The 144,179-nt window shown below is 36.6% G+C and overlaps 1 protein-coding gene across 6 annotated transcripts; it reads left to right on the plus strand.

The window, feature by feature from the left end:
- Window positions 1-28,449: 28,449 nt before the first annotated feature.
- On the plus strand, window positions 28,450-99,560 carry TMEM161B (transmembrane protein 161B). Of its 6 annotated transcripts, XM_082620454.1 has the most exons (12): window positions 28,450-28,562; window positions 50,545-50,648; window positions 62,305-62,388; window positions 64,736-64,833; window positions 68,313-68,469; window positions 87,484-87,635; window positions 88,094-88,154; window positions 88,650-88,790; window positions 91,519-91,632; window positions 95,354-95,528; window positions 96,528-96,624; window positions 97,789-99,557. In XM_082620454.1, exons 1-12 carry the CDS (start codon window positions 28,560-28,562, stop codon window positions 98,064-98,066), a joined length of 1,464 nt encoding a protein of 487 aa, XP_082476580.1. In that variant the 5' UTR covers window positions 28,450-28,559; the 3' UTR covers window positions 98,067-99,557. The 6 variants fall into 6 exon arrangements, with proteins under 6 accessions (XP_082476580.1, XP_082476581.1, XP_082476583.1 ...); XM_082620455.1 differs by lacking the exon at window positions 88,650-88,790 and having other exon boundaries at window positions 97,789-99,560; XM_082620456.1 differs by lacking the exons at window positions 28,450-28,562; window positions 64,736-64,833 and adding an exon at window positions 59,544-59,609 and having other exon boundaries at window positions 50,560-50,648; window positions 97,789-99,559.
- Window positions 99,561-144,179: the final 44,619 nt, after the last annotated feature.

Here is a 144,179-nt window from a genome sequence, read left to right on the forward strand (position 1 = left end):
AATTGCCTTACCCAAGGTCACACCTACTTCCTGGGAGCAGTCTTTATCCAATGACTGATCATTGATGGGTATACAAGGGCCCAGTACCCTTGTCTCAACTTGGAACACTTCTGAAGGGCCACCCTAGCTTCAGAGCTACCCTTAGGGTAGGGTTGGTTTAGGCTTTGTTATAACTATTTCACAGCCCAGCTTCTCCTCTATCCAATCCTGCATTTCACCACAAGTATTAATTCCAAGACAACCCCGTAATAAGTTTTCCTGCATGCAAATCTCTATCTCAGGGTCTGCTTCCCAGGGAACATGACTAGAAACATCAATGGTTATTTAATGAATTAAAATACTGCATAAACAAATGTATCCTTTTTTATTGATTGGTAATGATTAGCACAGGGTGTAAGTTTGAGATATAGGTATATATAATTTAAAATATTGTTCATTTAGATTCGAAATTTGAGATCTTAAGTTGGTGGTAGAGACTAATAGAATAGGTTATTAATTAAAATGCTAATTATATTAAATATTATTGGAAAAGCTGTAACATATAACTATCATCTGACTATGGAAAACACAAAAGGCCATGAAAACCTTTAACGTAGGCAAAGTAAGTATACAGATTCTATTTGTCAGGTTAGGCTAGGAAATGCTGCAGTAATAAACTATGCCAAAATTTCAGAGGCTTATCACATAAAAGTTTCATACTCAGGCAAATCTGCTGAGAGTCCAGGAGTTTCTCCAGGGCAGCCCTTCATGTAGTGGCTCAACATTCCAGATTGCTTCCTTCTTCTGGTAACTCCATCTGAATGATACCTCAGGGTTCTTTGTACCAGGAAAGACAGCATGGTGAATCATGCACAGACTTGTAAATGCTTTGGTCTGGAAGTAACATATCACCTCGGGTCACTGTTCATTAGTAGAACTAGTTACACAGTGCTGCTTAACTTGTAGAGCTAAGAAATGTAAGCTTTTGCATATCCAGAGAAAAAAAGAGAATTGAAAATATTGAGCATTGGTAATGTTAGCCACAAGAACAGTCTTATACTGTCTGAGAGACACTAATATTTTAGTATTTGAAAGGATCAACTTATAAGAGAAATTCACTTTTGGGACAAACTCTCTGTGTAGATCTTATGCTAGGATAGGAATTAATTTTAAGCTTCTGTGTTTATTATGCAATTTGATTGGACGTAAATTTAGTTCAGTATAAATAGAGAGAATCAGCAGCTAAAGTAGAACCTGGCAAGGTGTGGACAATCTCTTAAGTCATATAATAAATAGTTAAAATATAGATCACATTTGAGTGAGCTGTGAAAATTTATATAAAAATATTTTCCCAGAGGCTTCCTTAAAAATGGGATAGTAAAATTTAAAAATAAGAATAAAATATCAATAAAAGTGAGCTTTACCTGAATTTACTTTCACATTTGACCATTTATTCCTTGAAAGAAAAAGAATAAAATTACTGTTAAGTAAATACACCTCACACCCTATTTCTACAGCACTCTTCAATAAAAAAGTTTCATATGAAAAACATTCTATATTATTGATTACAAGACAGTCCAAAGCTAAACATAAAAAGTCAATGTAAACAAAAAAGTGAATAATGAAAATTTTCTTGCTTTCCAGAACCTTGAAGGTAAATGTAATTTTTTTTTGGTGTATAGTTCTATAAAATTTTATTGCATGTAATAGATTAATGTAGTGATCACCACAATTAGGATATGAAATTATTTATTATTCCACTACCCCAGAGTAACTTCCTCATGTTACCCCTTTATAGTCATACCCTCCCCCCAACCCTAACTCCTTGCACCACTTATTTTTTCTCTATCACTATAATTTTGCCATTTTGAGAACGTTATGTAAATGGAATCATACTATATGTAACTTTTTGAGTTTGGTTTCTCATCAACATAGTGGCCTTGAGATCCATGCAAATTGTTGCATGTATCAAATTCGTTACTTTTTATTGCTGAGTAGTATTCCATGTTATGGATGTACTACAGTTTATTCATTCACCCATTGGAGGGTATTGGGTTGTTTTGTTTTTGGCTATCACAGATAAAGCTGATTTGAACATTTATGTACAGATTTTTGAGTGAATGTAAGTTTTCATTTCTCTAGAGTAAATATCCAGTAGATGGATATCTGGGTTTTACGATACGTATATATTTAACTTTATAAAAAACTACCAACTGTTTTCTAGAGTGGCTGTCCCATTTTACATTTTCCTCAGCAAAGTATGAGAGATACAGCTGCTCCATATCTTGTCAGCACTTGGTATTATCAGTATTTTTTTATTTTAGCCATTCTAATAGGTGTGTAGTGGTATTTCATTGTGGTGTTAATTTGCATTTTCCTAATGGCCAATGACGTTGAACTATAACAAAGTCTTACATAGAGTTTTGCATTTTTACAAATACTTTTTTAAACATCTAAATTAATTCTCACAAGTATAGTGTGATGTATTTCAAGTGATAAGAGGCTGATATCAAGTAAATCTGGAAAAATCAGCCAAATATAATTACACCAATGTAGAATCAAAACAATTTAAAACTCAAAAGAAACATGGAGGTAATTTAGTCAAACTTCCCCATTTTACAGAGAACTGTATCCCAGAAAGGTTAAATGACTTCTCACACAGCTGGAATCATACCAAAAGTCATACTTCTGATGCTTGAATCTCTTCTATAATGTCCAGTTCAAGTAGGTGACAATTTATGCTTGAATTCTTCAAGTGACTGGAAATTCACTCATTCTTTGCCCCATTCCATTAGAAAGTGTTTCCTGACATTGAGCTGAAATGGCTTATAAACAAATAAACAAGTCTGTAAATGTTTTGACATTGAACTGAAATGGCTTACTATAGCTCTGGCCAGTGGGTCTAGTTTCATCCTCTGAGACTTTCCTGAGCAAGTATGGACCCTTTTCCATGTGACAGTACTTCAGATACTTGAAGACAGCCATCATGCTCTCACACATATACTCCAGGCCAAACATTCACATTTTCCTCCAATCATTCTTAGATGAGCTTGTTTACCATACTTCTTGCTTGTATGTAAACTGGCCCTAGGTTTCTTATGGTGAAAAATACCGAACAAAATATTTTTTGTAACACAACCAGAATTATATACATTCTCCAGTTATATGAATTCACTACAGGAAATAATAAAATTTTCTTTTCCCTTAGTGTATTTCCTTACATCGTTAGACAATATTCATAAGTGTATTTTAAAAATTTTATGCTGAATACTTTTATTTTTAAATTGCGTTTCTTTTTTGGATGTATTGCATGCAAATGGCACAAAACTCAAAACATTTAAGAAGGTTTACAGTGAAAAGTCATGATCCCTAGACTTCTAGTTGAATAATAATATAATATAATAAATATAATATATATAATGCAATGTAATATAATATTGCAGATACCCTCTTTTTAAGCACATAATTCTGATTATACATTCCATCATATGGTTGTACATTTAAAAAAATTATTCATCTTAATTTTTTATTAGTATTATTAAAAATGCTGTTATGGACTGCCTTATGTATATTTTATGTATATATTTTAGATTATTTCTTAAAGTAGACTCGTAGAAGGAAATAGCTGCATTGCAGTATGACTTGTCTTACTATAACTTTCCACAGTTACCATTTAATACACATAAAATGTTTATTAATATACACCGGCAGTTTATGCGTCCATTTCACCACACCTCTGCAAGCATGGAATACTATTATTTATTGATTTTTTTTCAAATTTGTTCTCCTGATTTGCTTATAATTGAGAATGAATTTTTAAATATGTTTTTATATCTCTATTGGTTATTTGTATTTTCTCCTTAGGGTGTTTAAGTCCTTGTTAATTTTTAGAAGATCGATTTGTATGAGCTAGAATATCAGCCCACTCTCATATTCTTTTTTTTTTTTTTTTACATCTTTATTGGAGTATAATTGCTTTACAATCGTGTGTTAGTTTCTGCTTTATAACAAAGTGAATCAGTTATACATACACATATGTTCCCATATCTCCTCCCTCTTGCATCTCCCTCCCTCCCACCCTCCCTATCCCACCCCTCCAGGTGGTCACAAAGCACCGAGCTGATCTCCCTATGCTATGCGGCTGCTTCCCACTAGCTATCTATTTTACGTTTGGTAGTGTATATATGTCCATGCCACTCTCTCACTTTGTCACAGCTTACCCTTCCCCCTCCCCATATCATATTCTTAACAGATATTATTTTGTTGAGCTTATTAAACTCTTAAAGGCGTTTTACATATGCTAATGCCAGTCCATCCCAAACAATTAAAGGTAGTAATTAAAAATTTTTTTTGCTAAATATAAGGCCTTACAATGAACATTTATATTGTGATATATCTTATCTCTTTACAAGTCTGTTTCACCTACCATATTTTAAACTAGTGCAATTCAAGGACAATACCTTAATCATCTTTCTAAAACTTAACATAGACATTTACAGAGAATAGATATTCCCTAAATTTATGATATATAAATGAGTGAATAAACTTAAAAATCCCTATTAGTTTGTTGGATTCTGCTTGTATGGTTACAGATTCCCCCAATTTTTTGAATTCTAATTATGGCTATCTAGAATTTAGCCCAGAGTCAACATTAAGCTGTTCTAAGGTTTGTTAAACCCCCTACCCTTTCCAACTTTGAATCAGGTAAAAATTTGGTAAATATGGGTTTTCTCAAGTCAGTGAAATACAGTGTTGACCCATATAGGGACCGTTGTTCTACCCTGAAAACCTCTGGAGAGGCTGACAGCCCTCCAGGAGTCAGTACCCGTTGGGTATTAAGTCATTGCCTGAGGTACTATCATCTAGTCTTTTTTCCTCCCCAATTTACTTGTAAGTAAATGATGAAAAATATCAATAATGCCTGTTGGGCACAGATAAATATTGTCTACTGCATTTTATTGGCATACTGGTCTAGTATCCCTGTCAGGAAGAAAATAAAATTAGACAAATTCTGGTTGGTAAACCCATACTGTATTTTATTGATTACTGCTTTCTCTTATCGTTGCTCCCAGAGCATCCTTTTAATAATTCCTTTTAGATTCTTGCCTAAGATCAAAGTAGTCCTGGTGGAGGGTTAGAGGTGTTAGGGTCTCTCAATTGAATGATTAAAGTCCCAATCAAGTAAAGATTGAAAGGAGGGTTTCCAAATGATATGGATTTCCATTCTATATCACTGGAACCCTTTCAGTTGTCCATGATCTTTTTTCTGTTTCTGAGTGTTTGAGACTGTCAGGGACTAATGAAAAAGTACCTTTTCCTATGGGTAGTTTGGATAGGATTGCAAAAAGTATTGGCATACGGACAGCTGTTACTCCTGCTACAGATCAAGGGAGTGGGGAGTGAAAAGCATTTGTCAATCAAACAGAAAGTCTTTTTTTTTTTTTTGCTGTCCTCGGGCCTCTCACCGCTGTGGCCTCTCCCGTTGCGGAGCACAGGCTCCAGATGTGCAGGCTCAGCGGCCATGGCTCACGGGCCTAGCCACTCCACGGCAGGTGGGATCTTCCCGGACCGGGGCACGAACCCGTGTCCCCTGCATCGGCAGACGGACTCTCAACCACTGCGCCACCAGGGAAGCCCAGAAACTCTTTTTGATGATATGAAATACTCTTTGGAGGAACTCTGAATATTAGCTTGGCTGCCACATGCCTTTCTGGTTCTGGCAATGCATGGTAACCCTGTCAGGTGTCTTCTAAACTCTAACAATCTCTGTCAAAACAAAGACTGTGGTGTCTGTAATTTGCTAACTCCACCCTGGTTCACATATTTCTTCCAAGGAGTCCCTCAGACCTTCTTCACCCTCCACCATCCATTTCACAATCCCCCATTCCCTCCAACCCAGGGAAGTCTAATCTTGAGATTCTCTTTAAAATCTGTGTATTAACTTCATAGGGTTGCTGTAACAAATTACCACAAACTGGTGGCTTAAAACAACAGAAATGTATTCTCTTACAGTTCTGAGTCCAGAAGTCTGAAATTAAGGCATCAGCAGGGCCGCAGTTTTGGAGGACCTAGGGGAGAATCTGATTTTTGTTTCCCCCAGCGTCTGGTAGAGCTGGTCAGTATTCCTTCACTTGTGGCTGTATTACTCCAATCTTAGCCTCGTTGTCACACTGCCTCCTCTTCTCTGTCTTCTCTTCAGTCTGTCACATAAAGATACTTGTCATTGGATTTATGGCCGAGCAGACAATCCAGGGTGGTTGATCTCTTCATCTCCAGATCCTTAACTTAATTACATCTGCAAAGACCCTTTTCCAAGTAAGGTAACATTCACACATTCCAGGGATTGAGACATAGACATATCTTTTTGGGTGCTACTATTCAACCCCCTACATTTTGCTTAAGGATACCATTTTTTCCTTCTTCTTTTAAGCTTTACCTCTTCAAGCTTTGAGGAAATTCAAGAAACCTCTTCTTTCTTCATCACCTTAGCTTTCAAGACTGCGTCTTCACATTGAGCACTTTGGAAAATTCAATCTACTCCTTTGTTTCAGTTGCTTTTTTTTTTTTTTTTTTTTTCTGGAATTTCCCCTTCCCAGGGCAAATGAATATTACACCAGTGGAAGGAAACATCCCAAATAATTCCAGGTTTTAGATTTCCACTTTTCACCTTGAAGGCAGACATTTGCCCATGTTTAGTGTTCTAGCACCTATTCTGTTTCCCATAATTCCTCAAAGATGGGAACAGCTATTCTCAGGTCTCATTTGTACTCCCTGTCCCTCCACCCCCAAAAGCCTGTGATATAAGCCATTCATATCAGATGATGGATTCTAAATTGGAACTGTTAGGTACTTCTTAGAATTCCTTCTATTTGGGAAGAGTATTGCTTCTTGTCACTATTTATACTACTCTTTTGAGTAATATTAATAAGTTCCTATTTACTGAGTCACTCCTATGAGCCTGGCTCAGTGTTTTGAATGTGTTACTTCCATTACTCAGAACAATCCTATGAGAAAGATATACTTATCTCCATTTTACAGATGGGGAAAAGGAGACCCAGGGTAATATAACTCTTAAGTGTTGAAACAGAGAATTAAATCCAAGTTTGCCTGACCCCACAAATACACATAGTTATTTCTACTATGTCAAGCTGCTTCTCAAGTTTCCTTTGTAGAGAATGAAGAAAATAATATTTAGGGACTCTGTTTTCTCTCTCAGATCTAACCTTATACCAGCAGCTGTAAGTGGGCTGTTCCCTTCCTTGATCATCTGCCTTTGAAGAGAATTTTAAAAAGCCTGTTCTTTGTCCTCTCTTAGCATTTTTTACAAGTCTCACCTCATTTGGGAGCTTCAGATTTCTTGACTATGCTTTAAGGCCCATGTTACCTTCTTATAATTATCCTTGGTATGTGGTTGTTTTCTCTCAAGGTTTCTGTCACTTCCAATTAGCCAAGCAATTCCTCCTTGTTGGTTAGAATTAGGTTCCCTAGTTGCTCTGCTGGGACATCAAATCATGAGAAAGGCAAATCAAAAACTTGTCAGATGTTTTGCTTTTAGCCCAATGAAACTTTTAGGAGGTGTCCAGCTATTTGAATTTTCTTTTTTGATTGTTGCATTGCTACATGTATTGACAAATAGTATACTGTAGAGTATTGTGGTATCAATAATGAATTCTTTTTTGAATAATTGCATGTGACAGTACATGTTTGGAACCAGTTTTAAACCTCTTAAATAAAACACTCTAAAGCAGTTCCAAGCTTCCCATTGTCTATGTGTACACCTAGTCATTCTAACACATTCCTGTTTCTCATCCCTCACTCAAGTTTATCACATGGAGAAATATTTTTTATTTCTAGTAAACTAGTTTGTGTATCTCATGTTGAGCATAATCCCAAACCAGAAAGTGGAAGATAGGCTGGGGAATATGACCTCTCTGAAGTAAAACATATGTTAGGAAGTCTATGAATTAAGGTCACAAAACAGAGGGCTGTGAACTTCTATGAAAAAAATATTATAACCTAATTTTTGCTAACATCTAAGCAAAATTTAGCATTTCTTTCAATTGTGAACATAGGCAACAAACCAGTATTACTGAAGTACCGCTGACTTTTTCACCAATAAAAATCACAAATATTTTCCCATCACATTACTATAGTTGTAGAAATCTCAAGATATAATTAGTGTTCACTACTTTAAAATTATAGATATTATTCGACCCTCTGCTAGATTTTGTTTTTCAATGCATTAATAAAGAAGCACATGTACAGCACACTTTTGTTGAATAACTTGATTACTGTATTTTAGTATAATTGGCTTCATTCATGATCCTATGCATATTTTATGCATTTAAAAACATGATTCTAAAAAGGGCTTTATAGGCTTCACCAGACTGCCAAAGGGATCCGTAGCACAAAAAATGATTAAGAATATCTATTATGGGGCTTCCCTGGTGGCACAGTGGTTGAGAGTCCGCCTGCCGATGCAGGGGACGCGGGTTCGTGCCCCGGTCTGGGAGGATCCCACATGCCGCGGAGCGTCTGGGCCCGTGAGCCATGGCCGCTAAGCCTGCGCGTCCGGAGCCTGTGCTCCGCGACGGGAGAGGCCACAACAGTGAGAGGCCCGCGTACCACAAAAAAAAAAAAAAAAAAAAAAGAATATCTATTATGGATTCTGGCATTGCGTTAAGAGCATGTAGTCTGGCGTCACATTGCTTAGGTTCAAATTCTGCTCTGTCATGGTATGACTTTGGCTAAGTTACACATACATTTTGTGCCTCAGATTCTTCATGTATAAAATGGAGATAATATTATAATACCTACCCCAAAATCTTGCTATGAAGATGAAGTAATATCTGTAAATGGCTTAACAAAATGCCAGGCATATAGTATGTTATTTATCTCCACATATACCCAGATGATAAGGGTTTCATTCAAATCCTATTTACATTTATTCTACATAGATTTTCTTTTTTTTAACCATGTTGTCACTGTCTAAAATTTAAAATTACATTATAAAATATTGGCTATTTTCAAATGGATATTTGTAAAATACATGTGTGATATAAGGAAGAATTATACAGTGAAGATCCATAGGCCTTCCATCCAGTTAAAGGGAAAAAAGATACTTTAAAAAGGATGAACATATAATTTACTATCCAAACTAGGACACTTTTGAGAGTGAAAGAGAGTGCTATTAGTTATTACACCAGGAATATAGGCAAACCAGGACTGTTCTGACTAAATTAACATGTATAATCACACTACTTTTATGTTTCTTGTGTTCCCCTGCCTTAGTCCATTCCCTTCTTTCTGCAGCTAGAGAAGATCACTATCTTGATTTTGTGGTTGTCATCCTGTTGCTTTATAGATTTACTTCTTATGTTTGGTCTCTTAAATAAAATATTGTTTACTTTTAATGGTTCTTTAATTTATAGAAGTGAAATCCTACTGTACTATTCTTTTGTGAATTGCTTTTCTGCTCAGTGTTGTTAGAGATTCATCCATATCCATGGATTTGTGATTCATTTTTCCCACTGTTGTATTCTACTGTATGAGTATACATAATATATTTAACCACTCTACTGTTGATAGACAGTTGGATTGTTTCCAATTTTTACTGTTATGAATAATACTATTAGGAATTTTCTTGCTCATATATCCTGATACACATTTCTCCTGGGCCATAAGAGACATGCAACTTCAAGTTTACTAGATAATGCCAAATTGTTCTCCAAATGGATATATCACTTTATACTCCAACCAGTAATGTACAAGTGTTCTGGTGATATTGTCAGACAAAAATTTTTGCTTATGTGGTGGGTGTGAAATGATATTCAGCATGTGGTTGAGCATCTCTTCGGGTTTCCTCCTTTATGAATTACCTATTTATAGTGTGGTAGTTAAGAGCATTATCTGTTTTTAAATATATTTAAATTGTAGTAATTATTTACACAATTATTATTACAAGTATTAATCCCTTTGCCAATAATATGGGTTGTAAAGATCTCCCAGTTTGTATCTTGTCTTCTACTCTCCTTATGATGTCTTCTTTTTTTTTTTTTTTACTCTTTATTATGGAAAATTTTAAACATACATTAAAGTATAAAAATATGCAGAATAAAGAGCTCTGATTTACCTATCACCCAGCTTCAGGATTATCAACTCATAACCAATTCAGCTTCATTTATACTACCACTCACCTTCTCCATCTCTTAGTATTTTAAAGTATATCCCAGACATTATATCATTACATCTCTAAATATTTCAATATGCATCTCTAAAAGATAGGGATCTTTAAAAATTACTATTATAAACACAAAAAAATTTACAATACTTCCCCAATATCATCAAATATTCAATAAGCATCCAAATTTCCAATTATCTTAAGTGTGTGTGTGTGTTTTAAAGTTTGTTTGAATCATGATCCAGATAAAGTCTTGTGGTAGCAGGCCTCCAAAATGGTACCCAATGATTCCTACTCCCTGGTATTTACACGCTTGTGTAATCTCCTGTGTGTGATCAACCTGTGCGTCACATATCTGTGTAATGGTATGTCACCTTTTTTTAAAATGGTTTTTTGATTTTCACATCATTGACAACAAATCATATCAAGCATTTTTTTAAACTTTTAATTTTATATTGGAGTATAGCTGACTAACAATGTAGTGATAGTTTCAGGTGCACAGCAAAGTGATTCAACCATATGTATACATGCACCCATTCTCCCCCAGACCCCCCTCCCATCCAGGCTGCCACATAACATTGAGCAGAGTTCCCTGTGCTATACAGTAGATCCTTGTTGGTTATCCTTTAAATTTATTTTATTTTTTTTTGAAATTTTGAATTTTATTTATTTTTTTTATACAGCAGTTTCTTATTAGTTATCCATTTTATACATATTAGTGTATACATGTCAATCCCATCTCCCAATTCATCACACCACCATCCCCACACCCCCATGGCTTTCCCCACTTGGTGTCCATATGTTTGTTCTCTACAGCTGTGTCTCAACTTTTGCCCTGCAAACCGGTTCATCTGTAACATTTTTCTAGGTTCCACATACCTGTGTTAATATACGATATTTGTTTTTCTCTTTCTGACTTACTTCACTCTGTATGACAGTCTCTAGATCCATCCACGTCTCTACAAATGACCCAATTTCATTCCTTTTTATGGCTGAGTAATATTCCATTGTATATATGTACCACAACTTCTTTATCCATTCGTCTGTCGATGGGCATTTAGGTTGCTTCCATGTCCTGGCTATTGTAAATAGTGCTGCAATGAACATTGCGGAGCATGTGTTTTTTTGAATTATGCTTTTCTCTGGGTATATGCCCAGTAGTGGGATTGCTGGGTCATAAGGTAATTCTATTTTTAGCGTTTTAAGGAACCTCCATACTGTTCTCCATAGTGGCTGCATCAATTTACATTCCCACCAACAGTGCAAGAGGGTTCCCTTTTCTCCACACCCTCTCCAGCATTTGTTGTTTGTAGACTATCTGATGATACCCATTCTAACTGGTGTGAGGTGATACCTCATTGTAGTTCTGATTTGCATTTCTCTAATAATTAGTGATGTTGAGCAGCTTTTCATGTGCTTCTTGCCCATCTGTATATCTTCTTTGGAGAAATGTCTATTAGGTCTTCTGCCCATTTTTGGATTGGGTTGTTTGTTTTTTTAGTATTGAGCTGCATGAGCTGTTTACATATTTTCAGATTAATCCTTTGTCCATTGATTTGTTTGCAAATATTTTCTCGCATTCTGAGGGTTGTCTTTTCGTCTTGTTTGTAGTTTACTTTGCTGTGCAAAAGCTTTTAAGTTTCATTAGGTCCCATTTGTTTATTTTTGTTTTTATTTCCATTTCTCTAGGAGGTAGATCAAAAAAGATCTTGCTCTGATTTATGTCAGAGAGTTCTTCCTGTGTTTTCCTCTAAGAGTTTTATAGTGTCTGGTCTTACATTTAGGTCTCTAATCCATTTTGAGTTTATTTTTGTCTATGGTGCTAGGGAGTGTTCTAATTTCATTCTTTTACATGTAGCTGTCCAGTTTTCCCAGCACCACTTATTGAAGAGGCTGTCTTTTCTCCATTGTATATCCTTGCCTCCTTTGTCATATATTAGTTGACCATATGTGTGTGGGTTTATCTCTGGGCTTTCTATCCTGTTCCATTGATCTATATTTCTGTTTTTGTGCCAGTACAATATTGTCTTGATTACTGTAGCTTTGTAGTATAGTCTGAAGTCCGGGAACCTGATTCCTCCAGCTCCGTTTTTTTCCCTGAAGACCGCTTTGGCTATTCGGGGTCTTTTGTGTCTCCATACAAATTTTAAGATATTTTGTTCTAGTTCTGTAAAAAATGCCATTGGTAATTTGATAGGCATTGCATTGAATCTGTAGATTGCTTTGGGTAGTATAGTCATTTTCACAATATTGATTCTTCCAATCCAAGAACATAGTATATCTCTCCATCTGTTTGTATCATCTTTAATTTCTTTCATCAGTGTTTTAGAGTTTTCTGCATACAGGTCTTTTGTCTCCCTAGGTAGAGTTATTCCTAGGTATTTTATTCTTTTTGTTGTGGTGGTAAATGGGAGGGTTTTCTTAATTTCTCTTTCAGATTTTTCATCATTACTGTATAGGAATGCAAGAGATTTCTGTGCATTAACTTTGTATCATGCAACTTTACCCCATTCATTGACTAGCTCTAGTAGTTTTCTGGTGGCATCTTTAGGATTCTCTATGTATAGTATCATGTCATCTGCAAACAGTGACAGTTTTACTTCTTCTTTTCCAATTTGTATTCCTTTTATTTCTTTTTCTTCTCAGATTGCCATGGCTAGGACTTCCAAAACTATGTTCAATAATAGTGGTGAGAGTGGACATTCTTGTCTTGTTCCTGATCTCAGAGGAAATGCTTTCAGTTTTTCACCATTGAGAATGATGTATGCTGTGGGTTTGTCATATATGGCCTTTAGGTAGGTTCCCTCTATGCCCACTTTCTGTAGAGTTTTTATCATAAATGGGTGTTGAATTTTGTCAAAAGCTTTTTCTGCCTCTGTTGAGATGATCATATGGTTTTTATTCTTCAATTTGTTAATATGGTGTATCACATTGATTGATATGCGTATACTGAAGAATCCTTGCATCCCTGGGATAAATCCCACTTGATCATGGTGTATGATACTTTTAAAGTGTTGTTGGATTCTGTTTGCTAGCATTTTGTTGAGGAATTTTTTTTTTTTTTTTTTTTTTTTTGCCGTATGCGTGCTTCTCACTGTTATGGCCTCTCCCATTGCGAAGCACAGGCTCCGGACACGCAGGCTCAGCGGCCATGGGTCACGGGCCTAGCTGCTCTGCAGCATGTGGGATCTTCCCGGACCAGGGCGCAAACCCGTGTCCCCTGCATCAGCAGGCGTACTCTCAACCACTGTGCCACCAGGGAAGCCCTTGTTGAGGATTTTTGCAACTATATTCATGAGTGATATTGGTCTGTAATTTTCTTTTTTTGTGATATCTTTGTCTGGTTTTGGTATCAGGGTGATGGTGGCCTCATAGAATGAGTTTGGGAGTGTTCCTTCCTCTGCAATTTTTTGGAAGAGTTTGATAAGATGGGTGTTAGCTCTTTTCTAAATGTTTGATAGAATTCACCTGTGAAGCCACCTGGTCCTGGACTTTTGTTTGTTGGAAGATTTAAAATCCCAGTTGCAATTTCATTACTTGTGATTGGTCTGTTCTTATTTTCTATTTCTTCCTGGTTCAGTCTTGGTAAGAATTTGTCATTTTCTTCCAGGTTGTTCCATTTTATTGGCATAGAGTTGCTTGTAGTAGTCTCTTAGGATGCTTTGTATTTCTGTGGTGTCTGTTGTAACTACTCCTTTTACACTTCTAATTTTAATGATTTGAGTCCTGTCCCTCTTTTCCTTGATGAGTCTGGCTAATAGTTTATCAATATTGTTTACCTTCTCATAGAACCAGCTTTTAGTTTTATTGATCTTTGCAATTGTTTTCTTTGTTTCTATTTCATTTATTTCTGCTCTGATTTTTTTTTTTTTTTTTTTTTTTTTGCGGTACGCGGGCCTCTCACTGCTGTGGCCTCTCCTGTTGTGGAGCACAGGCTCTGGACGCGCAGGCCCAGTGGCCATGGCTCACGGACCCAGCTGCTCCACAGCATGTGGGATCCCCCTGGACCGGGACACGAACCCGCGTCCCCTGCACTGGCAGGCAGACTCTCAACCACTGCGCCACCAGGGAAGCCCTGCTCTGATATTTATGATTTCTTTCCTTCTACTAACTTTGGGTTTTGTTTGTTCTTCTTTCTCTAGTTCCTTTAGGTGTAAGGTTAGATTGTTTATTTGAGATTTTTCTTGTTTCTTGAGGTAGCATTGTATTGCTATAAACTTCCCTCTTAGAACTGCTTTTACTGCATTCCATAGATTTTTGGATTGTTGTGTTTTCATTGTCATTTGTCTCTAGGTATTTTTTGATTTCCTCCTTGATTTCTTCAGTGATCTCTTGGTTATTTAGTAACGTATTGTTTAGCCTCCATGTGTTTGTGTTTTTTACATTTTTTCCCTGTAATTGATTTCTAATCTCATAGCATTGTGGTCAGAAAAGATACTTGATATGATTTCAATTTTCTAAATTTACTGAGGCTTGATTTGTGACCCAAGATGTGATCTATCCTGGAGAGTGTTCCCTGCACACTTGAGAAGTAAGTGTAATCTACTGTTTTTGGATGGAATGTCCTATAAATATCAATTAAATCTATCTGGTCTATTGTGTCATTTAAAGCTTGTGTTTCCTTAGTAATTTTCTGTTTGGATGATCTGTCCGTTCATGTAAGTGAGGTGTTAAAGTCCCCCACTATTATTGTGTTACTGTCGATTTCCTCTTTTAGAGCTGTTAGCATTTGCCTTATGTATTGAGGTGCTCCTATGTTGGGTGCATATATATTTATAATTGTTATATCTTCTTCTTGGATTGATCCTTTGTTCATTATGTAGTGTCCTTCCTTGTCTCTTGTAACATTCTTTATTTCAAAGTCTATTTTATCTGATATGAGTATTGCTACTCCAGCTTTCTTTTGATTTCCATTTTCATGGTATATCTTTTTCCATTCCCTCACTTTCATTCTGTATGTGTCCCTAGGTCTGAAGTGGGTCTCTTGTAGACAGCATATATATGGGTCTTGTTGCTATATCCATTCAGTGAGCCTGTGTCTTTTGGTTGGAGCATTTAATCCATTCACATTTAAGGTAATTATTGATATGTATGTTCTTATTACCATTTTCTTAATTGTTTTGGGTATGTTTTTGTAGGTCCTTTTCTTCTCTTGTGTTTCCCACTTAGAGAAGTTCCTTTAGCATCTGTTGTAGTGCTGGTTTGGTGGTGCTGAATTCTTTTAGCTTTTGCTTGTCTGTAAAGCTTTTGATTTCTCCATTGAATCTGAATGAGATCCTTGCCAGGTAGCATAATCTTGGTTGTAGATTCTTCCCTTTCATCACTTTAAATATGTCATGCCACTCCTTTCTGGCTTGCAGCGTTTCTGCTGAGAAATCAGCTGTTAACCTTATGGGAGTTCCCTTTTATGTTATTTGGTGTTTTTCCCTTGCTGCTTTCAATAATTTTTTCTTTATCTTTAATTTTTCCCAATTTGATTACTTGGCGTGCTTCTCCTTGGGTTTATCCTGTATGGGACTCTTTGCTCTTCCTGGAGTTGGGTGGCTATTTCCTTTCCCATGTTAGGGAAGTTTTCAAGTATAATCTCTTCAAATATTTTCTCTGGTCCTTTCTCTCTCTCTTCTCCATCTGGGACCCCTATAATGCAAATATTGTTGCGTTTAATGTTGTCCCAGAGGCCTCTTAGGCTGTCTCCATTTCTTTTCTTTTTTCTTTATTCTGTTCCACAGCAGTGAATTCCACCATTCTGTCTTCCGGGTCACTTATCCATTTTTCTGCCGCAGTTATTCTGCTATTGATTCCCTCTAGTGTATTTTTCATTTCAGTTATTTTATTGTTCATATCTGTTTGTTTTTTAATTTTTCTAGGTCTTTGTTAAATATTTCTTGCATCTTCTCCATCTTTGCCTCCGTTCTTTTTCCGAGGTCCTGGATCATCTTCACTATCATTATTCTGAATTCTTTTTCTGGAAGCTTGCCTATCTCCACTTCATTTAGTTGTTTTTCTGGGGGTTTATCTTGTTCCTTCATCTGGTATATAGCCCTCTGCCTTTCATCTTGTTTATCTTTCTGTGAATGTGGTTTTTGTTCGACAGGCTGCAGGATTGTAGTTCTTCTTGCTTCTGCTGTCTGCCCTGTGGTGGATGAGGCTATCTCTGGTTATCCTTTTTAAATATAGGAGTGTGTACATGTCAATCCCAAACTTCCTAACTATCCCTTCCCTCTACCCTTCACTCCCAGGTAACCATAAGTTCATTCTCTAAGTCTGTGAGTCTGTTTCTGTTTTGTAAATAAGTTCATTTGTATTTCTTTTCAGATTCTGCACAGAAGTGATATCACACGATATTTCTCTTTATCTGTCTGACTTTATTCACTCAGTATGACAATGTCTAGGTCCATCCATGTTGCTGAAAATGGTATTTCATTCTTTTTTATGGCTGAGTAATATCCCATTGTATATATATACCACATCTTCTTTATCCATTCCTCTGTTGATGGACATTTAGGTTGCTTCCATGTCTTGGCTATTGTAAACAGTGCTGCAATGAACACTGGGGTGTATGTGTCCTCTCGGACCATGCTTTTCTCCGGATATACCTGTGGTCAACCTGTGGGTCACATATCTGTGTAATGTATGTCACTTTTGAGGGTAGATCAGAAAAGACATAAAAGTCGTGGTAGCGTCTGTCTCTTTCTCTTGGATTACTTGCTTAAGGGGGAGGCAGGCAGCTCTCTGGAGAGGCATATGGTGAGAAACTGAGGTATTGTGCCAGATAGCTAATGAAGAACTGAGGCATCCTGCCAATGTGAGTAAGCCATCTTGGAAGTGGATCCTCTAGCACTAGTTAAGTCATTAAATTATTGTTGCCCCAGCTGACAGCTTTGACTGTTACTTCACAGGAGACTGTGAGCCAGAACTACTCAGCTAAGCTACTCCTGTATTTCTGACCCTTAGACACTGCATGAGTTAGAAATGTTTGTTGTTTTAAAAATTATGTTTTGGGGGTAGTTAGTTATAAAGCAATATAAAACTAATAAAGATTTTGGCACCTGGAAGTGGGGTGCTGACATAACAAAAACCTAAAATTTAAGAGTGGCTGGGACTTCCCTGGTGGTCCCATGGTTAAGACTCTGCGTTTCTATTGTAAGGGGTGCAGGTTCAATCCCTGGTTGGGGGAGCTAAGATCCTGCATGCTGCACAGTGCCGCCAAAAAAAAAAAAAAAAAAAAAAAAAAAAAAGTGTAGTGGGCAGAAGCTGGAAGGACTTGGAGGAGAGTGTTTGTAGATGCATGATAACTTTGAGGAGGCTGCAGATGAGGTCTTACAGATTTAAAGTCTTATTGGAAATTAGAGGAAAGTGGCAATAGTTTAGCAAATTTGTCACCTGCAGTTATGTGCAAAGTAGAGAATATGCCTAATGAACTAACTGGGTGATCTAGTTAAGGCAATGTCCAGCCAGAATAATGTTAAAGATGTCACCTGGTTTCTCATTGTTGCTTAAAGTAAAATGTGAGAGGGAAGAGATAAGTTAAAGGAAGAACTGTTAAACAAAAAGGAGGCAGAACTTTTGGGATTTGAAGATTCCTAGTCTCTCTAGGTGACAGATGATGTTAAATTAGTAAATGGCTCAGAACAAGAACAAATACAGGGATTTCACTGGTGGCACAGTGGTTAAGAATCCGCCTGCCAATGCAGGGGACAGAGGTTCAAGCCCTGGTCTGGGAAGACCCCACATGCCACGGAGCAAGTAAGCCCATGCACCATAACTACTGAGCCTGCGCTCTAAAGCCCACGAGCCACAACTACTGAAGCCTACACACCTAGAGCCCGTGCTCCGCAACAAGAGAAGCCACTGAAATGAGAAGCCCGTGCACCACAACAAAGAGCAGCCCCCGCTCACCGCAACTAGAGAAGGCCCATGCACAGCAACTGACACAATACAGCCAAAAATGAATAAATAAATTTATTAAAAAAAAAAACAAATGCAAAGCACTGACAGGGAAATATGAAGTTGAGGATGTAGTTTTAAAGCCCTTTAAGACCTCAGAAAGATCTAGCATGGTGCTTCAGAGTATTTTTATTCAGACATAAAGGATGTGCCTGATGAAACTTCTCAAGTGACAGGTTCTAAGAATTTTAAGGGTGTGGTGCATCAAAAGCCCAAGGTAGAGAAGGGTTTATATGGAAGGTATTTATGGGTATTGCTTTGTCTAATGGCGTGAACTCAAATGAAATTCAGAGGAGATCCACAAAGTTGATAAAAGAATTATATGAGCAGAATATAATGTTTTAAAAGAGACTTTTAAAAGAGGATTATATTAGTACGTTGTTTGCCTACCAGAACTGAAAGGGACAGAGCACCAAATCAAGAGGCTTTTGGGGGCTGCCCTGGTGGCGCAGTGGTTGAGAGTCTGCCTGCTAATGCAGGGGACATGGGTTCGAGCCCTGGTCTGGAAGGATCCCACATGCCGTGGAGCAACTAGGCCCGTGAGCCACAACTGCTGAGCCTGCGCATCTGGAGCCTGTGCTCCGCAACAGGAGAGGCCGCGATAGTGAGGCCCGCACACCGCGATGAAGAGTGGCCCCTGCTTGCCACAGCTAGAGAAAGCCCTCGCACAGAAACGAAGACCCAACACAGCAAAAATAAATAAATAAAATTAATAAACTCCTACCCCCAACATCTTCTTTGAAAAAAAAAAAGGAGGCTTTTGGATATCTAAGCTTCTATAGGCAGAGACAAGTACCTAGGTGTAAATGTGGAAAGCAAAGGATGAGTCAGTGGGTGGATCCAAGTGACTAAAGTAGAGTTAGGAGACCTGGAGATTTACTCTCAGGCCTTGAATCTTAATGAAGAAACTGCCAACCTGTTCCCAGGTGGATTTCAGAATTTCTGTGAACCTGTGTACCTCATTTCCCTCCTTTTAAACACATATCCATAGTGGTTGCCCTATTTTATATTAAGTGTGTGGAGGCAGATACTGTGTGTCTTTAGTATACAGCTCTTCAGATCAAGAGGAACTCTATTTAAAGACCTGTGCTTAAGGAAGTACACACACAAGTCCTCATCTACACCTAGAATTGATTTACATTTCTAGACTTTGAGTTAATGCTGTAATGGGATGAAAGTTTGGGGGTGCTCAGGTGGGGGATGGCATACTGGAAGAATGTGACTCTTTGGAGGTCAAATTGTGGTAGCCAGCTTCCTGATATTCATGCTTTTGCATAATTTCCTCCCACACTCTTATCAGGGATGATCTGTGGGATTACGAGAATACAGGACAAGTAATTCATCACTTTGAGTGATTTTAGCTTGTCTCTTTCTTGGATCACTTGCTCTGGGGAAAGCCAGGTGCCATGCTGTGAGGACATGCAGGTAGCCCTGTGAATGAACCATCTTGGAGGTGAATCCTCTCTGACCAGGTCAAGTGTTCAGAAGACTGCAGTCCAGCCAATAGCTTGACTGCAAACTCATGAGACCCTGGGCCATGAGACCTAGCTAAACCACTCCTGGATTCTGACCCTCAGGAACTGTAAGAGATAAGTATTTTTAGTTTTAAGCTGTTAAGTCTTGGGGCAATTTGTTATACAGCAATAAATAACTAATACAAGTTCACACATTGCTTCATATGTCTTTTAGGTGAGTCTCTTTTTAATCTACATTTGTTTCCATCTTCTCTCCCTCCTGCAACATATTTGTTGAAGTTAATTTGTCCCATGATTTCCATAGATGAAAATTTTCTGATTGCACAGCCACTGTGTTTAACACATTCTCTGTATTTCCTAATATCAGGTTCAGTTTTTTTGGCAAAAGTTTTTAATAGGTGATGGTGTGTTTTTCCATTAAGAGGCATATAAAGTTTCCTTATTTGTCACGTTAGCAGCTGTTGATATACAATGAATAAACCTATTTATTCATTAGGAATCTTAAAATTTTCTAATTTTATCATTCATTCTTCATTTATTAATACATTTATATAAAAAACTTCCCCTCATTTACTTACCTGTGGTACAGTTCATATAGGAAAGGCAGGACAATTAATTACCTTTTTATTTATTTATTTTTATTTTATTTTATTTTTTTGTTACGTGGGCCTCTCACTGTTGTGGCCTCTCCCCTTGTGGAGCACAGGCTCCGGATGCACAGGCTCAGCGGCCATGGCTCACAGGCCCAGCCGCTACACGGCATGTGGGATCCTCCCGGACCGGGGCACGAACTCGTGTCCCCTGCATCGGCAGGCGGACTCTCAACCACTGCGCCACCAGGGAAGCCCAATTACCTTTTTAAAAACTGGTTTTCAAAATAATGATTCCAGAACATCCTTCAATGTTGATCAATTAGATGCTTTTTGTTAGTTTTATTATCATTAAGAACTCATGAATATAAGGACATTTGATAATTTCAGATGTTCCAATCCATTGCATTTGGTATGTCCTAGTTTGTGCTCAAGGGGATTTCAGAATTTCTGTGAACCTGTGTGTCCTCACTGATACTCAAAGTGTTCCATCTTTGGCCAGAGGGATGCTTTTCAGCTGGCTCCTGACTCCATTTGACATGATCCTAGTAGCCTATGACAGCTTCCTTGCTAAATTGCACAACAAAATGTTCCAGGCTCATTGTGTACATTTCCTGTACCTAAATGAAATTAACTATTACTCCAAGGGCTTATGATATCTTTTGAACAGAGATTTTAAAAATGTATTTGAATGTAATTTTCTTTTTATAGGTTTTGTATTTACCTACTATAAGAGCATAAAGATATCTCACTATCTTGTCTTCTGAAGTTTTAATAGGTTTTCCTTTCACATTTAAATCTTTAATTCACCTGGATCTGACTTTTCTGTATGGTGTTAACTAGGGAGGTCCAATTTAATTTTCTTCCATATGGATATCCAGTACCATTTATTGGAATGCTCTTGCTTTTCCCATTGGCCTACAATGTCATCTGTCTTAAATCAATATCCCTTATAAGAGTGCATCCATTTCTAAATCTGTATTTCAGTACAGACGTACTTCATTTTATTGTGCTTCACTTTATTGTGCTTCACAGATATTGTGTTTTTTACAAATTGAAAGTTTGTGGCAATGCTGCATTGAGCAAGTCTATCAGCACCATTTTTCCAAAAGCATTTGCTCACTTCATGTTTCTGTGTCACATTTGGTAATTCTCAAAGTATTTCAAACCCTCCACCAGATAAAAGATTACAACTCACTGAAGGCTCAGATGAAGGTTAGCATTTTTTAGCAATAGACTATTTTTAAATTAAGGAGTGTACGTTTTTTTAGACAATGCTATTTCACACTTAATAGAATACAGTACAGTGTAAACATAACTTTTAAATCACTGGTAAACAAAAAAATTTATGTGACTCATTGTGATATTTGCTTCCTTGCAGTGGTCTGGAACTGAACCCACAATATCTCCAAGGTATGCCTGTACTCCTTCTTCTGAGAACTAGAAAAGTTAGACAAAATATAAAACAAACATCTGAAGGCATCAGAGAGAGCCAATGAGGCAGTAGAAAATCCAGAAGAAGAAAAACCCAGAGTTGTTGAACCCAGCATTTACTATAGCTTTTTTCTGGGGTTATCTGCTGATTCCTGAGAAGATAGCTGAGAAGCTGAACAGACCATCTGACTAACTCAGTGAGTCAAAAAGACAAAAACTGGAGTTCAGAGCCTGCCTTTGTTAACTCTACAGGCTTCAAGCTGAGATCTCAAAGGTCTATACCTTAGGAAAAAGTTTGAACTAGAAGTAGACCTTCCAGTCATCTCAGCCACTGACCAGATTAAGATGATTTTGGATTACTAGTGCCCAGAGCCCCTGCCAGGAGACATAAATCCTTTCTATCATCATTTTAGACCTCAAAGTATAATTTCATATACCAGTTCTGGCATTCAATCAAAAATAACATAAGATAAATTAACAAAAATTTTATCAATAAAAATAATATAAACAAAAAATTCATAAAAGTAAATAATATGATAAACAACAAACACAACAAAGAAACAGGGAAGTTTCAGACAACAGCAGACCCAACAGCTACTAGACACGAGTTTTAAAGTAGTTATGCTTAATATGTTTGAGAAGATAAAAGATCAGAATGAGAGAGATAACTGGATAGCTAACTGGAAACTATAAAACAGAACCAAACAGAAATGCTTGAACTGATAACAACCAAAAACATAACTGAAATAAATGCTTCAACAGATAAGTTTCACAGGAGATTAGAGACTATTAAAGAGAAAAGAGTGAACTGAAAGGTAAGAATTATCCAGAATGAACCATACAGAGACAAATAAATGGAACATAAGGGATAAATTGAAATGACTGAATATTCATTTAAGTGGCGTACCAGGAGAGGAGAGGGCAGAGAGTAGGGCAGAAACAATAACTGATAAGAGCTGAGAACTTTCCAAAACAGAGTAAGACATGAGATCCCAGATGCAAGAAGCATTACAAACCTCAAAAAGAAAACAAATTTAAAAAAACCAAAGAAAACAACATTTAGTTACATCATAATAAAACTGCTTCAATTTTACTATGGCCATCTTATAAACAGCCAAAGGAAAAAACAGATTACTTTAAGGGGGCAAAAATAAAACCAACATTTTTTCTCAAAAAAAAATTGGAAGCCAAAAGCAATGGAATGTATCTTCAGAATGATAAAATACAATAGCTGCTAATTTAGCAAAAATGTTCTTTGAAAATGAAGGTAAAATAAGTAGTTTCAAGATACAAAAACTGAATTTGTCACCAGTAGCCATCTACAAAGGAAATACTGGAGTATGTTCTTCAGGAAGAAGAAATAAGATCCGAGATAGAAGCTTAGAAACCCAAGGAATCATAAAGTACAACAGACAAAGTAAATGTTTGAGTAAATATAAACACACATTAATTGTATAAAAATAATAATGTCTTAAGGAATTAGGAAATATATATTAAGTAAACACAATGTATATAACATGCAGTGGGGCAGTAAATTAAGTTGATGTGTTCTCAGGTCTTTACATTGTCCAGGAAGAGTATAATATAAATTTCTAAATAATACATGACTGTCAAGCTTATGGGGTAGAAGAAATGGATTAAAAATAATCAATCTAAAAGAAGGCAAAAAAGGAGAAACTGAACATAGGAGAGATGGGAAAAACAGCAAATACAGTAAGTCCCCTACATATGAACGAGTTCCGTTCTGAGAGCACATTCCTAAGTCCAATTTATTCATTAAGTCCAATAAAGTTAGCCTGGGTGCCCAACGAACACAATCGTCTATACAGTACTGTACTGTAATAATTTATAATACTTTTCACACAAATAATACGTAAAAAACAAACACAAAAAATAAAACATTTTTAATCTTACAGTATAGTACCTTGAAAAGTACAGTAGTACAGTACAACAGCGGCATACAGGGGCTGGCATCGAGTGAACAGGCAAGAAGAGTTACTGACTGGAGGGAGAGGAGGTGGGAAATGGTAGAGCTAAAGGATCATTGGCAATAGGAGACAGAGGGCAAGCTGCAATTTCACTCACGCCTGATGTTGATGGCACAGTTCTGGTTCCTTGCTAGATTCAATTCTATCGTTTTTTCTCTTGAAAAAACAATCCAGTGATGCCTGGGTGGCTATACAGTACTGTACAGTAAAGTACACAAAAGCACAACCACTTGTAGAGGATGCACGCACATGACAATGTAAGCCAGACACGTGAACTGCATGTGACTGGACATGTGAATGCATGTTTGCATCTTTGAAAGTTCACAACTTGAAGGTTTGTATGTAGGGGACTTACTGTAATATGATAGATTTATGTCCATGTATATTAGTAATTGTGTTACATGTGAGTCAACTAAACACTTCAATTACAAAAATATGATTAAAGTACAGTTTAAAAATATATTCTTGCATTTAACTCCTCAGGTTAAAATGCTTTTTCCACCACACTTAGAATAAAATCTAAACCCTTTCCTGGCTTTCAATGCAACCATAATTTAGCTCTTTCCTAACCCCAAACTTTCTCTTCTTGTAGTCACTATGCTCCAACAAGGCAGGCCTTTTTTTCGTTCCCAAAATATTCCAAGATAGTTCATGCCTCAGGGTTTTGCATTTTTGTCCCCTCTGCAAGCAATGGTTTCCCCAATTTCTGCAAAGCTGGATTCTCCTGTCAAATAGCAGTTTAAATAAAAACACTCTTTTCGAAGTTTTCCTTAGTGACCTAATCTAAAATATTCATCTATGTTAATTCTCTGCCTAGCACTATTACTAACTTATATTTTTCTTGTTTATTTACTTATGGTCTCTTATCACTAAAATGTAGTAGGGACCATGTCTGCTCTATTTATCACAGTTTCCCCAAGTATAGAACAGTGAGTAGGACAGAGTAGATACTCAATAAATACTTAAAGAATGAATAAAGCTAACTTAGGTTTTAAACTTTTCTAACGGTTTTATTGCTCTCGGTGGTGGCTGTTTAAAGACCTTCCTGATACCAAAAGGTATCAAATGATATCAAGATCTCATTTATGTACGTTAGTAATCCTTGAAAATGTGCACTGTATAGTTTGTGTAAAATTTGCAGTTTTTCGACCAGTCAGATATGTAGTACGGTCCTAGATATAACTATAATAACAATAGAGAAAAGTTTCAGAGGGAGGCTACTGAACTATCAAAAAGTTGCAATACACTTCTGAAGAACATGTGTGTTTGTATGTTTTTCCCAAATTAGAAAGGTGAGAGTAATATAGGTCGATGTTACAAAGCATAATTTTTTTTGGGGGAAAAAATCTCCTTTCATCTACTCCTAAGTAAAAAAAAAAAAGAAAAAAAATTACTCCCTTACAGAAAGGTTGTTTTAGAGTGGTAATTCCAGTAACAATGATTGATATATTTTTGTTACTTGCTTTTTTACTCTTTGTTCTATACTTAGTTTTTTTCACGTCAAAGCAATCATACTGGTCACACATTTTCCATTAGAAAGACCAGTTTAATGGCTTTTAAAAAATACCTAGTTAATATTCCACTAAGTATACATGATAGAATTTGACCAATCTCTAATTGTTAAAGATTTTTCCTAATTTTTTATGATGATAAGTATTCCTATGGCTAACATTTTTGTCCATAAATCATTTTAAGGGCAGTTTAACTGAAGTGGTTTTTGTCCACAACATTCCTTTAAATGGTATTTCTCAAGGGGAAGAGGGTGGGCAACACAAGAAGTCCAAGGCATTTATGTCTAATTAGGAAAACAATATACATTGTGCAGAGGTGGGGGGATTACAAAGGCACTGCACAAAAAAGCTTAAGTTATTATATTTACTAAAGTAAGAAAAAGCAGTGGAAATTTCTTAGGGGAGCTAATCTGGAAAACATTTTGCAAAGAATATGGAGCTAGACTTCAAAAAAGTGATAGGTCTTAATGGTTGAAAACGTTCCAGATAGGTGGAGGTCCTGAAGGATGAGGTAACTATTTGTTAGTGTTCTTAAGTACTGGAGAACAGTTCTCACTTAGGACAACTCATCACAAAGCCTGAATAGTGAGCAACCAAGATTTTTTTTTTACTTTTTTTTTTTTTTTTTTTTGCAGTACGCGGGCCTCTCACTGTTGTGGCCTCTCCCGTTGCGGAGCACAGACTCCGGACGCGCAGGCTCAGCGGCCATGGCTCACGGGCCCAGCCGCTCCGCGGCATGTGGGATCCTCCCGGACCGGGGCACGAACCCGTGTCCCCTGCATCGGCAGGCGGACTCTCAACCACTGCGCCACCAGGGGAGCCCTAAACACTTTTTTTTTTTTTTTTTTTTGCAGTATGCGGGCCTCTCACTGTTGTGGCCTCTCCCATTATGGAGCACAGGCTCCAGCCGCTCAGGCTCAGCAGCCATGGCTCACGGGCCCAGCCGCTCCACGGCACGTGGGATCCTCCTGGACCAGGGCACGAACCCGCGTCCCCTGCATCGGCAGGCGGACTCTCAACCACTGCGCCACCAGGGAAGCCCAAGATTTTTTTTTAAATCAAAGATTGTACTCCTAACTCCCTTGACAAAAACAACCAAATTTCTTCTTAATCTCCATCATCCACATTTCCCCCCCCTTTCATTATTTTCCCCTTTTTTTGTACCTTTGTCAAAGACTCTCATCTATTTTAAGTAATGGAAATAGGTAAATTCCTCTACTTCAAGGCATGTAACCTTACACAACATTATAATTACTCTGTAGGATTAAAAAAAAGACTGGGAGGTTGCAGCTTTAAAACATGCATGCATTTTAATCTTAAAAAAACCATTATAACAGATTTTTCACACTGTAACAGAAACATTAAAGGATATTAACCAAGAGTTATTTATCAACTTGCCATATACCAAATAAGGAACACAGAACCCCATGATCTATTTAAAATGATCAGCAGATAACGAATACTGTGATTTCCTTTCGTTTACTCTGGCAGGAATGGATACCAACCTAATAATTTCAGTCTTACTGCCACATAGGAGATGCTTTGTGAACCTCAATGAGGCTGCCAGGTCTAGAGATGTAAGACCCACAGTGTCAGAAAGGAGAGTAAGACTTAGCAGGATGTGTTGTCACTGACAGACTTATAGCCACTTTCCTTCTCCACATTTTCTTCCTCAAGGATCGCAGCTGCTTTCCACAGACACACCTGCCGACAGACTCCAATTCCTCTCTCCCAGTTACCATCTGCAATGCCCTGGGGCTTGTCAATTTCCAACCTTGTTCCATACAGCAGAAGTGGAACGAACTCTCAGCGAAGTTCTGGATTCAACCTCAACAGGATCTGTTTCACAAAATATTTCCCAGCCCCACTCCACCTCCAGCTGTTTCCAATGTTAGTACTTATGATTCTTACTTTTTTTTTTTTTTTTTTTGCGGTACGCGGGCCTCTCACTGTTGTGGCCTCTCCCGCTGCGGAGCACAGGCTCCGGACGCGCAGGCTCCGCGGCATGTGGGATCCTCCCGGACCGGGGCACGAACTCGTGTCCCCTGCATCGGCAGGCGGACTCTCAACCACTGCGCCACCAGGGAAGCCCCTTACATCTTTTTAAACTGTCACACTATTCATCTCCCAATAAAATTTAAAGTGAAAACTAATATAGAGTAACTGCCCTGTGCATGCTTCTTTTAGATGGCTGGGAACTCTGATTCTCAGGATCTTTCGACCATTTATAGCTTGGGTATTTGTGCTCTTCAGGTACTTTGGTAAGGAAGGTGAAACTTAACATCTCTAACCACCCCTGCCAACCCAATTTTCTTAAGTTCTTCTGAAGCTTCCTAGTTTCCCATCCCAATTCCAGCTTTACGACAAAACTAGACCCTATGGCAAAAAGAGATCCCACAGATGAAATTGCAGATACAGTTGGGACTTAAGCAAGGATCCCTAAATTGTGAGATGAATTTCTGGGTTAAAGGTACTCTGTATATCCACTTCAAGCCTACCATTAGTGCTATGTATCACCAAATAAAAAGACAGAGAGAGTTTATAGGTACAGAAAACAACACAACATTTTGAGGGTATATGGGAGTTGTCTTTTGGGGAAAAAAAACCCAGCACAACATTAGAAGGTATACGGGAGTTTGACTTTTTTCCATCTGATGACATATACTTTTTAATCTAAATGGCAACCGTCCTTACTGGAATGTATTAAATAGGCAGAATTCTCTTGCCGGTTTCTCTGCTCTTGGTAGATGTCCTTCTGGCTTTAGCTGGTACCTGTAATGAAGAAACTTCTCACGAACAAATTCCACTGCCCTGAGGAAGGATAGAGCTGGAAGAGCCACTAAAGCAGGAAGCAGAGACGACAGAGGGACTGTTCTGTAAGGAAAGTCTCCAAGAAAGGGCAGCTAGAAAAACGAGAAGGTAAAAAGAGAAAGGGCGTGGCTGAGCCAGTGTTGTCTCAGCAAGAGCGGGGCTTAACTGTGGTTTTCTCCTGCAAGAAATCCGCTGGATCTGGAGTCGGCTCCCACCTCATTCACCAACCTTTATCTCTATCACCTTGTAGAGAGAGGGTGCACTCTTGCCAACACCACCCAACCTACCGCGGGATCCTCGCTGGCGCGACAGTGGCGCGCCGCCCGCCCACCTACCTACCTGTGTTGCGCCTGCGCCTCCCGCGTGCGCTCTCAAGGTCAGCACCTCCCCCAGCCTCTAACCTAGCGCCCACGGAAGTGGCAATGAAGGACGTCCTGCGTAGCCTCACCTCTGCGTGGCGTGGGGTCGCCGGCGTTCAGCAGAGGGGAGGGACTTCCTGTCCCGCTCAGGCTGAACTTCCGGCAGAGCCGGAAGATCTTCTCTCTCGCGGTGTCGAGTGGATCCCGGCTGTAGAGTGGTGAGGGGAGGTCCTGGACGGCCCCGGCGACTCCTGGGCGTCTGGTCCACGACCTGTCCTTGGCGCCATGGTGAGTACTCCTGTGAGGGCTGGAATAACAACAGTCGGGAGGAAGGGGCCGAGAGGTCAGTCCTGTGAAGGGAGCCGGTCGGGTGCCCAGCTGAGGAAGGAGCGGGCGAGAGCAATGGGGTGAGCGGTAGGACAGGACCTACCACCTGCCCCGGGGCGCCGGGACCCTAGCGGAAGCAGCATCTGTCCTGCCCAACCGCGAGATCTGTTCTGGAGTACGGAATAGGTAGTCAGAATGTTCATGGCCCATTTACTGTGTATGGCTGTGGGCCAGGTGGTCCCAGAGTTGACCTTGCCTGGTTGATGATCTCCTCCCTTTACTCTCAGCTGTAGGGCAGTGGCCAAGAAGTTCAGATCTTAGAAATGCCTATAGCCTTTCCAGGTGGACACAGTACATTCCCTTCTTGTAAAGGATTAACACCTGTCACTTAAAGAAAGGGCAAAGTAAAGAAACGGCAAAGTCAGTTTATCTTTCAAACTCAGCCCTTGTGGAGTTGGAAAAGGTGTCAAATAAAAAATCTGGACTTAATAAGCAGGGTCTGCATTCGAAAGGAAGAGCAAGGGCGTGGGCGAGGGAACTATTGGAGTAGGGAGAGTGCCCTGACCATAAGATCTACAAGAGTCTCAGAGGTTAGGCAAAAGAGCTTCTCTTTTATGGGCAGGAGAAAACAGGCTAGAAGGAACTGGGTGTGGGGAAGTGAGATGAAAGGGTAGTACGATTGGACTGTAAATCAGAGAAAGTTTTACCCCCACGCAAACCTGTTCTGAGGAAAAACTGTTGGGGGGTTGTATCCTGTTTCAGACTGAGGGTGGGCCAAAGTTCAGGAACCTAGGGGAAGAGATCTTGGAATTTGGGTAATATTTTGTTCCGGTTGCTCTATGGGGACAAGCAGTTCAACTAGTCAGTTTTGAAGCAAAGAATGGGAATTTGCAGGTGCTATGTCTGCCCTTGTTATAGGTAAACGAGGTGGGTGGGTAATTCCTGAGTCTTGCTCACCTAAGTCCTATGGGGACTGTTGTTTCTTTGCAGTAAGCCATTTCCAGATCACAGAAGGGTGGCAATGGGAAGATTTCTTAACCTTTGCTGTTTCCCAATATCACAGGGGTTTGGTAATGTTCAAAATTGTCAGTTACGTGACTATATAAAAGATTTCAAATCCTCATCTGGAAGACATTCTGTCTTGGAATTTGGAGTTTGCCATATTTTTTCAGGATCAAATGTTGACATTGTTAGCTGCTGTGTATGATGATTGACTTTTGAATGATTTACAGAAACTTAACTGACTGTGAAACAAAAGAATTTCAAAATAATGTGGTTCCTGGTGCTCTCTACCAGCTAACCTCTGACTCTTTCGGGCACTGGTGTGTGTGTGTGTGTGTGTGTGTGTGTGTGTGTGCGTGCGTGCGTGCGTGCGTGTGCGTGCGCGTCTGTGTTTCTTTAAACCTCAGTGAATGGTACAATTTGTAATCATTAACAGTTTTTTTTTTCCTCCTTTTGTATCAATGAAATTAGACAATGATATGGAGCAGTGGAACTGGAAGGAACCAAAGATAATAACTAGCATAACCACTTTCTTCCCTCCCCCCAACCCCAATTTTATCGAGGGAAGGATCTGACGTCTAGAAATAGGCAGTGATTTACCTAAAGTAGCGATAGTTTGGCACAGTCTGGACTATAACCGAAATCTCCAGCTCTTAAATTTCAGCTCAGTTTTTGATATCTTGGTCTGAAAAGTTGAAGATAGGGTGTAATTAAAAACTTTAAATTTATAATTGTCACAAAGAAGCTGAATGTGAACTTGTTGTCAGTATTCTGTAGTAATAGAAGTAGAACCTCTCTCCCCCTGCCAGCTCAAAAAAAGGTAGTTTTGTTTTAAGCTAAGGTAAACTCATGATGTTTATCAAAATGCCACTTAAGAGAATGTCACCTGGAGAATGTCACCAGGAGCCAGATAGTTTACTCTCCATTTTGTTATTGCTTATAGTTCTAAGTTAATTACTAAGCTTGCAGCTTTACCTTCCCCAACTATGAAATTGATAATGTCTGTATATGCAGGTGTGGTCATTGCCTGGAATCCTTCAAAGGAAAGGGTTTAGCTGTTATATGAAGTGAACAAGGGTTGAATTTGTTTAGGATTCAGCTTAGTTGAATTGAGGTCTTGTGCAATGCTTGGTCCTAATGATATAATGAAAAGGGCACAGAAGTCAGAAAACCCAGATTCTGCCCATTATTATATGAATTTGGCAAAATCACTCAACATACATAAGAATTCCAATTTCCTTCTAGATAAGAGAAGTGGAACTTGATAGGAATTAAAACACCTTTTAACTCTAATATTTATGATTTTGTGACTTCACCCAGGACTTTTTTCAGAATTTTCAGAAAGTTTCTGATTAAGTAAAATTTAGTCTGATTTCCACTGTCCTGTCCCCCCATCCTCAAGTTTGATTTTTTTTTAAATCATTCACCTTTTCATTTTCTAATATATTAGGTTGGTAATACTTGGAATCTTTGTCAATATGCTTGGTCAAGTAATTTACTACTGTTTTAAATACAATTATGGAATGGAAAGCAAAGCCTTTTTTATTTTACACCTTGATTTTATTTTTGTTTTAGTCGATATAAACTCATGATCCAGACCAAAAATACTGAGTATTCACTTTCATGTTGTGAGAATGGATAGTCCATAGAAAATTTACTAAAGGAATAAAGCTATTTTATTATACTTTTTGAAAATTATAGACCAACTTTAATCAAATAGATCTTTACACCATTTAGGCTGATTTGTGGGAGAAAAGTAGATTAGAGCTAACTCCTAGAATTGCAGGAATCGCATGGCTTATTTTATCTATGTAACATCCTCTAGTAACTTTTACTGTGGGATTGTGCTGTGGTGTGTTGGTTGTAAAAAAAAGGTTGTGAACCTCTGCTGTAATCAGAGTTAATGAGAAAGTTTTCTTTTTGGGGAATGGGGAGGGCTGTTGGGAAGAGATAATGTGGTATAAGTTGTAAGAGAAATACATGTAATGTGTGTTCAAAGAATAGTACAGAGAAAAGAAATTAATTCTAATGGGGGGGTGAGTCATGTAATAGGTGACTTCAACTGAGTTTTGAAAAGTGTATTAGAACACTAGTTCTCCACTTAAGTTCACATAGGATTCACCTGTGATGCTTGATAAAAATGCTTATCTGGTCTCCATTATTGGGGGGTGGAGTCTGAGAATTTAATTATTAATGAGTTTTACAGTTAAGTCTGAAACTCGTGGTCCTTAAAGCACTTTGAAAGAACTCTAATGCAGACATTAGAAACTTTGATGGAGATATTGAGGTTTTTGTGCTGAGTGATAATCAGATGTGTGGTTTGTTGATGTGGTGGATTACTTTAATTGATTTTTGAGTGTTGAACTAGCCTCAAATACCTGGTATAAATTCCGCTTTGTTGTGGTGTATAATTCTTCTTATACACTGTTGAATTTGATTTGCTGGTATTTTGTTTAGGCTTTTTGCATCTATGTTCATGACAGATACTGGTCTGTAGTTTTTGTTTTTCTTGTAATGCCTTTGCCTGGTTTTGGTAGTAGGGTAATGCTGTCCTCATGGAACGAGTTAGGAAGTATTCCCTCTGCTTCTGTCCTCTGAAAGAGATTGTAGAGACTTGGTATAATTTCTTCCTTAAATATTTGGTAGAATTCACCAGTGCACCCTACTGGGCCTGGTGCTTTTTGTTTTGGAAGGTTATTAATTATTGGCTCAATTTCTTTAGTAGATATAGGCCTATTCAGATTGTCTATTAGTGGTTTCAGTTTTGGCAAATTGTATTTTTCAGAAGTTGGTTAATTTCATCCAGGTTATAAAATTTGTGGTCATAAACTTGTTCATAGTGCTTCTTTATTATCCTTTTTTTTTTTTTTTTTTTTTGCTGTACGCGGGCCTCTCAACTGTTGTGGCCTCTCCCGTTGCGGAGCACAGGCTCCAGACGTGCAGGCTCAGCGGCCATGGCTCACGGGCCCAGCTGCTCCGCGGCATGTGGGATCTTCCCGGACCGGGGCACGAACCCGTGTCCGCTGCATCGGCAGGCGGACTCTCAGCCACTGCGCCACCAGGGAAGCCCTTTATTTTTCTTTTAATGTCCATGGATCTGTAGGGATATCCCCTCTGACATTTCTGATATTAGTAATTTGTGTCCTCTCTTTTTTTTTTTACTTGGCTTGTCTAGAGGCTTATTGATTTTACTGATCTTTTCCAAGAACCAGCTTTTGGTTTTATTGATTTTTCTCTGTTGATTTCCTCTTTTCAGTTTCATTGAAAATAATTCACATTATTTCTTTGCTTTTGCTTACTTTGGATTTAGTGCTCTTTTTCTTGTTTTGTAAGGTGGAGCCTTAGGTGATTGATTTAAGATCTCTTCTAATATATGCATTCAATGCTGTAAATTTCCCTCTAATCACTGCTTTTGCTGTATCCCATAAAATTTGATTAGTTGTGTTTTCATTTTCATTTAGTTCATAGAAATTAATGTTTTTAATTTCTCGTGAGATTTCCTCTCTGACCCCTGTGTTATTTAGTTTCCATGTATTTTGGGATATTCCAGTTATTTTCTGTTACTGATTTCTAGTTTAATCCCATTGTGATCTGAGGGCAGACAATGTATGTTTTCTATCCTTTTAATTTGTTAAATGTTTTATGGCCCAGAATATGCAGTTTGAAGGATGGATTCTGGTCAGGTTTCATCAGTTTGCCACATAGTGGCAGGGATTTGGGCCTCTTCTCAGTTCTCTGACTTTTCCTCCACTTCTTTACTAATTCTTTCCAAAAGAGGCTTAGTTCAAATAATCATAGAGGCTGTTCTCTTGGTTAGCATTTGGTTGATTCAAGGTTGGTTCTTTTTTTTTTTTTTTTTTTTTTTTTTGCGGTACGCGGGCCTCTCACTGTTGTGGCCTCTCCCACTGCGGAGTACAGGCTCCGGACACGCAGGCTCAGCGGCCATGGCTCACAGGCCCAGCCGCTCCGCGGCATGTGGGATCTTCCCGGACTGGGGCACGAACCCGCGTCCCCTGCATCGGCAGGTGGACTCTCAACCACTGTGCCACCAGGGAAGCCCCAAGGTTGATTCTTAAGACTGGTTTATACTTTGGGCTCTGTCCACTTTTTAGATAATTAATTCGTTTGTTTGCTCTGGGATAGAAGCTTAAAGCAAATATAGTTGATTTTAGAAAATCAGAACATATTCTAAAGTGTTCATTTTTTAAGAGAGAATTTATTATTTTCTTACTATTGTGCCATGGTTTTCCCATGTTACTAAGTCAAGAATGAACACCAACTTGCCCCAAAGGAACTTTGAAGAAATAAACCCATTTTGTACACTGCCCTCCTACTCTTTCTGTACCACCTATCCTTGAGTTACAGAAAAAAAAATTTTTTTTAAAGTCCTGGTGAGATGAACGTTCTCTTGTTTTTAACTGAAATGATTATGTCTTTTGTTTCACCAAACACTTAAAAATCATGCTCTTACTTCAAAAGTATTTGTTCAGTCATTCATTCATTGTCTGTTAAGCAGTATCTGTATGTCATGTACTGTTCTTGGCAACAGAAATATAACTTTATAAAACAGAGACATTCCTGTCTTTATGGACCTTATGTTTTATTGAGAGAGTCTAACAATAATCAAATGAGACATAATATTTTTTAGTCGTGGTAAATACAATAAGGAAAGATAGAACAGAGTTAAGGAATGATTGGGGTGGTTATTTTAGATAGGGCATTCAGGGAAAGCCACAATGAGGAGGTGACATTGAAGTAGATTTGAGTTCATATATGTATTCAGCCTATATACCTGGTATCTTTGAATATGTGTTTATGAACTGCACCCTAAAAAAGTGTTATAGTGTCAGGCACAAAGCTCATAGTTTCTTTAACTATAGTGGGACTCTTTCAATAAAGCCATGTATTATCATCTTTCCATGCAGTGAACAGAAAAATAATAGAAATGTGTGTTTTAAAATCGTATATTAGTAGGTGATATTATATTTTACTGAATACATTACATTTTTTATGCCACATATTTTTAGTCTTTTAAGTTATTACAGATCTTGGGAGAATATAACTTATTCACTCAAAATATTCTTATTTTACATTGTATCTTTACTTACATTAAACAGACTTAGTAATTCTTTTGTTAAAGTAAATTAAATATCTTTTGTGTTTTGACCATAAACAAAGATTTAGAAAAACCTGAAATAATTTCACCTTTTGATACTTTGATGTTGAAGCTCAGGACTTTAATATCTGACTATAGTGTTTTATTTATTTTTTAAAAATTGAAAAATGTTACAGAAATCAACTACTCAAACATGCGTATCTTTAAAAATGACTTTGGGAAGAATACAATAAATATATGGTATTGAAAGTCTGCTTGAACCAGAACTAGATGACCTCCATAGTTTGTTTCAAGGTTCTGTGATTCTGAATGTGTGATTTTATGAATATTATTGATGTACTTTTAGTTGAATGTACATTGAGGGAACAAAGGAGGGAATATTCAATTTGTATGGAGTTTAAGAAGGATTTCACAAAGGACTAGGTCTTTAAGGGTAAGTGGAAGTATGACAGGTAGATAAGAAATTGAGTGTTACTTTTCCTCAATAGCAATAATAGCTGCATTTATTTAAAGTTAATATTTATCTACTCTACTTATATTAACTTAACTAAATACTTACAAAGTTATTCAGTTTTGGGTTTTTTTTTAACTTACTACAATTTTTTTTTTTAATCTCCGTATTTTACCTCCTTTTTTTTTTAACCTCTGTTTTACAGATGTAGAAATGAAGGCACAGCGACATTAGAGTAATTCATCCAAGATCACATCTAGTGGTGGTGGAATTTGACTTCTAAATCAGGCTGTTTGGCCACTGTACTGTTGTGCCAATCTTATTGTTTATCTTTGATAAATTTTAACTTATGAAAGGATTGAATTTCAAAAACATTTTCCTATAGAAGTAATATTATAATTAGTGATTATATTTCTAGAAAATCCTTCCCAACTTAGTTACTACCTAGTATCACATCTCATGGTATTAGAGAAATTAATTATTACTGTCATGTGTAGCGCTAATGATTGGCATTTCTAACTCAGATGCTAAATACATCTGACACTGCTGCAGTAAGTCACAATAAGGATTCTGTCATATTCCTTTTACCTTAACTGGCACTCCTTCACGCCAAAACATTAATTTCCCTTAGGCCTGGGGTTGAACTAGTAACAGTGATGAAGTGTGGAGCAATTAGAGAACTGGGGATGAGGACCTGTGGTGAATTGGAATTTCTTATCAGCGTAAGCATGTAGTGTGTCACATTTGTTCCAAGCCTGTCTCACAGCCCATTTCTTTTCCTGAGGGCTCCCAGGATTGGCTTGCTCCTTTTCTTTTCACTTGGATTACCTATTGCTTGCAACTAGAACTTTGTTCCCTCCCTGAGTTGCAAAGAAGAATGTGGTCTTGTAGAGTATTTTGCCTTCCCTCCCAGACATTCAGCACACTCTAGTAAAGGTTTTTACTGCTAGAAGAATTTGTAAAAGTTATCTCCCCATGTAACTTCTGACAGACCATGAACTAATTATCTAGCTAGCTAGCTAGATATTTATTATAAAGATCCTTTAGGGAAAAAAATAGAAGTGCTAGATGATAATGATGAATCTTTGCAATAAATTCTTGGAAGTAGAGAGGTTTGGATTGTGAAGAAGAGATGAGATGGAAATACTAAGGGGCATTGGTTAGAGAAAGGGAGACTTTTCTCCAACAGTAGAAATTACTTGGGAAGTAGGAACTTCAACAAGCTCCGTATTATAAATATATGATAGTAGACTGCCATCAGTTAATGTCACAGATAAGGCACTGCTAAGGCTATGGCCATTTTTCTTTTTTTTTTTTTTTTTTCGGTACGTGGGCCTCTCACCGCTGTGGCCTCTCCCATTGCGGAGCACAGGCTCCGGACGCGCATGCTCAGCGGCCATGGTTCACGGGCCCAGCCGCCCGGCAGCATATGGGATCTTCCCGGACTGGGGCACGAACCCGTGTCCCCTGCATCGGCAGGCGGACTCCCAACCACTGCACCACCAGGGAAGCCCCCATTTTTCTTTTTTAAAATAAACTTAATACTTTTATCTTTGTGATAAGTAATAAAAGCCTTTTGAAACAGTAATCTTGAATTGCTTGTTTTTTATATATAGTTTTAATGTCTGCCCTTTACACAGTGCTTAGCTGATTTTTGTTATCTTCTACTTGTTGATTTCCACTGTTTGCCTCTGTGCAATGATCCACTAGAAAAAGCAGTGCCATAGGTTCCTGCTTTCTTTTCCTGAAAGAAAAAGTCATACTGGAGGGTTCTGCTCGACTAAAGCTTCATTAACTTGAGTGTTTATTAAGTATTTTTTATCATTTCTGAAGATTTTGGCTTTTTTTATGGTGAGTATAAATAATTGATTAGAAAATAGTTCCAGTTCTTTATGGTTTATGGGCATATGCATTTAAGTGTTCCATGACTAGAATCATTTATTTCTGGATACAGTCTTGCTCAAAAGAGAAACCATGCCTTTTTTTCCTCAAAAGTTTGGTTTTATTAGTAGCTAATTCATTAGTAGAATTTTACTTCTGTTTAAGTTTATGCTTACTGACTTCCCGCTCTGTTGTCTTAATTAACGTTGAGACAATGAAGCCTTAATGTATCATTTATTCCTAGACAGTTTAGTTGTTTGGATAGGTCAGATGTTTCATGTTGATTATACTAATCTTTTCCTAGTCCAATTTTTAAGCCAAAAATGAATTTGAAAAGAATCTGGATAACTGCAATTAGAATTGCCAATGAAATATATATTCCAGTCAGGAGGGACAGATAAGAAAGCTTCGGTAGGGCCTCCCTGGTGGCGCAGTGGTTGAGAGTCCGCCTGCCGATGCAGGGGATACGGGTTCGTGCCCCGGTCTGGGAGGATCCCACATGCCGCGGAGCGGCTGGGCCCGTGAGCCATGGCCGCTAAGCCTGTGCGTCCGGAGCCTGTGCTCCGCAACGGGAGAGGCCACAACAGTGAGAGGCCCGCGTACTGCAAAAAAAAAAAAAAAAAAAGAAAGCTTCGGTAAAATTCGGTAATGAATTTCGGTAAATGAAATTTCGGTAAATGAATGAATTTCGGTAAAATTCATTGTAGTGTAAGTAGTAACTTTAACTGAGACATTAAAACTATTTTTTAATTTGATTTCAACTAACATTTATTGAGTACTTATTCTTGACTTTAATAGAGAGTTTCTCAATCATTACTGTCAGAAGTAGTTATGGTCATCATAGTTCTTTCTCTTGATAGTCACTAAAAATTTTTTTAAATCATAAAGAAAATGAATCATTTAATAAGAGAGAATTGGCCAAGTAGCTAAGTTAAAAAAAAAAAAAAAAAGGACTGTAGAACCTCTGGCGTTCACAAATCTCCTAAGAGAAATTCCTGCAAACCACTATTTGAGGTAAGAATGCTGGGCAGTGGGCTAGGTGTACTCCTTTACATTAACTTGGAGCTCTGATTTCTATACAGGTCTCCTATAAATATTAGCTCATTTAATTCTTATGAGGAAGTGATAATTATTCATTCCCATTAGCAATAACCACATATCACAGGCTTTGATGGTGGCTTAGAAATGGTAAATATGTGAATGCCAACAATCTATTGTTTATTTAATTAAAGTATTACAGTCATCATCAGTAAGCTTCTTTAAGATTTTGGAGATCATTTGCCAACTCCTGTCATTTTGTAGATAAGGAATGAGTCCTAAAGAGGGCTTGTCTGGTTGCTGTACTAATGCTAGTTAGTGACAGAACTACCTTGATTCTAGTGTTTAATTACTCAACATATTAAAATATTAACAGTGAATACATTTTTCTAACAGTTAACGTTAGGGGTGCACATTAAGTTTTCTTGGCTTTTGTATTTGGCTTAAAATTTAGAGATAAGTTGAAATTTTTATTTTGAATTGTTTAATAAAGCTTTATTAGCACACTTAACAAAGTTTGAAAGTATTTGCGATATATACTGCATTAAATTGAGAGGATTATCTTGTAAAAATAGCTACAACTCTTTGTGATTTTTTTTTAACATCTTTACTGGAGTATAATTGCTTTACAATGGTGTGTTAATTTCTGCTTTATAACAAAGTGATTCAGCTATACATATACATATATCCCCATATCTCTTTCCTCTTGCTTCTCCCTCCCTCCCACCCTCCCTATCCCACCCCCAAAATAGCTACAGCTCTTAACTCTGAGGTATGCAGAGTGCATGATATATTGTCTTTCAGTCTTAAAATGAATAATTTTCTGCTTTATTGTGAATAAAGTTCAGTGTTTGACATGTATAGGAAACTGAATATAGTGGGCAAATTTATGCTTTATCCTTTTATTTCATCTAAAAAGTAAATATTCGACTTGTAATGAAAGCCTGCCTTGCAAGGCACTTTCCTGGGAATGGAGTTGGGGCTGAAGAAATGAGTTAAGTACAGTTCTAGTTGGGGAGAGACCCTTAAATTACAGCTCAGCATGATAAAGTCTGTTTTGGAGTTATGCATATGTTTTTTAGTAGCCAGGAAGGTTTTATAGAGAAAATGAATGTTGAGGAATGAGGAGGAATTGGTTAGAACAAGCAAGATGATTTGTAAATGTCAAATATAAATTTATTAGTTTTCACTAATAGCTTTTTTGAGTATAGATCTGTAGGGAAATTTTTTATATTGTCAGAAAATACTCTTACAGTTAAGGAAGAGTCGCAGAATTTAGGGATGTCTTACATTAAACGTTTTGTTTGTTACTTATCAGTATTATAATAAAACATTTATTCCTGTTTTGCTTAGAGGTAAAGTAGCTTGTTAACATCTTTAAAAATATTTAAGTTTTCATCAACATTTTAATGACTGTATGGTATCGCTTTACATGAGATATTGCATAAATTTATTCAACCTACTGTAACTGGAAAATTATCTTTTAAAATAAACAACTGGGGACTTCCCTGGTGGTGCAGTGGCTAAGAATCTGCCTGCCAATGCAGGGGACATGGATTCGAACCCTGGTCTGGGAAGATCCCACGTGCCATGGAGGAACTAAGCCTGTGAGCCACAACTACTGAGCCTACGCTCTAGAGCCCACGAGCCACAACTACTCAGCCCATGTGCCACAAGTACTGAAGCCGGCGTGCCTAGAGCCCGTGCTCCGCAACAAGAGAAGCCACCACAATGAAAAGCCTGCATGCCGCAACGAAGAGTAGCCCCTGCTCGCTGCAACTAGAGAAAGCCACATGCAGCAATGAAGACCCAATGCAGCCCAAAATAAATAAATAAATAAATTTATAAAAAATAAACAACTTAATTTCAACACATTTGGTGTTGAAATTAATAAAATGGTTTATAAATTATATTTAATTAGAATGTCCCGTATTCGTGGAAAAAAGCATCTTGATCCTTGCACTCTATTTCTTTCTTTTTTTTTTTTTTTTTTTTTTTTGCGGTACGTGGGCCTCTCACTGTTGTGGCCTCTCCCATTGCAGAGCACAGGCTCCGGACGCGCAGGCTCAGCGGCCATGGCTCGCGGGCCTAGCCGCTCCGCGGCACATGGGATCTAACCATACCGAGGCACGAACCCACGTCCCCTGCATCGGCAGGCTGACTCTCAACCACTGCGCCACCAGGGAAGCCCCTTTGCACTCTATTTCTTTTTTTTTTTTTTTTTTCCTTACGCGGGCCTCTCACTGTTGTGGCCTCTCCCGTTGCGGAGCACAGGCTCCGGACGCGCAGGCTCAGCGGCCATGGCTCACGGGCCCAGCCACTCCGCGGCATATGGGATCCTCCCAGACCGGGGCACGAACCCGTATCCCCTGCATCGGCAGGCGGACTCTCAACCACTGCGCCACCAGGGAGGCCCTGCACTCTATTTCTTGTTGGTCTTCCACTTTGCCTTATCAATTTATATCATAAGAAAAATATCTAAAGTTTTTTTCTAAGTTTAACCAAATTCTGAAAAACGGCTTTCTATCATCATCTTCAGCAGAAAATCTGGAGCTGCTGTTACTGAATATAGTTATGTCAAATTCATGCATTCTACTATGTTGTAGGTCTAATTAAGATATTTAGGGTGAACCAAGGCATTTTATTGAAGGTTTGTGGTTTTGGACCTTAGTTTTAAAGTACATTAAATTTCTTATTCTTAATTCGGAAACAATAAAAATTTCTGCTTGTACTTTTTACTCTAAAGAAATTAAATTCTGTGGTGCAAAACATCGATGTTGGCAAACCGGACTAATTCTGTAAACATTTAAATTTGAAAACCCATGTCGTTTGAGTTCAAATCATAGTTGTTAATAATTGTGTTTTCCAATTCCCTTTCTGTCATTTTACCTTCTATGTATTATGTGTATATAATTCTATTTGTAGTAACAATTTGAACCATATGAAATTGCTGTTTTGTAGGTCAAAACAAATATCTGATTTCATATGATTCAATCAATACGTCTGTTAAATACAATAGGTGACTTTATTCATATTCTTTAACTGCTTTCCTACCAAAACCTTTTATTTTCATTTCATTTGTTTAGCAAAGGCCTCCTTATTTTCAGTTCTGTTTACTGTGTCTGTAAGGGCTGGAGCTATGATATAAAACCAGATAAAGGCCATGATAGCCTGTATAATCAACCCTGGGATTCTAGGGATGGTCTGTGGGGAGGAATTCTCCCTGCCTATTCATGATTGTTTTATGCTTTTATCCGCTTTGGCATTATGTGGAAGAATTTCTCTTGGTGAAATTTAGATAGCCCTCAATTCTATTAAAGAACTTACTGGAAGTAATTGTTTTAAAAAATGCAGTTTGGGTTTTTCAGTCATCTACATGTATAAGTTCATCAGACCTTTCTTAAGTTTCTGGACATCCTCTCAGTCACATTGCCAAGATCTTGACCTTGATGTGGTTATTTTTCAAGATCTCTCAAACTTTGTCTACTTTGGTCATTTCTTTGGCTCTTTTGACCAGCTACTTAATTATCCTGCAGATTTAACCTTTAACTCCACATCTTTCATTTCTCTGATGTTGGACCTGAGCTACTGAGTCATGCAGACTTGTAGTTGCTTGGCAATTATTCATTCAATTCTTCCTTAACTTTTATGTCAAAATTCTCACAACTTGCTGCCCCTCCCCTCTTTTGTTTTACAGATCAACTCCCCACCCCATCATGGTTTTTAGGAAATGATCTGAGGACTTTGAAATGATACGTAATGAGTTTTCCAAAATGACTATATCCAGTGGAAAGCAGGACATCAAAAATCTTGACCTAGTTTTTCCTTATCCCACCCCACCAAGTTATGTAACCTTTGAAGACCTCAGTTTTTCAATTTAATACGTCTCTATACCTTCTGTGCTTCCGTTCAGTAGAGCAAGGTCTCATAAAGTTTTACTTTCAACTTAGGCCTTTTTTCTCGTCTATTTCTGATTCATAAGCAATACCCACAGTTAACTCCTTTTTAGAATATTTAGCAGCCCCCTTATATTGGTTCCTTCCCTTTTGCCTTAAGTATGTATATTTTCCCCCTTACAAATGTATATTTTTATATGTGAACCTTTCTAGTAACTGTCAGATTTTCCTCTTACTGCTTAATTTTTCCAAGGAATAATTATGGCCATTATTCTCATTCTATCTTTACATAATCACTTAAGTTTAATCTTTACCTATTGATACTTTTCTTGCAGAGATAATTATTAACCTCATGCCTAATTCCTTTTTTTTCCTCTAAAAAATGTTCTTAATTTTGCTTTTGTTTTTGAAGCTGTTTTAGTTTAGGCTTGTATGGTGTTGGTCGGACTATTTCAGCAGATATCTGATCTAGCTCTTTGCTTCCAATTACTTCCCCCCCCCACTTTATTTTTCCACTGTAGTGGCAGAGTTATCCTTCCAAAATATATTTGGTTTAGTTACTTCCAGGCTTAGGATCCTGGACTTATTTCTAAGTACCTACAGAAGAGTCCATTTTGGGCAGCCCGTACCAAAATCTAGCTGTGTGGAACTGCTCATTATTTCAGCTCATGCCATTTACATTCTTGGTACAAATAGGTGTATCTGTCTAAACTTGTATTCCTTTCCTGTCTGACAATGGGATACTACTTTAACCTTGTGACATTGGTTTAGATGTCACCTCTGTGAACAAGTCTTTCCCAGTTCTCTAATGTAGATTTAATCACTCCCTTTCCTGGAATGCTCCCATGACCCTGGGCACTGACCTCTACCATACCACTTATCACATATTATTTGTAGGTGGCATGAGGGGTGGTTAACATTTTAAGAGTTTGATAAAATCAGCACGTGATGGAAGAAATAAGTTGTCCTCTCACCTTGATCTTAGATGTGGATTGTTTGCAAGACCTAAGGTAGACTAGATTGTAGCCAAATCAATGGTATTTACATGTCAAAAGATAGAGCAAATTTTAGATAGGTTTTCGTCTAAAGAAATAGGATTGGAAAGTAGTTTTGTCGTTTGAAAGTCTAGAAAAACAGTTTAAATAGCCAGAATTGGACATACTTATCCAGAACTATTTAGTGTTGGAGTATTTTATACTCTAGAGGGCTGTTTTGTGTATTTCTTCAGACTTCATCGCTACCTACGTGAATGAAATATCCCTCAATGATGCCTTTTGCTCTGAATCACTACATACCAAGCAGCCTGTTTATAATTTGACTTCCAGTGTATCATTAAGACAGTAATGGAGTGGGGCACTTAGTGAACTCGAGCATCTGATTCACTTGATAGCTTATGTTTCGCTGTATATTAGTTGTTAGAACTCTTACAAATCTGATTATTGCCAGTCTGTCTGATGTAGAATTGGTTGGACCAGAGAAACGTGTTCTGTGTATGTTCTGAATGGCTGAGGATACAGCCAAGGTGGGAGGCCTGTGGTAGGGTTGTTAGTCCACTTCCTTGAGCTCCCTTCAGCCTACAACTTTTCTGTCAGTGGCTTTAGGATTCTGCCAGTCACTGAAACTAAAACATTCTGAAATAACCTTTGAGACATTTCTGTTTTATTCTATAGTTGTTTCCTTCATGGTCAGTCACACTCAAAAGTCTGATTGGTTTTCTACTGACCAAGTTTTAGTTTTGTTCTTTCCTTCCTAGTTTCAACTGTTTCTACCTTAGTCTTAGGTTTTCTCTTTAATTGCTCAATATATTGCTGTGTCTAATTTTCCTTACATGTTACTTGCATTATTTTATTCTCCTACCCCTGACTGTTTAAAAAGCCTTCCAAGGTGATCCTTATAGACACCTCAGCTTGATGCCTCCTCTTGGTTTTAAAGACTCTTAACAATCTGAAATTCTGTGTTCATCTGATTTCTCACAGTTCTTTGTCATATATTAAAGTCTGCTTTGGTTGAGTTAAGCTTTTTGCTGTCCCATGGTTACTCTGTTCACATTCATCATTTAGCCTGGAAGCCCCTTCCTTGATTTCAGTTTACTCATCCACTCTATGAAACTTTTGTATTCAATTTTTTGAATTTCTGTAACTGTTGTTCATAGTACTATGCAGTTTTGTGCTCCAACATTGTCTTAATAATATTTGTTGTTACCTAATATGATAATCTTGGATTTTAAGTTCTGTTAAGACAGATTGTTTTGTAGTAGTGTCATTCATTCTTTCAACCCTACTATGTATGTTGAATTATTCTAAATGTCATTGCTCTGAGTATTTGGGTTATAATAGTCAGTGAAACACAAAAGTCCTTTGCCAAGTTTCTAATAATGGCCAGTAAGATATTGGATGTATGTTAGGCAGACAGCCTATATTTGTTAATTAAATTTTTGTTTGCTTTTCTCATTTATAGATATAAATAAATAATTTCTGTAGTGACATAATTTGAATTTATAGATTTCTAACATTGTTTGGCCAAGACCCTAACTCATTTGTCGCTATAATATGTAGTGATTCTATATAGTTCTTATCACCAGTGTAAGAGAGGCTGCACCTCTCATTTGTCGCTATAATATGTAGTGATTCTCTATAGTTCTTATCACCAGTGTAAGAGAGGCTGCACCTCTCATTTGTCGCTATAATATGTAGTGATTCTCTATAGTTCTTATCACCAGTGTAAGAGAGGCTGCACCTCTCCTTCTTGCAGTACTGCTACTACCTTTAGTGCAGTTCCTCCTTTCATACCTGGGCAGTTGTCTTAGTGCTGCTGGGTTATCCCTCATCCAATCTTTACATGGTATCCAGAGCAACTTTTCTTAAATACTGATCTGGTCATATTACTTTTCATGGGTTTCCTTATTGTTTTCAGGCTAAATTCTAAACCTGTAAGTTTTGCGCTTTAGTATCTGGTTTTGGACTACTGTCATCCTATGTGAAGCAGATATCACTGATGGTTCATCAAGCTGATTCCACTGTCTTGACTCATGCTTCACTTTCCATAATCCCCTTTCACAGCTTTTTGCCCTTAGTACTCTCTCTCTCTCTTCTCTCTTGCTGTGTTCTCATAGAATCCTCTGCCTATCCTCTCATAACTTTGTATTGTAAGGGTCCATTTACTCTGTTAGTGGACTGGTTGCTCATTGATGGCAGGGACTGTGCTGTTTCTCCCTATTGTGTGCAGGTGGTTCAGTGCCTGTAGTTTGTTACTTGATAATGTTCATTGAATGCACTGAAACGACTTAGTGCATTTGGTTGGAAATTAGGGGTCTGGGTTCTGGATAAGTCTGTGACTGAGTAGTTCTATGGTCTTTGCTGTTTGGACCCTGATTTCTTCATTTGTAAATTGTTCAGAGATGGTTTGCTTAAATGCTCAGTGTGTGAATTCTAAGTTTTATGTGAATCTAGATTGAAATAACAAAGTTCACCCCTTCTTTTGTAGTATAAATCATTTGAGCATCTCTAAGAAGTCTGTTTCAACATGTCTAGCTATCACTAAAATATGTAAAAAGTTAAGAAACCGAAAATAGCAACGTCATTGGGTAACAGCCTCTTTCTTTTTTTCCCCTTCTTACTTATTCAAGCGGGGTGATAATTAAAACCCTTTGGGTGGTGTGAGTCCTAAGTATGTATGCTGATTTGCCTTCTGATGCTAAACAATGTATACTTTGTTTCAGTCTGTTGTCAGCAGCAGAGCTAGTTTAATGAAACAAAACAAAATGTCAACTCCACTGAGGTTGGCATGATATTGTTCCAAGTCTGAATTTTAAAATTGCTGGGACTTCTGTGTTTGATCCCTGGTCGGGGAGCTAAGATCCCACATACCTTGCGGCTGAAAAACCAAAACATAAAACAGAAGCAATATTGTAACAAATTCAATAAAGACTTTAAAAATGGTCCACATCAAAAAAAAATCTTAAAAAAAAATTGCAAGATGTTTGTTTTTAAATTTGGGGAGTTTTATTGTCAGTATTGTCAAGCAAGGTAAAATACTGCTGTTTGATATATTTTATTCCTTGGAGAATTGTTTAATTTTCCTTGGTAAGAATTTTTTTAACCTACCCAGAAACGATTACTAACAAAAATTGAAATGATCATTCTTCTGTAGACTAAAGGCAAATAACTTTTTCTTGCTCTTCATGGCCTCAGGTTAATAGATGTGGAAAGGTTGAAACCTAAGTTGCCCCAGTGTTTCACCCTTCTTGGGTGCTTATGAGCTATTTCATAATTGACTTTCCCCAGTTCCAGTTATCAAGAGAATTGGGGCCTAGGGGCAATGAATCCAGACAGAAACCATTTCTTTGGTCAAGTTACTGTTTTGAGGCCCTGATAAAACCATTAAGGCCACTTGGGTCAATGACCCATATGGTTGTGTGTTTGAGAGTTAAGCCATGATGGACTTTATCGTTTCAGTGCATATCTACCCAGTTTAATAGTTTTTCTTGTGAAATTTATGTTTGTTTATGCTTAAATTTACTTAAGCATTATCTTTTAATTAAAAATAATGAAAAATATTCAGGAAATTTGGTTTTTAAACATTTCAAAAATTCTGTTTTGTATAAACTTAGACATACATAGACATTTAAGTTGGTGAGTGAAGGCAGGTTATTTAAATGGCTTGTTTTTAAATTTCAAATGATTGTATCTCTTAGTTAATGAATTGAGTACTTTATATTTTAATATGTTAATCCCTGGCGTGAACACTGTAATTGTCAATTGTATAGTAACGTCTCAAAAGTTGATCTAAATTTAGTATTAATAATATATTAAATTGATAGCATATAATTCTATAAAATGGTTGCCATTTTGAAAACATATTCCGAGGACTCTTTTCTAAATATGTATGAAAAGGAATAACTTTGGGGACATATATTCCATATAATTTAAAAATTACTTCTCCAAAAAATTAGGTAGATTCTTGTATTGGGAAAAAAGCAACATATTTTCTTTCAGTACCACATATATAGTCATCTAACAGCTGATTGATTCTCGGAAAGATTTATTGACTTCTATTAGAAAGTTGGAAGAAAACTTCTATTATATAATATATTTAACCCATTATATAGATGAGGTTTTGAGAAAGTATTTTCAACTGCATTTAAAAAGATGGAAATGGCATAGTAAGGTAAATGAATGAAGTGAAGTTACACTTTTCCATTGAATGTTTTTTAGTCAAACAAAATACAACATTGAGAAAGACGTTTGCCTTTCTTGGGGTTGATCTCTTTAGTTCCTCCTTTGCCTCAATATACCATCAGTCTCTGAATTCTTCAACAATATCCTTAGAATGCATTTTTCTTCTGAGTACCAGAGATAACCACAGTAATTTAAAGCGTCATCATTTCTGGTCTGGATCATTGCAGAAGCCTAGTTGCTATTCTTAATTCTAGTCAGTCCAATTTGCTGGTTTTTGTTTGTTTTTGCCTTCACATGGTTTACATTCTTCAGTAGTGGGTTTATCAGCAGTTTATGCTTAGTGATTTGGAGTAAGAGGAGAGAGTTTGGCAAGATGCCTCTTTTTCCCATTTCCTCACAGTCCATGATATATATATATATCTTCCAGATCAGTCTTTCTGAAATGCCATTTAATACCTGTAACATTTATTAGGTGTGACTAAGATATGATTTCTGCTATTAAAGAGCTTACACTTTAATAAACTGTTATATATGTTTATGAGAGATTGTACTAGATGACCTTGAATATACTGTGATACTATCACATTTCTTTCAAGGCTAGATTGAGGTTCACTTTGTCCACAAAACTTTCCCTGGCTAAAAAAATTATCTTTTGCTTTTAAGTCTATAATCTCAAATAGACTAACCTTCTGACCTACTTGATAATATATTTCTTGGCCTTGTTCTGCCTGAAAGAGTTCTTTGTAGCGGCATTCATTGTATGGAGATTGCAGAACTTCTATCACAATCTACATAGAAAATAGGATAGTAAATTCAAGTGATAGGAAATGTGAAAGAAAAAAGGTAAAAATGTAACCTTTGATGTTAGGTGAATATAAAAGTGGTCTGAATCTTAACCCAATTGGTAGAATTTAAGGCATTAAAATATCCACAGTGAAACCAGAGTTGAGGCAGGTTTCAAAGGCATTTTAAAAACAGTCCTGTTTAAGAGCCATTTTACTTTTTTAAAGAACAGTAAGTACATTTTTGTTCTCTTTTTAAATTAGGCATTTGTTCTTTTACTAATTGATTTATAAGAACTCTATATAATATCTAACAAGTGAATTTTCCCTTTGTGATATGAGTTACATATACTTTTTCCAGTTAGTCTTTTGACACTGTTTATATTGTTTCTCTGTGAATAAATTTGATTTGATTTTTCTTAAAATCTCATATTGTTGGAGCAGTTTTAGGTTCATAGCAGAACTGATCAGAAGGTATAGAGGGTTCCGTATCCCCTGTCCTGGCATGTGCGCAACCTCCCCCACTATCGACGTCCCACATCATGATAGTGCATTTGTAACAGTGGTGTACAACCGATTGAACAGTTTGTTACAGTTGATGAAACCTGATTTTTTCAAAATTTTTTTGTGTTCTTTTATCACTTAGGAGACATGTCATTTTTTATGGTATGATTCCAGTTATTTTGTTTTTTAAATTTATTTTTTATAGAAGTAACATTGGTTATTTTTTGCAAAGTCTTTTCTATTCTTGAAATTAAAAACAAAGTTATCCCATAATAGTAGTGATAATAATGACAATAACAACAAATAGTACTAATTCATATTGACTGCTTACTCTGTAACAGGCACAATTACTAACCACAGCTTGATTAGTAGGTAGGTTGAATTATTAGCTTCATTTTATAGAAGAGGAAATAGAGGTACAGAATGTTTGAATAACCTGTCCAGAAGGCATGCAGCTAGTAGATGGCAGATTCTATCCCAGGCAGTTTGGGTCCAGAGTCCATGCTCTTAAACCAGATAAACTATACTACTTTTTAAAAAACATTTTAACATTTTTTTTAATGCACTTGTTTGGCATTGAGGTAGGAATTCAACTTTATTTTTGGACTGCTTAGATAGAGGAAGAGCCAACAAAGAGGAGTATAAAGAAATGGTCATCTAGGTGGGAGTAAAGCAAGGGATTTGGTAGACCTTGTTGGGATTCTGCTGAGATTTAAGATAAGGAAGGATAATTTGGCAAGATGAAGTGATTGTGATTGTAGGTGTTTTAATGGAATGGGCTGAAGCAGAAGTCAGATGGGAACTGTGTGGGCATATGAGAACATAGAAACAGTGAAAACAAGTCGTTTGCAAAGTGGCTATGTATTTGAAGAAGGGGGGTGCTGTAGAATAAGAGAAAATTATTAGCATTTTTTAGAAAGGTGAAAAGTGTTAAAATGCTGATAGGAAGGATATAAATAGAGAAGAGATTAAGGAAGATACGGGAGGGAAGCTATTCATTGGTTAAGTTTCCTGAAAATCAATGAGAGGATTTGCTGTGAAGCATAGATAGAGGGATTTGCTTTATACTGAAGATGCTCTGTTATTTCTAGAGGGTGTGGAAGAAGAAGGGTGAAGATGCAAGTGATTGTGAACTTGTCGGTGGCAAGTGAGAGTTCTCATTTGATGCTGTTGTTTTTCTCTCTGGGAACTGGAAGATGTTCTGTACTGAGTAGAGAGTTAGAAGTTTGGGGGGGGGATAAATTAGGAGTTAGGGATTAGCAGATACAAGTACTATATATAAAATAGGTAAATAACAAGGTCCTATTGTATAGCACAGGGAACTATATTCAATATCTTGAAATAACCTATAATGGAAAAGAATATGAAAAAGAATATATGTGTGTGTATATATGTATGTATGTATAACTGAATCACTTTGCTGTGATTGTAAATCAACTATACTTCAATAAAAAGAATTTTTAAAAAAAGTTTGAGGGAAGTTGGAGGTGTGAGGAGATGGGAGAAGGTTTGAATTAGGTATTACGGAGAACAAGAGAGGGATTGATGAGAGCAAACTACGGGCATTTTTGGACCTTGCTGAAGGCCCACCCACTGGAAGTTGGTGATGACAGCATTAATTAAAATTTTTTTTCTAGTGACTTTCAGGACAGTTCTGCCATCACACTTACTATAGTTAATGCTCTTTAGTCATTCACTACCACCCTAGAATTTAAAAAAACGCATACTGCTTTTAGACCTAGCCAAGGTAGTGTTTTAAGTGTGTTGAGTAGAGTGACTTTGGAGTAGGATGAAAAAAACAAAATCACCATTTTTCACTTCATTTTGGTACACTTAAGTAATGGAGAACGTTTCTTGGGAATAGATTTTGAATGTGTACGCTACTTTAACTTGTAGAGGATTATGAGAGGAGATCACATATTTTAAGTTTAAACATACGTGGTCTTGAATACCTAAATGGCAGAATAATATGTATTTTGGTAGTAAATCCATCTTTCTTAAAGTATAATTTTCAAAATGTATAGAAAGCTTTTCAGCAATGTCCTCAAATCTAAATTCGTTCATTGTTAAACTTGTTTGTTTGTTTCTTTACACAGGGTGTGATAGGTATACAGCTGGTTGTTACCATGGTGATGGCCAGTGTCATGCAGAAGATTATACCTCACTATTCTCTTGCTCGATGGCTACTCTGTAATGGCAGGTAAGGCAAGGATAGGCTGATTCTGACTGGCACTTTCAAATCTTTGTTTAGTTTACCAGGCTGATTAACTTCCTAGAAATTAAGTGCTAATTCCAATTTTCTAAAAACATGAAAAAAGAAAATAATGAGGAAAATCTAACTTCCTTATTTCTCTTACTTGAGATATTAGTAGTTTATCTGTTTAGTACAAAGGTAATAGGGTCATGGTCAAGAATTTAGTCCCTTCCTTCTCTATCCCTTTCTGTCCATGGCCACTGGAACTATCACATGACTTTTCTAGTTACCTTTAATAAAAGTTGGTCAACAAGGGGAAGAGACTATAAATCGAAGTGCTTAAATATTTTTACCATTGTTGGAAAAAGTGACTCAAAGCACATATCCTATTATTGGTGACTTACTTGAGAGTTTATTATGAGAATTAGGGGCCCTTTTTTTTTACTGCAAATAATTTTAAACTTTAATTTAGTAAGGAGGCGATGAAGTTGTTTTGTAGGATTTTAATTTTGTTTACTGCACTTTAAGCTTACTACTGTCCCCTCCTTCTGCAGAGGAGGTAAGTTACCTTGCTGAAATTTGTACAATAAAAGAATAAAATCAAAAGTAAAGAAGTTAGGGCTTCCCTGGTGGCACAGTGGTTGAGAGTCCGCCTGCCGATGCAGGGGACGCGGGTTCGTGCCCCGATCCCGGAGGATCCCACGTGCCGCGGAGCGGCTGGGCCCGCGAGCCATGGCCGCGGAGCCTGTGTGTCCGGAGCCTGTGCTCCGCAACGGGAGAGGCCGCGGCAGTGAGAGGCCCGCGTACAGCAAAAAAAAAAAAAAAAAAAAAAAGTAAAGAAGTTAAATATAGGAGGTATAGTGAGGCAAAAGCAGTGAAACTCTGCATACAGAAATACATGCCACAATCTTGTATAATTATGAAATGTAAATTATAGATTTGGTACCATGACTATAGTTTTACTCCAATTATTTGTCTCTAATAAATAACCAAATTCTATTATTGATTTGTATATCAGTTTTCTTTTGTTTAGACTGTTTGAAGTTAGAAAGCAATGGATAGCTGTTATCCTCGTAATGATTTCATATAATGTAAGACCAATAATAAGCAATTCTATCTATAAAGCTTAAATTTATTTTCTAGTTTTAAGTATATTCTTCTTCTCTAATGCTTTATACTTTTTCCATATCAGTGTTTAAATATAGGAAAATATTATTTAGACTGCTTAAAAAGGTTTTTTTGAACACTGATAGGCACACACGTGTGTGGAATGTGTGAGAGAACAGCAGTTTAAAAATGTGTATTTTATTAGCAAAGTAAATAATGACTAAAGTTTTAGTAAAGTTAAATAAAAGCTTCATCAAAGCTATTTATAAGTGAAAAAAGTAAATCATCTGTGACAGGATTTTAACTATGTACATTTATGCCCTGTGCAATCTTGCTTCCTTTTTTTGCTTAGCAAAAACCCTTTTTCGTAGATTGTGAAAGGGTGAACATCTGCTGGGCAAATACCATTAATTCTAAATAAAAGGAATCTGAATTAATAAACTAAGTAAAGTACATATTAAGGTAGCTTGTTTTCTACTAAGAATTGCACATTTCTAGATTTTGTTTATGATGAGTCTCCAGGGAGACTTCCATGTCTCTTGGCTTTAAAGATCTTTGCAGTCATGTCCCTTTTTAGTCTATAGGCAACTTCTACTTTCTTACATAATCTGCATCGCATTTGTTTCTATAAAACTAAAACTTCAGAGCTTGAAAACTGATTCTCTTTGTTAATATTGGAACAATATATTTAAAATCTTTACTCATTTGACAAGTATGTGTCATAAGTATATATATTGCTAATTTGAAGAGGAGCTCAACCTTCAGAAATAAACGTGAAGTTGATGTTTTTCGTGATCTTGATTTGCTTTTATAAATAGATGAACTTTAGTGGTAATTAATGCTGTCTCTAATTCCAAATCAGGTTCCAAGGATACCAATCAGGATTTTCTAGTAATAGTTACTCTTCTGCTGTAGTCTCATTTCCTTTCTGTTTTTGTTTGTTTTGCTCTGTGTTCTTAAGATCATCTATTTTTCTTTAATATTAATTCTGAAATTTTTAGGTCATGAAGCTATATTGCTCAATGTTGTTGCCTAACTCTGTTGAATAAGAATATTGATTTTATCATTTTGGGATAATTATTGTTTTGCCAACCTTTTGTGATATGAAATGATACCGTTTTAATATTAAGAAAATCTAAAATCTCTTCTAAATTGCTCATGTAAAAATATTATTGATCGGAAATGACAGTTTGCATTTTAAACCATATGATGTTGCTGAGTTGAAGGAGAAAGATCTGAGGGCCTTCTTAGATTATCGGCTCTAAAATACTTGAAATTTAAAGGGAGAAGCTTATGAAGACTTTTAAAATTATGAATAGTGTAGAATGGTTTGGGAGTGACTATATTGAATAGCTATTTAATGGAACTATTCAAGTGAATAGATGTGTAGATACCACGATAGGTTAATCATGGGTACGACAGAAGAAACTTCTTTTTAGTTTCCGTATCTGTCGACTTAATATTTATTCCACTAGTATATCTTCAAATTGTAAGTATTCATATTTTTCTTAAAAGTTATGGCTTCTCTTTTTATCATGTAAATTAGTTTCTGTCCATATCTCTCATCAACCTCTGTCTCTTTTAGAATGGAAGGTGTGAAGTGGCACCTGTTTGACTTATGTTGACTTAATGAGTAAGCCTGCCAATTTCCTGAAGAAGTCAGTACCTTGAAGGAATTAGCAGTTTTTGCTTGTACATTAACCTGCTGATTTTTAATATTAAAAATTGACTAGTTTTCTAGCTCTTGTTAAATAACATTTATACATTGTAATTAGTATTGTAGATACCTGGTTTTCAAAAAAATAATGTATAGTCTTTAGCCTGGTTTAATTCCATTAATATTACCTTTAAAGTGTTACAGAACTTTGTACTGATAAAATTTTTATTTCTGTTATCTCATTTGGATCTCTACACTCTGAATTTGGAAGAAGGAGATGTATTGGGATATGTTATGACCTCAGAAATCTTGGCGTCTGAACTTAATACAAGTTTGTCACTCAGTTCCTCAGACAGAAATCAGGGTCAAATGGGGGTACCTGAGAGGGGTCAGGCAGCTTTCTGTGTAGATCCTTCACAAAATGATGATTCAAGGATTCAGCTGTCCTTCAGGTGGTTACTTAGGGATTCTAGGCTTCTTCTGTCTTGTGGCTCCTCTGTTACTTCTTCTGCTGCTTTGGAGTCCTTCTATTAGATGCTGTGCTGGTTGGCAAGTAGAGAGAGAGTGGGCTGTGGATTTTTCAGGAGATTCTCGGGGCCAAGCTTAGAAGTAGATATATCATTTTTGCCCACATTACATAGTCTGGAGCCCTATGACTGGTTCAGGCCAAAGTGCACAGCAGGCTGGGAAATACACTTTTCATTGTACCTAGGAAGTAAAAGCAGGATTGGTGAGTGCCTAGTCCTTCCTTGCTGTAGGTGATATTGTCTCCATTTTTTTTTTTTTTTTTGCGGTATGCGGTCCTCTCACTGTTGTGGCCTCTCCCATTGCGGAGCACAGGCTCCGGACACGCAGGCTCAGCGGCCATGGCTCACGGGACCAGCCGCTCCGCGGCATGTGGGATCTTCCCGGACCCGGGCACGAACCCGTGTCCCCTGCATCGGCAGGCGGACTCTCAACCACTGTGCCACCAGGGAAGCCCATGTCTCCATTTTTACAGATGAGAAAATTTTAGCTTTACTCCTGTTTACATACTGAAAAATGAAACAGATCCAGGCCTTTTACCCTGAAGTCTCATTCATAGTCTAGTAATTATTTGATTTATGGCTGCTCATCAAATTCTAGACCCTTGTCCTGGAACAAACATACTTGAACCAAGGTTTGAATTTGGTGGAGGTGAACTTTTCTACAACCATTGTGACTTCTGCTGGCAGTTTATAGAGTAATTTATTGAAGGTTTTCTTTTTTCCACCTTTTTTCCCTAGCTGTGCTTAGCCTTCTAGAAGATATCCTCAGGTTATAAGCAGTATATGGTTTCTCTTTACTTACTTACTCTTTACTTATTCATCTGGCTTCTCTAGGATTACAGTCACCTTTTATTCTAAGTTAAAAGGCACATGAGCATTTTTCTGATTACCAAAATCATGCTAAGTGTGAAGAAGAGTTTAAGAAATATCATCTGTTAAAATTATACCTCTCCTCACCATTTGAGATTAAATTTATTCCACATTACTAAATTATAATTATTTTGTATTGCATTCTTCCAGTTTTTTTAATAGATAAATGTTTTTCTTCTAGAAAATGTTGTTAGTTCTCCTTTTTTTACATGCCTTTTAATATAACTATCAGACTATTGAGGCATTCCTGCTTTAACAAGAATTTAAGGAGCAAAATTTTTCTTGCCATAACCTTTGAGCAAGTATTACTGACCTTGAAAAACTCAGGTGTGAAGAGTCTAGTGCTCTTAGGTTGCTCTACTCTCTCCTTCCTCCCCAAAGGAAAGAAAAATTGTGGAAAGTTGGTTTCTCTTTACCTTTACTGTGAATTGCTTTCCCTAACGCAAGGAACATTTGTTCTAACCATTGCTCAGGTTGCCTAAAGATGTTAGTTCTTTATCATGTCCAGCATACCACTGATTTGTAGCCAAAGTATTCTCTACTTTCTAATGTAATTAAAGTTCATTTTTGTTTTGAAGTTTGCTTGGCCCCTCTTTTCATGGAGAGGTAAGTGATAGGTTACATTCTTTGTACATTTGAATAGTAGGTTTTGCATGAGGAGTAGGATTTTGCTTTTTCTCCTTTATAGCTTCCTTGCTGAACCTGCTTTCCACTTTCCTGATTGTTCAGCTCAAACCTTATGCATTTTTCTCTACCCCTTTATTCCCCTAGGCTCTCACTTTGGTCAGCTACTTCCCTTCATATGTCCCTGACTCAAAATATATTACGGTTGGATTTATTCTGATTTTGTCTCATCCTATATTGGGTAAAGAAGGTGTGAAAACACCCTATTCAATTGCTCTTAACTCTTTTTGCCTGTTGCCTGATCCAAGAATTTACAAATTCCCTTTGGTGAGAGAAACCTACTATTCAAATGCACAGTAGGTGGGACCTATGACCTAAGGGAAAGTTTTAAACCTTAAGCTACTACCCTTATGGAATGCCTGAGTCCTTGCTTTCCTCCCTTAGCTGTCTTAACTTCCAGTTCCAGAATGTCATGATATTCTAGTAAAGTTTCCAATAAATAACAAGAGAATGTATATGTATAATAAATGATATTTTAGTTACTTGTACTGAAAGGTTTTCTAGGTTTTAGGTGGTGTTTGTTTTCCCTTAAGGTTTTTTTTTTTTCACTTCTAAATTATTATTTAGAGATTTAGAATGGAGACTAAAACTATGTTGTGGCCTATGTTGTGAAAGAGTTTTGTATGATTATGTTTAAAGCTTTTTTTTAGCTTTCTCTCAATACTAAGCTTTTCCATATTTGTTCATGTTCAGATTTTCATTTTAAATTTCTGAAATTTTTACTTCTGAAAAATTTTTAAGTAGTTTGCTTTAAATGGCATCGCTGCTTAAAGTTTTTTAAAAGAATCTAGGTCAGTACATTCTGTATTTTCTGGTATACGTTTTTTCAGTGCTCTTGAACTGCCTTAGTAAGAAAGGTTGTAGCCTGATATTACTTTATGTAAGAGGTTTATGCAAGAAAATTATTGAAAAATTATTTCAGTGATTTAGCAGAGTATAACACCAAGTTGGCTTTGTTATCTGAGACACTGCTGACAGTCTGAATATAAGTGAAAATAGCCAAAGTAAATGTCATAAAATACAATTTAACTTAAATGTAAGAGGTTCAGTTTTGTAGTGAGATTCTATTAATACTTACTGTTTTTAATTTTTTTCTATTACTAACACAATACATGCCTATGATGTAGAAAAAGATGCTAAATTGATAAAAAGGAAAAATAAGAGGTAGCAAACTATATTCCTCTCAGCTAAAGACAATCTCTGTGTAAATTTTGTTGTATTTCCTTCTAATTTTTTCTATTCATATTTTCCCCTCATGGATGTGATTATTTCATGTGTAATTTTACATCATGTTTCTTTTGCTTAACATAAAGCATTTTTCTCTAATTGTGTTTTTGTAACTGTTATTTAACATCGAATCTAAGGCTGATAAACTTTTATATCTGTCTTCTAAGCCCATATTTGAAAGGCTAGTGTATCAGGGGCAAGCAAATTGCAAGTCATTTTGCAAAGGAAAAGACCAAAAATTGAGACCAGAACTTAAAGTATAGTAGATGGGAATCATATGACATGAAATCAAACTGTGTATGAAGCATTGACTGTTGAAGAAAATTGTGCAACTGTACCTTTAGGTTTTACTTTGAATTCATGTCCTTAGATGGCTACTACATGCTACCTGGCAGTCTTTGTGTGTTCCACTTCTCAGACAGCTTTTTCAACCCAAATCCTCTCTTCATTTATACATGCCTGCCTCAGCCTCACTCTAAGCTCTTGAAACCAGAGCCTGTCACTCTCATCTTTATGCCATCAAACCCACAACCCTAGTTACACGTGCAGCCTCTCTTTGTTTTTGTTTTGTTTTTTTTTTAATGTTTATATATTTCAATTTTGGACTATGGAGGAGGTATCCTGCTATCAAGACCTAACTCCAGCATTTGTGATCTATATCCCATTCCCTCTAACCTTCACCCTGACTTTTTTTCTTTGGCCTTTTCCTCTCTTCTTTGCCATTAATTGCTTCCTTTCTGTTGGATTATTCCTGTTAGCACACTTTTTTTTTTTAAGGTCTCCCATTAAAAATAATAGCAACAACAAATAAGAGTCACAACTCTGCCTCCCTTCCTTCTTAAAAAACAAAGCCCCTCCCATATCTGTTCCTTAGTTTTGGGCCTGTTTTCCATCAACGCTGAATTTGTTACATACTTGTCCTCATGAACTCGATTTTCCCACTTCCTTATTAACTATTTAGCCTTCTGCCATGTTTTATTTTCCCCTTAGGTGATCTTATTCATGCCTATGGATTTAAATACCACAATTATGTAATAGCCCCAGGTTATCTGTGAGCTCTTGATTCTAATATACAGTAGCCCTCTTGATATTTTCACTTCATGTCTCATAGGTACTTAAAAACTCAGCATGTTTAAATTCTTGATTTCTTCCTGCTCTACTCCATGTCAGAAAATGTACCACCATCTTCCTCAAATCAGAAGTGTAAATATCATCCTTCATTCCATCCTTTCTTTCCATTCCTTACCTTACAAGAACTGTTGATTCTGAAATATATTTCCATGCTATTCTTGCCTTGTTCTCATTCACAGAGCAGTAAAAGAAATCTTAAAATGTAAATCAAGTTATTTCTCTTGCTTTGAAACCATTATTTTAGCATAAAATCTACACTCCGTATGGACCGAAGAGGCTTTGTACGACCTGTTCCCTGTTATCTCTTCAGCCTCCCTCATGTGTTTCTCCTTGTACATGGTGCTACTGCCTCCTTGCCCTTTTGGTTACTGCATTGTTCTGAGTTGTTTCATGCTTTTGTGCTTTTGGACATACTCTTCTCTGCCTGGAATGCTCTCGCACTCCATTCTTATTCTTTAGTTTGCTGGGCAAATGTCATCTCAGAGAGGTTTTGTAACCTAATACCTTAAGGCTTGTCTCTCATTCTCACTAAGTATTTGATTCTTTTGCCTAGTATCCAATATATGATGTTTGTCTTTTAAAATATTGGTTAAATTCTGCCCCAACTGAAATATAAACATCAAGAAATCAGGGACTTTGGCTTTGTTATGGGTGATTATATCTCCGTTGCCTGGCAGAGTACTTGACCGTAGTGGGCTCCATAAATGTCTGATAGATCAGTGGGTGGATGGATGAATGGGTAGATGAATAGATAGATGAGTAACAGACTGGAAGTGTCCCTGAGAGCACTCAGTACTTTTAGATTCTAGCTTTGAACAGTAATTGTTACTAATGAAGATGACCTGAATGTAATAAATGCAATTCATTTTAGAAAAATGGATTCACAAAATAAGATTAAACAAGTTTGAGAATATTTTAAAAGAAAGTGGGTCCTAGAGAAAGTAAGGGTCTTACAATATTTTATTATTACAGGACTCTAAATGTAACTTAAGTTTTCCTATAGTACTAAGAGTCTTTCACTGATAATTATTTCTCAAAGAAATAAACAACTGATTTTAGTCTTTATAAATGAGTTATTGCTTATGTGTTCTCTTAAATGTTATACAGTCAATCCTCATTATTTGTAGATTCTCTACTTGCTAAAATTTATTTGTAACCCCAAAACCCATACTTGTGGTGCTTTCAAGGTCATTTATAGACATATGCAGAGTGGTAAAAAATTTGAGTGGCCTGTTCCCAGCTGAGGCCCAGGTTCCTAGCTGAGGCCTTCTTGTTGTACCTCTCATATTGTAAAAGTATCCTTTTTGTGGTCTGTTTAGTGCCATGTTTTTCATCTTTTTGCTTTTTGTTGGTGACTTCGCTATTTAAAATGGCCCCCACATGTAGTGCTGAAGTGCTTGATACCTAGTGTTCCTAAGCGCAAGAAGGCTGTGATGTGCCTTATAGAGAAAATTCACTAGAAATATTCACAGAAATCAGGAAAATACTATACTTATGATTACAGTTATTAGAAAAGCTTTGCTCACGCATGAGTTTTATTACTGTTGGCCATGAATTTAATATTAGTGAATCAACAGTATATATTAAGTAAGGTACTTTATAAACAGAAACACACATAAAGCAAGGGTATGTATTGATTGATTGATGAAGATGTTGTGACCAGAGGCTCATGGGAACCTAACCCTGTATCTCCCCTAGGAACAATGGTTCAGTGTTCGCGGCGACTTTATAGAACATAACTACCGCGAATAACAAGAATCGACTGTAAGTTAAAATTCTGGACTTCAATCGAAATTTCAGGAAGTGCCTCCTTACCCGTATTAAGTATAGTTTAGGGAATTTTGGGTTGGGATATATATATTTTATTTTAAAACCCTTAAACTAAGAGGAGAACTGAATTCATTCATTGATCCTTTTTGAGCACTTACTATATGCCAGTCACTGTACTAGTTTTGAAGTATACAAAAACAAGTAAGTCATAAAATCTTCACTCCAAGGATCTGTCAGCTAGGGGAATATTCCATTTTAACCTAACCGGTCTGATACCAACTGCAAATCAATTTTGACACTAACTACCTGGAGTTAGCACAGATCCCACAGGTTAAAGGCAAAGTCCTCCATAAGAATGCCCAGGCTTCAGATGCCAGCTGCAAGTTCTTTGGATCCCTGGGCCATACTCTGACAACCAGCTACTGGCTACCAATTAGGGCGTTCCCATGACCACCTCAGGTTCAATAATTCTGTATAACAACTAGAACTCAGGAAAGTGCAGTGATTACAGTTTTATTATAAAGATTACACATCAGATGGCATTTGGGAAGGAGCAGTTTCCATGTCCTGTCCCTGTGGAATCGGGACATGTCACCCTTCAGGCACTTTAGTGTGTTTAACAGCTAGGAAGCTCCTCTGAGCTTCAGTGTCCAGAGATTTTATGGAGTTTCATTACATAGGCATGATTTTTAATCAGTGGCCACGTGATTGAACTTAACCTTCAACCCCCTTCCTCTTCTTGGAGGTCAGCTGGCTGAGAGTTCCAACTCTAATCATGAGGTTGGTATTTCTGGTGACCTGCCTCCCTTCCCGAAGCTATCTAGAGGTCCCCCCTGAGTCCCCACATTAGCATAACAAAGACTCCTTTATCACTCAGAAAATTTCAAGGGCTTTTGAAACTCTGTGCCAAGAAATGGGGACAATGACCAGGTATATTCTTTATTATACCACAGAGAGACTGCCTTATAAACCATCAAAGGTAAATTAGGAGTTTGCCAGTAGTAGCATAGGTGTTTACAAACAGAGAGAAGAATATATGCAGAAATGCCAAGGGATGAAAGAATTTGTGGAATAAAGGTCATTTAGTCTAGGTAGAATGTCACGTACAAAAGGAGAATTCTTGAAGGTGAGTCTGGTGAAGCAGACAGTAGTCAGATTGTGAAAGGCTGTGAAAATAGGAGGTCACAAACTCTATATTTGGCCTTGTAATGTGTGTTTTAGCTTTAATGCAAACATTTAAACGTATACAACGAATATAGGCAGAATAATATCATGAATATATAACAAATATAATAAGCTCCTGTGTATTCATCACAGTAACTGGTAGCCAGTTTGTTTCATCTGTGCTCCCCTTCATCTCTCCTTCCCCCCAACAGTATTTTATAGCAAATATTATTATTATTTCATTTGTAGATATTTCAGTGTATATCCCTAAAATATATGAGCTTTTTAAAAATCACTATAATCCCATTATTACAGCAAAAATTTTTTAACAATAATTTCTTTACATCATTAAATATCCAGTTATTACTCAAATTGCCAGTTCAGCAATATTTTTAAAACAGCAAATCAGCAGTAGCATTTTTTAAAAATCGGGGTATTTCACTTTAAAAATCTAGATTTTTGTGGTTGAAAACTTGAAAGATCTATCAATACTAGGTGTCTTTTTCTTTTTCATAACAGCAGGACCTTGGTCAGAGTCCTTGCCTAACTGCCTTACTCACTGCTTTACTCTGTGAGGAGTTTTGGAAAGGATTTACGCAGGCATATATACCTTGATAGGATTTGCATTATGAAAAAATAAATAAAGGTGGGATCAGAATGCATTTAGTCCAGGGGAAAGGAAGGGGAGGTTTGCCATAGTCAGAGCTAGAGAAGAAGATACACTGAACTAAGGTCCTTTCAGGGAAGTAGACAAGTTTAGAATTTTAAGACTTAAAGAACCAAATTAATGATAATATGTGGAAAGGGCATATTGAAGGTAAAACCAAATATCAAATTTAGGTGGCCGGCAGATAGAAACTTCAGGTGAGACAGGAAATTGAGAATGAGCAGGTAGGGGCTTGGGAAGGAATAACAATGACTTGTTTGTCTGTTTTGACTGGCTGGTGGGGGTAATAAATACAGTCAGTTGTTTTTGGAGCCCTAACTGAAGAGGGTTAGCTATAGCCAAGAGTAAAGGGTTTTGTAAATACAGCAATTCACTTGAATCCTTACACACATAAAGTTCGTGAATTCTCCAACTAAATTAAAGGGAGGAAAGAAAGAAAAGGAAAGCAAAGACTACTTGTAGTTTTGAGGGCATTCAAAGGACTCTCTTTTTAAGACAAGTAACAATTCCTTCCGTGTAATGGGTGGATAATTCTAATGTGCTTCTGTCAGCTTGCCTGCAGGGTTTGTTAAAGTAAGCCAATATGATCTGAATATATATTAATACACTGTCAGTTGTAAGAAAAATACCTACAAACAACATTGCAGGGTCTGGCATCTAGTAAGTGCTGGTAAGTGGTTGCTGGATTTGAATCTAAACCTTTTAAGACTTAAACAGTAGTATCTGTTTCAGATTAGAGTTTTTCACCTGATATTTCCCTGCATTGTCTTCACAATTAGGAAACTCAAATATTTGTAGAATAAGTGAATAATTTTGGTGATCTTAATTCTTTATTTAAAAGAATTACTTTTTTCTTAGTTTGCGATGGTATCAACATCCTACAGAAGAAGAATTAAGAATTCTTGCAGGAAAGCAGCAAAAAGGGAAAAGCAGAAAAGATAGGTAAGTTATATTGTCAAGCTTGTAAGGTGTCAAATATTTAATAGAATTTATGTAAATATATTTTGATACTTTGGTTAAAGGAACATTTACTGATTATGCTATAAACAGTTGGTAAATCTGAGATCAAAATGCATGATCTAAAATAATATTGAATCACCCTTTAAGAGCACCCAATGTGTAGTAATCTAATATATAAGCACAAAAGTGATTATTTTACTTAAGAATTGTTAGTGGGGGATTGAATAGGGGAGACCCGTAACCCACGTCTTTACAACTCATTTAAAGATACCAGTTGGTCTGGGTTCTTTTCCAGATTTTGCTACCACTCAGATACTGGGCAAATTCATTTGCTTTTTACCTCTGTTTTCTCATTTTTTAAATAAAAGGGGTGGACAGTATTAACTTCTTAGGTCCTGTTAGGCTCTTGAATATTATACTTAAAGTTTCTGAAGAAAACTGCCTGCTAATAAACCTCACTGAATAGACCACAGCAGCCTCTTCTGTGAAGTAGAAGGACCAAACATAGTAACTGTGAAAGATTCTTCCAGCTTTAAAATTTTGTATCCCTATTTATATTGAATTTTCAAGGAAAGTGCATGTTAGTTAGCCTCTCTAAATGGGCCTTAGTTTCCTTAGCTGGGGAGGACTTCTTAGGCTCTGATTCTGTGATTCTAATATATTATAAAATGTCAGTGACAACATATTGTCACCAAAATTCCTCATGTATATCATAAAAATTCTGTTAATGTGGGCTAATGGATTTATGGATGCTAAAAAAAATTCTTTGAAGATTAATGATTATTTGACATGAAATTGGAAGTTTGAAAAGACTGTCTTTTCTGATCTTGCTAACATTTTCTTTTTCACTTATCATTACAAATACACCTTGAAGCTCATTGGAATATTAAGTGCAAATCCTCCTCTGTATTCCAGTGGTTATGTTCTTTAATAAAATATTTCTGCCTAATATTATAATTTTCAAAACACTTTTACACAGTCTTATTTAATCCACACAGTAACCCTAAATAGTCACTGTAATTTAATTTATGTTTTACTAATGAGAAAGCTGTTGATCAAAGAAGTTAAATGAGTTGTTCAAGGTCACATAACTATTAGGAGTCAGGATTTTAATCCAGGTCAGTTTTTAGTTTCTGTGTTTCTTTTAAACTATTCCACATTTGCCTTTTCACAGCTACCATAGTCAACATTTGTAAAAACTTAGTTATGTAGTACAGTATTTATTCTATAAACATTTGAATTCTTATTATATGCCTTGTCAATAATTTTGTTATTTTTACAATAATTTTTATATGTTGAAAAATGCTTTACGTTTACAGAAAGATGCACTAACAACACTCTTCTGTTTTAGTAGCAATAATTATTATTTGATTTATTGACGTGAATTAAAATTTTTACTGAGGTTTTCCCAGTTTATACTTATTCAAGAACAAATGCGAAATTGTTTCTTGTTATTATAATTATTGTTACTGAAAGTTTATTGCTTTTTTTTTTTTTTTTTTTTTTTTTCTTTTTGCGGTATGCGGGCCTCTCACTGTTGTGGCCTCTCCCGTTGCGGAGCACAGGCTCCGGATGCGCAGGCCCAGCGGCCATGGCTCACGGGCCCAGCCGCTCCGCGGCATATGGGATCCTCGCAGACCGGGGCACGAACCCGTATCCCCTGCATCGGCAGGCGGACTCTCAACCACTGCGCCACCAGGGAGGCCCCTATTGCTTTTGATTTATGTTTGATTGTGTTTAAAAATTAAATTTGGAAATAATACACATGCACCTGAAGAATTCTGTTGTTTTCCTCCATCCATGATTCTTAGTAAAAGCAACTCTGAGCTAGCCTTTCACATTTCAGAATTTCTCATGCACATAAATCTTAATATATTTTTTCAGCTCTGACTTGTTTATACCTACAGGTCTGTTCATGTGTATGTGTGTGTGTACGTGTATAATTTCAAAGTGAAATGCATTTGTCTTCATTTCCTTTTACTCTTGTGCCTAAGGAAAGAGATGTTAGGGTTGTCTTTAAATCTACAGAAGAGAGAGCAGAAAAAATGGGGTGCAGTGCTAAGCTAGCAATCAAGGTTTTGTTTCTGTCACTAGTTTAGGTAACTCTTGCCTTGGTAATCTATATATTCTCATAATGATTTACATCCATATTTTATAGTTCCCCCTTTAAAAACTACTTTTGAGTGCCTTACGTCCTTTTTGATGAAATATTAGAAGTTCTTCTTTTTCACTGTGAAATTTATAACCTCATTTGTAGTTAGTTTGATACAAACACTTGAATAACAGTGAGGGTAACTTGTTTTCTGTGTCACTTGTCTGATTTTTATAGGAAATATAATGGTCACATTGAAAGTAAGCCACTAACCATTCCAAAGGATATTGATCTTCATCTAGAAACAAAGTCAGTTACAGAAGTGGATACTTTAGGTAAGGGAAATCTGGGTAAAGTGTTCTGTAAATCTCAGTTTTATATTATGCTAGTGAAAGTACTTTATCTATTGTTGTTAGATTTTTTTGTTTGTTTTCCTAATCATTAAGTCCATTATATAGACTGAAATCTTTCTCAGAACTTTAGAAGCTCAGAATAACTTCATCTGAATTGAATTTGTCTTTCTATCCACCTAACTTGTAGTAAGCCTTATTTTTCCCATTTTTTAGAAGAGGCTGTCTTACACAAGTTTGTTACACAGTTTTTGTTTATGTTGAAATTACAGTCAGTTTTCAGTATCTCAAGTTCTATTCTAAATTGTCATCTACACCAGTTTACTCGTTTTATAGTGTTGCTTGCAGAAATGCATTTGTATGTTTGTATTAAACTACCTGTATTTATAACAGTTCAACTTTATGCTGCATTTAGTGGAAAGGAAAGTGGTTTTAGTATGATGAATTAGATTAGGAATAGAAAACTTCATTCAAGATTTATTTTTACCCATTGGATACCTCTGAATAAGTCATTCAATTTTTTCCCTGTATATCGGTGTTTATAATTGTATAATAACTATGATGACTTTAAATTTAAAATGAAATTTATATGAAATTATCCAGATCCTAGAAGAGAAAGGCATCTAAGGTGATACTGTTTAGAACACTAGTTTTCAAACCTGGCTGAATGTCAGAATCACCTAAGCAGTTCTTTAAAAATAAAGATACCCCCATACCTACCCTTGGAGATTCAGTAGATCTAGACTGGCTTCTGGGAATTTGTATTTTTTAAAATGTTGCACGTGGTTCTGATTTTTTTTGACCAGGTTTGAGAACTAATGGTTTACATGATAAGTGAGGAATTAAAATAACACATTTAAAAAAGTAATTTTTTAAATTTTTTAAATAGGGTAATGTTGTGTAATGTATCATTATGTAATTTGGTCCTTCTTGGGTTAAGTGATAGCACCTCAGAAAAACCTTAATAGATTCATTTAAGCATCTCATAAAGAATTATTTTGTGATACAAGGTGGCTTCAATACATTTGAAAGTCGATTCTACATTTACAAAGATTGTATGTATATATATGGAAAGGTTGTCCTAGAAGATGTCAGTGAGGAGCAATATAAATCAGTTGTCTGGTGTCATTCAGACTGTTGAGACTGGTTATGTCATCTTCTTTTTTCTTTTAAACTATTTTTCATGCAAAATTTAAACCATGTAAAAGCACTTGAACTTTCTGATTAGTTGTCCCATTTGTTTTATTAATCCTATATGTGTGCTTACTTGTACAAGAATATTTATACACGTTTCCTGATTTCTAAGACAGTTTTTTATTTTTACTAATTAATGTTTATTGAATAGTTATCAGCTAATTAACCTTAATAACAGTTTAAATTGAGTACTTATCAGAAATTGTTATAAGTACTTTATTTGTATAAACTTGCCCTCACAGTTCTATGAGGTAGGTAACTGTTACTGACTTTTTTTTTTTAGCTCATTAGATAGAGGAGTTAAATAACTTGACCAGGGTTACACACTGAATGTGGTAGAGCCATTTAGTGAGAATTAGGCTATTTAAATAAACTTAAAAAATTGAAGTTAGGGGTAATGTGGCTTCAGCTTATTCAGTATTTTGTTTTACTTTTACAGTTTTGAGAACTAACTGCAAATGATACTAGTTAAACAACTGGTCACATAACATTAAGATCATTGTAGTTAATCAGAATAACAGAGAGATATTTTATTTATATTTATGTAATCATCCATGATTGCATGCTCTGTGTCTGTGTTTAGGTAAAAGTAGGTTTTCTGCCTGAACTTTAGGGACTCTCAGAAGGTTAATGCAAACCACTGGGATTGATGAACTCTCAGTTTTCTTTCTATTCCAATATTCTATGAGAGGCATGCATATAATTACATTATTGAATACAGAAAGAAGAATATAATACTTGAGTTAAATGTATAGCCAAGAATGTATAATTTGTTCTTTTGTTGAATGTATATATTATTGATATCCCAATAACTATCTTATAGTCTCTCAATTTGTATTAGCTCTCTATTACAAGAACCTCTTAAAGAATGTAAGAACATTTGAATGTCACTTGGCTGTTTGCTGTGAATGAGTTCCCTGAGGGAAGCCTGTGTGACTGCGGGCAGGCATGGAGAATTAGAACATTTACTTTAACTTTTGTTAATAAAAACTGAAAACTTTTAGTTAAACAGATATTTGTCTGTCTGTTCCATCCATTTCTCCGCTATCCTTCCAGAAAGTTATTTAAAAAGCTCCACTGAGTGACTTTAGAGGGGAGGAGGGAGGTCTACAGAGTAGGAGTTCTGCAACCACTTTAGGGTAAATCTTTCAGAGTGATGTTCAGAAGCTATTAGGTCTAATACAGCAAAAAAGCTAAAGCAGTTAAAATAACTTGAAGGCAAATTAAGTGTTGTTAAATTAAGTTGAAGCAAATAAATAATTTACCCAATTATAAAAGGATTTGGAATTTTTGCTGTCACCTCATAGAAATGTAAGTTTGGTTAGTTTGTTTTGATATTTTAAATAAGTCTTATTTTGAGTGGTATTTTATTTTTAAAACATTTTTTCTGTAAATTCTGATTTCAAAATATCCTCAGGTGTTACATTTTACAACTAAAATTTTCCCAAAGCAATGTAGATCATTTTATTATGTGCCAGTGAGAATGTAGGAAATGCTGTTTTAGTACGTGATATATTTCCACATTTTTAGGAGGCCTTCTACAAAATGATGTTGATATTTTAGACTGCTCCCTGGCAGAAGTAAACCAGCATATCTGAGAAGAAAAGGGATGGAATTATACTTACTTTCAGACAATGCTAATTTTAATGTCAGTGAATAGTTTGTTGAAGTAGTATGGCTATATGGAAAATTGACAGGCATTTCATCAGCTTTTCTTGCAGGAGTAGAAGAGAGAATAAAAAGTACATTTATTTAATTTATTATTTTAATCTGCAGTAACTCACAAAATTACTAATCCTCCGTTAGTATGGTTAATAAATGTGACATAATGTTCAACTCTCTTGCTTCACAGCAATGAATATAAATAAACCTGTAGTACTCTACATCAAGTTGTATTCTAAAGCTAAAATATTATAGCTCAGATTCTTTTTAAAAAAATCATGATTTATAATTTCTGTAGAAGCTGAGTAGTTAAAAAATACCAACTCATTTTTCAATCATATATTTTTAACAACAATTTAAATAATTTTTGGTAATCATTTCAGGTTTATTTTAATTATTTAATTTATGAGGTATTAACATTTAGTTTTGGATTCCAACATTCTTGATCTATTTCCTGCATTTTTAGATTCTCATATTTGCAAACCTTACATTGCAAATCATCAAACAGAGTAAAATCTAGCATGTTTGAAGTTAATTATAGATAAATCCTCCTAAGCTGTTTATGAAAGGTTAAGTAAAGCTTTCTTTCTTACACCTTTATTTTTCAGCATTGCATTACTTTCCAGAATATCAGTGGCTGGTGGATTTCACAGTGGCTGCTACAGTTGTGTATCTAGTAACTGAAGTCTACTACAATTTTATGAAGCCCACACAGGAAATGAATATCAGCTTAGTCTGGTGCCTGCTTGTTTTGTCTTTTGCAATGTATCCTTCAAAACATCATTAATATTAATTTATGAATTTGTTTTCCTTTTACAGCTAACACCATTAGATCTCGTCTCTGATTTAAAAAGGATTTTAGATCATTAGAGAATTTTTCTTTGTTGAAATCCTCTTTATTTAGTTGAAAAAAAAATTTCAAAATAGAGGTAAATAGTTTAAAAAGTGAAATACAAGGAAAGATACCAGTTCCCTGCCTTCCCTTTCCTGTCTGACTCATGTCACAGAGGAGCCACTTTTACCTCTTTTAGGTATTTCTTTTGAGATTTCCTTCCATATGTTTAAATCTTATGTGATAATGGTATTTCTTTAATTTTAGGTATTGCATCTTTCTCCCCCTTCCTTTTCCTTCCCTTCTTTTCTTTCCAAATACTAAGGAGACAGCTTTTTACTTAAATCAGTAGTTGGTTTTAGTTACACCTATGAAAATATTATTGATAGTTAAGCATTGTAGTATTGTTACCCTCCTTGAACAATTTTCTATTCTTGTTGTATCGAAGCTAAACCCTACTACAGAATTCTAAACCTCAGTAGTTCAGATACATCATTTCTTTCTTTTTTTTAAAATTGAGGTATAGTAGATCTACAATATTCTATTAGTTTCAGATGTACAGCATTTTTTACAGGTTATACTCCATTCCTGTACTATACAATATATCCTTATTGCTTATCTATTTTATACATAGTAGTTCGTATTTCTTAATCCCATACCTGTAATTTGCTCCTCCTCCCTTCCTTCTCCCCTTTGGTAACCACTAGTTTTCTATATGTGTGAGTCTGTTTCTGTTTTACATAATATATTCATTGGGTTTTGTTTTTGTTTTTTTTGGTCGTGCCGCTCGACATGCAGGATCTTAGTTCCCCAACCAGGGATTGAACCCACGCCCCCTGCAGTGGAAACTCGGAGTCCTAACCACTGGACCACCAGGGAATTCCCTTTTTGTATTATTTTTTAGATTCCACATATAAGTGATATCATACAGTATTTGTTTTTCTCTGTCTAACTCATTTCACTAAGCATAATATTCTTTAGGTCTATCCACAGTGCTGCAAATGTCAGTTTCATTCTTTTTTTGACCAAGTAATACTCCATTTTGTGTGTGTGTATGTATATGTATGTATATATACATACTACATCTTCTTTATCCATTTGTCTGTTGATAGGCATTTGGATTGCTTCCATATCTCGGCGACTATAGATAGTGCTGCTATGAACAGTGGGATGTACTTACCTTTTTGAATTAGTGTCTTTATTTTTTCTGGATGTATATCCAGGAGTGGAATTGTGGTTCATATGGTAGTTCTAGTTTTAGTTTTTTGAGGAACCTCCATACTGTTTTCCATAGTGGCTGCCAGATAACATCATTTCTATTCTGTGTTTCCATGGAAATATCCTCCTAGAGCCCTCCGTTCTCTCAGCTTCCTGTGTATCTGTTATCCTGGGATTTCCTTCACTATCTTCCCAAGAATTCCCTGTGCCCCTTTTTGGATAACATCATCTCCTCTTCTTTGGTTTACTCTCTTGTTTTGGCAGAGTGCATTCTCCTATAGTGTCTTTAGAAAGTGTGGTACATTTTTTATTTTTTGAAATCTTGCATGCATGAGTTATCTTTATTTTTTTCCCCATATTCAGTTTATATTTTGGCTCAGTACAAATTCTAAGAAAGAAATAGTTTTTCCTCAGAGTCTTGAGCAATTGGATGCCCTCTTGCTCTTGCCATATGCCTCCCCTCCCCCCACTCACATTCACCCTCCAGAAGCTTTTTCCCTTTCACTGGAATCCTTACGGTATTCTGAAACTTCATCATTAACTGTGTTAAGTTCTAGGTTTAGCTTTTAAACTGGAAACTCATTTCCTTTAATACTGGGCAATATTTTTGTTATATTTAAAAAAATTTTTTATTGAAATTAAACATTCTCTCTTAAATTTCCTCCTGTCTGGAGGCAACTTTTTCTAGTTCCTTTCTGTTTGATGTTTATATCCATATTTCCATATGCATACAAGGCCACTGCCTGATTTTAATTTTAGGCTTTAACTATTGTCATTTCACTCTGGAAATGAGGACTTAGCACATCTGCCTGGGTTGTCACCTACCATTGATCATTTCCCATTCACCTTATCTTCTGACTATAGTAATGTCATATTTTAAGGAAATATTCATTATTTATGTTATGATCATTTAAATGCTATTCACAGATAAATACTTGCCTTTTCATTTGCATTGTTTTCTTTGTACATATTGTTAATTCAACTGCAAACTCAGTATGTTCAGAAGCATCGGGTGGTATGTCAGTTTCATCTTCCTGGAGAGAGTTCTTCGGGAGCCCTCAGATAGGCCCTATTCTGGATTGGTTAGGCTTCCCAACTGATGCACAGCTATTCCCCTGGAAGCACCAGTTATTATCTTCTTAGGGATTCTCTTTACATGTCTCAGAATGGGACTCTTTTTCTTAGATTCCATGTCTGCCCCTTACTTGGTTTACTTTCTCATTTTGGTGGAACGTATCCTTCAGTATTATCTTCAGAAAGGTTGTGTGGGAAATGCATTTTTTGTGACTTCACGCACCTGAAAATATTTTTACCCTGCCTGAAAATTAATTGATCCTTTGATTGAGAATGGCATTCCAGGTTTTACATCATTCTCTTTATAGTTCTGAAGGCATTATTTTTCTGTCTTTGAAGTTCCATTCTTGCTCTTCAAGGATTCCAGTTGCCTTTCTGATTTTTCATATGTCCAGTATTTTCCCCCTGTATGGAATCTTTACTGTTTTTTCTTTGGCTACCTGGTATGTTGAAATTTTATGAAGATATGCCTTCTGTTGAGGATCTGTTTTCATCCATTGTGCTGGGACTTCACCAATCTGGAAACTCATATTCTTGACTTCTAGAAATTTTTCTTGAATTATTTTATTTGTGATTTCTTTTTCTTCGTTTTCTCTGTTTCTGAATGCTTATTGTGCAGATATTAGATTTCCTAGACTGGTTCTCTAAGGTGCTTATCTCTGTCTCTCAAAAAATGTTTATATATTTTTGTTGTTGTTGTTGTTGTTTGTTATATTTATTTTTGGCTGTGTTGGGTCTTCGTTTCTGTGTGAGGTATATTTTTATATTTTAATTTTCTAGGAGTTTTTTCCAACCTTTCCAACCCTTTAATTGAATTTTTGTTTTTAATTTCTGCTATAATTTTTAATTTTCAAGTCTTCTTTTTCTTCTGTTTCTATCCCCTACCCCTCACGGGATCATACTTGTTTTTGTTTTTTTTTAAAAATAAATTTATTTATTTATTTATTTTTGGTTGTGTTGGGTCTTCATTGCTGCGTGCGGGCTTTCTCTAGTAGCGGCGAGCAGGGGCTACTCTTCATTGTGGTGCACAGACTTCTCATTGCAGTGGCTTCTCTTGTTGCGGAGCACAGGCTGTAGGTGAGCAGGCTTCAGTAGTTGTGGCATGTGGGCTCAGTAGTTGTGGCTCACGGGCTCTAGAGTGCAGGCTCAGTAGTTGTGGCACATGGGCTTCGTTGCTCCACGGCATGTGGGATGTTCCCGGACCAGGGCTTGAACCCGTGTCCCCTGCATTGGCAGGCAGATTCTTAACCACTGCACCATCAGGGAAGTCCCATACTTGTTTTAAGATTACATTATCTTCTCATGTATGTTTGAGATATTGATAGATTTTGTAAAAGTTTTCCTTCCACCAAGTATCTTTTTACTCTGAGTTGATTTGGTTTCTTTGGTTTGGTCGCTGTCTTTCATGTTAAAGACTTAGAGAGATCTGGTGATCAATATTTGCCTGTTTATATTTAAGTGTGAGGCACTAAAAGGCTGAATGGAAGCTCTGAGCATATGGTGAGGCAAGTTGTTGAATAATCTTGATAGGCCAGAGATCATCTTTTTTAACCTCTCCAAAGCATAAATCTCCAGACTTCTTTTAGGAGGGGACAGTTTGAACTGGTTACTTTTTAAAAGTACTTCCTTTTAGTAAGTACTTAGTTTTACTATCTCCTGTTCCAACACACATATTCGCACTTTCACCCCAATGTAGATAATTACTTGGTATCTGACCAATTCTTTATCCTTTCTGAGAGTTCTGCAGGTTGCATCTTGACTTTCTGATTGAGCTTCCTAATTCTCTTTAGTCATTTACCACTTATCTGCCTTTTGCTTATCTGCTTTTTGCTTCAGATTTTTACTGCTTTTTCTCTTCCTATTCACTGTATTTCTGTACTTAAAAACAAATTTCTTTACTGCCATTTTGGTGGGAATTAGGGAGAGGCAAAAAGTAAGTGGATATACTCAATATGCTATTTCTATCCAGAAGTATTATATTATCTCTTTGGTAAGATTCTCTGTTTTTTATCTTCATTTTTAGGAACCCTGGTTAGTGAGATGTTGGATATCTTTGAATGATTCTTTAATTTTTATCTCCCCTTTCCATTTATTTTGCAGTATTTTCTTGATTTTTCTCAGTTTTCTCTTTTCAGCCTTCTGTTGAATTTTTATGTCATTTTTTAAAAGACTTTTTCTTTTAAAGTTCCATTTTCATAGCACTCTTGTATCATGGATATGTAATATCTTTATTTTTAAGAATATTAATGGCTTTTAAGTTTAAATTTGTACCTTGCATTGTTTATTTTCTGAGTCTCCCTCCTCCCCCTTTTTTGTTTCAGTCTCTACTGTGTTAAAGATTGTTCTTGAATGTCTTGTGGTCTTTGAGTATCTGTTTATATTCAAGAAGGAGAGGTTAAAAACTGGAAGTTTTGTGCACGTGACTGGAGCTTGTTGATTGGTAGACTTTTTAGTGGATGATTGAATAGAGACCTGGAAGTATTCTTCGGGAACCTCTAAATATCAGTGTCCGCTGGTTGTTGGGCCTATCGTTTTCTCCAGAGGAGAATTGTCCATTCTCCCATCTGTGGGATCTAAGTCTGACAACCAGTGTTAAGAGAGCTGATTGGGGAAGAAGGCTCAGAGACTCAACATTCATTTTGCAGGTGTTAATTTAACTGCATGTCTGAGTCCTCCCCCTACCCTTTGTTTTCAGCTCTTCATTGTCACCCTAAGTTTTACATAATACCCCCCAGCCCAATCTTCTCTGGTTTAATATCTTTAAAAATTAATTCTTCTGGGTTTTGCCAGAATTGGGGAAAAGCCATCATCAAATCTCTATAATGAGGCAAGACGGAACATCTGGGAAGTCTAATCACACTAATACAGATATTCAGCCAATCATCTTGTTTTCATACATTTTGCAACCCTACCTTCAGAGATACCTGCTGTCTCCAATTCCTGACTTTTGTTTGTATCATGTGTTATGAATTAATTGGCTTTCTTCTCACTGGGTTCCTCACCTTGTAGATCCAGCATAGTAGAGAAAACTGAAACCTAAATCAGTTACTGCTTGTCCATCTATTTCATGTCTTCCAAAATTTGTTGAAAATTTTTTTCTATTGTCATCTCTTTTCCTATTTGTTTTGAGGAGTTTTACTTTACTTCCTGTGTAGTTTATTTAGTCAGATTTTGGGAGTAAGCAGAATTAATACATATCTTATATCTTTTATTTTCAACCAGAGACTGCTGAACTGTCTTTTAAAACTGTTAGTGGATACCATTTAAAATACATGATATGATTTGACATACGACACCACTGTGCTATCTCTCTACTGACTTTTTGGGATTGATTTAGGTATAATTTAGAGTAGAAGAGCCAGAACAAAGCCTTAAGAGCTGATGTCTTCACAAGTTTATATTGTACTGGGTAGAAATACTGATCATGCGTGTCAGTTGAGAAATATCCCCAGATATTCAGTGTTGTACTTATTCAAGAGCAGATTAAAGAGCAGATTAAATTCAAGGATTTAAAATATTACTATTTAGTTCTATAGTATTAAGTATATGAAAATATCATTTAGTCAGAATAAAGACCATCCCTAGACATCGTCATATGAAACACACTAAAAATATTTTAACTTGATAATTAGCACTAGCTGAATGTATGTCTTGCTACTTTTTTCATACTTTGAGTTTTTATGTTCTCTGAAATATTGTTAATTATGGAATATTCTCATTTTTGCTTCATTCTCTTCATGGTTTGTAGCTATGATGTATTTGTGTAGAAACATGTATCTTGATACCCAGTTTTATTTAATGTGATACAGCCCTTAATACCTACTTACCAGAGAAATTAGAAAAACGTACTTCTTAATAACTACTCAAATTATTGTTTATGTGAATAAATTTTTATCTTTCATTTCACTCAGTAATGCCTAATAATATGAGAGCAGAGGTCCCAAACAGTCTTCAGCACTGAACTGGCTCTGCTTAGTTTTAAGTAGCACGCTCATGAAAGGCACCAAACAATAGCATCCCTGTGGGAATCTAGTAGCTGGCTGTCTCTCCATCCCAGAGAAGACAGAAACTGGTGAAGGGCTTTATAATCCAAGCTATTTTCTGCCAACTTTGACCCTCCACAAAGGGGGTAGAGAAGAAGAAGGAAAGTAGAATTGTGTGTATGATTTTCTTTCGAACTTGTAGCATGTGAGAAAATGACCTGCTGCCTTCAATGGCATGCAGGAAACCAGAATTAAATGCCAGATATCCAGATTAACACCAAGGAAGAGTCTGTTAATAGCCTATCTTTTATCTTAGTCATAACATATCTGGTATGCCTTTCACACCCTATGAACAGTCTAGGTGCAGTGACCTCTGTCTGGCTTCTCTTTATTTTCTTATTGTATGTGCCTACTTATTAGTCAAACACATGTCTCCATTGATTACATAGAACAATGGCTCCACTTAATTCCAGAGTCACACATACATCAGTTGATTCAGAAATTCTCTGCAGTTGTTACTGATGAAATGTCCTTTGTTAAAGTGGTTCCCAAATTAGACACATATAACGTAAATAATTGGTTCACTTCAAAGTGAGGAAGAAAATGGTTTTATTTTTGTGGTCATTTCCCCCCCATCAGTTTTATTTGACATTCTTGTGTCGGACAACAGTTATAATTTTTACATAATCTTGAAAGTTTTAAAAGCACAAGAATGATTTTTTAAAACATGTGACACTAAAATCTTGAACCCTGGAACCTAAAACTGACCCATCCCTTGTCATCAGCTCTGCTTTCTGCTTCAACTGAGTTGTACACGCATCTAAGCTATGACACCTGCTTCCAGTCTTACTCCTAAACCCATACAAATTCTCAACTCTGCTCTCTTGCCCATTTGTCATTCTAACCACCTATTTGTCCAAGTCTGTGTGTTCCAGTTCCACTTATGCCAAGTTACATAGTAGGTAGAAGGTAAGGGATAAAGAAAGCCTTATATTGAGGATGGAGCGGTTGTAGTAATTGTCTTTCCTGTATGATGGCCCATAACATCTTAGAGTCACTGGAAAAATGTCTACTGATTTCATAATATGAAGCATGTAATTTTCATTTATGAATAAAGAAAAGTAAAAAGGTAAAAACGGTGCTTGCAAAAAATCCAGAGATCCTTTGGTGGAAGTAAAACTTTTAAAAATTAAAATATTCTACAATTGATGGATTTCTTTTTAAAAAGAACCTTTTCTTATGAATAAGCTGTATCGCAGAGTAATATTGAGTCAATTACGTGAATTTGAGTGAGAAGAAAGCTATTCTACAAAGAATGATAAAGCTTCTCAGTAGTCCTATTATATTTGGTTAAAGGACTGGATCATTAGTCACATTTCCACAGTGCTTGTATTTTACAATGTGGATGGTTTAAGGTACAAAACCCTATTATGTATGTTTTTAAGGCTGTGTTTTAAAATTTTAATTTGTCTTGGTTGCCAGACATGCAAATTTTATACAAAGCAGAAAGTTGTGAATGGTTTAAATTGAAATAAATTCTAAGGTTTTCTGTGTTAAATATTCAGTTCTATATGTAGATTTGTAAATTAAAGGTCTACAAATTAAATGCTGTATTTGTTCTAAGAAATAGACAACTACAGCAAAGTAGTGCAGCTTAGTCACCTCTTCTGAATTCCTTAAACGATTCTATATTACTGTATTCTTTACAAAAATGTTCTGCTTTAGATTAATAAGAAAAACGAAACACTAAACCCTGAAGTGAACTGCATAAGATATCATGTTTCCTAGTGAGAAAGGAACAGAGTCAAAGCTATTGAATTTGAGCCAAGGTACTTTTTTTGTCTTGAAAATTTGTACATAGCGTGTTGTGTCAAAACTTGATTCTTTAACAAACTTTTGGAGATCTTCTGTGACATTAGTGCTGTCAGATTATTCACCTTTCAGGTCAGAAACCTAGCATTACATAGAGAACTTATATGGGAGATAGGACTTTTTCTGTTTATTGATATATAAGTTAAGTATTACTTTTTTTTTCTTTTAGCTAGGAAATGATAATTTTCCTTCTGAATCTAAAAATGTAAGTGTGATTGTTTTGCTCTATTTTAATCAGAAGATTAATTAATAGTTTTTTGTTTGTTTGCTTTTATTTTTTAATAAAGCCTTGTTTTTATGCTTTCAAAAATCTTTGGCCATCATTTCTTTCCATTATCTGGTTAGATTGAGGCTGGCTGTAAGCTGTTTTGTGGGATGGATTTTAAAGTTGCATAGTAGTTTTTGGCTTATATCTGGGAGAATTTTAACTAAAATAAAGTAATTGAACCTTCACCTCCAAGAAAACATGAAAAAATGTTTTAGTTAAAAATTACCCAAATTTTATTTTGTTTTTTTAACATTTGAAGACAGGATCAGATTATTTTGACAAGGATTTTATTTGGTAACTCCTAAGAATTACTTTATTGTTAGTTTTTAATGTCCATTATGTAGCAGATTCTTGGTATAGTTTCTAGGTTTCTCTTCAGCAAAGTTTAAGAATGCAAAGTGTAATATTTTGAGTATTTCACTTGCCTTTTCTTATGGAAAACTAGATATGTTAGGTTTAATTGTTTGAATAGGAAAAAAGGGTTTTATTTTTTTTTGTTAGTGGTCACAAAAACAATATAATTTTTCACATATTAGAAAATTTTCACTTTACGTGGAAATTGCTTAGTTGAGTGGAAACGTGATCTATTTTAAAAAGGTAATTATACATTTTGTGAAAAATTTTTGAAAAACGTCTGTGAAACCTCTGTGTTTATTCCTTAGGTTACTATACACTAGATATGTATATTGGCAAAAAAATGGGCAACATTGCTTATCAGAATATGATTTCTTTGTATTTCTTTCCTTCTCAAAAGAGCATTTATAAAATATCTTTGAATAATTTCAAGATGTTACAGTGTAGAAGACATTTTCTTAATATGAGAATTGGGTCTTTAAAGCAATGTAAGTTTAAATTATGTTAAAACATCGTAGTGCTTTGACACGGATATGTTATTAAAGTTGTTATCCTAGATGAGGGAAATTTGCCATTTTTAGAACTAAAAATTAAGCCTGTTCACTATTTCAAAGCTCTTATCTCCAGCTCAAAGATAAATATATTTAAAATACTTCCTACCGTGTAAATCTTCCTACCTGTCCTTGATTTTTCTTTTCTGTTGTAATTTTTGTATCTATAAATTTTGGCCTAATTCCAGTTGTGAAATACATTGACATTAAATTAGAACTTTAAAAATGTCAGCCACATGGCAGAAAAAAATATATTCCATCCCTAATATTCTCTTTATTTCAGGGGTTGAGATTTTATAATATAAAGCAAAATAAGCTAGCACCCAAAGTAGGTGGCCCGTTTAGCTAGGACTGAGGGGTTAATTAACAAGGGGGAAAATTATTAAAGAAAAAGAAAATGACTATTTGCATCAATGGTTTTGCATTTATAGTTTTGAATATTTACTAATATAATATTCTTTATGAAAGTCTAATGTACAGGATGATCTATGAAAGTAATAATAGCAAGATAAAGGTAAGGAGAAGCATTTACTCAAGTGAAGGTACTTGGCCATTATTTCCATTAAGTCATAAGTAAATAAGTGTTATATTTTTACCTAGTAAGTGTTTTTTGTTATACATGTACTGATAGAAGCCTAATTTTGGTATTATAATGTTAGTTACATTATTGAGTTGTATTTGTGTACAAAAGGGTTAAAAATAACTATATCTAATTTACTTGGAAATTGTGGACAATTAGTGAAGAAAGATCAGATCAAAGGAAATAGCTCTTAGAGAAATTTTATTTTGAAAGCCATTTCTATAGTATTTCATGTGTAGTTTATTATTTATTTTTCTATATGAATAACTTATTGTTAATAAGCATATTCATGGGATTAGAGAATAAAAGGATGTTTCTTCCTCATTTAGAAACAATCTGTTATATAAGTATTCGAGAAATTTGATAAGTATCTCAACCAGAAACTTTGTTAATCTCTTAGCTAGTACAGAAAGTCTCTATAAGTGATCTCAAAAGAAAGTTACCACAGTTAGTGAGGAACTAAATGTGGTACCATAATGTAGTTATTTCTCCTGTCTCTTTAAAAAAAAAAGCCAGATTTATATTCTGATATGTCTAATGCTAACAAAAGTCTGTCTTCTTTTTAGGAGATTTTTGTTTAGTCTACTACCATGTACTACTGTTTGGGTCTGTTATATATTAATTGAATAAAATACACGTTGCTCTAAAAATTTGGTAGGATAAGCAGTTGAGTTTTGAGTTGAAACATAATGAAGCACCTACAAAATAAAATCCGAGAATAGACTTCAGTTGGTTCAGCAAATCTTTGTGTAACTCTTGGCCAGTGTCTTCTTGACCAGGAATGAACTGTTAAGGGTTGTTGCTGGAAAATACTCAGATTTTTTTCTTATTTTGTAGGGAATGTATAGCTGTTAGAAAAGCTGCCTATTTACTTCTCTATAAAATAGGTCAAATACTTGTTGTATTCTGTCCTGGGTGTATGTATGTCACATCTTTGCCAGTGAAAGACTTAGACTGGATTGAAATCTTAAGGTTTTTATGATCATAGTGTTTAACAAGCATGGGAAGCTTTTCTAATAGTTGGTTAATGTTAATCATCATTAACATTTTACTATTTTAATTCATAGGACATGGAAATAATCTCAGTGCATATGTGTTTTACACTGTGAATTTGTGTGTAGTTTAGGTTCTGTTAAACACTAGGACATAATGTACTTTTTTCCAGAGTGGGGGTACATTGTAGATCAAGATTTTATTAAAATCTAGATTGAATCTTCCAAAATGTTAACTTTTATTAAATACTATATATACATTGTTTATATAGACAAAAAGTTCTAAAAGTGTTGTATTAAAAACCAAGAGTCCCTTACCTTCTTGCCACTTCTCCTGGTCCTGTTTTAGCTGTTTATTCTGGCTTTAAAATTTTTTTCATATTTCTACGTATAATGCTTATACTACTGACACTTAATTCATCACTTGTAATAGTTGAGGATTTTTCTTAAGCTGTCATCCTCTGTTTTCTCTTTTTTATGTTCTTAATATAGTTACTTTACAATTTTTGCTGAAATCAGTTCAGTGATTTTTAAAAATTTATTTATTTTATTTATTTATTTTGGCTGCATTGGATCTACGTTGCTGTGTGCGAGCTTTCTCTAGTTGCGGCAAGCGGGGGCTACTCTTCGTTGCGGTGCACAGGCTTCTCACTGCGGTGGCTTCTCTTATTGCGGAGCACGGGCTCTAGGCGCTTGGGCTTCAGTATTTGTGGTGCACAGGTTCTAGAGCGCAGGCTCAGTAGTTGTGGCGCATGGGCTTAGTTGCTCCGCGCCATGTGGGATCTTCCCGGGCCAGGGCTCGAACCCGTGTCCCCTGCATTGGCAGGCAGATTCTTAACCACTGCGCCACCAGGGAAACCCTCTGATTATTATACCTATATAAGTACTGTTCACATATGTGAGCATTATAAGGTATTATATCTTCTTTTGCAGTTTTTTCATTAATTAATAATTTTTTAAAATTTACTTTTCTGTGTGTTTATTATTAATTCCACTAGCTTTTCAATATAGTTATTTCACAACATCACTTATAATTTGTATTAGTTCCTCTTCCGTCCTACCCCCACCCCCATAGAGATACCCTTCCCAGAGACCTCTGTTCTCTGGCTTTTATCTGGACTGGTTGACCTTTTGGCTTGCTACACAACTGTCATCCTGGGACTTATTTTTGTTGTCATCCTAGGAATTCCCTTTGCCTTTCTCCCAAGTTTAATTTCCCATTTCTAGGAATCAGTGTTTTTCTCTTTCTTGGTTTGTTCAAATGTTTTGGTGGAGCTTTTTGCACATGTGAGGTAACCAGTTTTAGACTTTGCAGTTTTGAAAGTGTCTTAATTCTCTGCTCTCATTTATTTAATTGATATTTTGGTTGAATAGTGAATTCTGGGTTGTCAGTATTTTTCTTTGTAATTTTGCAGACATTGCTCCATTGTCCTCAGTGTCAAAAGTTGCTGTTAAGAAGTACAGTGTCATGATGTTTAATCTTTTGCATATGACTTGTTTTGCTTTATTTTTCTTTTCGGAAGGTTTTTACAGTCTTCTCTTTATTTGTCTGGTTTTTGAAGGTTTATGATCATGTGCCTTGTTGAGAATCTTTTTTCATTCTTTGTGCTGGGCTTTTGGTAGGCTCTTTTAATTTGGAAACTTCAAGTTTGGAAATTATCTTGTACTATGTCTCTGATAGTTTTTTTCCCTTCTGTAATCCTCCTATCCCCTGTTCTCTTTCTCCCTCTCACTTTTGTTAGTTGGATATTGTGCCTCCTGGATTGATCATTTCATCACCTTTTCTACTTTCTTATATCTGTGTCACACTACAGTTCAAGGTAGCTTGTATACTCGGCAAGTGAGTTATAGTAGTAAGTGCTACGAGTTCAAAAGGGGAAGGGAATGGTCTGGGCAGAAGAGGTAAATGGTAAGCTTCGTGAAGGATGTGGAGCTTGAGCTGAGCCTTTGATTAGCTAGAGGGAAGGGAAGAGGGTAGTTCAGATAATAAGTTATGATCCAAGACAGTATAACTGTTACATTTAGGCAATGGTAAATACACTGTTCTGATTTAAGTGGAGGTTTGGGGACTATTGAATGAAAGCTTGAACATATGGGCGTAGCTAGATCATAGTATTACATATCAGAATATTGTTTGTGTGTTTACAGTGTGGGTTATGGGAAGGTTTTGTTCCAACATAGCTCAATAAGTAGTTGGTTTTAAGATTTATCTACTCTTCAGTATGAATTCAAGATGTAGGCATTATAACCTGGGTTTGGTTGCATCTAATTTTGTTTTTTTTTTCCCTTTAGTGTTGACATATTTTGTAATTTATTTAATAAATCTGTGGTAAAATTTGGCAGTAGGTATAATCTTTGAGAAATTTCATTTTGGTCATTTGATATCACTTTTGGCTAAAGGTGTTATTTTGCTTTTTAGTGTAAGTGAAGAAGTTGGAAATTGTATCTTTATAGACTGTAGTATCCATTTGCAGTAAAAATGAAGCAGTGTTTTTCCAACCTGGGCTTGGGGCCCTCAGGCAATGAGAGAGATCATAGCTAAATCTCAAAAGCATTTCATTTGTGGTTTTGGAGTTTTTATGTTTTGTTTTTAAATCTTTTTCCTTTTTCCCTGTTATCTCCTAATATGTAAGCTCTTCGTTAGAATGCCAAGAAAGAGATGGACCTGTAATGTTTGATAGTAGTAAAATGAACCACTAGCTTTGTTTCTTTTATTTTTAAGTTTCAGAGAAGAGATAGATGAGTAAGGAACATGGGATTCAGAATATCTTGGAGAGAAAAGTTTGAGCATCTGTATTCTAGAATCTCATCACCACTCTTAAAACAGTGTTTTGTGTTTCATAAAACTGCATCTTGAATGTTGAAAGTTAGATGAAGTTTCTTTTAAGACTTGTAAAATTGTTCTTAACTTGCTGTCTTAGAGAACTTGGTACTCTACTTCATTATAAGAAAAGCTATTTGCATGGGGAAAAGCTCCAGTAGTCCTATTTATTTAAAAATCAGATTTTTTCCTTTGTTATTTGCTTTTGTATTGTCTACACTTAACCTGGCTTAACTCTTACTGAAGTGATTAATATCACATTAATCATAAATATAATTAGGTTATGCTTTTTAAATTACATAATTTTAAAAATAATTGTATTATAGACTCTTATAATGCTGTTCTTTCCTATAAGGAGAAGTTCAGAAGATTAACCAGGGAAGTCTTAACTTTGTAGTTTTTCTTTATTAATTGAACTACTAAAAAAAATCATTCGTAATGTAAATTTAAACTACAATGTGTTTATTACTTTGGTTAGTTAGAAAACTCTTCCAAGAGCTTAGTTTATGCAAGATGGTTTAGAGTTATGCTTTGTAACCTTTTTTTTTTTTTTTTTTCCTGCCTGCACACACAGCTGACTTCTCTCAGAGGCATCTTTCATTACAAACAATGTATCTTCACCCAGGTTAATGGGATGGGTGTGCCGCTGATGGTGGGGCAAGTCCTGCCTTTATCTCCCCTAGCTGGAGCCTGTTGATTACTGTCAAGAGTTCTGACCTGAATACATAGTCTTCCTAATTTTTTTTCCCTCTAAAGTCTTTTTACTTTAAGCAACTGTAGACTACCAGTGTCTTTGATGTGAGAGCATAAATGCAAAAAGTCTGAAATAAATGATATTCTTACAGAAAAGGAGGAGAAAATAGTGGTAGGATATATGCAATGATTAAGTTATAGAAAAGTTTAAAAATTTCACATCACATCTTAAAATGACATGGAAACTAAATGTGCTTTGTTAAACCCCCATCAATCATTTTAATTGAAATTGACATCCTATCAATTTGACAGCCCTACTTAAGCTTAATATAACAAAATCATGCCAGCTTCTGCAGTGATGTAGTATAGTCTTATTGCTTATAAATGATTTAGTAGTTGTTAGCCAAAATAGGAAGAGGATTGACAACTATGTTTAGGGAAAACTTGAACAATAATGTTAGGTGATTTTAGAAAGAATTTTGAAGGAATAAGAGATGGAAATACCACAAAATTCTTCATTACAAAGTAAGAACTGGAGTGTAAATATCACTCTTTAAATTCTTACTATAATTTGCAAAGATTGTTGGTTTTACAGATATATAAAATGAGGATTTATTTCCCTTGTTGTAAAATAATTTAGCTTCCCTTTTCCCCTGATGTTCAATATCATAGAAAAACTGACATCTATTATTATGTGGATTAGCTCTTTTACTTCAGTAGAGTTTCAGATATCTGTGTATTGTAGTACTCTAATAACCAGAGTACTGCAGAGTTAAATTGAGCAAGATAACCTTGTGTCAGGGTGCTGAATATTTGGTGGAGGAAATAATGTAAACCAGTGGCATTTCCATGTTTTATTAGTTTTAGTTTTTACATTAGAGCAGTAATTTGTTAATAAGAACCTACTGTATAGCACAGGGAACTCTATTCACTACTCTGTAATGACCTATATGGGAATAGAATTTAAAAAAGAGTGGATATATGTATATGTATAACTGACTCACTTTGCTGTACAGCAGAAAGTCACACAACATTGTAAATCAACTATACTCCGATACAAAAATTAATTAAGGGGCTTCCCTGGTGGCGCAGTGGTTGGGAGTCTGCCTGCCGATGCAGGGGACATGGGTTCGTGCCCCGGTCCGGGAGGATCCCACGTGCCACGGAGCGGCTGGGCCCGTGAGCCATGGCTGCTGAGCCTGCGCGTCCGGAGCCTGTGCTCCGCAACGGGAGAGGCCACAGCAGTGAGAGGCCCGCGTACTGCAAAAAAAAAAAAAAAAATTAAAAAAGAAGTAATTTGTTCAAATACTTGACCATTTTATATATATATATATATAATATACGTAACCTGAGTTATGGTGAATATAAGAAGACATTCATTTTTATTTTTTTAACTATATGGATTTTTAAAAAATTTACTTTTGGCTGTGTTGGGTCTTCATTGCTGTGCGTGGGCTTTCTCTGGTTGCAGCGAGCGGGGCCTGCTATTCGTTGTGGTGCGCAGGCTTCTCATTGCGGTGGCTTCTCTTGTTGCGGAACACGGGCTCTAGGCTCGTGGGCTCAGCGGTTGTGGCTTGTGGGCTCTAGAGCACAGGCTCAGTAGTTGTGGTGCATGGGCTTAGTTGCTCCGTGGCATGTGGGATCTTCCCGGGCCAGGGCTCGAACCCGTGTCCCCTGCATTGGCAGGCAGATTCTTAACTACTGTGTCACCAGGGAAGCCCCAACTGTATGGATTTTTAATTTCCAAATCTCTTTGAAAAGATAGTTCTCTCTAAACATAATAACAAAGGTATTAATTTTTAAAAATTTTTCATTGGAGTATAGTTGATTTAAGAAGACATTTAGAATGAAAGTAACATACCTGGTAAATGTCTTCAGAAGGTGTATGCCTAAGTTCTATAGTATTTCTGGTTATATGGATCCTAAAGCATGTATTTGTTAAAGCAAATATGAAAACATGCAGAGGTCCTTTTAATCAGAAAGTTAATAGGGTATCATCTAGCTTTTCATGATCTGTTTTTGTTTGTCTTAAAAGGAAATAAGTTACTTAATTTATAGAATGTAGCATTATAAGTAATATTATAGTAGTCTGTAAAGAAATATATTAAGAAGTTGAAATAAATTCCTAGTACAGCAATTTTTAGATTGTACCTGCACCTTGCATGTAGATTGTATTCTGAAATGCTTGGAAATAAAATAATCTTCTTTTTAGAGAAATAATGCTATAAATGGCATTTCCTTTCAGATTAGCCCATGAAAGTTCATTTGATCTATAATTAGCACACAAGACCACATTTTTTCCCAAAGAAAATAATTCTATTGCTAGTAAGTAATTAGGAAAATAAATTTTAGCAAGTATTTATCTTGAATCATGGAAGCTGAGAAAGAGCAGAGAGTTTTGTGTGAAAGGGAGATTAGCTAGAGTGGGATTAACTGAGGTGAGAACAGTGAAAGTCAGGAAGGGGGATGATACTCACTGAAAAATGAGGTGCTTGACTAAAGGAGGTTAATAAAGACACTTCCCATCACACACTTCTGAGGGCCTCGTTGCCCCAGGAATAGGTGGATAAAAATGAGCTATTCTTATACTTCATTTTTTTTTGACATGTAAAAGAGGGAACTATCTTCTAAATAAGCCTTAAGAAAACAAAGCCTAAGCCTTTATAAAACTTAGAACATCCTTTAAATTTATAATCCTGAGTGGTAAATAATTTGTATTTTGGTTATTACCACTGATAAAAACAGATCTTAGATTAAAACTTTTTCTGTATTATTTTTTTACTTTGAGTATATTATCCCAGAGAAAGAATTGTTTTTATCTCATTCTTCAAAAGGTCTATTTACCGTTAAAGCATAGAGTTAATAGTTTCAGCTTACCTAAACTACCATGTAAAACATTATTTCTATGGCAAAATTTGTTCACTGATTGTTTGAGTACCTACTATGTGCCAGGCACTTCTTTTGGTCCTCTAAGCAGTGCTCAAGAGACAAGAATCCTTGATACAGAGTTTACATTCTAGTAGAGATTTATTTCAAGTTGCATTTGAAACATGCAAGAAAGTCATCTGTCTTTATTACCTTCATGTTGGCTTACTTAGGGTAGGTGCCCGTAAGCTTTAGAGCAGCTGGGACTCTACATTTATATCCAGTATCCTAGGTAGGATCTTAATAGAGACTGGGTAATAACTATATTAGCATATTTTAAATAGGCAGCAAAGGACATCTTCCTTTTAAAGAGCAAGGACGAGCGTCCTTATCCTTGCCCATCCATTCCTTAATACGAATACTTCTGATTGTGAGGATGTTTGAATGAACTATTTACTTCCGTCAAGGCAGCTCTATTTTTAAAATGATTTTATGTGTTGCTGCTAACTACCACATAGCTTAGGTGCTGTATACAGTATCTTAGAGGCAGTATACTAAGTTGTTAGCTGAACATACTCTGGATCCAGACTGCCTAGATTTAAATCCCAACTGCCTCTGATCTAGCTGTGTGATCTTGAGCAAGCTATTTAACCTATCTGTGCCATAGTTTTTTAAAATCTGGAAAAGTAATGATAATAGTTGGCTAATGTAAGGATGAAATTAGTTAATTGGTAATGCTTAGCACTTGGCAAGTACTAAATGACAGCTGCTATTATTTCCTATGCTTGAATATAATTAATGTAAAAGTTGCTTTTCTAGATTTTTTTGGCCAAGCACCTTATTTTGTTTGGTGGGTTTATGCTTTCAAGGAGAACAATTTGGTATAATGGAAATCTGGATTCTAGCTATGGATCATCCACTGATTTGCTCTTGATTTGATTAATTACTAAGGGGGGGAGGGCTCAGGTAAAATAGTCTCTTTAGTATTTTCATATAAAATTTAAATATTTAAAAATAGGTGAGCATGTTGAGCCTTCGGTTGTTTTTGAGTACTCAACAGGAACTTGTTTAAAGTATTTTGTTTTATCTTACTGTGAAATGCTGATCCCAAATGCTTATTTAGTTTTTGTGCCACAGCTTACACATTGGCTATTAGTAATTCTCAAATTTTGAATTAGTGGATGATATAGAGATGATTCCTATGATGTGTGTTTAATTCTAAATATAAACTACTTGACAGATATGCCCAATAAAAGGTAGTTCCCTAAGGTAACTGGTACCTTGGCTTTTCTGAGAACTATTTCATAATAGTTTCACTGAGAACCTATTTCATAAAATTATTGTAATAACCTCCTAGTAAATTTGAGTTAGATAAAGTAGAAATACATTCTTTCCCTAATTACAGCTTAGTATGTGTATGTACACTTTTTATTAATTTAAAAATGTTATAAACTTCACTTAGATTTGCTTTGTTTTTATGTCCTATTTTCTGGAAGACTATTCAGATTTTCATTAGTTTTTCACTTACTTCCAGACGGCATTTTGTAGATAAGCATGTTGTAGCATCAAAATGAATGTTGTAGTCAAATTTTATTGGAGTTCAGGCCCTGTAAAGATGGTTGTGTTTAACTTCCACAAAGTTATTTGTGGTTTTTCCTGAACTTTTCCTTCTGCAGCAAAGTTCTATTTTCATTAACTACACACTATTTTAAAGTAGAAGATGGTGGTGAAAGATCAGTCTGTGTTACCTTTGGATTTTTTTTCTTTGTGAAAGCAATGGCAGTCTTGATTGTAACCGAAAACTATCTGGAATTTGGACTCGAAACAGGTAATAATTTCATATCTGTTAAGTTTTTAAAATTAGGTTTGAGGCGTATGTTCTGTAATGTTCTAAATAATTAATCTTTATTATTCTTAAGATCTTCTTTTTTTTGTTTCTTTTTTAGCTAAGCTTTTGCTACCTTTTTCCAAAAATGCTGTTCCCACCCCATTTTTTCCTTAAAGTTAAGTAAGTTTCACCAATGCTAAAGTTGAGTCACATAGATAAAGATGCAAATTTTAATGCAAATTTTATGCATACTCATGGAATGTACAAATATCAAAGGGATGTTTTCAAAGACTATTTCTCCTAATAACTAAATTTTACTGCATTATGACATACTAATTAGCACATGAAAGAGCTATGCTCATCACTTCAAAATTTAAGATGTTCTGTTTTCTAGCACTTTATTTCCAAAGATTCTGTATTTTACCCCTATGATAAGAGTAAATTTTTTCCCCCTACAGGGTTTACAAATTTTTCAGACAGTGCGATGCAGTTTCTCGAAAAGCAAGGTTTAGAATCTCAGTAAGTTTTTTAAAATTATTATTTGGATTTAATTTTTTCCATTTTTGGTAAAATAGCATTTACTATAAGTGGTTCTTTGTTTTTAATCAGTGAAAAGAGTTCTTTTTTAAGTAGGACTGTCTCTTTTTTAGCAGTATTCTTACTCATGTTTTTTTACATTTGTATAAAGTATCTTTTATAGAATTCTCATTTGAATTTGCTCTTATTTAACTTAATTCCTCTTCTACTAGAGATTAAATGAAATTTATGAATCACATGTTATTTTCTATGTTGAACATGTAGGTTGGATTGTTAAAACTGTGGCTTAAGAGATGTCTGATTTACTTTATACTTCATCAGAATCCTTTATGGATGATTAAATAAGAGCAGTCTTTTTGTAGGAGTTTACTTTGTATTACTGTTATTATTGTGGTTTGTAAAGTGATTAGAAGAGTGGAAATTTCTAGAAAGTTAACTTCAAAAGTTTATCAGCTTTTTAAAAAATTTTATTTTTAGGGGACCTGTTTCAAAACTTACTTTCAAATTTTTCCTGGCTATTTTCTGTTCACTCATTGGGGCTTTTTTGACATTTCCTGGATTACGGCTGGCTCAAATGCATCTGGATGCCCTGAATTTGACAACAGAAAAAATTACACAGTAAGCGGAAAATGTACATAAGCACATGCAGATAAATATATGTTTTTCATCTTAATGAAGGTATATTATTGTAATGAAATCATAAATTATTGTATTGAAAATTAATAATCATTTGATGTCACTCTTCTTCCTCTTTCTACTATAAGAAGCTTCTTTCATTCACTTCTAAATTTTAAGTCCTATGTAAAAAAAACCCCACTAAATTATTAAATTTCTCTTTTATCTGTTAAAATGGAAATATCAATATTTATGTTAGTTCTTTTGAACTCAGAGATGAATGTTTATGATATTGGAATCTCTGCCACTGATCTAAGGATCTATGGAAATTTCTTTAAATCAGAATTTTTAAGTTAAAAATACTTACTTAAATTTCATATAAATTTTATTTAAATAATTTAATATTTTTTATTTAAAGTATTTTATTTAAAAATGTTTTGAAAGTAAGTCTGTATACATAAGAAATGTTTGTTTTCCTTATATTATTGATCTGTTTGCAAGATTATTTTAGTTCGGGATTGCTAATACCGTACAGTGTTAAATATCATAGATTACTATTTTAGTTTTCAAATGGAGAAATTGTATTCAAATCTCTGCATATTGTTCAGAGCCCATTTACTATATTATTTGTGGTTGTCACAGATGTTTTGTTGTTGTTGGTGTGGACACCTTGGCAGAGTGACAGATTTTTATCTTCATTTCATATCCAGATCCAAATTTCCAAGTCCTCTTTTTGTTTTGCAGTAGAAGCCTAAGTTGAGAATATTCCATTTTGATATATGTATTTATAGTCATTAAGTTTCTCTGAGTAATCATATTTCCTAACATTTCTGCTCTTTAAAAGCCTTATTTAATGATGCTGATTCTCTAGTCTTTTCACATTCTTATCTCTTACCTGTGTCATTTTCCTTTATTTTAATTTTGGAAGTTTTTTTGTGTTTTTCCTTACCTCCATTTTTCTGTATTTGCTTTGTGTGTGTATTTACTTATTCTCACCTCCCAGTACACACTCCTTCATCCCTCTTTTTTCCTCTCCTTTTACTCAGCATGCTGTTGGCTACATCCTGCCTTTCTCCCACCATCCGTCTCTCTAATGGCTCCTTTTAAAACAAAACCTGATTCCCCCCCCCCCCCTACACACACACTTCAGTCCACTAACCCCAGTGTTATGATTTAAATAAGCTGAAAGAGTGGGTGGAGGGGAGCCCTTCACCAGCTACTGAAACCGCTGTGGGCTGCTCCTTGATACTAGAGTGTTCCCTAGCAACACTGCATACCTAATACTGCTTCTTTCTTCCCCTGCACCCGATGGTTTACCCAGGCTGTGGGATGAAAGAATCACTTTATAAAAACATTTAAAGCATTTAGTGGTGGTTTGGGGTTGGGGATGGGGGCACATTTTAGTTTCCTTCTCAGTAAAATGTGGCTTCTTAAGATTTTTCCCTTTGGGAATTTCGAGTTTTATTTTCAGTGTATTGCAAACTCCCCAACCCCACGCCCTCCCGCCACACACACACACAGACACACACACACACACACACACTGTTGTAGCACTCTGCCCGGATACAGGGTGTGTGAAGCTAGTTTTGTTATGAGAGCAGCATGACTGGCACAAAGAGCAGCATTCTCCTTACCCCCATGACCAGGCAGTAGTACTTGTTTTAGTGCCAGAGCTTAGAACCAGAGTTCCACCTCTCCCTGTCAGGTGTTCTTGGTTTCCTGATCTGGCCATTTGCTCACATATATCACTATCACTTGCACTGTAGTGGTATTTTAAAGTGTGTGTGTGTGTGTGTGTGTGTGTATTTTAAACCCTCCAGTTTAGCTCCCCCAGCCTGGTTGGTAATAAAAGCAGTACATGGTAATAAAATAATCTGAAGAATTTTGTCTTTCTGAAATAAGGACAATCTTTACCAGTCATCTATCTCTGTAGGATACAAACTTGGGACAACAATTAACAATGACATTACATCTCACACCTGAAACCTTTTGCTGTATTGGGTATTTTGCCTTGTAGGAGTAATATAAATTTCCTTGGTTTTTATAGGTTAGGGAAATTAATTTCAGGTATGTTCATAATGCTTCAAGAAGAAATAAAAATGTGAGTCATTTATGATTTTAACAATGTAATTAAAACATTATACATGTTCATTACATATTGAAAGTTTTCTCATTTATAAGTAAGTTGCTGCAGTAGCTTCCGTCTGCCATATGCCTTCTAGTATTATGGACCTTGCTAATCACTGTATCTTACTTGTAAATAATGAGAAGGCACTTTGTTTTAGCTGGACTGAAAAGTATCAAAAGATGACTCCTATACTGAAAATCCATTGGATTCATTGATTGTGCAAAGTTAGAGAATCATTTAAGTATCAGTGTATTAAATCAGGGATACAGTAGGAGATTGTTAAAGAACACTAGAATAGGAGTGAACAGATTTAGATTTTAGTGCTAGATCTCCTTCTAACCTGTAATATTGCCATGAGCAAGTCATTTAACTTTCCTCAATCTGAATGTTCTCATCTGAACAATTAAAATAATGAGGTATTTTTGCAAGGGCTCAAATCAGTGTTAAGTAGTAGTGATAAATATAAAATAATGGTGACAATAGTACCTTAATATAGAGTACTGAATATAAGTTCCTACCTTCATTTTTTAAGTCCCAAGGTTCTGTAGTTTATTAGTGTATTTTGTTTCTGGATTTTTATGTTTATTTCTTACATACTTTCAGAACATTACTTCATATCAACTTCTTGGCACCTTTATTTATGGTTCTGCTCTGGGTAAAACCAATCACCAAAGACTACATTATGAACCCACCATTGGGTAAAGAAAGTGTCCCTTTGTAAGTATGGATATTTGGGGGCTAATTTTTATTTCATTATATAATCAAAACTTTTCTAAAATGTTATTTACTGTGTTCACATTTTTAAATGATAACATTAGGACACTGTATTTTTAAAACATTAATAGAAATGTTTAAAAATATATTATAAAATAGAAACTATAGGTCATCATTTTACCTTTTTGTGATCTTCATTAATGGTTTTGGGTGATTATTACTCTGCACTAATATTATCTTATACAGTTGTAAGTTTTTCTGCTTTTTTAAAGACACTACATTTCTCTTATTTTTTTCTTAATTGTGAAAATTACGGAGGAAAAAATGAGTAGTATAAATGGAAAATCATATGTTTAGCCCCTTAAGAGTTGTTAACATTTTCCATATTTGCTTCACTGTTTTTTGTTTTGTTTTTTGATGAAGTAGTTTTTCAAGTAAATTAGAGGCATAACATTTTTATCCCTAAGAACTTCAATATGCATCTCTAAAAAATAAGGATATTTTTTTTCTACATGACAATATTATCATCATAGCTATCAAAATTAAAAATAAAACCTTAACGTTGTTATCTAATGTTAGGTCGTATTTCCCCAATTAGACAACTGTATTTTAACAGAAGAAGGTAACATAGAAACAGTTTATTAAAAGGCATTAATAGCTATACTTGATATGTTAACTCATTAGCCTTATGGAACTATATTAGAGTAATAAAAAGATTCAGGCAGAGCTGGTTCAAACCCCAGTTCTGATCCTCACTAAAACTGTCACTTGAGGGAGATTATTTTACTTCACTGAACCTCTGTTTCCCCATCTGGAAAATGAAGATAATAGTATCCACCTCACAAGGTTATGATTGGAATTAAATGAAAGAACACATGTAATGCAACCAGCTGGAAGTAAGGGCTTAATAAATGTTCCTTTCACTGCTTTGCCTCATCAAAATTAAAACAGAAAATCTTGACTAGTCAATGATTCCACAGTATGCATTTTATATTATGTATTTCTTTTAGATCCTGGTACAAATTTGTCTTGAAGTGTAGAATCGGTGATGACCATGATTTTTTTTTTAAATACCTAATCTTATTGAACTAAGAAAGTATACATTGAAGTCATAACATTTTTTCCCACACACAAGTAAGCTTTAATGGTAATTTTAACTTGACAGTTTCACTGAGTATTTAAAAGTAATCCTAAGGATCGTAGGGTTCCAGACCAAATCTCAGATAAACTTTTAACCCACATCTTTGATGCTGAAAGCATCCCTAGTCCTTCATTGAAGTTTGGTCATGGAAGTTGGATTTTATACTTCTGTAATTATGTTTTCTGATTTTATATTTGCCTTAGTTTAATTAAGAAAACAAGGAAACTAACATTTGTGACATACACCAGTTGTTATGCTGGGTATTGATATTTTACATATTTTATCTCATTCATTCTTATAGTAATTCTCTATTTATGATTGCTGTTCTCATTCCATTTTATAGATGAAATAACAGACTCAGAGGTTAAATAATTTGGCTAAGGTTATTCAGCCAGATCTGGTGTATGTAAAGCATTTAGTAGTTATACCAACATTCATTTCCCCACTTGTAGCCTACAAAACTATGTACAGATTAGTAGTGAATACTATGCTTAAAGGAAGTAGGAAGAAGGAATTTTCCCCTTGGTATATTAAATTACAGGAAAAATTTTGTTGCATATGAAGACCTAGATTCCTCTTCCTATAGCTTTATTTCCTTTGTCCCATTCCCTTTCCTGACCTTCATAAATGAAACAGAATTACAGTCATATCTCTGCTCCATTTTATTATTTTTTTTATTTGTCAGATCATTACATTAAGTGATTAGACAGGTGATTTTTAATTTTTGTTTAAACTCCAAAGTCCATGTTGTAGATTGAGAAAAAATGGCTGCCCGTCAACACAGGTTCTTCGTCTGTCACGTGGATTAAATGGTTTGTCGAAGGCCTTTATTTGTAGTCAGAAGCAAAAATGGATAGAATGCAGTTTCAATCTGGAAATGTATTTAAACTCATCCAACCATGTGTTCTGCTTGGGCATCAAAAAAATAAAATGTGAGCAAGCAGAGTCCATATGTGTGTAACCTTGTGAGAAGAAAACCAGAAGAGAACATACATGGTGAACCCTAGAATGGCTTCAGGAATTTGGAGAAGTTTCTTCTGCCTGTTCTTTACCTGTATATTTTGTCCCAGCTCAGACTCTTTCTTGAGATACCCCATCATATCAACTTAACCAAATCCTTATGAAGTTGGTTAAATAATCTGAGTTAGCGGCACTATTTAATTAGGGATTGTTACCTAAATCCTGAACTCCTCATAAACAGAGCAGATATGTTTTGATTCACTGCCTTATACCATTCGCTTCATTTCTGTTACCTGTCTCCCTCAAAGCATGCGTAATAGCTGTCTTCAGAATACTGCCAGTCAAGCCTCCTGGTTGCACCACACCAGGGAGCACGATATTGTCTGTAAGCCCCTGGAAAGGTTCAAGGCTGTGTATGGTCTTGACTTTTGTGTACTGTCAGTCTCACATGACTGATACCTTAATCTCATTGTTCATTACAGTGTAAATGTATTGATAAAAAGTTATGCCTTTATGCTTCCTAACCAACAGTACATCTCTATTGGAGCTTTATATCCATGTTCACTCATGACCTTATAAAAAGGAAACCAAAAGAGAACATATGTAATAAAGCCTTTGTTCCATCCCTATTTTCCCTCCACTTCATAAATAGTTCAAACCAAACTGTACACTTTCACATCTTCTCTGCGTTTTCTGTTTCCTGTACTGTTCTTCAACTCTATTTCCGCAGGCAACTTCCATATTGTAGTTTTAGTCCCTTTCCTAGGTGCTTACACTGGACAGAAGGAAGGGGTGATAATGGAGCCTATTTTGGAGCAAAGTGTTGTAAGGTTTTTTATCTTTTCCCACTTGGTGTTCTTTATAGCCATCCATACTACCCTCATGGTCTTAAGAATTTGGGGGAGACCCCTATAAATTCCAGATCCTGTCTGGCAGATCACTCCACACATTTCAACAGTCACATATTAAGCGCCTGATGTGTGCTAGAGCTTTGAATAGAGTCAGGCATGGGGTAGGCATTATTTTCAAATTACAATGTTATCTTTTATCAAAGCAGAAACCGTGGACCCCAAAAGGACATCAGAATTTACCTTTTCTTTCTAAAGTCCTTTAGGGAACATCTGATTTTGTCAGGATATCAGAATTCTTGATCCCAATCAGGAATTCAGCAGAGTGAAAGATCCTACTCAGGTATTTATATAATCAAAACTGTAGCCAGAAATAGATGGGTTGATAACTTGATAGTTCCACAGGCAAGCTCCTCTGGTTTCCTTCCTTCTTTCTCATAGTCTCCAGTTTAAGAGCACCCAACTTCCCTTTTCGTTTTATAGCCGTTTTTCCCTCCATGGAGGAGGGTAGATAGAGAAAAGAATCTCCAAGTGTTGCTCTACTTTTTTCTGCTAGATTTATCTCGTACTGTTTTATTTCATGTTACATTTATCTGTTAAGCAAGTGAAAGTATCATGTAGGTAAGTCTGTGGTAGAGTGGGATACTTTTTATATCTCCATCTGTAGCTAAGTCTAGATTTCCCTATATCTTAAATGATGAACATTAACACATAAAACTAGCATGCTAGCATATTTTGGTCTTTGAGAGCACCATATCAACTTTTTGATCTGTAGAATGACAGAAGCTACATTCGATACTCTGCGACTCTGGTTAATAATCCTGCTGTGTGCTTTGCGGTTGGCCATGATGCGTAGTCACCTGCAAGCTTACTTAAACTTAGCCCAGAAATGTGTGGATCAGATGAAGAAAGAAGCAGGGCGAATAAGCACGGTTGAGCTTCAGAAAATGGTAAGTTTTATACTGCAGTCAAAATGAAAAGTAGCAAATACTGAGTTGTAAATGACTATAAATAGATGGGAAAATCTTAAACTGACATGTCAGAGACTTTGATCTGATTTTGGTGCTAGGTGAAGAAAAGGTCTCAATTCCCCTTCTTGCCTTAAGTACATTAAGTATCATACAGTTCAGGTTGCAAAGCTGTGGTATATCTACTTTTGGTAAATGGGACTCCCCTAATTGATTTGAAAGACATCACAATTTATTGTATAGCCTTTACGACTTAAAGAGTAGGAAATACTAGTTTTAGTGACTAAATGTATTCCTTTTAACATTATTCCAAGTACTTGAACATGAAACATAAAATTTAACTTAATGGGGATTCCAGAGAAGGAAGGTGCTAAGAATCCATCCACCATTATAACGGACTGGACCTATAACCTGATCGTGTCTTTTTGAAGAAATGTGGTGTTGGGTCCTCTGTTTTTTACTCTCGAAATTTCATTGTAAGAAGTGTCTATCAAGATTCAAACAACTTTTTTTATGTTTTACCTTTCATGTATTTTCATACTTTGTAGTTTTACCTCAGTCAAATATAAATGGGAATTAATGTTTTTATTTATGCTCATATATGACTTATTGTTATTTAGTTTGATATTTAAGTTCTGTCTTTAGAGATTTTAGCATTTTGTTTTATATGTGAAATAGTAAGTGAATATAAGCAATTTGAATTTTAGTGGTTTTGTTTCTCCAATTTGTATTAATCACTTAAGAAATATTTTTAAGGAATTTATTTTAATATTTTCACATTTTAAAGAACCTTCGAACTGAGCCTTTCTGAAGTCAGTCTGGTGGCATTTATAATGAAGTACAAATATATTACCATTTAGCTTTCTTCCCATGAAAGGATTATTCATCTGTTAAGCAATTCAGTTTGACAATTATATGAAAGTTTAATTCATTCATAACATGTCAACCGTGTTAGAAACTTAAGAATGTTGTTGGTTGCAGGTCGCTCGAGTCTTTTATTACCTTTGTGTCATTGCACTGCAGTATGTGGCTCCTCTGGTCATGCTGCTTCACACAACCCTGCTTTTGAAAACTCTAGGTAGGCATACCCTGGCAACTGGGAAACATGTTGCTTTACTTTCTACCTATAGTTAATAATGCTTTTTGTTACCTACAAAGAAATAATCCTCTTAAAATTGTTTTTCTCTTTAAAAGTTTTAAGAGGAAACATATGAAACTTTAAGCTGTGGAAGTTGATTCATTGATTTATCATCTTGATTTTGAAAATTCAGGCCCATATCATTTTATAATGTTAAAAGACTTGTTTGCTAAAGGTTAATTCTGAGTAACTGGAGTGATCACTTTTCGTTTTAATATTTTGTGTTGTAAGAGAGTGATTTAAAATTTTGTTAGTGCATAACATTTAAATTATTACAAGGTACTTGTAAACTTATGAATTACAGAACTCTTTGGTGAGTTCTGCTTCAGATAACTTACGTTGATAAAGTAAAGATTTCTCAGTGGCAGAACAAAGTGTTTCTGTAAGTCTGTTCACTAAGCAATCCAGCCCATCTGTGGTGTTACTCAAGAATCTATTGTTGTATTGATCATTTCTTTGCTTAGGTCAGGCAGTCTGCCAGTGTTGGGATGGAACTAAGAGCATTATTGGGTGGGCTTATAGATGCTTTAGAGCTGTGATAGATGTAAATGTCCTTCAGGAATCTATGGAACATAAAAGAGTAGCTCAGTTGTAAATTATGTGACTCATATTCTATCCAAAATAGGAAAGTATATGATAAAAATATTTCTGGAAGCTATTAATAATGTCTCACATTGACATCAGAGAGAGTTTCTGAGAAAGAATTTATTCTGATATTCTAGAGGTAGAAAAGATTCTAAGAAGTTATAGAGTCTGTCCCTGTCACCCCATTAGAGGTAGTTGATTCATGGATTATACAAGAAAAAAAATGTTTTTGTTATTTTACCAGATTTTAGTGCAGTTAATTAAAAGTAAATTAGATTTTAGCTTTTATGTGCCCCTCTACTGATAAGGTTAGATTATAGTCTGGTCAAGTTAAGTAAATTTTCCCCAGGTGTGTAGAAAGATTATTATTTTACTTTATTTTCAACATTGGATAATTTGTTGTGCCACTAAACTTTTTGTTCTTAATTTCAAATATAAGTTAAAGAATTTATTTATTTTTTCTAAATAAGGAGCTTTGGAATTACTTTTCACGTTTTATTTGCGTCTTGAATTTTCTAGGTAATCATTCCTGGGGGATTTATCCAGAATCTATCTCTACCTTGCCAGTGGATAATAGTCTGCCCTCCAATTCTGTTTACTCTGAATTACCATCTGCTGATGGGAAGATGAAGGTAACTGTTACACAAATAACAGTGGCACTGAGCAGCTTAAAAAACATTTTCACTCCTCTGCTTTTTCGAGGACTTCTGTCTTTTCTGACCTGGTGGATTGCTGCTTGTCTCTTTTCTACAAGCCTTTTTGGGCTTTTCTATCACCAGTATCTCACTGTGGCGTGAATCTCAGTTAACAAAAAAGGATATCGAAGTCACACTCTGAATTCAGATACTCGTACCCTTGAAGGTCTGACAAAAACCAGAAGAAAGCAAATACAAAGGAAGGAAAACCATATCAGAATATCTTGTTTTAAATACTTCCTCTGTATTCTCAGGGTGGATTAATGGTATTAATATTTAAAATTATAGAATAGATTGTTACCTGCTATACTGTGGCATTGGAATTTTAACTCCTTGTATTAATGGATGTGAGAGAGCTATCTACAAGTGTAATACTTCTGATGACCTTGGTTTACAGAAACCTCCATCAGTCTTTGAAACTTCTCATATGACTCCAGTTATTGATTGGTTGCTCTTAATGGTATTAAGGTACTGTTAATATTCATAATGGCTGCCTATAGAACAATCTTCAAACTGAGCCATGCTTTAGAGGAGGGAAAGGAGCTAAAGTCACTTCTGTTGGTACTATGCGAGTCACTCTTCAAACAGCAACAACAGCAAAATCCAACAGAAAGGAATAGCTACTGTATATTACAGTAAAGAAAGCTGCATAGTAATTTTAAATTTAATGGAGTTGTACATGCTTAATATCTACAAGTACTGCTGCTTGAGAGTAGCAAGAATATTGTTTTAAAATGCATTCTAGCCAACTTGAGGGATCTTTTAAAATAATTGGCTACATGAACATTTGCAGTCTTGCTATTAGGTTTGGACTGCCCATATTTTATTTTATTCTATGATCCTAAATATAGTTCTTTTTAATAGTCTAAAGATATTTATCAATATTGATCAAACTTTTAAAAAATTACTTTGTAATCCTGCTGACTACCTGTATGTATTGTACATATATATTATATATTAAATATATAATATATTGAGATTATAAAAGATGAAAATATTGGGTTCTTATAATATTTTAAGTTGCTGAATGTATTTTAAAATGTGACTGAATGAGATGTATTTGTATCTAGAAATTTTCTTTCTTTCTGGAACGAGATTAAAATACGTTTTGAAAATTCATCTGAGCAAGAGATTTATTTGTATTGCCTATGTGTGAGAGTACTTCCGATTTTATAAATACTTAGGTGGTTCCTGGCAAATTAAAATTCTTTTTCTGTCATTTAAAAATAATTAGAACCTTTTGACAGATTTACCAGTATTGTTTAAACCTATGTTAAATAGGACTTGTTTTAATTTGTAGTGTTTGTATTTTATTTTTTATTTATTTTATTTGTAGTGTTTTTACTTTATAGGGCAGATATTGAAGTAATTCGAATGAAAAATTCAAATGAAATGGGGGAAAAAAGTAAATTTTTTGGGATGCTTTTTTCTGTAGGGAATGAATATAAGAGATAAACAGTTTTGTTTTGTTGAGTTTTTTTCCAAATGAATAGAATTTACTGGTAAATATTCTTTCATATAACTGTCTTGAGAGGCTATGTATTATGTTTCAGTGCTATTGTCACTATTGAAAACAATTTTGAAACTCTTCTTTTGGAATTACTTTGAAGGCTTGTGGTTCATATTCATTTACATAATCTCAGTACAGCAAGTTCCTGTCTTTTGGTATAGGTTAAATATTTTGAAAATAAATGATATTTTAAATAAGACTGAGTGATAAAGTAAATGCTTAAGTTGGATAAAACTCTTTGGTTGAAATGAATTGTGAATATAGTCTAATGATAGTTCATGTGTATTTCCAAAAGCAGCATTCCAAATATATCTTGAGATATCAGCATCACTAAAATAAGTATCTTATAACAAGGTTATATGAAGTATGACATTTATTTTGTTTATGAAAGTTCTTACATGTTGGAGTTGCAAAAAATCTCACCTGGTATTTATAACCATTCTTATTAAAAAGCTATACTGTGAAAGTTATAATTAAAGTTATTATTTTGATTTTCAAGGATCGTATAGTGGAGTAATATGGAGGGAAAGGAATAGAATTCATTATTGGATGGAATAACATATTTTTGAAATACTATTGATTGACTCTTTTTAAACTTGAATTCTCTCTAAGTATATTATGAACTTACACAAACTGCTTGTTAACTGAAGTGATGAGTTGGTTTAGGTTTTTTTAACCTTTTAAAGCAAATTTTGAGAGAATGATAGTTACAGCTACTAACTGGTTTATTTAAGCATGTTGTCTTTGTACCAATAATTATGTTAAGTGCAAAAGGGTTTGTACTTTGTGTAAACCAAGTAATATTTTTTAAATTGAGATATAATTGATATATAATGTTGTATTAGTTTTAGGTGTACAACATAATGACTTTTGATACATGTATATGTTGCAAAATGATTGCAAATAATATTTTTGAATACCCCAAATTAGGCCAGTAGAAATCTTTTATTTTTTATATTGGGCTTTAGTCAGTATAAATGCTTCAGAAGTCAGTTATTTTATATTTTTGCCAAGTCAACTAGGAACCCGTAAAATCTTGCTTTTACTATGATCTGTAGAATGTTGCTTGACAACTTGTTGGTTCCAGCCCCCCCCCCCCATTGCACTATAAAAATTAGAGCTTATTCTCCTTCCTGCTCCCATTGATTTGTCTGAAATGAAAAGCATATAATTTTATCTTAATACCGCATGCATTTTGATTATCTTTGGTATTTTCCCCAGAATTTCAGTTGTTATGCATAAATGACCAGTGCATCCATGCAGTGTGGGCTCATTGTCTTACTGTTTCTAATATAAATATCATTGGTAAAATAGTGACATTTCTTCTTGAGTTTTGATTCAGAAGAGATATTCATCTATTAATGGAATTGATAGGTCCAGGAAGCAATAAGTAGAATTCATTATGAAATCTGTAATTGGAACTTCACTGGATAGATTTATTCTTTCAAATGAAAGATTAACTTCTCAGTATTGTAAAGCATGGGGTCTCAACATTCTCTGAATTCATACACACTTTCTGAGCCATCACATAATTGAAAATGGTCTGTCGTGGTATATGGCTCTATTCAGCAAAATAAAACTAAGTGATTTTTGAATGTGGATCATCCTTTGTCTTCACAGAGCTTTAGGTGGCTTAAAGAATCAGATTATGATCCTAGAGCTTGAACTCAGTGTCTCAAATAGTCATACAATCTCATCTTTTAATTCCCATTTGTCCCGTCATGTCTATACCCTGAGTTTATAGATGAGCTGTTTATACGCCCTGAAAACTCTGACATGGGCATTAAGGATGATCAAAGAGCTAATGTCAACATTTCCCTTCTTTTTTTAAATTTTCATTGGAGTATAGTTGATTTACAATGTTGTGTTAGTAACCTTTCCCTTCTTTAAAATGGTAAACAGTTTACTTATTTCGTACCTAAGCAAAAAGAAAACCAGATATAGCCTGTTCATATGATCCTCTTTTGTTACCATTGAACTCCTTTTTAGCTACAGAAGATTACATTGGAAGGGCCTATCTTTAATGATTCAGAGAGTTTGTATTTTTCTATCCTATTGTTGTTTTTTTTTTTTTGTTTTTGTGTTTGTCTTTTTTCCTTTTCCTGGTAACTCCCTGTATGTAGCTCACCCCTCCTTTCCCCCATTTGGCAAAAGGCTACCCATTTTATAAATGAAGTAGCAGCACAATTTTCTGGCAAGAATGTTGATCTAAGAATCAGGAAGCATTTCTTCTCATCCCATTTCTTCCTGCAATTAGCTGTTTTTTTGCACTTATTAGGCGTTAACTGATACTAATTAAACAAAACTGAATTACCATCACTATTGACCTCAGGTTTATCACATGTAAAATAAAATAAATAGTTTACATTAAATGTATGGCTATACAGTTCCAAGTCTGATATTTATTTCTGTTTATGTTAGCATGAGAAAAATGAATAGCTATTTTTGGCTTCAGGAATGGTTACAGATCATGTTAGTTAGAGGACATTTATTTATTGTTAGTTGAGAATGACTTTACAAAGAACATTTTCTCCGGGAGTATTTTCGTTTGTACTCAATTATTTGTTTAATAAATATGTGTTGAGTGCCTATAATATTCCAGAAACTGCCCTACATACAGCAGTAAACAACATATCAAAATCCCTGCCCTCCAGGAGCTTAGAGTCTAGTGGGCAAGTGCAGGCACTAAACAGTGAATATGAATCACATGTGGGATAGGTTAGATAGTGATAAGATCTAATAAGCAGGGGATGGGGGGGCATCAGGGAAGGGGGAAATGAAGTTGGAGGGTAGGGATAAAATTTTAAATGGAGCACTGAGGGAAAGCCTCACTGAGAAGATGATTTCTGAATAATGCTTTGAAGAAAATGAATACCATCATAGGGTTTCTTCTTATATCACTGTGGTTCATTGGTCAGCAAAACACCCTGATTACTTGGACTTTGCTAAGTGTGAGGTCACTAAAGAAATGTTTTAAGAAATGGACAATATTGTATATTCCCCTTTTCAGTTGGTGCATTGTAGAGGAAGGATTATAGCCATTGAATTAAATGCTGCTTATTTACTAATGAACTAAAATATGCAATAAGTATAATCTCTTGAGTCTACTTTTTATAGTTTTTCTGCCAAGTGCTTTTTAACTTAATTTGGACATTTTTACATTTTATTTCAGTAGAACTTTTAAAGACTCAAAGGGTTGCAAAAGAGTTGAAGATATGTCCATTTGGCAGACAATATGATATGTATATGGCAGACAGATTTTACCCATAGTTCTTTATCTGTCAGATAATCTGTTACACAAATGTAATTATGCAAAGGGTAGCATAACTGAGGACAAATTTGGATTAGTAACATCTTATCAAAAATTTAAATATATATATAGCACAGTTTGAATATATTAAGTACCCATTGCTGAAGTATTAAATATGAGGGAGATATATATTTCTAAAATAGTGTTCTATACAAAAATTAGCTTTAAAATCTATTTAGTTTGTTTGGAATGTATTTTCTTTCTGTAATTCTACAGTAAAACAATTTGTACTCATGAATAGGAAATTCCAAAAGACTAAACAAATGAAACTGTGTTAGTAGGGCTACTTTGAATAAGTAGCAATGATAAGATATAGGAATTATTGTAATTGTGTTTTGTTTACCCTATATGTGTAAGCTCATTCTGTCTTTTCTATTTTTAACAATTCCTTAGAGCATGAAATGTAATTTTTTTCCACGTATTTAAATTTCCATCATTATAGTAGATGGTCTGTGTACCTGTTTTGGATAAGCGGCTGATGTCTAAAGTTGGTAGTCTGTCAACTTAATAGTCTGTTGAAACGGAACAGCTACATCAGAGAAAGAATTGAATTATAGAAAAAAACAAAATTTTATTTAAAAAATTTTAATAACAATTTTTTAAATTTAATAGTAAAATCTTAAAAGAGCAACATTGCAACAATGGGGAAAACAGTCATTTCAACCATTGGCACTAGAGTAATTGGGTATCCACATTTAAAAAAATGAACCTCAATCCCTATCTCATACTACACACAAAAATTAATTCAAGAGGGACCATATTTTTCATTGTAAAAGCTAAAACTATAAAGTTTTTAGAGGAAGTCATAAGAGAATAGATTGATAATTTTAGGGGGTAGGCAAAAGTTTCTTAGGACACAAACAATTTTAACCAGAAAGTTAATTTTAATGCTATTGGGGCTGGCCAAAAAGTTTGTTCGGGTTTTCTGTAAGATGTTAATGGAAAAACCGAAACAAATTTTTGGCCAGCCCAAATAAAATTTCAAAGAAATTAAAAGTTTCTGCTCATCAAAAAACCTGTTAAGAAAATAGACATGTCATAGTTTGATAAAATATTTGCAAAATGTGAGACAATGGACTAATGTTCAGGATAAATGAAGAACGACTAAAAAAAAACAAAGAATGGGCAAGAAATATAGATACTTCACAGTTAACAAAAAAGCACATGGAAAAGTGCTTAATCTCTAGCAATTTTAATATGATAGTCCTTATTACAGTTTCTTATATTTATTGCACTGAGTTCATTGAGGTTCTTAGATCACTAGGTTTTTACCTCAGGTCAAGTTAAAGACTGACTAATTTTTCCATCCTGGGGAAAGAAGTAGAAACACAGTTGCAATGCACTGTTGGATTTTACAATAAATTTTTTGATAGCTCTTTCTGCAGAAGAAAGTGTTGAAAGAAAAGAGTATTAGATCTTTAGAAGTTAGGATGGTTACATAAAATATTAATAGTACTACCTGGGTCAGCCACAGAAGGCTTTTCAATTATATGATCAGACATATGCAGTAAATTTGATAATAGTTTTCTTTACCTTTTTAAGTACTGATTCTGCTTGAGAATATTAAAGTTCTTCACAGAAGTAGTAGATTTCAGTTTTAGCATTTTAATGGAAGACCACTCTCTGGTCTTGTCACTTTACTTGAGAATTTGGAAGTATGGTGTTTGTACTTACTTAACTGGCTTGCAGAACAATAAAAATTTTTTTGTCTCATTAAAAAAAAGTTGAATTTGCCCCACAACTCATTGATACCCTGTTCATTTTTTTCTAGTTCTTTTTCCCCCCTCTGTTTCATTTTGGATAGTTTTTATTGCTATGTCTTGAAGTTCACTACTTCTTTTTTTTCTTTTCTTTTTTTTTCAGTGTCTAATATAGTATTTAACTTATCCAGTGTATTTTTTTATCTCTAGAGGTTCAATTTGGTCATTTTTATTTTCTCCATGTCTCTCCTTAACATGTTTATACTGTACTTTCTTGAACATATAGAATATATTTATAACAGTTAATTCAGTGTCTGTCTACTGATGTTATCTTCTGTGTCACTTTGGAACTTGTGCCTGTTGATTGATTTTTCTTCTCATTGTGGTTCATATTTTCTTGCTTGTTTGCATTCCTGAAAATCTTGGACTAGAAGCCAGACACTGAAATTTGCCTTGTTGGGTACTGGATATTTTTGTATTTCTTTAAATATTTCTGAGCTTTGTTCTGGAATGTGGCTAAGTTACTTGGAAACCTAGGAGACAGTTTTGACTCTTTGAGGCTTGCTTTTAAAATGAGAGCAGCTTTTAATTTAGTGTTAATTTTTACCCATTACTGAGGAAATACTCTTCTGAGCATTCTACCAATTCCCCATGTGTTACAAAGTTTTCTCACTTTGGCTGGTGGGAACAGGAACTATCCCTACCCCTCTTTGAGTCCTAAGGATTTTTGTGCCTGTTCCTTTCTGGTGATTCTTCCCCCAACATTGCGTGATTTCCTCAAATGCATCTATTGATCAGAGCTCAGCTGAAGATGTAAAGGAACTCTGCCAATCTCTAGAGCTCACTCTCTTTGCAGCTCTCCTTTCTGATACTCTTCTGTGATTTCTAGTTGCCTCACCGGGTTCTCACAACTCAGGGAGACAACTGGGCTTAGTTTAAGGTTTTGTTTTTTTGTTTTTGTTTTTTGTTTTCTTCCCCCCAGAGGTGTGGCTTGAGTGCTTCAGTCAGTAAGCTGGAGCAGAATTTACCTCGTAATTTTTTTTCCTCTCAGGAATCACTGTCCTGTGCTCCCTGTTCACTATCTGAAAACTGTTGTTTCATGTATTTTGTTCAGTTTTTTAGTTCTGTAAAATTAAAAAGTGCATCTGCTCTCTATTAACTTCACCTTGGCTGGAAGTGAAAGGCCCCAGCTTCTAAGTTTTAGTTTTTTACTGGGGACTTTTTCTACCCCACCAAGAGTCTGTTCAGAGACAGCCTTCCATTCATATGTTATTTTAAAAGATGTGTCACTCAACATCACCTGTCATTAGGGAAATGCTAATTAAAACCACGAGATCCCAGAATGTATCCACTGAAATGATTAAAATTTAAAACTCTGACACCACTAAATGGTGACAAGAATATGAAGCAACTGGAACTTTCATATTGATACTTTGTGGTGCAGCCACATTGGAAATGATACAACCACTTTATAAAAAGTTCTGGCAACGTTTTATAAAACTAAAAACACAGCTACCCAGCAGCCCAGCAATTCTACACTTAAGTGTTTACCGAAGAGAAGTAAAAACACACACAAATAGACTTGATAAGAAAATTCATAGCGACTTTAATCGTAATAGCCCCAACTAGAAACAGCCCAGGTATCCATCAATAGTAGAATAGATAAACACATTGGTATATTTGTACAATGCAATACTACTCAGCAGAGTAATGAGTAGTAATACATGCATAGTGATTTCCTTACAAAGACTACTGTATGGAAAGGGGAAAAAAGCTAACTTGTCAGTGGAGAAACCATATAAACAACATCACCTTAGCCTAGGCTGAGTAGTACCCCATATTTATAACACCACATCTTCTTTATTCACCCATCAGTGGGCACTTAGGCTTGTCCATATTTTAGCTGTTGTAAATAACACTGTGATGATGATAGGGGTGTATATTTTTTCAAATTAGTGTTTTTATATTCTTTGTTTAAAAACCGAGAAGTGGAATAGCTGGATTATACGGTAGTTATATTCTTAATTTATTGAGGAATCTCCATACTGTTTTCCATAGTAGCTGCACCAATTTACATTCCCACCAACAGTGTATGTTGGTTTCCTCTTCTCCATATCCTCTCCAACACTTGTTATTTCTTGCCTTTTTGATAATAGTCATTCTAACTGGTGTGAGGTGATATCTCCTTGTGGTTTTGATTTTCATTTCTCTGATGATGTTGAGCATGTTTTCATTTATCTGTTTGGCCATTTTAATGTCTTCTCTGGAAAAATGTCTCTTCAGGCCCTCTGGCCATTTTTTTTTTTTTTTTTTTTTTTTGCTGTATGCGGGCCTCTCACTGTTGTGGCCTCTCCCGTTGCGGAGCACAGGCTCCGGATGCGCAGGCCCAGCGGCCACGGCTCACGGGCCCAGCCGCTCCGCGGCATATGGGATCCTCCCAGACCGGGGCACGAACCCGTATCCCCTGCATCGGCAGGCGGACTCTCAACCACTGCGCCACCAGGGAGGCCCTCTGGCCATTTTTTAATGGGGTTGTTTGTTTTTTGTTGTTGTTGAGTTATATCAGTTCTTTATATATTTTGGATATTAAGCTCTTATCAGATACATGATTTGCAAGTATCTTCTCATTCAGTAGGTTGTTTTTCACTTTGTTCATGGTTTCCTTTGCTGTGCCGAACCTTTTTAATTTGATGTAGTCCCATATGTTTATTTTTGCTTTTGTTTCCCTTGCCTGAGGAGACATACCCAAATAGATATTGCTGAGACTGATATCAAAGAGCATACTGCCTATGTTTTATTCTAGTATTTTTATGGTTTCAGGTCTTAGACCATTTTGAGTTAATTTTAGTGTGTGGTGTAAGATAGTGGTGTAGTTTCATTCTTTTTTATGTGGCTGTCCAGTTTTTCCATTATCATTTATTGAAGAGACTATCCTTTCTCCATGGTATCTTCTTTGCTCCTTTGTCCTAAATTAATGGACTGTATATGTGTGGGTTTATTTCTGGGCTCTCGATTTTGTTCCATTGATCTGTGTGTCCATCTTTCTGCCAATACCATGCTGTTTTGAATAATACAACTTTGTAATATAATTTGAAATCAAGGAGTATGATACCTCCAGCTTTGTTCTTTTTTTTTTTTTTTCTCAGAAAAGGGGGCTTTCAGGGACTTCCCTAGTGGTCCAGTGGTTAAGACTCCACACTTCCACTGCAGGGGACGCAGGTTCCATCCCAGGTTGGGGAAGTAAGATTCCCCCGCATGCTGTGCCATATAGCCAAAAAGAAAAAAAAAAAAAAGGAAAGAAAAGGAGTCTTGTGGTTCCATATAAATTTTAGGGTTTTTGGTTCTATTTCCATGAAAAAAGTCAATAAATCTCTTTATCTTTGTAGTTGCTAATGAAAAAGCAGAAAGCACTAAATGTGTAGGGCATACATTTGTCCAGAGACAGAGATAATGGAGCCTAGGTTTGGGATTCAGATTAGGGACAGTAGGGAAAGGGATGAGTTCTGTCCTGCAGAGAAGAGAGGAGCAATCTAACAGCAGAGTGTCTTTCTACATTCATTGCCAAGGCAAAGGTCATGTGATGGTCTGAGATGAAGACAATTATTTTCTAATAGACAAAATGCAAGTTGTAGCAGCTTGTTTTCCTGTATTTCTTCCAAAGTTAACATTCTCTGCAAAATGTGCAGTTGTTTAAGATGGCTGGCTCAAACTCAGACTTCCCCTTGTTACACTGTTCCTGAGGTTGGATGGTGTTGGAGTGTCTGGGACATCCATTAAAGGGGGAGCTGAATTACAGATAAACGTGTCCTTCAGGTTTAGTGGGGTATGTTTATGTGGCTTTCTGTCACTTCCATGTATAATTATTGCTGGCCATCGAAGTATAGGGCTGACTTCTAGAATATGCCTAACTCTCACTATGCTGACTCATCCAGCATCATGTCATGAGATAAGCCAGAGGTATGTCACCTAATAAAAATATTATGTTATTTTTCTGGATTTTTTGACATTTGTGTTATTTTCAAGGTTGTAATACTTGTGATTTGATGTGATTTTTCATTCCCAGTAACTTCACTTTTTAACCTAATTTTTAATACATAATTATGTATTTTTCTTAAAGAGAGTCCCCCAAATTGTTTATGTTTCAGGATCCACAAAACCTGAATCTACCCATGTTAAATTCATCTATGGGACTTCAGCTCATTCACTCTTCTGCTCTAGTAGTCAATCAATCAAACAACAATAATTTGTCTCTCTGCCTGTTAAAGCACAGAAGTACAAGAAGGTAACATTTTTATTTCACATTTAGACATACAAATTTTTAAAAAGTAACTGCCTGGTTGAAGTAGTGTTTTCACCTACTTGAGTTTCAGTTATGTGTAGCCAGTTATTCCAAAATGCTACCTGACTGCCATATAGTTCCTTCTTTGTTTAATACTGAGAGAGGGTGAGAGGTGCAGGAATGGTTCTAGAGATGAGGGCACTTTGTCACCAAGGAGATTAACAGGTCAGAAGAAGGAGGCTGAGTACTTGAAAGCCAAGCCAAGCCATATCCCTAGTTATCGTCAGTGTGGTAGTTATAATTGGAAGCTGTGGACAAAGGAACCAGTCCTCACTGGGCAGCTTTTAAAACTAGCTTCCCGGGACCCTAGAAATTAGACTGGTTTTTAGGAAGCAGCCTCCAGAGACCACGTAGCATGAGGATAACCATTAAAATAATAATTCTGTAAACCTCTTGAGAGGTTTGGCAGCTTTCCTAGACTTGATTTTTCTCAGATGAGTGGCAAAATGGTTAAAATATTTGGCATGTGGAGGAAGCTCATTGGATGGGTGAAGGCTGAATGTAAGACTTTAGATTTAGTTGGGTGAGTTTTGAGGCCTATTTTGTAGGTAAGAATATGTAGGTGAAAAGACCTAGGGAAGGAAAGACATTGATTCCAGTTCCAGCTATACCACTTCATATGGCCCAGTTTCCTCTTCTGTATTATGAGGATAAAAATACCTTCCTTGCAGGGTTGTCACGAAAATAAAGTTGAAATAATCAGTGACTGACACATGATCTGAGGTACATGAATGACCTTGAGAAGGGAGAGTGCTCAGCAAACTCCTTAAAATTTCGTGCAAATGTTTCTGTGTGTGAACATTTTGAGGATAAAGTAGTTCATAACTTTTGTCAAATTCTCAGAGATCTGTAGCTAAAAATGGTTAAGAATCATTGAAGAAGAAGCTCATTTCTGTTTGAGAATGAGTTGCAAAGGGAAAAGTCTGAAATTCTCTAGAATAGTCATCAAAAAGAAAAGAGCTGGGACAGAAGAGAGTGAGGCTTATAGTGGAGAAAATAATCAAGTTGACATTGATTAAAGTAATTCTATATTTGTACTGAGTACTGAGCACTATTCTTAGTTTGTAAATATATTTGGTTCTATGATGAAAAGAGTATAAAATACTTTCTTTTTCATGCCATGATAACATGGCTGATATATTTTCAATGCAAGTAATTTAAAAAAACATTAGAGTGGTAGTTTAAAAATTAAGGACATAGTCCTGGCCCTACAACTGATAAATGATATGAATTTGAGAAAGTCATTTGCCTCAGTTTCCCCAAGTGTAAAATAGTATAGATAAACCACTCCCTAACAATAATGCTTAAAATTTGACTAATAAGTGAAAATATGTTGAATTCCTTTGAGGGCAGGAGCTATTTAAAATCAAGATGTTATAGCATATTTTTCTTTTAAAATTTAATCTACTCTTTACACATTATTGTTACATTATTGTTAAACAATAATATCTCAAATTCATTTTAATCATTTATTGAAGAGCTTAAATTATTGGTATCCACACTTTAAAGTCCTTTGGTATTGATGGTGAACATTGTAAATAATCAGTTTCACTGCATGTCTGGTGATTTTTACACAGCTGTATCATACCAGTGATACCTGTTGCCAAAGTCCAAAATTTTCATGCCCCACAGTACACATTTCACCCATCACCCAGCTCATCCTGTACATCATTATATTCTTAGCATAAAGATCACCTTCTTAGGGGGAACTTCAGTCTCTACAGTTGAACAGCTTCCTCTCTTGCACTTATAATTACTTGTTCAACTCTTGCTTCCCCTGCCAGACTGTAAGCACTAAGTGGTGGGAACTGAGGTTTTTTTTCCTGCTCCTGTATTCCTAGGACTTAGCAAATAGCCTGATTTATAACAAACCCTTTAAAAAAGAAAGGTTATTATTACTGTTAGTTATTTTGAGACTCTTAAATTTACATCACAGTTTTGAGTACAGAACAAAGGGCATGTTTTGTTTTGTTTTTTAAATTTGCTGAACTATTTCGTAGTAAATTGCTCACAAAATGCCCCTTCACTCACTAATACTTTAGTGTGTTTCTTTGCCAAAGACATTGTCCTATATAATAATAATACAACCATCAAAATCAGGGATTTGATACTGATATGTGACTTCTGTCTAAACTTTAGACCAGTCAGTTTTGCCCCTTGTCCCAATGATGTCCTGTATGTAATCCAGTGCAGAATCATCCACTGAGGTTAGTTGTCATGCCCTTTAGTCTGAAATACCTCCTTAATCTTTTCTTAGCTTTCATGGCCTTAACCATTTTGAAGATTATTCGCCAGATAGGTTATATAAGGACCTTCAGTTTGGATTTGTCTGATGTTTCCTTATGAGTAAATTCAGGTTATTCAACTTTGGCAGGATTATTAGAACAGTGGAGTCTTGCCTATCAGCTGACACACAGTTCCTGATGATCTTCACTGTAATCCCTTAAGGTGGTGTCTGCCACTGTAAAGATGTTTTTATCCTTTTGTAATTAATAAGTATTTTATGGAGAGGTACCTTGAAGCATTGTAAATATCCTGGTCCTCACCAAACTTATAATTCATTAATTACTTAAATCGTATGGACTCATGTTTATTAAGTGAGCCACTCACTATCTGTTACATATTTTGATACTCATTGTCCCAGATGTTGCCAGTGAAAGTTTCTTCAAGCTGGCTTCTCTGACCTTTGACACGTTCCCATCATTCTTTGAGCTCCCTTACACTCTGGCACAGCAAGATATACCAGACTCATACTTTCCCTACTCTGGTTTCAATCATTTCTCTACAAAATCCTGGTTTATTTTGGTGGAGAATGGTATTTAGAAACCATGAGATGAGCATTTAGTTCTGTTTATTGCTTTTGGATTGTCGTCGTTCCCAAGCCCTCTCAGTGGACAGTGGATAGAGCTATGGAATATAGGAGTGTGAGTGCGCACACACAGACACGAAAACATACATATACACAAATGCAATTATATTTATTTTCATTTATTTTTGATATATACTGACAATGGCAGAGCCCCCTCTTCCCAGCATGGATGTCTATCTTGCTCAGCCCACCTAATGCCTCGCATTCCAGAAGAGGAAGGGATCAAAGGTTACTTTTTAAATGTCTGAATAAAAACTAACTTAAGATGTTATTAACTTTTGTCTCAAATTTCTCCAATCTCTTGATGCGTTTTATCTTTTTCGAGACTAATCTGCATTTCTCTGGGTATGTGATAGGGAGAGTTCTGCTTCATTGGAAGAAGAATATAAAAGAGTCCATGCTTGATTTCTTTTATCCTAAGTTTTTGCATTTGTTTAGCTCAGTATTTTTGGCAGGAAATGCTTTATTGTAGGACTGTCCACACACTGCAAGATATTTGGTATCCCTGACTCCCCACTCACTATTGCCACTGAAGGTCCCCTGCTAAAAAAAAAACTTGAGATAACTGAAGAGCAAAAAACAAAGAACTCCTATACATTTCTAGCTGCCTCCTAGGAAGGCACCCTTCCTGTAGTTGAGAACCCCTGGAGCTCTTTGCAGCTTGTATAGTAGCTGTTTCCCACTACATTCTTAGATTCACACTAATTCACATGAAAACTCACTTACATGGAACAGTTTTAGTACATCAGTCAGTTCTACTCAAGTGTGTTAGCCTTGTCAAATCAATGTTATTTTTTGATCAAGAAGAAGTACATGCTTTTGGGTTGGTAAATGTCTGCTGTTGATTTTTTGGGGGGTTCGGAGGCCCAAATCCAAATGCTGCTTTGAAAAGAGGTTTTCTTCTGTTGTTGAAATGTCTCTTAAATTAATTGAAATATGTCAAGTCATAAATACAAAGCTGTCTGAAGCAACTGGGTTATTAGTTTAAATTAAGGCCCCAATACTGTATATATAATGTGTGTTATTGGCTTGTTAGCTATATATTTTCATAGCAGTGGTAGATTACTTGGGTTTGGGCAAATCAACTTCTAGTTAAGAGCCAGAGCTACACTCAGCAGGCTTGTAAATAGAGGAGGTTTGAGGGCCCTGTTTCCTTGGTGGCCCAAGCCTGTCATACCTGCTGATGTGCTGAAGGCAGTACTCTTTCCCTGATTAGACAAGGAAGCGTCATGTTCTCTCAGGCTCCACAGGCTGTGGAACAAGTTCATCCCCCTTTCTTACCACTGGCGTGAACACCAGCTGACCTGCAGTGAGAAGAAGCCAGACCCTTCAGCTAGAGATCTGTTTCTTTCCCACTGTGTCTTAGTTTGTTTGGGCTGCTATAACAGAATGCCATAGACTGGGTGGCCATATATAAACAACAGAAATTTATTTCTCATGGTTCTGGAGGCTGGTAGTCTGAGATCAGAATGCCCACATTGTGTTGCGAACAGCTGTCTTCGAGTTGTGTCCTAGCACACACTTGGGAGGAAAGGGACAAGAGAGCTCTCTGGGATCTTTTTTATAAGGGCAGTAATCCCATTCATGAGGGTTCCACTCTCAGTACCTAATCACCACCTCACGAAAGCCCCACCTCCTATCACATTGGGGGTTAGGATTTCTACATAAAATTGGGGAAGGACATAGTTAGTCCATTGCACATTGGGACTCAAAAGAATAAAAGCTTGCTTGTGTTTTGCCCTTATGAATTTGAGCTCTTGTTTAGATGAGAAAAAATCTGCTCCTAGTTCCACCAACTATATAAATAAAGGAAGGAAAAATAAGGTTCAACAAATGTTATGTTTGGAAAAAAAAAAAAAGGTCATCTTAGACTTGAGTGTAAGCTCTGTATAAAAACTTGGTATGATTTAAAAAATTAGTAGGGTACATCTGCTCTGTTTTGGGTAGAACCCATGGCAGAGATATTTACTGCTTCTCAAATATGTAAGTGCTCTCCCATACTTCCCAGCTCTCTGGCAGTTACGCAGGGCCATGTGACTAGTTCTGTCAACTAGGGTGAGCTAGAGTAGTGAGCAGAAGTGATGTGTGTCACTGCAACCTCAAATTTGTAACGATATGTTCATTTTAATGCGTGCTTTCAAGTGAACTAAATTTGAGTTGTGCTGAAACTGGACATAGAACATTTCTAAAATAATTTCTAGCTGTCCCAGGAAATGGAAGACATTATTACAGTAGTCTGGTGCAACACCTTCACTTAGAAAGTAATGTGTGGATTTACTTGGTTTGGTAGTGAACAAGTTTGAACCAGGGCTGATATAATCCATTATCTAGAAGGACGTAATCTGAATGGCATCAACTCAATAATTTAAAGACAAAAGCAAACTAGAAAATTGCGTCAACATGAGTTTTAGTGTTCTTCAGTTGGTGGTTTAAGCCATAGGACATTTATTTTAACTCAAAAAGAAACTCATACACTATAAAGTGCGTAATCCATTTCCTTTGTCATCCCACCTCTTACTTTCCCTGACAAATTGAGCATGTTATTTCAAGGGCATTCCCCAAAACTTGCATCAACAGTCTTCTTTGTACCTGTGAATTGCCTCTTTCTGTTCATTTAGGATCCTGGACAGATATAATTCTCTCTGTCTCTCTCTTTCTCCCCCCTTAGGGGATCTTACCTAAAATCGAATATTTCTTAATCTGAGAACTTCTTAGAATTTTGTTTACTTGGTGCTGTTGAAAAATGGAGATTTTTTACATTGTGTCCTTATGACCATTTTTTTTTTCTTTTGGCACTTGGTGAACAACAAAAACAAGGAGAAAAAACATAGAACAATTTCACACCTGAAATTGAAGGAGTTGATTACTGTCATTTTGATGATGTGCCTTTCATAAGCTTGCAATGGTTAAGAAAGACTTTATGGTTTGGAGCATGAGCACTTTAAAGTGATTCAAAATTATTGAAGAGCTACAAATTTTATAAAGTGCTTCAATTTGTTACTGACTACAGCTGCAGTGGAACAATTCGGCAGAGCTTTTAGTACTATGCACAGCCTCCAAATGCTCTCATAATCTTCCCAGGTGTAGCTCCTTTACACTTGGGGGCTCTGAACGTTCCCCCCAGAGATACTGCATTGCTAACAGCAGCAGAGCCTCTGTTCTGGAGACTTGCATGCCACAAAAGAAGAGCTCACACATGGGTGTCATTTTGGCAATGCTGCAAACTCCAGAGCAGCCTTCTGTTGTTTTATGGCTTTGCCAGAATTATAAACTGTTGGTCTAAAAAACTACTGGAATACTAGTGTCTGAATGGGTATAGGTATATGTGGAGTGGAAAATAAATGGGATAAGAGTGGGCAAGGTGGCTGAGACACTGAAAAATGAGAAGATGACCTTTTAGTCCCTTTGAGATGCATGGAGACTAATGTTTAAATAGTTGGTACTTTTGAGAGAGTCAGTAACTTTGTAATAGGTTTTTTTGGTTTTTTTTTTGTGGTACGTGGGCCTCTCACTGTTGGGGCCTCTCCTGTTGCGGAGCACAGGCTCTGGACGCACAGGCTCAGTGGCCATGGCTCACGGGCCCAGCCATTCCGCGGCATGTGGGATCCTCCCGGACCGGGGCACAAACCCGTGTACCCTGCATCGGCAGACGGACTCTCAACCACTGCGCCACCAGAGAAGCCCTGTAATAGCAGGTTTTAATGATACTTTTCTGCTTTGCCATTAGTTTACACTATTTTGCTGGACTTTGATTTACATGTTTAGAGCAACAGTAAGCCCTGCTTATGTAAAATAGGAAAAATAAGGCATAATCTTTGAAATTTAAAATGACCAGGTGGTTTAGATGTTGACTTGTAATGTGGGGTTCCGCTAAAGCACATGTATAATTCTGCCTTTTAAAATGGATTTACACAGCTGAGATGTCCTGAAAAGTACATGACTTCTCCACGTGATGGCTGTAAATGGGACAACATTTAATCTCTTTAGAGCTAGAGTTGTATTGATAGAACTGAGCTAGTTCATTAAGAAGAAGGTAATCTTAAATCGGGACAAAACTAAATACAGAGAAGTCAGTTCCAAGGCATAACCAGTTCAGCAGTGGGATGGGGGGAGGGTGGCCTTTAGTAGCTCTCTAGTATGTGAGTAGTTGGTAACATTAAGAGTGCTTGAAAAACCTTGGTCCATGTGGTTACCTCACATAGGTGATTCTTGCCAGAGCTGAGGTTAGAGTCCACATTTTCAAGACTTATCTCACCAGTGTGCTATTTACCACCACGCTGTTGATCATTCATTCTACTTAAGAGCATGATGTACCCCTTTTAGGAGAGGACTTAACATGTTAGAATACAGCTTTTTGAGATGTGCTTTCTCTTATCAGAAAATCGAAATTGATGGTGACTCTCAACTCTGCTCCAAAGGGGCCCCAGATAATAAATACTGTTGCAAGTGTGTGCATCCACCCACTTGAACGTCACAGTCTGTTGTGGGCAGTGCTTAGTTGATGAATTTCAGCCAGATTCATTTAGTTCTGCCTGATCCACTCTGTTTTATATGATTAACGTGCAAGCACCTGGATATTTGTAAACAAATATTAAAATATCCAGGCATTCTGTTTTCATTAAGAAAATGTAAGAGCTACGCATTGAAACCGCCAAAACTTAGTAAAATAATCAGGAATGAGAGATTTTGTCCTTCTTTCAAAAGCAGACAAAAAACTATAAGGGACATTTGCATATTGAATTAGTAGTATATTTTAATTCAGCCCCAAAGCCAAGCAGATGTGGTATGAAGCTCTTTAACCTTGCCTCAAGAATGTGGTTTTATATATCAAGATGATTATGTCTAAATGTCAATTCAGTAACTTTGATCTAAGAAAGAAAATCTGATCTGCATTCAGTGCTTCTTTATGAAACTATTACTTTTGAATTCTGTAAGTCAGGCTTTTGTTTTTTAAGTTAAATATATTGAATGACTACAAACATTTTGTAAAATAGATATTATTTTGACTTAAACCTTTTATTCCATGTAAAGCTCTTCCCTTCTTATTTCTACCTATCAAAATCCTATCCCTCATTTTCTGCTTGATATTGCAATCATCCTGGCTTAAAGCAATCTTTCCCTCCTTTGAATGCCTATTATTGCACTTGCTCAGGTGACCCCTATAACATATATCACACACTGCAGACTCTTATTCCTAATACATCTTAATGCATCTAATTTCTCAAACCGGATTGTGAGTTTTAGGATCTCGTCTGGACACATAGTTCACTCAGCGTTTACTTGATGCATGTTTATCTATTGACCACAATGTGCAAGAGCTATGCTAGGCACTGGCGATGCACAAGTGAAAAATAGATGTGACCACAATCCCTGTGGAGCTGATCTATAAAGTGAATAAGTGAATGAGGGTCAAAGAATGTGTGTCATTTGTAATATCAAGTAAACTGTTGTGACCATTGTCATGGTACTGAAGATACTTTTGAGGAAGGATCCAGTGTTCTCTTTTTGTTGATAAGCAAACTTACATCTGTCTAGTAATGGAATGCCAACTGTTGGTGTGTATGCTTTTGCTACAAGTAGGATTTTCTAGTTTCTTTAAGTAGCTTTTGAAATATGTGTGGTATAAATAAATTTCAATAAATCCAACATTGTCTTTTCTAGGCTCTTAACACTAACATAGGACCCCCTGGAAATAAACATTTCATATCCATTTTATATTATGAAGCATAAATTTGAAAAAGTTATGTTTGGTCATTTAAATCATCAGAGATTGTGTCTTAGAACTAACTTTCCAATTTATACTGTAAATTAAACTCAGGTTCATGATTAATTAGAAACTGCCAATAAAAAGCAATAAATCAGGTGTAGTATGAAATAAGTATAAACAATATAAAAAAGCTTTTAAATTTTTAAACATAAGCTTCTGACTCAATATGGCAGTCTGACCCTCCTAAAACATTAATAAACTATAGAAAACCATCTTTAAAAGTATAAACTAAAGATCATAAGAGTCTAATAGCAAAAGAGAGATTTTGAAACGTTCTAGAATCTGAAAAACAGATTCAGGAGTGGCAGCTGATGTACCAGGAAAGAAGCATCCACTACCTAGAATATATGCTGAAGTGAATCAGGCAAAGATGGGGCCAGTCTGCCCTGTGGAATCCTGGAAGGCTCATAACTCAGAAATTGCAGGTGTGAGGGAGGATGGGGGTGAGATGTGTGAGTAAAAACAGGCATTTAACTGATTATATATACCATCAAAGCCCCCACCCCAGTGTATAGAGTACAGGAAATTATACCTTTCTCATGCAAATACAATGAAGAGCCTCCACAAGAGAAATTGTCAAAGTGCAGGCAGTGCCACCCCAGAACAAGGCCTTTGAATTATGGCAAGAGTGTGTTCTTCAGCAAAATGGCCAGCTGCCCAATCACATTTCATTTATTGAACTGCTAGTAAAAAGGATTCTACCAGTGTTCAGAGAGCTACCAGTGAGCCATTTTACTATTTCCTAGTAATAAACAGAAACAAGTATCTCTGATCATTTGAGAAAAGCCAGCAAAATAAGTGACAAAGGCCAAGAAAACCAGTCGTTAAAGAGAAACAGGGAGATGGCAACATTCTGAAGGAAACAGGTAATTCAGGATGAACAGCCACAAAAAAACCCTTAAATATTCTAATTCATACCATGGAAAGTTTAGAAAACATAATGCATCCATAAAATAAGAACAGGATGCTATAAAAAAGAATAGGATGCTATGAAAAAGAAATTATAGATCAAGTTAGTGCTCTTGCTATTTAAAAATGTGATTATCAGGCGTCCCTGGTGGCGCAGTGGTTGAGAATCCGCCTGTCAATGCAGGGGACACGGGTTCGAGCCCTGGTCTGGGAAGATCCCACATGCCGTGGAACAACTAAGCCCGTGAGCCACAACTACTGAGCCTGTGCTCCAGATCCCGCGAGCCACAACTCCTGAAGCCCGGTGCCTAGAGCCCATGCTCTGCAACAAGAGAAACCACTGCAATGAGAAGCCCGTGCACCGCAACTAGAGAAAGCCCACGCATAGCAACGAAGACCCAACGCAGCCAAAATTAAATACATAAAATAAATAATAAAAATTTTTAAAAATTCTAAAAATGTGATTATCAGACTAAAAAAAATCAATTGGTTGAATAATAAAATTAAGTAAATTTAATTTAAAAGAAAGTAAAACAAGTAGAAAAATAAATGGAAAAAACAATGGAAATGTGAGGGAGAAAGAATCTCAAAAACCAACTCCCAACAAATAGGAATTTCAGAAACAAAAAAAGACAACTAAAGACAGGAGCTAGAGTTGAAGGCCATGAGTAATTAGCACGAAAGTATCCATTAAATGTTCAGAACAATGAATAAATGCAAACTCACATTTGATACATTATTTAAATTTACAGAGCACTAAGGAGAAAGAGAAGACTCTAAAAGCTTCCAGAGGGGCAAAAAGCTTTAGTTTTTACAGAGGAATGAAAATCAGATTGGCTCAGTCTTCACATCAGCCACAGCAAAAGACAGTGAATCATGCCTTAAAGTTTCTGAGGGAAAATATTTTAAACCGAGAATTCTACACCCAGCCAAATTATCAATAATGTGTGAAAACTGAATGAAGAACATTTTTAGACAAAAAAGAACTCAGAAAAATTGTCTCCTATGTGCTCAACGTTAGGAGGTTACTTGAGCAAAAGTGGAAGCAAAAGGGGAAGTGGAAGGAGTGATACAAAAAGAATGATGTGAGATCCAACGCAGAAAACTGGCTACAGCCTGGAAAGTAATGAAGGGATGTCTCAGCCTGGCAGTTGTGAGATAACTTGGAGAGAAATTTGTCAATATTGGAGCAGAAAAGGAGAGGCGTATGGAGGGAGATTTTAGACAAAGAATAGATTCCAAAGATTTGATACCATGTTAGAGACCCTGCAAAACTTATGGAGGCAACAAAGACAGATAATTAAATAAAAAAAGAAAGACAATAGGAAACTCCAAGAAAAACAAAAAGGCATATAAGACGAAATATAATTATGGTTGTACAATAAATAATATTTACATTGTCACAACAAATTAAAAACTTTATTGATTTTGAATTTTCAACTTATAAGAATGTTCATAAACTTAATTTTATGAATTAAAAAAGCAGAATGTAATGTCATCAATTTTGTTAAGGTAAGTACAAAATACAAAGAATGCTAATTGGGTGGTGAAAGATGGGAGGAGAGCTAAAGTGTGAAATCAAAGGATATTATCTGAGGTGGTTGTATCAAGAAATACATGTGAAAATGTATTATTTAGAATTTAAAAGGCAAACAATATAGAAACTAAAAATACTGATGAAACTATATTGGGAAAAGGTGTGGGATGTGGTATAGTAACCTATATCTGCATTTCCCATGGTAGATGTATAAACATTTAACAATATGGTGGTAATCACCAGAAAAAGAACAACCAGAAAGAGCTTAAAATATTTAAAGTTATTCTTTATGAGGAACTATAATGGAAGTAGAGAAAGTTAGTGCAGGAGACTGTGGCTTTTCATTTTAAGTCATTCTATACTATTTTTTAAAACCATGCATATGCTTTACTTCGATTAAAAATTTAAAATATTGGGCTTCCCTGGTGGCACAGTGGTTAAGAGTCCACCTGCTGATGCAGGGGACACGGGTTCGTGCCCCGTCTGGGAAGATCCCACATGCCGCGGAGCGGCTGGGCCCGTGAGCCATGGCCGCTGAGCCTGGGTGTCCGGAGCCTGTGCTCCGCAACGGGAGAGGCCACAACAGTGAGAGGCCCGTGTACCGCAAAAAAAATAAATAAATAAAAATTAAAAAAAATAAAATAAAATATTATGGGAATTCCTTGGTGGTCCAGTAGTGAGAACTCAGCACTTTCACTGCGAAGGGCCCGGGTTCAATCCCTGGTCAGAGAACTAAGATCCCACGAGCCCTGCCATATGGCAAATAAATAAATAAATAATAAAATAAGTAAGTATTGTATAATTAAATAAATATAATAAAAAATAAATAAGGGGCAGAGAGAGCTCTTCTTGCAGGAAAATTAATGACCAGATTAAGAAGACTGTCTACTTTCCTTTCAAGCTCCTTCATGCCCTTGCCCAAATCTTCCTCATATTTCAGGCCTCTTCCAGATGAGATATTCTTAACACTTCCAAGATAGTACTTTTAGTAGGGGGCAGGGAGATTGTTTGCAAATTTATCTCTGACATACAAAGAACATAACTGTTTGGTTTCATATTAAGTGTAAGAACATATTAAGTGTAACATTCTATGAAAATATCAGAATGTAAAAAAACATGGGATATTGTAGAAGTAGCTAGGGGAGCCTAACCTAACTGAATATTGTCATTTCAATTTTCAAAATAGAGCTGCAATTAGGATACAATTCAGTCTTTTATGTCTACATAATAATAACTGACATTTATTATATACTCATTTTATATCAGGTACTTTGTATCCATTATGTTTATTCATTACAATTCCGTGGGCTTAGTATTTTTAATGCCAATTTACAGTTGAAGAAGTGAGGCTCAGAGAAGTTAGGTAACTGGTCGAAAGTCTCACAGTCAAAAAATGGGGAGTTAAGGATGTGAATCCAGGGAATTCCCTGGTGGTCCAATGGTTAGGACTCTGAACTTCCACTGCAGGGGGCATGGTTCAGTCACTGGGGGTAACTAAGATCCCGCATGCTGTGGGGAGGATGGGGAGTATAGGATGTGAACCCAGCTCACCTGACTCTCCAGTCCATGCTATGCTGCGTATCTATCTACCTACCTACCTACCTACCTACCTATCCATTTGCCATTAGCAATGTAAGTGTAATCCTTAGATTCTTGGAAGCAAGTACCTGCTATTTTTCTGAGTATTTATTTAGTTCTCATGTTTGTATATTTCTTTCAACAAATTATATGAGCATCAGTTTAACACTGTTTTGTGTTAGGTACCATCTAATGGCTAAGAGCTCTGTCTCTGTGATCAAACTGCCTCTATTTGAATCTTGGCTCCAGCATAGACCAGTCATCAGCATCATACGATGCTGAGCAGTAAGTTAACCGCTCTGGGCTTCAATTTCCTCACCTGTAAAATGGTCATAACAGTCCATATCTCAGAGGTTTTCCTGGGAGATTGAATGAGATAATCCACACAAAGCTCTAAGAACAATGCCTGACACTGTAACCTGCTGATCTTCCCAAGGAAGTTTAGATTTTACTTACCCCATTTCCATCAGTTGGAAGACTTAAAAAGAATTTTATGATAATGAACAGCTTAACAATTTTATTTCAGATTTATGATATGTATTTAGTATTTTATTGTGTTCGTTTTGTATTTTTCATGTAAGAGCATTTATAATAAAGGACCCATTATAGGAATCACTAAAAAACTGCCACTTCTATGGTTCCAAGTAGTCAAATAGACATTAAGTATCCTGTATTTTTTTTTTTTTTTTTTTGGCTGCATTGGGTCTTTGTTGCTGCACACGGGCTTTCTCTAGTTGCAGCCAGTGGGGGCTACTCTGTTGCTGTGCATGGGCTTCTCATTGCGGTGGCTTCTCTTGTTGCAGAGCATGGGCTCTGGGCTTGATGGCTTCAGTAGTTGTGGCACATGGGCTCAGTAGTTGTGGCACACGGGCTTAGTTGCTCTGCAGCATGAGGGATCTTCCCTGACCAGGGCTTGAACCCGTGTCCCCTGCAATGGCAGGCAGATTCTTAACCACTGCACCACCAGGGAAGTCCGTAGCCTGCATATTTATTCATTCATTTACTAATTCACTTATTCTCTGAGCCATGTGCCAGGTATGCTGATGGGGATAAGGTGAAGACATACCAGCATTCTACCTCTGTCAACAAAAGGGCAGGCAAAATATGGTGCCCAAATTGGTATTTAATCTTCTGTCTTGTGTGAATCTGGATGTGGTAGGAATTAAGATAATGATGTCTGGAATTCTGAATGTGCCTCTGTTAAGTCACTTGTAATCTGTTAACATTTAACAATTAAATGGTTGTGAACTAGTGCAGCAGAATGGTGCCAAAAATCCTGTCAATGAATAAGAGGATCTTAAGCAGCTTATTGAAATTGAAAAAAAAAAAAGGTAAAGTTTCAAAAATGGTACTCAGTTTTTATTCTGTGATGAGGAGAAAAATGCCCGTGCTTTAATTGCAAACATGATTTCCTGAAGCATTCCAAGTTTTCCTTGGAGACTTTCAGGGCCAGAGATTGACTATCCCTGTGCCTGCTTGGAAAGAAAAGGGCTTGATAAAAGTGCTATGTCTGCTGGCACAGTTTAATCACTTAATACCTTGTTCCAATTGAAAACATAACCCAACCCCATTCAGATGATGGAGCACCTACACTTGATCTGTCTGTGGCTTGTGCAGTCACTGATATTTCCAAGGGAAGTGTTGTAATGGTAGACATAGAAATTAATTTCATAGACTTGGGGCCAAACTGAAAAAAAAAATTTCGTTGGTGTAATTTGCTGCTGATGAGCCCTGAAAATGTTGCTCAGACTAAATAAGCTCATGTCAGTCTGGAAAAATGGTCCTAAGTGTGGACTGGATATTGGGAATAGAGGAGGGATGGGGGGAGTGGAGGAAAAGAACTGAGAAAAAATTCTTTATTATTGGACAAAAAGACAATTTCAAGGACAGTCTCAGAGACCACATTCTCTGCATAGTTTCTGGTTCTCATAATTGCTGAAATTAACTAGCTGTCTTCCAGAGAAAGTTGTAACATTATAAAAGGTATTAATTCACTAACTTCAATAGCTGGAGGAAAAATTTAAGCTCTTTTTAGGGGCATACAATTCTTATAGATAACACCATTCCTGAGATCTTCATTTCCACAACTAGATCAGGTGCTGTTGTAGAAGTTCACATAACATTTGGTGCCCTTAAATTACTTTAAGAACCAACCCTTTCATACATGCAAAGGAAGGCAAATGAAAGGATTGCTGGGGTGGTGGTTGTGTTTTTGTTCAGTGTTTGATCCAGTATAGATCACTTGTTCTTAAACTTTTTAGAATCATGAATCACTTTGGGAATTTAGTGAAAGTTATGACCTCATTTACAGAAGTGTAGATATATGCATAAAGATACAAAATTCTTTATGATCCTTCCTGTACATTCATGGACCCTTAGACTGTTAGGGGTGATGGATCAGGTTAGAAAGTTCTCTTAGACAGTTAAAACATAGAGTATTACATAGAGTAGACAGTTTAAATATAGACTATTTGTATAAAATAGGAAAATATTTATTTTGATATTAATATTGTCCTATAATTTTATATAACTGCAAAATATATTGAAGTAAAATATTTCATAAACTCTACAGTTTTTGAACTGTAGATTATTTAGTTCAATCTCCCAAAATTAACAAAGCCAAGACCCAGTAAGGACAAAAGACTTCATCAAGTTCACCCAGCTAGTTTATAGCAGAGAAAATGCTATATTATATTTTATGCATGTAAGTGTATGTGTGTACTAAACTTTCAATCTGGTATATGAAAAGAGTAGATTTAAAGGACAAATTTAACTTTTAAAAGGGTACCATTACTTGTCAATAATATCTATTCTGATTTCTACCCTAACATATTAGGGCATTAGGTAGCAAAAGGAAGAATTAAATGAAGAAATGCTTGTAAATATATTTATGAAATCAGAAAACCTCATTAGCATAAATATTCTTAATATCTGTACATTTTTAAATGTCACCTATTTCTAATTCAATTATGTAGAAATAGAGTATATTTATTTTTTCAAAGAAACTTTCATGAAGCTTTAAATTCAAGAAAAAATTTCATCATTACTTTCCAGGGAAGATTATTTGAAAATAGAAATAATTTCTGAATTATTAAATTGATCACTTTGCTAAAAATCAAATGGTTTCAGTTCATGAAACAGATACCAACAAGCAGAACAAATAGGAAATAAATTAGGTGCTATTAGGAAGGATTTTAATATTGCAGTAGTTTCATAGCTGTGTGTGAGAACCTTCTGTGAAGAATCGCCCGCGGGTGGAGAGGAGCCCTGGCGTCTGCCTCTGCTTTTGTGGCAGTTGCTCTGTGGCTCACACTCCGACAAACCCAGACCTTGATCCTCAGCTTGTCCTGTTGAGGCATCGCTGCCTCCTCTGGAACTTCTATTGTTTTGGAAAACAGTGGCACCTCTGAGACAAGAACCGTCCGCATTTCACTCATGTTCTACCCTTAGAAGTTTTGGAAAGGGAATGTTGTTTTGACCTTGAGCTCCTTCCAGAAGACTGGGTTCTGAAGGGTGTTACTACCACGTGATTAATTCCCCCTCTGGAGGCCTTCAGCCCCCTGGAGACAGCTGTTGTCCGCTCGTGAGTGCAGGGGCGACCTCCTGCCACTCTGGGCCCAGAGCTAGGCGCAGGGTGCTACTCCTCTCCGCCCCCCACACGCTGCCAGGGCTTTCAGGGTTCAGGTCCTAGACGTTTGGCTTTGAGCACAACTCACTGCAGAGAACTAGGGCCCGCGTGGCCAAAGGTATCAAAAACTCCGGACCCGTCGCCTGCAGGAAGCACGGGGACTGGCCCTTCGCTTCCTGGAAGTTCTGACAGCTTCGCTGCTGTCCGTTTCCTGACCCGCTCTCTCTGGCTCGCTAAAGCTCTCTGGGGAGAGCTGGGGAGGATAAAATTGCCTCTCAAATCGCAGTGCCGGGAGGGCCAGGTTCGGCGGGGGTGGGGAAGAGGCGCGAGAGTCAGCCACTCCCGCACCTGCCCCTGGTCCGGGACCCCCTCCTCCCGCGCAGGCCCGGTGGGAACGTGGGAAATGGGTGGGAAGTGGCACCCCCTAGTTCTGCATTCTTGCTTCTGCTAGAGGACATTGCTTTGCGGTTTATCTTTTGTTTTGATTTACTTTTTTGATTTCTACTTTTCCCGTTCTGTTTGGAAACATGTACCTGTTTTATTTACCTTCTTTATCCCAACACACCCTCTTTGCCCTTTTTCTGCACCCCTAACGCCCAAGATGTACGCGTGTGTCAGCATCTATCCTGATTTGCCTCGAGTGACCAGAGCGCACCGTCTCCGTCGGCCAGCCCTTGACCCCCGGGAGCCCTGGGGTCATATAGCTCGATTCCAGGAGTGGGGTCCCTCCGCTCTGGGCATTACTTCTGGGATTTTTCCGCTCACCACGGATTGGAAGTCAGAGAGCAACCACTACCAAGGGCGCTACAACAGCGAGGAGCCCGGGGAAAGGCTGGGCCAAGACCCAACCAGATCCTCTCTTTTGGTCTCAGAAAGACTTTTTAGGAGCCCTAGTCCCTTTTCTTCATCGGAGCTTTACATTTCGCTTCTGTTATGAATTTCCAAAAGGAAGGCAGGCAATGGGGGAGGGACCATGGAGGAAAAAAGAGCGAACAGGAGACACTGGAATTATATATTTATTTCATATAAAGAAATGATACATATGTAATTTTAGATTTTCTTACGAATTAGAGTGCTGAGGCTATAGAAAACCTATTTTTAACACCCCCTTCTCTCATAACGGCCTTGATTGCTTAAATTGCTTCTAATTGGATGGCACACGTTACTGGAGACGAAGGACGCATAACAAGCAGCCCTCATTCTTTCGCAGATTTAGATAATGTCTCTGGATGAATATCTTTTCCAATCAGGGTAAAACTAGAAAACTCTTAAACTGCCCACAGTTTTCCTAAGGGGTTTGTGCAATAGGGGAGAAATGTCCTGACCATCTCATGATCATGCAAATAGATGGCATTTTACAGAATACACAGCATAATAATGCAGTGCCAACGTTTTCCTCCGGGTTTGGCATGGCACAAAGAGTAAGCATACTTTTCAGAAACAAAACAAAACAAAACAAAAAAAGCAAAACTCAGCCTTCTCCTTCTCTTATTTAGCATTTGTAAAAAATTTCAGCAAACTTCTTTAAAACAAAAGTACACCTTAGTTTCTCCCTCCCTCCGCCTTCTCCTTGCCAAAGCCTTGGGCGGCCCTGAGTGCCCCTGGCTCGGCGTGCCAGCCGCGACAGCAGCGAGCAAAGGTCATTACCGCGCAGGCGGGCGCGTTTCAGCTTTTTGGGAGAGTCAGCGACTGGCAGATACCCGGGGCAAGGAGTTTTTGGACCGCTCAGAGGTGTATCCCCAACTTGAGTCCGCTGAGGGCTAGGGTCCGAGGTGAAGGCTGGTTTGTCTAAGGTGCTCTCTGGCCACTGGTGGGTAGGGCGCCTCAGAGGTGAACAGACGTCTGAAGATGGTGAAGTTGAAATATGGTCAACCGAACAAATCTGACATGGAAACATAAATCTCATTATTTCGCCAAACTGCACTTTCACTCTTTGCATTATCCCCAAACAAAATACATAAAAAAGTTATCTGAGGCCAGAGGAAACGTGCCCAGAGGAAGTGTTCCTTTTGGTGTCAACTTTAAAAGTACTGGATTTTCCTTGCAATTCTTTGTTTTTACGAAAAGAAAACCCCAGAATGGCGCGGAGAAGCTCCCTTAGGGCACTTTAAATTGTGTCACAGCAGGGTCCTGGATGAAGCCGGAACACTCCAGAGTAAGGATACTTGTGGGTACTTCAAAGGCAAGTCTACCCAGGTCACCTGCCTGGAGGGTAGGGCGTGAGCAGCGTCCCTGCCCCAGCGGGTCGCCTGCTCCTTTCCCGCTGAGCTCACACACAACTTTTCTTTTCCCTTTATGCATCAAAGTGAGAACACCTGCATTTTGGTTTAATCTAAGGTTTATGCTGCATTAAAGGCCCACTACTATACAACTTTACATTCTACATTGGCCCTTAGAGTGAGTTTATCAGCCCCATGAAGAAAGATTTGGGCAGTAAGAAATTCTCAACGGTGGCATTCCAGTTTGGTTCCTGCAAGAGGCATGTGCCTAAACCCTGGCCTTGGTTGGGTCACCAAATACTGTTGAAACTCCCTGGCTGTCTTCAGAAGGTTCTGGATTATATAAGTTGCCCCTCTACTAACCAGTTCCTCGATGGGTTTGAGGTACAGTGTAGAGGAAAACTTCCCAGATTGGAGGCACTGGCAATTCTAAAGGGTCAGGAAAATCCCTCCTATTTAGGAGATGCCTTTTGGCGGCAGTTTAAAAACTGAGAGGCAACATCAAAACCTGTCCTTTAGAAAAGGGTAGCTCTGGTGGTTCGAACCCGATCTTTTGGCAGGCAAAGGAGCAATTTCCTGGAAACGAAATAGGCATTCATAGAGGGTCAGGTAAAGCCCAGCACCCCTGGCCACATTTTGGACCCCAGAAGGGCGCTTCCCCATCTCCAGCCTGTTTAGAAAGAGAAAGGAAAAGGAAGAGAGAGAGTGGGGAGAGCGCAAGAGAGAAAGGGAGAAGAGGGGATATTTAGCAAGTTAAGAGGTTAAATATTTGAACAGATTTGTAAATATATAGACAGCTCTTGTTATTTGGAATGTGTAATAATGCCTTTTGTGGTGCTGTCTGGCTGGGAGGCTGCGGAGAGGACAGCTCCCTCCCAGGGAAATCAACGGCAGAGCTCAGGAGCTCGCAAAACAAAAACAGGGGCTATCCTCCTTTGCGGAAGGGGGATTCTCCTATTCTGTCTTAAAAATAAGAAGGAAAGGAGGAAACAAGAAAGGAAAAGCAGAATAAATGAAAATATTTGATTTTTCTTAGGTATGATTTTTCAGGAGCATCCCAGAAAGCCATCTCAGGCTGAAGTAATTTCAAAGTATTGTTTAACCTGATGACATGCTCTAGCTCTGTTATCTATTGTGCATCCATTATTTCTTTGAACCCAACTCTCGTCTGACAAGCGTGTGTGTGTGTGTGTGTGTGTGTGTGTGTGTGTGTATTTAGAAAACCTGGGTTCACTAATGGTGCTTCTGTGGCTGAGCAGGGTGGGTTTCTTACGTTTTTCTCGCGTTACTGTTTTCTGGAAAACTGTACTGAGCGCTGTTGATGGCATCTATCTTCTGCTTGTGCCCGTGGGCGGAGGACACAGGCTGTGGGTGTGTCCCGCCCACAGTTGCGCGGGCGTGTGCGTGCGCGCGCGCGTGTGTACACGCATTCTCCGGTGTGTGCCTCAAATGGAGCCTTTTTTTGTTGTTGCCTGTGTCTGCGTCCTGTGTATATTAGTATCATGCAAATGGAATCATTCCGCTTGAGTATTTTTTGGAGGGGGAGGGGATGAGCCATTTAAATTCTTCTCATATTTTGTCCGCAGTCTTTCCACTGCATGTGAATTCACTTGGATGCCTTTTCTGAGGTCCGTGTCTGTGTGTGTGTATGTGTGTGTGTGTGTGTGTGTGTGTGTGTGTTGGTGTGCTGGTCAGTGGGTGTATGGGAGAGTGTGTACAACCTGTGAGCACCTTGTGAGCGATGTGTGTTCTCTCCTGTATGTCTCTGCCCCCCTCCATGTTTTGAGTTCTGAGGGTGATTATGTGCATATTTACATACGTGTGCCTATTCCCCTGCCTACATGAATTGTCTGTCTCTATAATCCACCCGTTTCATATATATTCTCTTATCTTTTGGCAAAGTGCCTTTTTTATTCCTTGAGGAATATTTATTGCTGTGATAGTCTGAAATGAAAAGTGGTCTCCCATGAAGGAGATGGAAGAGAAAGGAGTTTTCATCTTTCTTAATAGACGGGGCAGAGCCAGTTGACTGGATCACAGGATTTCTCTGCACTTTCTGCGTGTCTGTGTGTGTGGGGGGTGGGGACACAGATGGGCGGAGGGCTTGTGGGGAGGAGAGAAAAGAAGCCTTTAACTAGAACAAAGATGGGACATTGCGCCCCCTCGCGGCCAGGCTTCATATTGCGCAGACCTGGCCCTCTCCGGCTTTTCTGTAGCCAAATGAATCCTGTAATTTGTCCGTTAAACCATTCAGGAGCCGCCTCTCAGGCCCAGCCTCCAGCCCTCAGCCAATCACCAGGCTCCATGCAAATCACCTCTTCCGTTCTCCAAACCTGAGTCCGCCTCAGCCACTACTCTTGCCGCCCCGCCCCCTCCTCATTCTTCCCTTCTCCACCCCCTCCCTCCTCCGCTCCCGCCCCGAGCAGCTGCTGGGGAAGAGGGCAGTGCTGGGTGCCTCATGCATATGCAGATGATCTTCCTCCTCCCTCCATCTTCTGCCCCCCCACGCCCTCCTCCCCCAACTCAGTCCCCTCCCCACCTCCCGCCCACCCCTCCTCTGGTTTCCCCCGCCGTGACCCAGCGCCTAGACGGGCGATTCTCAGAGCTCTGGTCCCGGGCAGCTGTTTCCCAGAAGGAGGCCTACGAGGGAAAGGGAGGAAGGCACTACCCTTGAAATCCTCTCGAAGGTCAAGTTTGAGACTTGCTGAGCCGAGGCGGGGCGAAAGGCGTTGAAAATGCCTCTGCAGGGTCTGCAGGAAGGTTCTGCACGCAGACTGATTTTGAAATGCCTTTCTCCTCCTAAGCACCAGATTAATTTCTGTGAAACACACAATGTACTGGTCACATCCCAAGGCAGAATGATAGATGATTCTGTAAGTCCAGAGCTACAGTGCGTATTTGTCTTGTGCATCAAGGCTACACAGCTCCTTAAACCGCAAAGAATTGGAGGTGAGATCAAACAGCGTTAGATCTGCTTAGTAGAATCAGGGAGAGTGAGAAGCGGGCGCCTAGAGGAGAGGGCTTGGGGGCACAAGGCCTGCTGAGGTGTGCCATTTAAAGTCAGCGCCTCCAGTGGCACAGCTGGGCGCTTAGAGCGCAAACAAGACCCATGAAAAGAAAAACCAAATCTTCGAAGAAAAAACAAGACCTGGGAGTAGTAGGTTGTTACTGTTAACTTACATCCAGACTCTGATTTACCGGTCTTTTACAGCCAGCCAGCCAGCCACCGGTAAAGGGTATTCAGGCTTTGAATACTGCTCTGAACTGACCTTGAGGCACATAGAAGGGAAAAGTGTCACTGGAGAAAATCGCGGTTCGTATAGTGCTTTGAGATCCTCTAATGCGAAAGCAGGATAATTGTGAAGTGACTTTGTTTCATAGATGTCTACTTTGACACGAATTTCTAGTGAAAACGGAGTCAGTTCCCCCTCAAATCTTACACTGTGGAGAGGTAAGTACAGAGCACAAGATGAAATAATATCTTGTCAGCATTTATTCATTGAACACATTTTTACGGAGTGCTTATTCCATGCCAGGTACACAGCATCGTCTTACATGCAAAGCACATTATGTGCACCATGATTCTCAGGTGTACTGGAAGTTAGGGAGAGGAACAGGAATTCTGGAAGTTTTCTGTCCTAGAGTTGCTCATGGTCTTGCAGGAAGTAGAGGTATAACAGATAAATGTGGTACAGTGTAACATGGACTGTGGAAGCAACATAAATATCTGTCTGGACTACAATGAATTAATATACTGGCATATTCCTACAAGGAAATACTCTACAACAGTTAAAAATGAATGGACTGTTTTGAAAGCAATGTTGGATGAAAAAACAAATTGCAAATGAAATGTGATATTAATGTAATATTAATCTCTTTTAAAAAGCTCTGCAAACACAAAAGTTGTTGGTACATAACTACATAGTAAAAGTATAAAAACATATCAGGGAAGGATGCATGCCAATTTCGGGATGGAGGTTACCCCTGGGGGGAGAGGGATCCTTTAACCATAAGGGTTTTTCCTCTATGAGTAATGTTATTTCCCTTAAAAAAAAAAAAAAAGAAGAAGAATTAGAAGGATGAGGGGACATAGAGAAGTATGGGAAGGCTTTTTAACAGGACTATTCAAAAGACAGTTCTCTCTGAATACATGAAAAGTACTGAAGCTTTTACACATTTTATATAATTAAAAAATTTTTAATTTTTATACAATTTTTAAAGGTTACTTTCCATTTACAGTTATTACAAAATATTGGCTATATTCCCCATGTTGTACAACAGACATCCTTGAGCCTATCTTACACTCAATAGTTTGTACCTCCCACTCCCCCGTCCCTATATTGTCCCCCCTCTATGGTAACCACTAGTTTGTTCTCTTTATCTGTGAGTCTGCTTTTTTGTTATATTCACTAGTTTGTTGTATTTTTTTAGATTCCACATATGTGATGTCATACAGTATTTGTCATTCTCTGTCTGACTTATTTCACTTAGCATAGTGCCCTCCAAGTCCATCCATGTTGCTGCAAATGGCAAAATTTTCTTCTTTTTAATGGCTAAGTAGTATTCCATTGTATACATATACCACATCTTCTTAATCCACTCATCTGTTGATGGACACTTAGGTTGTTTCCATATCTTGGCTATTGTAAATAATGCTGCTCTGAACGTTGGGGTGCATGCATCTTTTCAAATTAGTGTTTTTTGTTTTTGTTTTTTTATTTCAGATCTATACCCAGGAGTGGAATTGCTGGGTCATATGGTAGTTCTATTTTTAGTTTTTTGAGAAACCTCCATACTGTTTTCCATAGTGGCTGTACCAATTTACATTCCCATCAACAGTGTACAAGGGTTCCATTTTCTCCCCATCCTTGCCAACATTTGTTACTTCTGTTCTTTTTGATGATAGCCACTTTGATAGGCATGAGGTGATATCTCATGGTGTTTTGTTTTTTTTAAATTTTGGTCCCTGATGAAGTTTTAACTCCCAGACTTAAAAAAAATTAATTAATTAGTTTGTATAATTATTTTTGGCTGTGTTGGGTCTTCATTGCTGTGCACAGGCTTTCTCTAGTTGCAGTGAGTAGGGGCTACTCTTTGTTGCAGTGTGTGGGCTTCTCACTGTGGTGGCTTCTCTTGTTGCAGAGCATGGGCTCTAGGTGCATGGGCATCTAGTTGTGGCACACGGGCTTAGTTGCGCCACAGCATGTGGGATCTTCCTGGACCAGGGCTTGAACCTGTGTCCCCTGCATTGGCAGGTGGATTCTTAACCACTGTGCCACCAGTGAAGTCCCTCCTGTGGTTGTTTTGATTTGCATTCCTTGATGATTAGTGATGTTGAGCATCTTTTCATGTGCCTGTTGATCATTTGCATTTCCTCTCTGGAAAAATATCTCTATTCAATTCTCCTGCCCATTTTTAAACTGGGTTGTTTGTTTTTTTGATGTTGAGTTGTATGACCTGTTTATATATGTTGGATATTAATCCCTTATTGGTCATATCATTTGCAAATGTTGTCTCCCATTCAGTAGGTTGTCTTTTCGTTTTGTTAATGGTTTCCTTTGCTGTGCAAAAGCTTTTAAGTTTAATTAAGCGCTGTTCATTTATTTTTGCTTTTGTTTTGTTTACTTTAGGAGACAGATCCAAAAAGATATTGCTGTGATTGTCAAAGGGTGTTCTGCCTATGTTTTCCTCTAGGAGTTTTATAGTATCTGGTCTTACATTTAGGTCTTTAATCCATTTTGAGTTTATTTTTGTATATGATATTAGAGAATATTCTAATTTCATCCTTTTATGTGTACTGTAGCTGTCCAGTTTTCCCAGAACCACTTATTGAGCAGACTGCCTTTCCTCCATTGTTTATTCTTCCTTCCTTTGTCATAGATTAATTGACCATAAGTGTGTGGGTGTATTTCTGGGCTTTTTATCCTCTTCCATTGATCTATGTGTCTGTTTTTGTCACAGTACCATGCTGATTTGATTACTGTAGCTTTGTAGTATAGTCTGAAGTCAGGAAGTGTGATTCCTCCAGCTCTGTTCTTCTTTCTTATGATTGTTTTGGCTATTCAGGGTCTTTTGTGTTTCCTTATTTTCAATCACTACAAGAAGAAACTGCAATGAACACAAACACGTGGAGGCTAAACAATATGCTACTAAACAACCAATGGATCACTGAAGTAATCAAAGGGGAAATAAAAAAATACCTAGAGACAAATGACGACAAAAACACAATGATCCAAAACCTATGGGACACAGCAAAAGCAGTTCTATAAGTTTATAGTGATACAAGCTTACCTCAGGACACAAGAAAAATATCAAATAAACAACCTAACCTCACACCTAAAGAACTAGAGAAGGAAGAACAAACAAAACCCATAGTTAGAAGAAGGAAAGAAACCATAAAGATCAGAGCAGAAAAAATGAAATAGAGACTAAAAAAAAAAATCAATGAAACTAAAGGCTGGTTGTTTGAAAAGATAAACAAAATTGATAAACCATTAACCAGACTCATCAAGGAAAAAAAGAGAGAGGACCCAAATCAATAAAATCAGAAATGAAAAAGAAGTTACAACTGACACCACAGAAATACAAAGGATCATAAGAGACTACTACAAACAACTATATGCCAATAAAATGGACAACCTAGAAGAAATGGACAAATCCTTAGAAAGGTACAATCCTCCAAGACTGAACCAGGAAGAAATAGAGAATATTTCTTCTATTTTATTACTTCTTCTATTTTATTACAGATCAATTACCAGTAATAAAATTGAATCAATAATTTAAAAACTTCCAACAAGCAAAAGTCCAGGACCATATGGCTTCACGAGTGAATTCTATCAAACATTTAATGAAGAGATAACACCTACCCTTCTCACACTATTTCAAAAAATTGCAGAGCAAGGAACACTTACAAACTCTTTTTTTCTTTAACTTTTAATTTTTTATTATTTTTTAACAACTTGATTTGAGTATAATTGCTTTACAATGGTGTGTTAGTTTCTGCTTTATAACAAAGTGAATCAGTTATACATATACATATATCCTCATATCTCCTCCCTCTTGCATCCCTCCCACCCTTCCTACCCCACCCCTCTAGGTGGTCACAAAGCACCGAGCTGATCTCCCTGTGCTATGTGGCTGCTTCCCACTAGCTATCTATATTACATTTGGTAGTGTATATATACATATATCCGTGCCATGATCTTACTTCATTCCAGCTTAGCCTTCTCCCTCCCTGTGTCCTCAAGACCATTCTCTACGTCTGCATCTTTATTCCTGTCCTGCCCTAGGTTCTTCAGAACCTTTTTTTTTTTTTTAGATTCCATATATATGTGTTAGCATATGGTATTTGTTTTTCTCTTTCTGACTTACTTCACTCTGTATGACAGACTCTAGGTCCATCCACCTCACTACAAATAACTCAATTTCGTTTCTTTTTATGGCTGAGTAATATTCCATTGTATATATGTGCCACATCTTCTTTATCCATTATCTGTCGATGGACACTTAGGTTGCTTCCATGTCCTGGCTATTGTAAACAGAGCTGCAGTGAACATTGTGCTACATGACACTTTTTGAATTTTGGTTTTCTCAGGCCCAGTAGTGGGATTGCTGCGTTGTATGGTAGTTCTATTTTTCGTTTTTTAAGGAACCTCCATACTGTTCTCCATAGTGGCTGTATCAATTTACATTCCCACCAACAGTGCAATATGGTTCCCTTTTCTTCACACCCTCTGCAGCATTTCTTGTTTGTAGATTTTTTGATGATGGCCATTCTGACTGGTGTGAGGTGATACCTCACTGTAGTTTTGATCTGCATTTCTCTAATGATTAGTGATGTTGAACATCCTTTCACATGTTTGTTGGCAATCTGTATATCTTCTTTGGAGAAATGTCTATTTAGGTCTTCTGCCCATTTTTGGATTGGTTTGTTTGTTTTTTTTGCTGTTGAGCTACATGAGTTGCTTGTAAATTTTGGAGATTAATCCTTTGTCAGTTGCTTCATTTGCAAATATTTCTCCCATTCTGAGGGTGGTCTTTTCATCTTGTTTATGGTTTCTTATGCTGTGCAAAAGCTTTTAAGTTTCATTAGGTCCCATTTGTTTATTTTTGTTTTTATTTCCATTTCTCTAGGAGGTGGGTCAAAAAGGATCTTGCTGTGATTTATGTCATAGAGTGTTCTGCCTATGTTTTCCTCTAAGAGTTTGATAGTGTCTGGCCTTACATTTAGGTCTTTAATCCATCTGGAGTTATTTTTGTGTCTGGTGTTAGGGAGTGTTCTAATTTCATTCTTTTACATGTATCTGTCCAGTTTTCCCAGCACCACTTATTGAAGAGGCTGTCTTTTCTCCATTGTATATCCTTGACTCCTTTGTCATAGATTAGTTGACCATATGTGTGTGGGTTTATCTCTGGGCTTTCTATCCTGTTCCATTGATCTATATTTCTGTTTTTGTGCCAGTACAATATTGTCTTGATTACTGTAGCTTTGTAGTATAGTCTGAAGTCCGGGAACCTGATTCCTCCAGCTCCGTTTTTTTCCCTCAAGACCGCTTTGGCTATTCGGGGTCTTTTGTGTCTCCATACAAATTTTAAGATATTTTGTTCTAGTTCTGTAAAAAATGCCATTGGTAATTTGATAGGCATTGCATTGAATCTGTAGATTGCTTTGGGTAGTATAATCATTTTCACAGTGTTGATTCTTCCAATCCAAGAACATGGTATATCTCTCCATCTGTTTGTATCATCTTTAATTTATTTCATCAGTGCCTTACAGTTTTCTGCATACAGGTCTTTTGTCTCCTCAGGTAGCAAACTCACTCTTTAAGGCCAGCATCACCCTGATACCAAACCAGACAAAGATATCACAAAAAAAAGAAAATTACAGGCCAATATCACTGGTGAACATAGATGCAAAAATCCTCAACAAAATACTAGCAAACTGAATCCAACAATACATTAAAAGGATCATACATCATGATCAAGTGGGATTTATCCCAGGTATGCAAGGATTTTTCAATATCCACAAATCAATCAATGTGATATACCACATTAACAAATAGAAGATTAAAAACCATATGATCATCTCAATAGATGTAGAAGAAACTTTTGATAAAATTCAGCATCCAGAAGGACGTGCTGTCACTCCCTCTTGGGAGAGCACCAGGATCACAACTAACTGCTGGACAGTCATCGACAGGAGGACACTGGAACTCACCAAAAAAGATACCCCACGTCCAAGGACAAAGGAGAAGCCACAGTGAGATGGTAGGAGGGGTACAATCACAGTAAAATCAACTCCCATAACTGCAGGGTGGGGACTCACAGACTGGAGAACACTTATACCACAGAAGTTCATCCACTGGAGTGAAGGTTCTGAGCCCCACGTCAGGCTTCCCAACCTGGGGGTCCGGCAACGGGAGAAGGAATTCCTAGATAATCAGACTTTGAAGACTACTGGGATTTGATTGCAGGACTTTGACAGAACTGGGGGGACAGAGACTCCACTTTGGGAGGGCACACACAAAGTGGTGTGTGCATCAGGACCCAGGGGAAGGAGACTCCCCAGGGGAGACTGAACCAGACCTACCTGCTAGTGTTGGGGGGTCTCTTGCAGAGGCGGGGGGTGGCTGTGGCCCACTGTGGGGACAAGGACACTGGTAGCAGAAGTTCTCGAAAATACTCCTTGGCGTGAGCCCTCCCAGATTCCACCATTAGCTCCAACAAAGAGCCCAGGTAGGCTCCAGTATTGGGTTGCCTCAGGCCAAACAGCTAACAGGGAGGGAACCCAGCCCCACCCATCAGCAGTCAAGTGGATTAAAGTTTTACTGAGCTCCGCCCACCAGAGCAACAGTCAGCTCCACCCACCACCAGTCCCTCCCGTCAGGAAACTTGCATACGCCTCTTAGATAGCCTCATCCACCAGAGGGCAGACAGCAGAAGCAAGGAGAACTACAATCCTGCAGCCTGTGGAACAAAACCCACATTCACAGAAAGACAGACAAGATGAAAGGGCAGAGGGCTATGTACCAGATGAAGGAACAAGATAAAACCCCAGAAAAACAACTAAATGAAGTGGAGATAGGCAACCTTCCAGAAAAAGAATTCAGAATAATGATAGTGAAGATCATCCAGGACCTTGGAAAAAGAATGGAGGCAAAGATGGGGAAGATGCAAGAAATGTTTAACAAAGACCTAGAAGAAATAAAGAACAAACAAACAGAGATGAACAATAAAATAACTGAAATGAAAACTACACTAGAAGGAATCAATAGCAGAACAACTGAGGCAGAAGAACGGATAAGTGACCTGGAAGACAGAATGGTGGAATTCACTGCTGTGGAACAAAATAAAGAAAAAAGAATGAAAAGAAATGAAGACAGCCTAAGAGACCTCTGAGACAACATTCAATGCAATAGCATTCACATTATAGGGGTCCCAGAAGGAGAAGAGAGAGAGAAAGGACCAGAGAAAATATTTGAAGAGATTATAGTCAAAAACTTCCCTAACATTGGAAAGGAAATAGCCACCCAAGTCCAGGAAATGCAGAGAGTCACATACAGGATAAACCCAAGGAGAAACATGCCGAGACACATAGTAATCAAATTGGCAAAAATTAGAGACAAAGAAAAATTATTAAAAGCAGCAAGGGAAAAATGACAAATAATATACACGGGAACTCCCATAAGGTTAACAGCTGATTTCTCAGCAGAAACTCTACAAGCCAGAAGGGAGTGGCATGATATACTTCAGGTGATGAAAGGGAAGCACCTACAACCAAGATTACTCTACCCGGCAAGGATCTCATTCAGATTCGATGGAGAAATCAAAAGCTTTACAGACAAGCAAAAACTAAGAGAATTCAGCACCACCAAACCAGCTCTACAACAAATGCTAAAGGAACTGAACTAGAACAAAAAATCTTAAAATTTGTATGGAGACACAAAAGGCCTCGAATAGCCAAAGCAGTCTTGAGGAAAAAAACGGAGCTGGAGGAATCAGACTCCCTGACTTCAGACTATACTATAAAGCTACAGTAATCAAGACAATATGGTAGTGGCACAAAAACAGAAACATAGATCAATGGAACAAGATAGAAAGCCCAGAGATAAACCCATGCATCTATGGTCAACAAATCTATGACAAAGAGGCAAATATATACAATGGAGAAAAGACAGTTTCTTCAATAAGTGGTGCTGGGAAAACTGGACAGCTACATGTAAAATAATGAAATTAGAACACTCCCTAATACCATACACAAAAATAAACTCAAAATGGATTAGAGACCTAAATGTAAGGCCAGAAACTATAAAACTCTTAGAGGAAAACATAGGCAGAATACTCTTTGATATAAATCACAGCAAGATCTTTTTTGATCCACCTCCTAGAGTAATGGAAATAAAAACAAAAACAGATGAGACCTAATGAAACTTCAAAGCTTTTACACAGCAAAGGAAACCATAAACAAGACTAAAAGACAACCCTCAGAATGGGAGAAAATATTTGCAAACGAATCAACAGACAAAGGATTAATCTCCAAAATATATAAACAGCTCATGCAGCTCAATATTAAAAAAACAAACAACCCAATCCTAAAATGGGCAGAAGACCTAAATAGACATTTCTCCAAAGAAGACATACAGATGGCCAAGAAGCACATGAAAAGCTGCTCAACATCACTAATTATTAGAGAAATGCAAAGCAAAACTAAAATGAGGTATCACTTCACACCAGTTAGAATGGGAATCATCAGAAAATCTACAAACAACAAATGCTGGAGAGGGTGTGGAGAAAAGGGAACCCTCTTGCACTGTTGGTGGGAATGTAAATTGATACAGCCACTATGGAGAACAGTATGGAGGTTCCTTTAAAAGCTAAAAATAGAATTACCATATGACCCAGCAATCCCACTACTGGGCATATACCCAGAGAACACCATAATTCAAAAAGACACATGCACCCCAATCTTCATTGGAGCACTGTTTACAATAGCCAGGTCGTGGAAGCAACCTAAATGCCCATTGACAGACAAATGGATAAAGAAGATGTACATATATACAATGGAATATTACTCAGCCATAAAAAGGAACGAAATTGGGTCATTTGTAGAGACGTGAATGGATCTAGAGACTGTCATACAGACTGAAGTAAGTCAGAAAGAGAAAAACAAATATCGTATATTAACGCAGGTATGTGGAACCTAGAAAAATGTTACAGATGAACCGGTTTGCAGGGTAAAAGTTGAGACACAGATGTAGAGAACAAACATATGGACACCAAGTGGGGAAAGCCATGGGGGTGTGGGGATGGTGGTGTGATGAATTGGGTGATTGGGATTGACATGTATACAGTGATGTGTATAAAATTGTTGACTAATAAGAACCTGCTGCATAAAATATATATATATATATATATATATATATATATATATATATATATATATATATATAATTCAAGTCAAAAAAAAATAACTAAGCTGAGTGAAAGAAGCCAGGCAAAAACAAAGAGTTCATGCTGTATAATCCCATTTATATAAAATTCTAGAAAAAGCAAACTATCATATAGTGACAAAAAAAAATTCAGCATCCATTTATGATAAAATCTCTCCACAAAGCAGGAATAGAGGAATACACCTCAACATAATAACGGCCATATATGACAAAGCCACAACTAACATTATATGCAATGGTGAAAAGTTGAAAGCATTTCCTTTAAGATCAGGAACAAGACAAGGATGTCCACTCTCACCACTCTTATTCAATGTAGGTTTGGAAGTCCTAGCCACAGCAATCAAAGAAGAAAAAGAAATAAAAGGAATCCAAATTGGAAAGGATGAAGTAAAACTGTTACTGTTTGCAGATGACATGATACTATACATAGAAAGTCTTAAAGACACCACCAGAAAACTACTAGAACTCATCAATGAATTCAGTAAAATTGCAGGATAGAAAATTAATATACAGAACTCTGTTGCATTTCTATACACTAACAATGATATATCAGAAAGAGAAATTAAGGAAACAATCCTGTTTACCATCGCATCAAAAAGAATAAAATACCTAGGAATAAACCTCCCTAAGGAGGCAAAAAACCTGTACTCTGAAAACTATAAGATGCTGATGAAAGAAATTGAAGAATGCACAAACAGATGGAAAGATATACCATGTTCTTGGATTGGAAGAATCATGTTAAAATGCCCATACTACCGAAGGCAATCTACGATTCAATACAATCCATATCAAACTACCAATGGCATTTTTCACAGAACCAGAACAAATAATTTTAAAATTTGTACACTTTTTATATAATTTTAAATTTACATATAGGAAAATTCACTTTTTGGGGGGTTATAAAATTCTATGAGGTTTACAAATGCATAGAGTCCTGTAATCACCATTACTAGTAGGAAACAGAACACTCATCACCCCACTCCCCAAATTCCTTTGTGCTATCTTTTGCTTTTGTAGTCAACCTTTGCCCTTTGTAGTCAACTCCCTCATAAATGTAAACTCTGGAAACTACTGATGTGTTCTCCATCCCTATAGTTTTGCCTTTTCCAGAGCAGCATATAAATGGAATCATACAGTAGGTAGCTTTTGTGTGTGTGTGCCTGGCTTCTTTCACTTAGCATAGTGAATTTGATCTTCATCTATGTTGTTGGGTGTATCAAAAGTTTATTCCTTTTGACTGCTAAGCAGTATTTCATTGGACATACTACATTCATTGGACATAACACATTCATGTGGACACACTATAGATTGTTTATTCTTTTACCAGTTGAAGGCTGTTTGAGTCGTTTTGGTGTATTGTTTCTTGATTCCAGGGACTGGAACCACAGTTGTCCAGGGTGTTGTCATGTATAATGTGGATTGTTTGTAAATGGTTATTGTATTATCTTGGTAAATATGTTCAGTTATTTGCCCCCAGAGGCTAAATGTGTAACCTGATGTTAAATACTGTGTGGCATTAAACTAGGTAAAACCTACTTAGCTAAATGTATAGAAGAACACACACGTTCACAGTCATTTGGGAGTTGCCCTTCAACTAATTTAGTTTTAGTGACTGCAATAGGAGAGACTAACTAGAACTGCTGATGATTAGCATGTGTGAATTTACATGTGTGCCGCTGATTACCCAGATTTCTAACTCTTTGAGCGTCTATGTACTTCTGAGTATAGAACTATGACTTGTTTCTAAATATTTCCTCCATCCTTGTTGAGAGATTGCCCTTAGCTCTGCGAGGTCCAGGTGAGCTTTACTGGCAGGCTGAATCCCCACATATTGGATACAGGATGACTACTTGACACCACCAGTCTAGGGGTTCTAAACACTTGTGAGGATTCAGTCATTCCAGATCCGGGTCTATCCTGTCAACCCTCAAGGGTTTAGTTTCTTCTTGTTCGTCTCTTGCTGGTATCGTGAAAAGCTGACAGCTGTACAAAATAGGTGCTGAGTTCAGGCACAGTGTGTGAGCCTGTGGGCATATAGGCATATCTTAATGCATGCCTCAGAATTCCACAGTCAAATATCAATTGTTTGTGAATTACCTATGTAAAGCCTTATTTATTTATTTAAAAAATTTCTAGCCCTCTCATGGCTATTTGAAAGCTGCCTTGTCAAGGGCAGCCATGGCAGTAATAAGATGGGAAGGAGAGTGGTAAACAAACGTTCAGACACTGACTGCTTTCTGGGTGTGGTTTAGAGCAGAGAAGAGGACAATCTCAGCTGTAAAAAGTGATAACAGCATTGCGATTGAGAAGGAGTGCTGTTTCTAATCCTCGTTCTCTTGATAAAGCAAGCTGTTTTTCCAACTTAAAATTGTATCTAGTTGCTACCTATGAGACTTTGCATGTCATTTTTAGTTTCAGTTCTCATAATCAGCATCACCCCCTGGCAAATGACTCTAGAAACAAAAGTTCCATTTATGTAGTCAAACAAAAGAAATATTTAGTAAAGTAGGCACTCGGAATTTACTTTGGATAAATTCTTAAGTAAAGGTTACAGAGGTTATAAATCAAGGGGTGAAGATGCCACATTTTAGCTTTGTTAAGGCCCTGTGATACCTTGGGAAAAAGTATTTGTACCATAATTTTCTTATAAAAGGGCAAAAAAGTAAACATGTTACTATTTATGATTTTAAGATTCCCCCAGCAGGAAGCACTTTATGAGCCATAGGCTTTGCTGTTATAGATTTCTCTCATTAATCATGCCAAATTGCATTGATGGAGGCACCTACCATCTACATTTTCCTGCTTAAGTTAATTATAATACACCAAAGCTTCATGTTTTCTAGTGCACTTTGAAGATTTTGAGAAAGTGTCCATTTCCCCCAAATAAGCTAATTTGCAGCCATTTATTCAAATAAGATAATTTAGAAGCATGCACTCATACCTTTTGTCATCACTGCTGCAATTGTATTTAGTAAACATGTCCAAGCTACGAGGTACTGGACTGTGAAGATTATCACTCTGGTGACTTACAGTAGTTTTCCCGTTAAGGGAAGATTGTCTTCATGCTTTGTGCTACAAATAAATTGGTGCTGCCTTAGTACCAAGACTGTGGTATCCAGTGAAAATGAAGCTCCTGATGGTAAAAAGAGAAAAGAAACACCTTTGAAATGGCGACCAATTCTATGATTGTGGATTAAGCCAGTAAAGCTTTTTCTCTTCCAGGTCCTGTCTTTTAAAATGAGATTCTATTTAAGAGTGTTACAGTAGTATAATATAAATCAGTGGCTCTGGCTTTTTAAACTTTGGTTCTCTCTCCTGTAAAGCAGCATAAGTGAGTGCCTTATCATAACGTTGGAATAATGACATCTCAAGGCCTGTGTGCTGCATTCACAAACAAGGAAAGTCCCAGAACAGGGTTGACTCAGCAGTACCTGACCAGGCTGCTAAATGCACCAATGAATACCATTGCCCCTAGGAATTAAATACAGAGGTGCCTGGAGCTTGTGTAAAGTTCTCTGTGCTATTTGAAAAAGGAACTCTGAGAAAAGATAGGCTGATTTTTAATTTTAATGTTTTACTCATCGGTTTAAGTACATTTATAGTTTGCTTTGCAAAATGTCAACAGACATCCCAAGTGGATAACATTTAAAAAAGATTGAACTTCCTGTATTTACTCTAATATCATCTCAAAAATATGGTCATCAATGCCTACAAGTTCATTGGTTAAGACAACCCATTCAAATGATTATTACAAAAATCCAACAATACTTTTTGTCATTTTCCACATTGTTGCAAATTCTCATTGAATAGAATTCCAGCAAGAGAGATCTAAAGATTTCATTCCAGTTCTGATGCATTTAGGAAGGGTTCCAAATGGAATTCAGGTTACAAGGTGGCCAAAGGACACTCTGAAAAGGAATTATCTGTTACCTAATGGTATTAATGTTCATTTTGTATTACAAATAACATTATACATTTGTATATTATACACTCAACAATCGACAAAAAACTTTCCCATAAATTATCTCGTTTCATGTAAGTTATTTCACAGCAACTTCATAAGATAGGTTGGTGATGACAATTATTCTTATTTTATAGGAAAGGATACTGAGGTTCAGAAATATTGAAAATAGATCACTTTTTTATGGAGTGCTTTCTTTGTGTGAGGCAGTCTTCTAAGAACTTCACATGTTTTAATTCATTTGATCTAGATAGCAGCTGCAGGAAGTAGAAATTATTATTGTCGTTTCATTTTACAGATTGAACCACAGAGGTGCAGAGAGGTTAAGTAACCTCTGAAGCTACACAGTGAGTAAGTAGTGGAGTCAGATGAGAACTCATCTAGTCTAGTTCTAGACACAAGTGCTTAACCATCTCACCTCTCTGCCTAGCCAAGCTTT

This window comes from Mesoplodon mirus, assembly GCF_964341445.2.
Source record: "Mesoplodon mirus genome assembly, chromosome: 5".
Classification (NCBI taxonomy): Eukaryota; Metazoa; Chordata; class Mammalia; order Artiodactyla; family Ziphiidae; genus Mesoplodon; species Mesoplodon mirus.

What these genes read in the sequence shown, in the direction of transcription:
- TMEM161B (XM_082620454.1), top strand. An exon ending in GGAATTTGGACTCGAAACAG is followed by an intron (nt 87,636 to 88,093) that starts GTAATAATTTCA and finishes TTCCCCCTACAG; the next exon opens with GGTTTACAAATTTTTCAGAC. An exon ending in ACAACAGAAAAAATTACACA is followed by an intron (nt 88,791 to 91,518) that starts GTAAGCGGAAAA and finishes ACATACTTTCAG; the next exon opens with AACATTACTTCATATCAACT.